The following is a 105,000-nucleotide window of genomic DNA, read 5'->3' on the forward strand; positions in this document are numbered from 1 at the left end:
TAGGGTAGTGTACCACATAGGAAATATGGTGCCATTTGGGATGCAAACTATATTATTACACAACTGTAATCACCAGGGCACTGTCTACTTTCAGTTTCACATTCATCCAGAGTAGATAACGCCCAGGAGACACACACTCACTTAAAGGCGCTGCGTGGTCAATCCGACGTCTGAATTTGCCGTACAGCATTTAGAGTGATATGGCCTCTGCAGAAGTCAGGGCATTCATATTTCTTGCGCTTCTCGGAGCAGTACAGAGCTGTTATGAAGGAAGTTGTAAAAAACACACACACAAACCCAGGACACACACACACACTAACACCCAGGACACACACACACTAACACCCAGGACACACACACACTAACACCCAGGACACACACACACACTAACACCCAGGACACACACACACACTAACACCCAGGACACACACACACACTAACACCCAGGACACACACACACACTAACACCCAGGACACACACACACACTAACACCCAGGACACACACACACACTAACACCCAGGACACACACACACACTAACACCCAGGACACACACACACACTAACACCCAGGGGACACACACACACACACACACACACACACTAACACCCAGGACACACACACACACACACACACACTAACACCCAGGACACACACACACTAACACCCAGGACACACACACACTAACACCCAGGACACACACACACACTAACACCCAGGACACACACACACACTAACACCCAGGACACACACACACACACACACACACACTAACACCCAGGACACACACACACACTAACACCCAGGACACACACACACACTAACACCCAGGACACACACTCACACTAACACCCAGGACACACACACACACTAACACCCAGGACACACACACACACTAACACCCAGGACACACACACACACACACACACACTAACACCCAGGACACACACACACACACACACACACACACACACACACTAACACCCAGGACACACACACACTAACACCCAGGACACACACACACACTAACACCCAGTACACACACACACACTAACACCCAGGACACACACACACACTAACACCCAGGACACACACACACACTAACACCCAGGACACACACACACACTAACACCCAGGACACACACACACACTAACACCCAGGACACACACACACACTAACACCCAGGACACACACACACACACTAACACCCAGGACACACACACACACTAACACCCAGGACACACACACACACACTAACACCCAGGACACACACACACACACTAACACCCAGGACACACACACACACTAACACCCAGGACACACACACACTAACACCCAGGACACACACACACACTAACACCCAGGACACACACACACACTAACACCCAGGACACACACACACACTAACACCCAGGACACACACACACTAACACCCAGGACACACACACACACTAACACCCAGGACAAACACACACTAACACCCAGGACACACACACACACACACACACACTAACACCCAGGACACACACACACACACACACACTAACACCCAGGACACACACACACACTAACACCCAGGACACACACACACTAACACCCAGGACATACACACACTAACACCCAGCGAGGACAGGACTGGTTAGCAACACTTGGGTGATTAGGGAGGGATTATTACTCTGTCTTTCAGCATTGTGACCGGAGCCAATTAGTCCCTAGCCATTCAGAAACATCACTCAGTGTACCAGCCAAAGGCATCAGCCAGCCAGAACTCTGGTGGACAGAGATCAGTGACTGGCACGAACACAGACACACACAGCAGACACACTCTTACTTCCTCACACACAGCAGACACACTCTTACTTCCTCACACACATCAGACACACTCTTACTTCCTCACACACAGCAGACACACTTTTACTTCCTCACACACAGCAGACACACACTTACTTCCTCACACACAGCAGACACACTCTTACTTCCTCACACACAGCAGACAAACTCTTACTTCCTCACACACAGCAGACACACTCTTACTTCCTCACACACAGCAGACAAACTCTGACTTCCTCACACACAGCAGACACACTCTTACTTCCTCACACACAGCAGACAAACTCTTACTTCCTCACACACAGCAGACACACTTACTTTCTCACACACAGTAGAATTATGTCATTATTATTCCATCATGGCACCTCCTTTCTCTTTGGAGTGTCCCTGATCCAAATTAGCAATGACCCACCCCAGTGTCCAGCTCCGCCCCAAATCCCTCTTACAGCGTTTTTAGATTCACTAGACTTGTTACCAGCGCTCCAACCTTTCATCTCCACATATTCCTGTTTGATTTAAGTGAGGACTCGTTCTCTCCTGGCAGACAGCCACTCCGTTCTGCCTACAAAACGCCCTCTGGATGCATGTACACACTTCACTTCAGGGAACAGAAAGACTACAGGAGGTCCTGTGAAGAACAAATGAATCCATGACAGCAGCCAGAGGAGAGGAGAGAGCATAGCCGGCTGCTATAACCTACAGCATCTGAAGAGGAGGCTGTAGTGTGAAATAACGTTTGGACTGGACTATGGACTGGGAACTCTTCTGGGCTGGGTTGTAATGGGGCTCACTTCTGCAGATAAAAATAAATAAAACAGTATTAGTGTAAAGGACGTCACGCTGCTTAGGGAGTACAGATTCCTTCTGCTCATACAGAGGCTCGAACCAAGGACCTCTGCCTCACAAACACACGTGACTCCCTCCTGAAGCGTCTTACCCAGTCGTGCTACAGAAAAGCTAGCTATGTGGCAGCGCAAGTGGAGACACTTCAGGCTGAGGAGTGACAAAGAAAACAGAAAACTTGAGCGTGCATAACTATTCACCCCCCCCCCCCCCCCCAAAGTCAATACTTTGTAGAGCCACCTTTTGCAGCAATTACAGCTGCAAGTCTCTTGGGGTATGTCTCTATAAGCTTGGCACATCTAGCCACTGGGATTTTTGCCCATTCTTCAAGGCGAAACTGCTCCAGCTCCTTCAAGTTGGATGGGTTCCGCTGGTGTACAGCAATCTTTAAGTCATACCACAGATTCTCAATTGGATTGAGGTCTGGGCTTTGACTAGGCCATTCCAAGACATTTAAATGTTTCCCCTTAAACCACTCAAGTGTTGCTTTAGCAGTATGCTTAGGGTCATTGTCCTGCTGAAAGGTGAACCTCCTTCCTAGTCTCAAATCTCTTGAAGACTGAAACAGGTTTCCCTCAAGAATTTCCCTGTATTTAGCGCCATCCATCATTCCTTCAATTCTGACCAGTTTCCCAGCCCTGCCGATAAAAAACATCCCCACAACATAATGCTGACACCATTGTGGGGATGGTGTTCTCGGGGTGATGAGAGGTGTTGGGTTTGCGCCAGACATAGCGTTTTCCTTGATGGCCAAAAGCTCAGAGTACCTTCTTCCATATGTTTGGGGAGTCTCCCACATGCCTGTTGGCGAACACCAAACGTGTTTGCTTATTTCTTTCTTTAAGCAATGGCTTTTTCTGGCCACTCTTCCGTAAAGCCCAGCTCTGTGGAGTGTACGGCTTAAAGTGGTCCTATGGACAGATACTCCAATCTCCGCTGTGGAGCTTTGCAGCTCCTTCAGGGTTATCTTTGGTCTCTTTGTTGCTGCTCTGATTAATGCCCTCCTTGCCTGGTCCGTGAGTTTTGGTGGGCGGCCCTCTCTTGGCAGGTTTGTTGTGGTTTCTGATATTTTTTTATAACCCAACCCTGATCTGTACTTCTCCACAACTTTGTCCCTGACCTGTTTGGAGAGCTCCTTGGTCTTCATGGTGCTGTTTGCTTGGTGGTGCCCCTTGCTTAGTGGTGTTGCAGACTCTGGGGCCTTTCAGAACAGGTGTATATATACTGAGATCATGTGACAGATCATGTGACACTTAGATTGCACACAGGTGGACTTTATTTAACTAATTATGTGACTTCTGAAGGTAATTGGTTGCAACAGATCTTATTCAGGGGCTTCATAGCGAAGGGGGTGAATACATATGGACACACCACTTTTCCGTTATTTATTTTTTTGAATTTTTTGAAACAAGTTATTTATTTCATTTCACTTCACCAATTTGGACTATTTTGTGTATGTCCATTACATGAAATCCAAATAAAAATCCATTTAAATTACAGGTTGTAATGCAACAAAATAGGAAAAAACGCCAAGGGGGATGAATACTTTTGCAAGGCACTGTATATAAGAAGCATTCATGTGTTGAAATTTCCAAATTGTTTGAATAGTCAACTTACGCACAGCTCTGACACACAGACTTACCCCACCAGCTAGGTGTTTTAATGCATGTAGCCCTGTCCTTAAGCTGTTCTTGTTTATTAATATTCTGTATTATGTCATGTTTCATGTGGACCCCAGGGAGAGTAACTACTGCTATCGCCAAAGCTAATAAGGATCCTAATAAATACCCATCAAAAAATAAAAACATTCAAATTAGCCAACATCACTGCAGTTTACAGCCCTAGACAATAATTGTGTACTCACTTGACAACAATAATACATTCCTCAATGCACTGTGTTGTTGTAGCCCAGGTAGAATAATGTTATTGCAGAGCACAGCCTGGAGGAATGCATAGATCAGCACTTTGGTAATGAACTATGAGCTGCTTTGTTTTGCTGACGTTGAGGGAGAGGTTGTCCTGGCACCACACTGCCAGGTCTCTGACCTCCTCCCTATAGGCTGTCTCATCGTTGTCGGTGATCAGGCCAAATCACCGTTGTGTCGTCAGCAAACTTTAATGATGGTGTTGGGAGTCGTACGCTGCCACGCAGTCGTGGGCGAACAGGGAGTACAGGAGGGGACGCACCCCTGAGGTGCCCCCGTGTCGAGGGTCAGCGTGGTGGATGTGTTGTTGTCTACCCATAATCACCTGGGGTTATGAAAATTGGAGTGGGTCTATGTTGTCTGGGATGCTGGAGTTGATATGTGCCATAACCAGCCTTTCAAAGCACTTTATGATTACAGATGTGAGTGCTGCAGGGCGGTAGTCATTTTGGCATGTAGCCGTAGAGTTCTTGGAAACTGGAATGAGACGTGGGGATTACAGACTGGGACAACGACGGGTTGAAAATTACCGTGAATATGCCTGCCAGTTGAATATGCCTGCCAGTTGAATATGTCTGCCAGTTGTTCTGCGCATGATGTAAGAACGCGCCCTGGAATACCATCCGGCCCTGCGGCCTTGCGAGTGTTGACCTGATTAAAGACCGAGATCACCCAGTCCACTGGGTCGGTGGTTATTTTTAAAGAGTGCATAAAATGCGTTCGTCTGGGTAGGGAGGCATCGTTGGGCAGATCACGGCTGGGTGTAATCCGTAATGGACTGTAGCCCCTGCCACATGCGGTGGGCGTCGGAGCCTGTGGAATACGATTCCACCTTATTCCTATATTGTCCTTTTGCTCGTTTGATGACTCTGCGGAGGTCATAGCGGGACTTCCTGTTCCTGTCCTCAGCTGTAGCCTCTGGGTTGTCTACGATAGACCTGTGTGCGATAGCCCTGTCCTTTAGCTTAGCGCCAACCTCTGTGTTAATCCAGGGCTTTTGATTGGGGAAGCAGAGAACCTTCACTGTGGGGACAACGTCACCGATGCATTTTCTAATAAAGCCGGTGACGGAGGTGGTTAGCTCGTCAATGTTATCGCACCGTTCTCGGTAAAACCCCTAGACACCGTCCTGCGTGAACAGCCCAGGAGGCAGGCCATTTCTGAGATACCGGAACCGGCGTGCCTATATCGACGAACATACCACGCTCAAAGTCACTTAGGTCACTTGCTTTGCCCATTCTAACGTTCAATCGAACATTAACCGATTCCAAGCCTCGATGCCGGTCTACCTGCTGAATATAACAAACCATGTTCCTGTGACTCGCCGTCTGTAGGAGCGAATCATTTTCGTGAATGGGGGCGGTGTACCTAATGAACTCAGTGCATATTATCCATGTCCTCGTTCAGCCACGACTCGGAGAAACATAGGATATTACAGTTCTTCAGGTCCCGTTGATAGGATCGTCTGGAACGGAGCTCGTCCAGTTTGTTCTCTCGTGATTGGACGTTCGCCAATAGATGTATTTACTCGCCGACGTCGTCTCGTTAAGCAGTACATCCACAGCTGCCGACTCGTTGAAGTAAAAATCAGATCTGCGTAAAAAAAAACACCGAAAATAGCAGAATTGGTCAGGAGCCTGTAAGACGGCAGCTATCCACTGCAGGGCCAACTTCACTTCTCTTCCTGGGTGGACAAAATGGAAAGAACATCATGATGTTTCTGTCACTTAATTTGTCCTGTTGGTAAAGGTTCGTAATGTGCAATAGCACAATGTAAGTCTTAAAATGGTGCGATAGCTACCATTGTTAACTAAATGTTTTATGCCGATTTTGTAACGTTTATTGCCGAGTTGGGAAACCTGTTGACATTGCCAGGGGCTCAGCTAGCTTTTAGCTATGCTCATTAGTGAATAAGGGGGAAACGCTAGGTAGCTTTACCACCCTGTGTTAGTACGTTTCACTCAAATAATGATTGTGGTCTAATATGGGTAATTGAATTTGAATATGAATCTTTGTTAAATCTGTTCAAGAAAAGTAAAACTGAAAAATGTCAATAGTAGGATTCTTCGGCGATGTCCTCAGCAATTGTTTTCTGTGCTGGGCTACACCTGGGAAATTGAAATAAAATGTTCATTTTCCTTTAACATTCTGTGTTGTGTCCGTCTTCTTTTTGATAAGTGAGGCATGTTTACAAATAGACCTTTGATGTTGGCGTTATACCTCAGTGGCAACCTGCAGAGTTAATTACCATGAAGTCCTTAGCTATAAATACTTTATGAATGGGGAAAATAGATTTGACTTTACTTTGACTGCATAGAATTCATAAATAGACTCTTCGTGTGTGCGTTATAGACCAGTATGACCAACTTCATGTGGAAAGTTATGAGAGTTATGACCCTCAACACGATTTGATCTGTAAAATGTACCCTGAGGATTCAAGCCTGTGGGGATCCCCATACACCATTGACCTCAGTGAGAAGAAGGCATGTCACGGGCCTACACTGGCCGGTGGGGGGAAATCGAATCAAATGTTATTTGTCACACGCGCCGAATACAACAGGTGTAGACTTTACCGTGAAATGCTTAGTTACGAGCCTTTTCCCAACAATGCAGAGTTAAAAATATAAAATAGTAACACAACAGATAACAATAAGGCGGCTATAATGAGTAGTGTTACCGAGACAACGTGCAGGGGTACGAGGTGGTTGAGGAAATAAGTACATGTAGGTAGGGGTAAAAGTGACTAGGCAACAGGATAGATAATAGACAGAGTAGCAGCAGCGTATGTGAAGAGTGTGAAAGTGTGTGTGTGGTGACGTCAATATGCATGTGTATGTTTTGTGTGTGTGAGCATATGTAGTGTGTGTGTGTTGGAGTGTCAGTGTGTGTGTGTGAGTAGAGTCCAGTGAGTGCGCATAGAGACAGTGCAAGACAGTCAGTGCAAAAAAGGGTCAACGAAAATATTAGCCACTTGATTAACTGTTCAGCAGTCTTATGGCTTGGGGGTAGAAGCTGTTAAGGAGCCTTTTGGTTCCAGACTTAGCGCTGCGGTACCGCTTGCCGTGCGGTAGCAGAGTGATCCGGTACCGCTTGCCGTGCGGTAGCAGATTGATCCGGTACCGCTTGCCGTGCGGTAGCAGAGTGATCCGGTACCGCTTGCCGTGCGGTAGCAGAGTGATCCGGTACCGCTTGCCGTGCGGTAGCAGAGTGATCCGGTACCGCTTGCCGTGCGGTAGCAGAGTGATCCGGTACCGCTTGCCGTGCGGTAGCAGAGTGAACAGTCTACGGCCCCTCACACTCAACTCTGAACCTTGAAGCCAGTTCCAATGCATTTTTCTTCATTGTCCCCCTCTAATCAGGGACTGATTTAGAGTTGGGACACCAGGCGGGTGCAGTTAATTATCAGGTAGAACAGAAAACCAGCAGGCTCCGGACCTCGGAGGGTAACAGTTGAATACCCCTGGTCTATGGCTTGGGTGGCTGGGGTCTTTGAACATTTTCCGGGCCTTCCTCTGACACCGCCTGGTATAGGAAATGGGGCTAGTACAGGCTATAACGGCATCATTTTCTAAACGTGGTATGACAGAAACACACTAAGACTGGTATGACAGAAACACACTAAGACTGGTATGACAGAAACACACTAAGACTGGTATGACAGAAACACACTAAGACTGGTATGACAGAAACACACTAAGACTGGTATGACAGAAACACCCTAAGACTGGTATGACAGAAACACACTAAGACTGGTATGACAGAAACACCCTAAGACTGGTATGACAGAAACACACTAAGACTGGTATGACAGAAACACACTAAGACTGGTATGACAGAAACACACTAAGACTGGTATGACAGAAACACACTAAGACTGGTATGACAGAAACACACTAAGACTGGTATGACAGAAACACACTAAGACTGGTATGACAGAAACACACTAAGACTGGTATGACAGAAACACACTAAGACTGGTATGACAGAAACACACTAAGACTGGTATGACAGAAACACACTAAGACTGGTATGACAGAAACACACTTTTGAGAACAGCCATAATGATGACTACACTGTCATTGTAATGATGCATCTATTAAGAAACCTAAATATGATCTTTGCATAAAATGACATGAATGCGCTATATAGATATGCTATGGATATATTTCATGAACCTTTAATAATGCAGTTGGGAGCGGTTATAACACGTTGATGGAAATGCTTCTAGACGTGTAATGAACGCGTTGTGGATACGTAGTCAAAGTAAATTGTTACCGAACACTATGATTAATACGTCTAGGTGAACCGATGACCTACATCTCCCCTTCACGGGAGCAATAAAGATTTTCATTAATTCTCATCTACATATAGTTTATATATTCACATAGATATATACTACAGCGATGATAATTGCAGAGATACACTGGTGTGGACAGGTGTCTTTTATACAGGTAACAAACTGAGATTAGGAGCACTCCCTTTAAGAGTGTGCTCCTAATCTCAGCTCGTTACCTGTATAAAAGACACCTGGGAGCCAGAAATCTTTCTGATTGAGAGGGGGGGTCAAATACTTATTTCCCTCATTAAAATGCAAATCAATTTATAACATTTTTGACATGCGTTTTTCTGGATTTTTTGTTGTTGTTATTCTGTCTCTCACTGTTCAAATAAACCTACCATTAAAAGTATAGACTGATCATTTCTTTGTCAGTGGGCAAACGTACAAAATCAGCAGGGGATCAAATACTTTTTTTCCCCCTCACTGTATACTACAGCGATGATAATTGCAGAGATACACTGGTGACATTGACAGTTTAGTAAGTCCAAACCTCCAATATGAATGCTAGTTCTCCATTAGCTACCAATAGTAGGGTTATAGCTAGCCTACTCTATAGAAATACAACTTTACGGGGTTATAGGCATTTATTTCACTACAAAAGAGGTTTAAAGTTAAAACCAATGCTAGAGGTCCCATCGGTGTCCCATGTCTCCTCTCCTCACTGTTCAGTTCTCTTGGGACAGCTGTTAACTCATAGCAGAGATGTATTTACAGCCATTTACTGGCCCACTTCCATTTAGTGCCTGTGTTTGAGTACAAATGAGGCCCTGTCCAGAAACAACCCATAGGCCCTAGACGTATGTGGCCCTAGAGATGGTTACTGAAGCACACATCAGCCTGGTCAAAACACCTATTCAGTTGAGATGCATATTGGAATGGTGTTTGTGTGTTTGTGTGCAGGGAGTGCGTCTATAAGCATATTATCCAGGCCTTCTCAAAGGCTTCTCCCACTACTGAGCCTAACCAGGCTGGTCTGGGCTGGCCTGGTTCAACCACAGGAGTAAAGAAGAAACTCATACATTGACATGGCTATAGTTTACAACTGACAGTGGTTAGAATAAAGCATTGTGGTTAATTTTATATTTTAAAAAAACAGTTTATTGAAATATCAACAACCGCACACATGGTCAGTGATGATGCCAAAGACAACTTGCTACATAATGTTGAGAAACCCTCACCCCTTCCATCCAGTCCATAATGTTGAGAAACCCTCACCCCTTCCATCCAGTCCATAATGTTGTGAAACCCTCACCCCTTCCATCCAGTCCATAATGTTGTGAAACCCTCACCCCTTCCATCCAGTCCATAATGTTGAGAAACCCTCACCCCTTCCATCCAGTCCATAATGTTGTGAAACCCTCACCCCTTCCATCCAGTCCATAATGTTGTGAAACCCTCACCCCTTCCATCCAGTCCATAACGTTGTGAAACCCTCACCCCTTCCATCCAGTCCATAATGTTGAGAAACCCTCACCCCTTCCATCCAGTCCATAATGTTGTGAAACCCTCACCCCTTCCATCCAGTCCATAATGTTGAGAAACCCTCACCCCTTCCATCCAGTCCATAACGTTGTGAAACCCTCACCCCTTCCATCCAGTCCATAATGTTGAGAAACCCTCACCCCTTCCATCCAGTCCATAATGTTGAGAAACCCTCACCCCTTCCATCCAGTCCATAATGTTGAGAAACCCTCACCCCTTCCATCCAGTCCATAATGTTGAGAAACCCTCACCCCTTCCATCCAGTCCATAATGTTGAGAAACCCTCACCCCTTCCATCCAGTCCATAATGTTGTGAAACCCTCACCCCTTCCATCCAGTCCATAATGTTGTGAAACCCTCACCCCTTCCATCCAGTCCATAATGTTGTGAAACCCTCACCCCTTCCATCCAGTCCATAGAGAAGAGGAAAGCTACATAATAATATGAAGACAGAAAACCACTTGCAGACTCGAGTGATCACTATCGAACACAACAGCAAGTGGCCACTTGATAAAGGGCTTAAGGGGAGGGGGGCACGTTGTCGGTTTGAGATTCAGCCTCGGACAATCCCGAGCATTACACAACAGTTTTGTTCTAGACCTGCCACCTTCATACATTTACATTTACATTTTACATTTTAGTCATTTAGCAGACGCTCTTATCCAGAGCGACTTACAGGAGCAATTAGGGTTAATTGCCTTGCTCAAGGGCACATCGACAGATTTTTCACCTAGTCGGCCCGGGGATTAGAACCAGCGACCTTTCGGTTACTGGCACAACCAGTAGTGTAGGTAACTGACTGTGTAACCTGTGTGTATCAGTCACTAACAGTCCAGAGGATAAATATTAGCTAGGGTGTTACAGTTGGATGATTGGAGGATTGTATGCAGAGCCGAGAACAGATCAGATACTGTTCAGTTAGTATATTGAAGAGTGGATATACCCTACCCCATAAATAGGGCTGGATGAGATGGCCAAAATATCATAATATCACAATATATATACTCAACAAAAATATAAATACAGCATGTAAAGGGGTTGGTCCCATGTTTCATGAGCCGAAATAAAAGATCAAATGTTCCATATGCACAAAAACCTTATTTCTCTCAAATGTTGTGCACAAATTTGTTAGTGAGCATTTCTCCTTTGCCAAGATAATCCATCCACCTGACAGGTGTGGCATATCAAGAAGCTTATTAAACATCATGATCATTACACAGGTGGACCTTGTGCTGGGGACAATAAAAGGCCACAAAAATGTGCAGTTTTGTCACACAACACAACGTCACAGATGTCTCAAGTTTTGAGGGAGCGTGCAATTGGCATGCTGACTGCAGGAATGTCCACCAGAGCTGTTGCCAGAGAATTGAATGTTCATTTCTCTACCATAAGCCGCCTTCAACGTCGTTTTAGAGAATTTGGCAGTACGTCCAACCGGCCTCACAACCACAGACCATGTGTAACCACGCCAGCCCAGGACCTGTCATGTGAAATCCATAGATTAGGGCCTAATGAATTTATTTCAATTGACTGATTTCCTTACTGTAACTCAGTAAAATCTTTGAAATGTTTGCATGTTGCGTTTACATTTTTGTTCAGTATATTTATCATATTTGACGGTATGACAGTATTTTATGGTATTTTATGTTTCTGAATAATAACAGTTATAAACATGTTTTATGAGTAATGCATGACCCTAGAATGGCAACAATAAAAATTCCAGGGTTTCCCCTAAGAACGTAAGTGGGGCACTGCGCCACCTTGTGGACTGGCTGCGCCATGCTATCATTTAAGGCCATCTTTTGCTCTAGATTGCAGAACATGGCTGTTACTGGTGCGCCAAAAAAATCTGAGTCCAAAGGGGGGCACTGTACTGTACCAAATTAACTCCAATGATCCAGTGCCAGGGGTTCCCGAGAGGTCACTGTCTGTCCCTCCTCTCATCCTGAGGTCCTCCACTCCAACCTAATTCCCCCTGAGGTCCTCCACTCCAACCTAATTCCCCCTGAGGTCCTCCACTCCAACCTAATTCCCCCTGAGGTCCTCCACTCCAACCTTATTCCCCCTGAGGTCCTCCACTCCAACCTAATTCCCCCTGAGGTCCTCCACTCCAACCTTATTCCCCCTGAGGTCCTCCACTCCAACCTAATTCCCCCTGAGGTCCTCCACTCCAACCTTATTCCCCCTGAGGTCCTCCACTCCAACCTAATTCCCCCTGAGGTCCTCCACTCCAACCTTATTCCCCCTGAGGTCCTCCACTCCAACGTAATTCCCCCTGAGGTCCTCCACTCCAACGTAATTCCATCTGAGGTCCTCCACTCCAACGTAATTCCATTTGAGGTCCTCCACTCCAACGTAATTACATCTGAGGTCCTCCACTCCAACGTAATTCCATCTGAGGTCCTCCACTCCAACGTAATTCCATCTGAGGTCCTCCGCTCCAACGTAATTCCATCTGAGGTCCTCCGCTCCAACGTAATTGCATCTGAGGTCCTCCACACCAACGTAATTCCACCTGAGGTCCACCACTCCACCATAATCCCATTTGAGGTCCTCCACTCCACCATAATCCCATTTGAGGTCCTCCACTCCACCATAATCCCATTTGAGGTCCTCCACTCCACCATAACCCCATTTGAGGTCCTCCACTCCACCATAACCCCATTTGAGGTCCTCCACTCCACCATAACCCCATTTGAGGTCCTCCACTCCACCATAACCCCATTTGCGTTCCTCCACTCCACCATAACCCCATTTGAGGTCCTCCACTCCACCATAATCCCATTTGAGGTCCTCCACTACACCATAATCCCATCTGTCCGTCCGTCCGTCTGTCTGTCTCTAGTATATGACCTCGTAGACAGTAGCCTTCTTGTCCCCGGAGCCTGTGACGATGTACTTGTCGTCTGCTGAGATGTCACAGCTCAGGACTGAAGAAGACTCTTTCGACTGTCGGGGGAAGATACAAGATATTTAGTGACTTTCCACTCTCTCTCAAACCAATGTTTAAAGTGGACAGAGGACAGCAGACCACAATGCTATATTTGGTGACATAGATTTGTCAGCTAGCTAGGCCTATTTCACTCTCTCTCAAGCCTTATTTGTGTTTAAATACATGTAAGGGTTAAATTGAAAAAGGACGGCTGACTAAAAGGCCAGGGCCGGGTTTCCCAAAGGTGTCTAAATGCATCTTTAGAACCTTCGTAGGAGCATCGTTAAATCTCTTGAGCCGTTTCCTAAAACCATCGATATTAACGTTGCACTTAAAAAAAAACTCGTAATCTAACGCCTGCCTCAGACCACTCGTAGAACAGCTAAATGTGTCATTAGATGATTTTTTTTTTTGCCCTGCCACGTCACTTTATAACACAGAAGATCTCCACTAAACATAGCCCTGCCACGTCACTTTATAACACAGAGGATCTCCACTAAACATAGCCCTGCCACGTCACTTTATAACACAGAGGATCTCCACTAAACATAGCCCTGCCACATCACTTTATAACACAGAGGATCTCCACTAAACATAGCCCTGCCACGTCACTTTATAACACAGAGGATCTCCACTAAACATAGCCCTGCCACGTCACTTTATAACACAGAGGATCTCCACTAAACTTAGCCCTGCCACGTCACTTTATAACACAGAGGATCTCCACTAAACATAGCCCTGCCACGTCACTTTATAACACAGAGGATCTCCACTAAACATAGCCCTGCCACGTCACTTTATAACACAGAGGATCTCCACTAAACATAGCCCTGCCACGTCACTTTATAACACAGAGGATCTCCACTAAACATAGAATCACATGGTTTATCTATTTTGCTCTATTTTATTTGCAGCCGAAGATCCGTCGTCAGCATTGTTCAATCATTCTAATGTTAAGGTAAGATTTGAATGGAGAAAGCTGATCTGAGAGCAGCGCTCCCTTTCTTTCCATCCCATCAGTATTGAAACATGCTCCAACGTTGCACTTAGCGACCGTTCTCTCTGCGTGGTGTTTTGGGAAACGCACGTTACATCTTCGGCCGTTGTAGGAAAGATGCATCTGTTAAAACACTAGGAAGCCTAAGTTCAATCACTGTCGGGAAACCGGGCCCAGATGGGCTGATATTACCAACACACCACATACACACACACACACACACACACACACACCACACACACCACACACACACACACACACACACACCACATACACACACACACACACCACATACACACACACACACACACACACACACACACACACGCTTATCTTGTCCTGTGCGGTAGTGTATTGATCAGTATATATACCTGGAATATACTGGCACCATATGGAGTCCTCCAGGTGTTCAGCAGGTTGTCCTTCCCTGTAGACACAAACCATTTCCCTGCAGAGAGGAAAGAGGGTAGGGAGGGAAAGAGGGAGGGAGGGACAGAGAGAGGAAAGAGGGGAGGGAGGGAGGGAGGGAGAGAGAGAGGAGAGAGGGTAGGGAGGGAAAGAGGGAGGGAGGGACAGAGAGAGGAAAGAGGGGAGGGAGAGAGAGAGGAGAGAGGGGAGGGAGGGAGAGAGAGAGGAGAGAGGGGAGGGAGGGAGAGAGAGAGAGAGAGAGGGGAGGGAGGGAGAGAGAGAGGAGAGAGGGGAGGGAGGGAGAGAGAGAGGGGAGGGAGGGAGAAAGCGAGAGAGAGGGGAGGGAGGGAGAGAGAGATGGAAGAGTAGAAAACAATGTAATCAGGCCATGGAGTCATGGAAATAGGAACTCCACACCAAGAATAGCCACATCAACCTTCACAATGCAGATAATAAGCAGGTGGATCAGGACACTCCTATATGAGGGCTAAGAACTCTAATGCCCTTTTCACACTAGCATGCCAAGTCATCCACAACCAAACTGGGCTGGCGCAGATATTTCCTCTTCCATCGGTACCAGCCACTATGGTGGAGGTGTAAGCAGGTCAGCTCAGTACAGTTTGGTACAGTAATGTCTTCCTGAGCCTCAGTCAGGGGCACACAGCAGTGTACTGTGGTGTGTGTGTGTGTGTGTTCTTACCACAGTTGGCGAACTTGAGTGAGAGGACACAGCTCTCGTGGAGATGTAGCTGGTACTTGTCAGGTTTGGTGTGATGGAGGACCTCCACGTTACTGCTCTCCATCCCGACAGCTAACCATTCCCCTGTAGGACAGTATCCTAGAGAGAAGATCTGGAGGGGGGACAGATTAACATTGATCCTTATGAATACGTTTGGCTCTCCGCTACATACAACATGCTGAGTTTTTTATTTTATTTATTTTTTACAAGGAGCACTTGTGCCCCTAAGTTGAAAATCAAGATGCACACAAATAAATTTAGGAGCACAATGAAAAATATTTTGAGTTAATAAAAGCTAGAATCCTTCATTTTTCTAGACGCCTAAATTAAAATCCCAGGTCGTAGAACAAAAGTATTTAGGCACATATGCGAGTAAAATGGTCGCACCGTAGGGGCCCTGGTTTGGGGGTTATATGCCTTAATTAAGGGCGCAACTGGGACTTTGATACCAGTGTGTGTGTGTGTGTGTGTGTGTGTGTGTGTGTGTGTGTGTGTGTGTATGTGTGTGTGTGTGTGTGTGTGTGTGTGTGTGTGTGTGTGTGTGTGTGTGTGTGAGAGGGCGTACCTGTGAGGTGAAGTCGTGCTGCTGTAGCTGGCGGCCCTCTCTCAGGTCCCAGGAGCGTACCGTGTTGTCCAGACCTCCTGTCCACAGCTTGGTCCCATCGTGAGAGATATCTATACAGCTAGCCCCGTCCGTATGGCCCTGGAACTGCCTGTGAGAAACCACACAGCACGTCCTTATAAACCATGTACGCACAAATAATGTATCCTTCAAAACCATCACTTTACATGTCACCACTTAACACCTGTAGAGCCACGGGCACCTACACAACCACTGGTCGTCTAATAATGTCCTTACAAACCACTGCCCTAAAACCACAAATATGTCCTTAGAAACCACTGCCGTAAAACCATAGGTAGTCTCAAATATGTCCTTAGAAACCACTGCCCTAAAACCACAAATATGTCCTTAGAAACCACTGCCCTAAAACCACAGGTAGTCTAATAATGTCCTTACAAACCACTGCCCTAAAACCACAGGTAGTCTCAAATATGTCCTTACAAACCACTGCCCTAAAACCACAAATATGTCCTTAGAAACCACTGCCGTAAAACCACAGGTAGTCTCAAATATGTCCTTACAAACCACTGCCCTAAAACCACAGGTAGTCTCAAATATGTCCTTACAAACCACTGCCCTAACACCACAGGTAGTCTCAAATATGTCCTTACAAACCACTGCCCTAAAACCACAAATATGTCCTTAGAAATCACTGCCGTAAAACCACAGGTAGTCTCAAATATGTCCTTACAAACCACTGCCCTAAAACCACAGGTAGTCTCAAATATGTCCTTACAAACCACTGCCCTAAAACCACAGGTAGTCTCAAATATGTCCTTACAAACCACTACCCTAAAACCACAGGTAGTCTCAAATATGTCCTTACAAACCACTGCCCTAAAACCACAGGTAGTCTCAAATATGTCCTTACAAACCACTACCCTAAAACCACAGGTAGTCTCAAATATGTCCTTACAAACCACTACCCTAAAACCACAGGTAGTCTCAAATATGTCCTTACAAACCACTGCCCTAAAACCACAGGTAGTCTCAAATATGTCCTTACAAACCACTACCCTAAAACCACAGGTAGTCTCAAATATGTCCTTACAAACCACTGCCCTACATTTTACATTTACATTTTAGTCATTTAGCAGACGCTCTTATCCAGAGCGACTTACAGTTAGTGAGTGCATACATTTTTATTTTTTATACTGGAATCGAACCCACAACCCTGGCGTTGCAAATGCCATGCTCTACCAACTGAGCTACATCCCTGCCGGCCATTCCCTCCCCTACCCTGGACGACGCTGGGCCAATTGTGCGCCGCCCCATGGGTCTCCCGGTCGCGGCCGGCTACGACAGAGCCTGGATTCGAACCAGGATCTCTAGTGGCACAGCTAGCACTGCGATGCAGTGCCTTAGATCACTGCGCCACTCGGGAGTGTCCTTACAAACCTTACAAACCACTGCCCTAAAACCACAGGTAGTCTCAAATATGTCCTTACAAACCACTGCCCTAAAACCACAGGTAGTCTCAAATATGTCCTTACAAACCACTGCCCTAAAATCACAGGTAGTCTCAAATATGTCCTTACAAACCACTGCCCTAAAATCACAGGTAGTCTCATATACATCTTATAAACCACCATGAAAGCCATACAAAATACCAAACATACAAGACCACAGGTAGTCAACGCAAATAGTCCGGGTAGCCATGATTAGCTGTTCAGGAGTCTTATGGCTTGGGGGTAGAAGCTGTTAAGACGCCTTTTGGACCTAGACTTGGCACTCCGGTAACGCTTGCTGTGCGGTAGCAGAGAGAACAATCTATGACTAGGGTGGCTAGAGTCTTTCATAATTTTTAGGGCTTTCCTCTGACACTGCCTGGTATAGAGGTCCCAGTGATGTACTGGGCCGTATGCACTACCCTCTGTAGTGCCTTGCAGTCGGAGGCCGAGCAGTTGCCATACCAGGCGGTGACGCAACCAGTCAGGATGCTCTCGATGGTGCAGCTGTATAACTTTTTAAGGATCTGAGGACCCATGCCAAATCTTTTCAGTCTCCTGAGGGGGAATAGGCTTTGTCGTGCCCTCTTCACGACTGTCTTGGTGTGTTTGGACCATGATAGTTTGTTGGTGACGTGGACACCAAAGAACTTGAGCAGGTTGAGCCTGTTCAAGAGACAGCAGAGAAAGCACGCCCCCATCCACATCGACAGGGCCACAGAAGGTGAAAAGCTTCAAGTTCCTTGGCGTGCACATCACTGACAACCTGAAATGGTCCATCCACACAAACAGCGTGGTGAAGAAGGTGCAACAGCGCCTCTTCAACCTCAGGAGGCTGAAGAAATTTGGCTTGGTCCCTAAGACCCACATGAACTTCTACAGATGCACCATTGAGAGCATCCTGTCGTGCTTATCACCGCCTGGTACGGTAATTGCACCATCCGCAACTGCAGGGCTCTCCAGAGGGTGGTGCGGTCAGCCCAACGCATCACCGGGGGCACACTGCCTGCCCTCCAGGACATCTACAGCACCTGGTGTCACAGGAAGGCCAAGAAGATCATCAAGGACCTCAGCCACCCGAGCCACGGCTTGTTTACCCGCTACCATTTAGAAGGCGGAGACAGTACAGGTGAATCAAAGCTGGGACCGAGAGACTGAAAAACAGCTTCTATCTCCAGGCCATCAGACTGTTAAACAGTCACCACTAGCCGGCCTCCACCCAGTACCCTGCCCTGAACTTAGTCACTGTTAATAGCAGGCTACCACCTGGTACTCTACCCTGCACCTTAGAGACTGCTGCCCTATGTACACAGATATGGAACACTGGTCCCTTTAATAATGTTTAGATACTGTTTCACCCACTTCATATGTATATACTGTATTCTAGTCATGGCTCATCCTAAATAACTTATAAATAAAAAACAATCTGGATTATGTGTGTAGTGTTTTTCTTTATTGCTAGGTATTACTGTGCTGTTGGAGCTAGAAACACAAGCATTTAGCTAGGTATCACTGCACTGTTGGAGCTAGAAACACAAGCATTTAGCTAGGTATCACTGCACTGTTGGAGCAAGAAACACAAGCATTTAGCTAGGTATCACTGCACTGTTGGAGCTAGAAACACAAGCATTTAGCTAGGTATCACTGCGCTGTTGGAGCTAGAAACACAAGCATTTAGCTAGGTATCACTGCGCTGTTGGAGCTAGAAACACAAGCATTTAGCTAGGTATCACTGCACTGTTGGAGCTAGAAACATAAGCATTTAGCTAGGTATCACTGCGCTGTTGGAGCTAGAAACACAAGCATTTAGCTAGGTATCACTGCGCTGTTGGAGCTAGAAACACAAGCATTTAGCTAGGTATCACTGCACTGTTGGAGCTAGAAACATAAGCATTTAGCTAGGAATCACTGCGCTGTTGGAGCTAGAAACATAAGCATTTAGCTAGGTATCACTGCGCTGTTGGAGCTAGAAACACAACCATTTAGCTAGGTATTACTGCGCTGTTGGAGCTAGAAACACAAGCATTTAGCTAGGTATCACTGCGCTGTTGGAGCTAGAAACACAAGCATTTAGCTAGGTATCACTGCGCTGTTGGAGCTAGAAACACAAGCATTTAGCTAGGTATCACTGCACTGTTGGAGCTAGAAACACAAGCATTTAGCTAGGTATCACTGCGCTGTTGGAGTTAGAAACACAAGCATTTAGCTAGGTATCACTGCACTGTTGGAGCTAGAAACACAAGCATTTAGCTAGGTATCACTGCGCTGTTGGAGCTAGAAACACAAGCATTTAGCTAGGTATCACTGCACTGTTGGAGCTAGAAACACAAGCATTTAGCTAGGTATCACTGCTCTGTTGGAGCTAGAAACACAAGCATTTAGCTAGGTATCACTGCACTGTTGGAGCTAGAAACACAAGCATTTAGCTAGGTATCACTGCTCTGTTGGAGCTAGAAACACAAGCATTTCGCTGCACCTGCGACAACATCTGCAAATCTGTGTTTGCGACCATTAAACGTTGATTTGATGTTCTCAAGAACCCCCACAGCACAGTACAGCACTGCCCAATACACAGCCAGTAACCAGCACAGTACAGCACTGCACAATACACAGCCAGTAACCAGCACAGTACAGCAATAACACAATACACAGCCAGTAACCAGCACAGTACAGCACTGCACAATACACAGCCAGTAACCCACAGCCTTTCCATCTTTTCCTACCTGACGAGAGTCTGGTTGTGCAGGTCCCAGACGGCGATGTTCCCGTCGCTGCAGCAGGAGAAGCAGACCTTGGCGTCGGGGGAGATGGCGAGGGCGTAGCAGGCAGGGGCGGAGGACGTCAGCTCAGCCTTGATACGAGGCGTCTGAGAGGCCAAGTCCCAGATGGTTAAAGTACTGGCCTCTCCTCCTACGATGAGGGTACGACCGTCGGGGAGCAGCTTACAGGAGCGGATGTAGTTATCCCTGTTCTGGAAGACAGAGGGAACAGACGCAATCAATAAACGCTCTGGACACCACAGCTCAAGGGATCACAACTGAGGTTCTAGCCAGCCAGACAGACAGACAGACAGACAGACAGACAGACAGACAGACAGACTGAAGGAAAATTAACTTTATTCCTTCCACCATAGTAAAACATATCTAGACTGTAGCAGAGAAAAGTGGTTCTGTTTGGCTGGTTAAGGCGTGGCACTAGCCATGTCAAGGTCAAGGGTTCAACTCCCACTCAGGGATCACATACACAAACACAAATTCCTTAGAACACAGTAAACAACAGCAGTAGTAGGTCCTCACCAGACAGTCCAGCTGAGAGACGGGGCTCCCTCCCTCCCTCCCTCCCTCCCCCCCTCCCCCTCTCCCTAGCAGGTCCTCACCAGACAGTCCAGCTGAGAGACGGGGCTCTTGCTGCCCGGCTGGCTGATATCCCAGATCTTGACACAGCCCTTCCCTCCTGTGTAGACGTGTCTGGTGGGGTTGGAGATGGTGACAGCACACACCACCTCGCCGTGGCTCAGCGTGTTGATCTGGCGGGCGTGCCTGGGGATCCCCGGGCCTATCAGGGCGTCCGGAGGGAACGGCACCGGCTGCATCTGCCCGTCCGCACTCACATGGAAGGAGTAGGCTCTGGAAGATGAGACATGGGCTCTCTTTAGTACTGCGGGGTAGAGTTCATTTGGTACTAAACGAACTGAAACAGGAAGGGACTACCTGCAGTTGTCCAATAACCAACACTCATTTTAGCTTTCCTTTACAAGAGGTTTTGTTACGGTAATGAACATGACCCTGATGATTGTTATTCTAACAGATATGTAGTGTAGGACTGAAGGGCTTCATCTAAGACAGACAGAGAGATAGACAGGGAGAGAGAGAAAGAGAGACAGAAAGAGAGACAGCCAGACAGACAGAGAGAGAGAGACAGCCAGACAGACAGAGAGAGAGAGACAGCCAGACAGACAGAGAGAGAGAGACAGCCAGACAGACAGAGAGAGACAGCCAGACAGACAGAGAGAGAGAGACAGCCAGACAGACAGAGAGAGAGAGACAGCCAGACAGACAGACAGAGACAGACAGCCAGACGGAGAGACAGCCAGACGGAGAGACTGCCAGACAGCCAGCCAGACTGAGACAGACAGAGAGACAGACAGAGAGACAGACAGAGATAGACAGCCATACAAACACAGAGAGACAGACAGAGAGACAGACAGAGACAGACAGACAAAAACAGACAGAGAGCAGAACCCAGAGTGTGTAGGGTACTTACGGTTTTCCTCCAGATATGGAGGTGAGACTGGCAGGAAGACCTGGTCTCATGTGGGGATGAGAATCAAACCCCTGTAACAGAACAAGATAGGGTCAACATGACATAACCTACACAACATACTATTTACATAACATACAGAGTAGCCTTGTCGAGAACCAGGCTTCCCTATATGGAAAGCCTGGTGAAGTCAATGGTAGAAAGTAGGTACAAATGGGTGGTAACCCTGTGTAAATCAGTAACGCCTCGCAACACGTCAAACCAATCAAATGCCTTGCATGGGCGGAGCGCCAAAAGGTGCCCACTCATAATGTCTCTTTTCTTTAGTAGAGAGTTCAAACAGAGACGTTGTAATGCCTTCATCAACTGGATGTTGTGTATAAACCAACTTCTGGATAAACAGTTTTTACTGCAGGTTTTCTTCCTTTTTCTGCAAAGTGTTTCCTATCTGGTGGTAAAACAGTGACGAACATAACATAATGCTTCTACGGGCATGTGGGTGGGAAGGTTCTTGAAATGTAACATCCAATCAAAATGTAGCTGCTGGAATCCAGCTGCCCATTCTAACAGTTTTGGCTAAAACTAAATTCTCCAACAAGATGATTTAGGAGGTTTGGCAAGACATTTACATTTTAGTCATTTTAGCAGACGCTCTTATCCAGAGCGACTTACAGGAGCAATTAGGGTTAAGTGCCTTGCTCAAGGGCACATCGACAGATTTTTCACCTAGTCGGCTCGGGGATTAGAACCAGCGACCTTTCGGTTACTGGCACAACGCTCTTAACCACTAAAGCTACCTGCCGCCCCAGAGATGTTGTACACGAGACTATGTACAGTAAACACCTACAGCACAACATAACAACACCTCTTTGATTACTCACACAAACCCACACCAAGACAGATATGAACACCAGTAATCCGCAGCGTGTGTGTGTGTGTGTGTGTGTGTGTGTGCGTGCGTGCGTGCGTGCGTGCGTGCGCGTGCGTGTGTGTGTGTGTGTGTGCGTGTGTGTGTATCTCACCATGGGTGACCGTCCGTACGCGGCGGCGCTCATCTGAGGGGAGATGTGTATTCCAGCGTAGACACCGGGGCTGGTCAGACCTCCGTTCATCTCATGGTGGTGACCCATCATAACAAAGGGAGGGTAGGACCCCGCCAGGGACAGGGGAGTCCGCAGGGCCGGGGCCGCTGGAGAGGGATTCGGATTATTACATATGATCATATTGTTGTTGTTGTTGTTGATGTTGATGATGATGTCATGAATACACAGTATATTTGGCAACATGTCCAAGTGAATGTCAAGCCGATAAAGCATTGAGCGGTAGAGGTGGACAGAAACAAACTGACAGAGAGAAAGAGAACACATTACTATTAAATACACCCAGGCCAGGTCACAGCAGAGGACAGAGACAGAGAGGATGCCAGCCGTATAAATAGAATGGTGCCAGCCAAAGCCCTTGGCTTCCAGAGAGGCCAGATGCCAGTCCACTGGGTGTGACAGCAGCAGTATTAACCCACAGCCTCCATGCCAAAACAAATATGCACTTTTGTCATGCCATAAAGCATTTTGAATAAAAAACTGAATTGAGAAGAGAGTGAAAGAGAGACATTACTAAAGCAATACAGCCAGCTCAGTCACAGTAGAGAGAGAGAGAGAGAGAGAGACATTACTAAAGGAATACAGCCAGATCAGTCACAGTAGAGAGAGAGAGAGAGAGAGACATTACTAAAGGAATACAGCCAGATCAGTCACAGTAGAGAGAGAGAGAGAGAGATAGACATTACTAAAGGAATACAGCCAGCTCAGTCACAGTAGAGAGAGAGAGAGAGAGAGAGAGACATTACTAAAGGAATACAGCCAGATCAGTCACAGTAGAGAGAGAGAGAGAGAGAGAGACATTACTAAAGGAATACAGCCAGATCAGTCACAGTAGAGAGAGAGAGAGAGAGAGACATTACTAAAGGAATACAGCCAGATCAGTCACAGTAGAGAGAGAGAGAGAGAGATAGACATTACTAAAGGAATACAGCCAGATCAGTCACAGTAGAGAGAGAGAGAGAGAGAGAGAGACATTACTAAAGGAATACAGCCAGATCAGTCACAGTAGAGAGAGAGAGAGAGAGAGAGAGAGACATTACTAAAGGAATACAGCCAGATCAGTCACAGTAGAGCGAGAGAGAGAGAGACATTACTAAAGGAATACAGCCAGATCAGTCACAGTAGAGAGAGAGAGAGAGAGAGAGAGAGACATTACTAAAGGAATACAGCCAGATCAGTCACAGTAGAGAGAGAGAGAGAGAGACATTACTAAAGGAATACAGCCAGATCAGTCACAGTAGAGAGAGAGAGAGAGAGAGACATTACTAAAGGAATACAGCCAGATCAGTCACAGTAGAGAGAGAGAGAGAGAGAGAGAGAGAGAGAGAGAGAGAGACATTACTAAAGGAATTCAGCCAGATCAGTCACAGTAGAGAGAGAGAGAGAGAGAGAGAGAGACATTACTAAAGGAATACAGCCAGATCAGTCACAGTAGAGAGAGAGAGAGAGAGAGAGAGACATTACTAAAGGAATTCAGCCAGATCAGTCACAGTAGAGAGAGAGAGAGAGAGAGACATTACTAAAGGAATACAGACAGATCAGACACAGTAGACTAGAGAAAAAAAGCGGTAGCCTCACACTCAGTCACAGATGGAGAACACAGAGAGCATTCAGCTAAAGCCTTGGTTTCCAGAGAGGGCTGCCCTGCCAGTCTAACTGGTGTGAGAGTACCAGTACTAACCCCCATAGCAGAAATGGAAAATAGCACTGTGGCGCCGTGGTCGCCTAGGCAGAAATATCTGGAACTATTTATTTCTATGTGTTTGCTCTGGGGGTTGATCACTTCCATCTCACGGTGGGGACCAGTACAAATGAAAACGTATGTACTAACTACTGTCAGTCGCTCGGGAATAAGAGCGTCTGCTAAATGACTAAAATGGAAAATGTGGTCTTGACTTCTCAAAAGTTGCAGAATTGGGATGAAAAGTCTATATTTTTGGCCAGCTATTTATATGGCTGTTTGGATTCAAATCATTTATTGTTTAATCTGTCGGGAAGAACTACATCAAGAACTGCATGCTGTGTCCAGAGAAGGACAGAAGAGGCTCCGGGACTGGTATCACCAAGGTGGGTGCTACATGTTCAGCCATGGTATCACCAAGGTGGGTGCTACATGTTCAGCCATGGTATCACCAATGTGGGTGCTACATGTTCAGCCTTGGTATCACCAAGGTGGGTGCTACATGTTCAGCCATGGTATCACCAAGGTGGGTGCTACATGTTCAGCCATGGTATCACCAAGGTGGGTGCTACATGTTCAGCCATGGTATCACCAAGGTGGGTGCTACATGTTCAGCCATGGTATCACCAAGGTGGGTGCTACATGTTCAGCCATGGTATCACCAAGGTGGGTGCTACATGTTCAGCCATGGTATCACCAAGGTGGGTGCTACATGTTCAGCCATGGTATCACCAAGGTGGGTGCTACATGTTCAGCCATGGTGTCACCAAGGTGGGTGCTACATGTTCAGCCATGGTATCACCAAGGTGGGTGCTACATGTTCAGCCATGGTATCACCAAGGTGGGTGCTACATGTTCAGCCATGGTGTCACCAAGGTGGGTGCTACATGTTCAGCCATGGTATCACCAAGGCGGGTGCTACATGTTCAACCATGGTATCACCAAGGTGGGTGCTACAGGTTCAGCCATGGTATCACCAAGGTGGGTGCTACATGTTCAGCCATGGTATCACCAAGGTTGGTGGTACATGTTCAGCCATGGTGGACCAGTACCTGTGGAGGAACTGACTATTGGAGAAGCAGTGTGATGCACTGATGAAGCGCTCCGGGTCTGTTTTGGCAGACTTCTAGGCTTGGGCGGTATAACGTACATACCATACACCGGGGGGAAATAGCCACAGGATGGTTTTTCAATACCATTGAAACTACAGTGGGGAAAAAAAGTATTTAGTCAGCCACCAATTGTGCAAGTTCTCCCACTTAAAAAGATGAGAGAGGCCTGTAATTTTCATCATAGGTGCAAGTCAACTATGACAGACAAATTGAGAGAAAAAAAATCCAGAAAATCACATTGTAGGATTTTTAATGAATTTATTTGCAAATTATGGTGGAAAATAAGTATTTGGTCACCTACAAACAAGCAGGATTTCTGGCTCTCACAGACCTGTAACTTCTTCTTTAAGAGGCTCCTCTGACCTCCACTCGTTACCTGTATTAATGGCACCTGTTTGAACTTGTTATCAGTATAAAAGACACCTGTCCACAACCTCAAACAGTCACACTCCAAACTCCACTATGGCCAAGACCAAAGAGCTGTCAAAGGACACCAGAAACAAAATTGTAGACCTGCACCAGGCTGGGAAGACTGAATCTGCAATAGGTAAGCAGCTTGGTTTGAAGAAATCAACTGTGGGAGCAATTATTAGGAAATGGAAGACATACAAGACCACTGATAATCTCCCTCGATCTGGGGCTCCACGCAAGATCTCACCCCGTGGGGTCAAAATGATCACAAGAATGGTGAGCAAAAATCCCAGAACCACACGGGGGGACCTAATGAATGACCTGCAGAGAGCTGGGACCAAAGTAACAAAGCCTACCATGAGTAACACACTACGCCGCCAGGGACTCAAATCCTGCAGTGCCAGACGTGTCCCCCTGCTTAAGCCAGTACATGTCCAGGCCCGTCTGAAGTTTGCTAGAGTGCATTTGGATGATCCAGAAGAGGATTGGGGAGAATGTCATATGGTCAGATGAAACCAAAATAGAACTTTTTGGTAAAAACTCAACTCGTCGTGTTTGGAGGACAAAGAATGCTGAGTTGTCCAAAGAACACCATACCTAATGTGAAGCATGGGGGTGGAAACATCATTCTTTGGGGCTGTTTTTCTGCAAAGGGACCAGGACGACTGATCCGTGTAAAGGAAAGAATGAATGGGGCCATGTATCGTGAGATTTTGAGTGAAAACCTCCTTCCATCAGCAAGGGCATTGAAGATGAAACGTGACTGGGTCTTTCAGCATGACAATGATCCCAAACACACCGCCCGGGCAACGAAGGAGTGGCTTCGTAAGAAGCATTTCAAGGTCCTGGAGTGGCCTAGCCAGTCTCCAGATCTCAACCCCATAGAAAATCTTTGGAGGGAGTTGAAAGTCCGTGTTGCCCAGCGACAGCCCCAAAACATCACTGCTCTAGAGGAGATCTGCATGGAGGAATGGGCCAAAATACCAGCAACAGTGTGTGAAAACCTTGTGAAGACTTACAGAAAACGTTTGACCTGTGTCATTGCCAAGAAAGGGTATATAACAAAGTATTGAGAAACTTTTGTTATTGACCAAATACTTATTTTCCACCATAATTTGCAAATATATTCATAAAAAATCCTACAATGTGATTTTCTGGAGAAAAGAAATCTCATTTTGTCTGTCATAGTTGACGTGTACCTATGATGAAAATTACATGCCTCTCTCATCTTTTTAAGTGCGAAAACTTGCACAATTGGTGGCTGACTAAATACTTTTTTTCCCCACTGTATTTCTTTGAAGTTTTTCAATACATTTTTATATTTGTAGCTACTTTTTAAGTAAATACCTGCACTTAACTTGTGCAATACTTTAGGAGATTAAGCAAACCCAGTTCTTCATTTCACCTGTCACATTATTTTACAGCTGATGAAACTGAGGAGTATTTCTGTCTGAAATAAAGCCCTTTTGTGGGGAAAAACTCATTCTGATTGGCTGGGCCTGGCCCCCCGGTGAGTGGGCCCATGGCTGCACCCCAGCCCAGTCATGTGAAATCCATAGATTAGGGCCTAATTAAAGTATTTCAATTGACTGATTTCCTTAAATGAACTGTAACTCAGCAAAATTGTTGAAATTGTTGCATGTTGCGTTTATATTTTTGTTCAGTATACATTATGAAGCTTACCGTAGTTCCCCAGAACAGTTGAGCCAGTCATGTGTTTGTTTGTAAATAACACAACAGGAGAAAGAGGGATCAGCTGAGTCCAGCTGTGTCTTTGGTTTAACTTGCTAGTTATCTCAGTAAGTGGCTGAATTAATGAGGTGACGGGGCATCATATGGTGTTAGCTTTCTGCCGTGTTTGAGAAGTCAAAGCGCCATAGATGAGTTATCTGTACAGCTCTCCGTTTTTCGGCCCATCTGCTCCTCCCCCATCTTCTCAGAGCAGGCAGGCCCGTTGCCCTAGCGACTTCAAACTCCACACAGACACAGCGTGTAGACATGCAGCTCCAGAGCCTGTACAGTTCTTCCTTCAGACAAGCATGTGTCAAAACTTTGTTCATTTGCAAAATGTCTCTCGTTCACATTCGCTTGTAAATATCCAAACTCACCAAAATGACATTCGGTAGTTTCTGACTGTACACTACTGGTCAAAAGTTTTAGAACACCTACTCATTCAAGGCTTTTTCTTTATTGATTACTATTTTCCACATTGTAGAACAATAGTGAAGACATCAAAACTATGAAATAACACATATGGAATCATGTAGTAGCCAAAAAAAGTGTTAAACAGATTCTTCATATAGCCACCCTTTGCCTTGATGACAGCTTTGCACACTCTTGGCATTCTCTCAACCAGCTTCACATGGAATGCTTTTCCAACAGTCTTGAAGGAGTTCCCACATATGCTGAGCACTTGTTGGCTGCTTTTCCTTCACTCTGCCGTTCGACTCATCCCAAACCATCTCAATTTGGTTGACTCTAATGAACTTATCCTCTGCAGCAGAGGTAACTCTGGGTCTTCCTTTCCTGTGGCGGTCCTCATGAGAGCCAGTTTCATCATAGCGCTTGATGGTTTTTGCGACTGCACTTTAAGAAACTTTCAAAGTTCTTGACATTTTCCGTATTGACTAACCTTCATGTCTTAAAGTAATGATGGACTGTCATTTCTCTTTGCTTATTTGAGCTGTTCTTGCCATAATATGGACTTGGTCTTTTACCAAATAGGGCTATCTTCTGTATACCCCCCCTACCTTGTCACAACACAACTGATTGGCTCAAACACATTAAGAAGGAAAGAAATTCCACAAATTAACTTTTAAGAAGGCACACCTGTTAATTGAAATGTATTCCAGGTGACTACCTCATGAAGCTGGTTGAGAGAATGCCAAGAGTGTGCAAAGCTGTCATCAAGGCAAAGGGTGGCTATTTTAAGAATCTCAAAAATAAAATATATTTTGAATTGTTTATAATTTTTTTGGTTACTACATGATTCCATATGTGTTATTTCATAGTTTTGATGTCTTCACTATTATTCTACAATGTAGAAAATAGTAAAAATAAAGAAAAACTCTTGAATGAGTAGGTGTTCTAAAACTTTTGACTGGTAGTGTATACAGTGGGGAGAACAAGTATTTGATACACTGCCGATTTTGCAGGTTTTCCTACTTACAAAGCATGTAGAGGTCTGTAATTTTGATCATAGGTACACTTCAACTGTGAGAGACTGAATCTAAAACAAAAATCCAGAAAATCACATTGTATGATTTTTAAGTAATTCATTTGCATTTTATTGCATGACATAAGTATTTGATACATCAGAAAAGCAGAACTTAATATTTGGTACAGAAACCTTTGTTTGCAATTACAGAGATCATATGTTTCCTGTAGGTCTTGACCAGGTTTGCACACACTGCAGCAGGGATTTTGGCCCACTCCTCCATACAGACCTTCTCCAGATCCTTCAGGTTTCGGGGCTGTCGCTGGGCAATACGGACTTTCAGCTCCCTCCAAAGATTTTCTATTGGGTTCAGGTCTGGAGACTGGCTAGGCCACTCCAGGACCTTGACTCCTTAGTTGCCCTGGCTGTGTGTTTCGGGTCGTTGTCATGCTGGAAGACCCAGCCACGACCCATCTTCAATGCTCTTACTGAGGGAAGGAGGTTGTTGACCAAGATCTCGAGATACATGGCCCCATCCATCCTCCCCTCAATACGGTGCAGTCGTCCTGTCCCCTTTGCAGAAAAGCATTCCCAAAAAATGATGTTTCCACCTCCATGCTTCACGGTTGGGATGGTGTTCTTGGGGTTGTACTCATCCTTCTTCTTCCTCCAAACACGGCGAGTGGAGTTTTGACCAAAAAGCTCTATTTTTGTCTCATCAGACCACATGACCTTCTCCCATTCCTCCTCTGGATCATCCAGATGGTCATTGGCAAACTTCAGACGGGCCTGGACATGCGCTGGCTTGAGCAGGGGGACCTTGCATGCGCTGCAGGATTTTAATCCATGACGGCGTAGTGTGTTACTAATGGTTTTCTTTGAGACTGTGGTCCCAGCTCTCTTCAGGTCATTGACCAGGTCCTGCCGTGTAGTTCTGGGCTGATCCCTCACCTTCCTCATGATCATTGATGCCCCACAAGGTGAGATCTTGCATGGAGCCCCAGACCGAGGGTGATTGACCGTCATCTTGAACTTCTTCCATTTTCTAATAATTGCGCCAACAGTTGTTGCCTTCTCACCAAGCTGCTTGCCTATTGTCCTGTAGCCCATCCCAGCCTTGTGCAGGTCTACAATTTTATCCCTGATGTCCTTACACAGCTCTCTGGTCTTGGCCATTGTGGAGAGGTTGGAGTTTGATTGAGTGTGTGGACAGGTGTCTTTTATACAGGTAACAAGTTCAAACAGGTGCAGTTAATACAGGTAATGAGTGGAGAACAGGAGGGCTTCTTAAAGAAAAACTAACAGGTCTGTGAGAGCCGGAATTCTTAATGGTTGGTAGGTGATCAAATACTTATGTCATGCAATAAAATGCAAATTAATTACTTAAAAATCATACAATGTGATTTTCTGGATTTTTGTTTTAGATTCCGTCTCTCACAGTTGAAGTGTACCTATGATAAAAATTACAGACCTCTACATGCTTTGTAAGTAGGAAAACCTGCAAAATCGGCAGTGTATCAAATACTTGTTCTCCCCACTGTATATAGAACTTAATGAGCTGGATTGCCTGTCTTTGCAATAAGTTATTTTTGTTTGCGATCTTTATCATATTTAGTTAGCTAATTTTGTTAGCATTCTGGTAATATACTTTTGACCAGAGATCTAAGGGGCCTAATTAAAAGTAGTGCACTACATGGGGAAGTGGGTTCCGTTTTTGGGACGCAGCCAGAGATTGCCAGTGAGTGTGCAGTACTAACCCAGAGCCTCCATGCCAGGGGGTTTGCCCATGATGGGTCGTAGCCCAGGAGTGGTGGAGGTGCCTGGGGTGGGGGCATCGCTACGAGGGGTGGGGGTGGTCGACTTCAGGCCTGGCATTGATGACTTGTCATTCTGCACAGGAAGAGAGAGAGAGAGAGAGGGACGGAGAGAGGAAGAGAGATAGAGATTAACAAATGTGGGCCTGCCAACTGCGTTGCAGACACTCTTCAGTGGATTTAGGCATAACTGTCAGTCTCCCTGTCCTGTCTGTGTGTTTTCAGTAGATGACCGGACGTCAGCCAGAGAGAGAGAGAGAGAGATAATATGATAATACTGTAGCTAGACTTCTGTCTTCTAGTCGCTGTAGAATCTCTGTCTCTAACAGCTCACTGGATTTAACTAACCCAACATTTTATAATTATATATTTCTGCCATGTAGACAGATGACTTCCCAAATGGTACACTTTTCCCGGTGGGCCCTGGTCAAACATAGTACCCTATATATGGAATAGGGATCCATTTGGGAAGCCGTTTAGAGCAAAGCAGTGAGTGAGGGACAGAAGGCTTAATCTCTATTGTAACTAATAGGGTTTTAATAAATAGCAGTTTATTCACTCTGGAAGGACTATCTTAATCTCTATTGTAACTAATAGGGTTTTAATAAATAGCAGTGTATACACTCTGGAAGGACTATGGGGGGTTGACACAACTAGATGGATTAAATTCAGTTTGGACTCCCTTTGCTTTGGGATTGTAAATGCGTTTCTCTCCCTGACCCTCCGTCTCCATGCCGAATCCCCCCTTCCTTCCCTCTCGTGCTCCACGTCTCACAGCGTTCTTACATGGTGCTCCTTGTTCTTGGAGGACAGCGTGCTGCTGGAGGAAGCTACAGAGGCGGGGCTGGTGGGCGTGTCCTTCTGGGGGCGGGGCTTGCTGATGCCGTTCCCCTCGGGCGAATGAGCGGGGCTAGCCCCCCGAGGGGTGGCGGGGTCCTGGAGTAAACAAACAATCACTCTGAGCACACAGCTAAGTAAATACGGTGACACTCTTACAGAACAAACCACGTCCCCTAACCCCCAGAAACCACACCCCTTTCTGTACTAAGTCACTGAGATGTGCCTGGACACAGTCCGTCTCCATGTACGTATTCAGTCAGAGACGTACCTTGATACAGAGACTTTATCTGGCTAAACATCTATAAACAAAGTAAAGTAAGCAAACAGAGTGTTGAGTAGATCACCTGTATGTTGCTATTAGTACAGACTACTGAGCTGAGTAGATCACCTGTACTAATACACCTGTATGTTGCTATTAGTACAGACTACTGAGCTGAGTAGATCACCTGTATGTTGCTATTAGTACAGACTACTGAGCTGAGTAGATCACCTGTACTAATACACCTGTATGTTGCTATTAGTACAGACTACTGAGCTGAGTAGATCACCTGTATGTTGCTATTAGTACAGACTACTGAGCTGAGTAGATCACCTGTACTAATACACCTGTATGTTGCTATTAGTACAGACTACTGAGCTGAGTAGATCACCTGTACTAATACACCTGTATGTTGCTATTAGTACAGACTACTGAGCTGAGTAGATCACATGTACTGATACACCTGTATGTTGCTATTAGTACAGACTACTGAGCTGAGTACATCACCTGTATGTTGCTATTAGTACAGACTACTGAGCTGAGTACATCACCTGTATGTTGCTATTAGTACAGACTACTGAGCTGAGTAGATCACCTGTATGTTGCTATTAGTACAGACTACTGAGCTGAGTAGATCACCTGTACTAATACACCTGTATGTTGCTATTAGTACAGACTACTGAGCTGAGTAGATCACCTGTACTGATACACCTGTATGTTGCTATTAGTACAGACTACTGAGCTGAGTAGATCACATGTACTGATACACCTGTATGTTGCTATTAGTACAGACTACTGAGCTGAGTACATCACCTGTATGTTGCTATTAGTACAGACTACTGAGCTGAGTAGATCACCTGTACTAATACACCTGTATGTTGCTATTAGTACAGACTACTGAGCTGAGTAGATCACCTGTACTAATACACCTGTATGTTGCTATTAGTACAGACTACTGAGCTGAGTAGATCACCTGTATGTTGCTATTAGTACAGACTACTGAGCTGAGTAGATCACCTGTACTAATACACCTGTATGTTGCTATTAGTACAGACTACTGAGCTGAGTAGATCACCTGTACTGATACACCTGTATGTTGCTATTAGTACAGACTACTGAGCTGAGTAGATCACCTGTATGTTGCTATTAGTACAGACTACTGAGCTGAGTACATCACCTGTACTAATACACCTGTATGTTGCTATTAGTACAGACTACTGAGCTGAGTACATCACCTGTATGTTGCTATTAGTACAGACTACTGAGCTGAGTAGATCACCTGTACTAATACACCTGTATGTTGCTATTAGTACAGACTACTGAGCTGAGTAGATCACCTGTACTGATACACCTGTATGTTACTATTAGTACAGACTACTGAGCTGAGTAGATCACCTGTACTAATACACCTGTATGTTGCTATTAGTACAGACTACTGAGCTGAGTAGATCACCTGTATGTTGCTATTAGTACAGACTACTGAGCTGAGTAGATCACCTGTACTAATACACCTGTATGTTGCTATTAGTACAGACTACTGAGCTGAGTAGATCACCTGTACTAATACACCTGTATGTTGCTATTAGTACAGACTACTGAGCTGAGTAGATCACCTGTACTGATACACCTGTATGTTGCTATTAGTACAGACTACTGAGCTGAGTAGATCACCTGTATGTTGCTATTAGTACAGACTACTGAGCTGAGTAGATCACCTGTACTAATACACCTGTATGTTGCTATTAGTACAGACTACTGAGCTGAGTAGATCACCTGTACTAATACACCTGTATGTTGCTATTAGTACAGACTACTGGGCTGAGTAGATCACCTGTACTGATACACCTGTATGTTACTTACCTCATTGGACACATCTACAACCAGGTCATCACTCTTATCCCCATCACTGTCCTACAGAGAGGAACATTGGAGAAACAGTCAAAATTGACATAAAATACCTTTCTATAAACCAGCAGTTCTACTGCGTTAATTCCAATCCATTGCGTCTGTCTATAGCCCTGAATCTCTAATCAACCGTAGCAACTACTCCTATTTCTAATCAACCGTAGCAACTACTCCTATCTCTAATCAACCGTAGCAACTACTCCTAGGCACTACTGTAGATCTGAGGATTGGATTGGTGTAAACAATGTGGTCATAGCTCCATCTTGCCCTCTGATAGGCCAGCTGGAATTGTTGGCATACTGAGCACACCTATTCTGCCCTCTCAGATCTAGTGCCTGGGGGGGGGGGGGGGGCTAGAGGTTATGGGTCAATATGGGGCTGAGGGTCAGAGTGCAGTGTGCGGGGACTTACATATCTGCTCATACCGTCCTTGTCGTCCACTTTGCGTTTCTTAGAGTCCAGACTGTAGTCAGAGGAGCTGTGGTGTTTCTCACTGGCTGTCCTCAAGCTGTCGGTCGGGGAGACGTTATTCTGGAGGACATGCACACACACACACACACATAACACAAAATGTGCCATCCAAGTGAGAATTCTGTCTTTACAATACGTTAATCCCATGCTGTTCACGCTTTGACACGTTAATCTGCTTTCTATAAAATGATTAACGAGAGATAAGGTTTTGTATTTATAATCCCTAGGTTTAACCCAGAAGGGAAATGACTGGTTTTATCACGCTGCTGCCACAGACTGCAGATCTGACTGTAATTTCATCACAATTAAAGAAGACTTGGACTACTTGTAATAGGATTGATCTGATCCCCCTATATTATTATCTATTTGGTGGGTCACTGCTGCTAAATTGGCAACCACTGCTGCTAAAAATGTCATTTTTGTATTTATATATCCCTTTAAAGCCCGATGTGTTATACATGTCACAATGTGCTTCAATCACAATGTGCCCCCCCCCCCCCCACATATTTTGTTTTATAGAGTGCATTCGGAAAGTATTCAGACCCCTTTTTCAACATCTTGTTATGTTCCAGCCTTATTCTAAAAAGGATAACATTATTTTTCCCCCTCATCAATCTACACACAATAACCCATAATGCCAAAGTGAAGATGGTTTTTATCAAACCTTTTTTATTTTAATTTTTGCAAATGTATGGAAAATAAAAAAACGTTTTTACATAATTGAACAGAAATACATTATTTACATAAGTATTCAGACACTTTGCTATGAGACTCCAAATTGAGCTCAGGTGCATCCTGTTCCCATTGATCATCCTTAAGATGTTTTTACAACTTGGAGTCCACCTGTGGTAAATTCAATTGATTGGACATGATTTGACATGATTTGGAAAGGCACACACCTGTCTATATAAGGTCCCACAGTTGACAGTCCATGTCAGAGCAAAAACCAAGCCATGAGGTCGAAGGAATTGTCCGTAGAGCTCCGAGACAGGATTGTGTCGAGGCACAGATCTGGGGAAGGGTACCAAAACATTTCTGCAGCATTGAAGGTCCCCAAGAACACAGTGGCCTCCATCATTCTTAAAAGGAAGAAGTTTGGAACCACCAAGACTCTTCCTAGAGCTGGCCTCCCGGCCAAACTGAGTAATCGGGGGAGAAGGGCCGTGGTCAGGGAGGTGACCAATAACCCAATGGTCACTCTGACAGAGCTCTAGAGTTCCTCTGTGGAGATGGGAGAACCTTCCAGAAGGACAACCATCTCTGCAGCACTCCACCAATCAGGCCTGTATGGTGGAGTGGCCAGACGGAAGCCACTCCTCAGTAAAAGGCACATGACAGCCTGCTTGGAGTTTGCCAAAAGGCACCTAAAGACTCTCAGACCATGAGAAACAAGATTCTCTGGTCTGATGAAACCAAGATTGAACTCTTTGGCCTGAATGCCAAGCGTCCGTCTGGAGGAAACCAGGTACCGCTCATCACCTGGCCAATACCATCCCTAAGGTGAAGCATGGTGGTGGCAGCATCATGCTGTGGGGATGTTTTTCAGGGACTGGGAGATTAATCAAGATTGAGGGAAAGATGAACTGAGCAAAGTACAGAGAGATCCTTGATGAAAACCTGCTCCAGAGTGCTCAGGACCTCAGACTGGGGCGAAGGTTCACCTTCCAACAGGACAATGACCCTAAGCACACAGCCAAGACAACGCAGGAGTGGCTTCAGGACAAGTCTCTGAATGTCCTTGAGTGGCCCAGCCAGAGCCCGGACTTGAACCCGATCAAACATCTCTAGAGAGACCTGAAATTAGCTGTGCAGCGACGCTCCCCATCCAACCTGACAGAGCTTGAGAGGCTCTGCAGAGAAGAATGGGAGAAACTCCCCCAAATACAGGTGTGCCAAGCTTGTAGCGTCATACCCAAGAAGACTCAAGGCTGTAATCGCTGCCAAAGGTGCTTCAACAAAGTACTGAGTAAAGGGTCTGAATACTTATGTAAATGTGATATTTCCGTGTTTATTTTATTTTATACATTTGCTAAAATGTCTAAAAAACTGTTTTTGCTTCGTCATTATGGAGTATTGTGTGTAGATTAAACATTTTCCCTCATCCTTTAATCCATTTTAGCATAAGGCTGTAACGTAACAAAATTATTTTTATCTCACCCGAGTTGTATGCACTCACTAACTGTAAGTCGCTCTGTATAAGAGCGTCTGCTAAAATGACTAAAATGTAAAATGTAAGGCACTGCTCAGTGCTTGAGGCGTCACTACAGACCCCCTGGTTCGATTCCAGGCTGTATCACAACCGGCCGTGATTGGGAGTCCCATAGGGCGGCGCACAATTGTCCCAGCGTCGTCCGGGTTTGGCAAGGGTGTAGGCCGTCATTGTAAATAAGAATTTGTTCTTAACTGACTTGCCTAGTTAAATAAAGGTAAAATAAAATAAAATAAAATAAATACAATTCATCCACCGCCATCACCTCATGTTTCAGCATCATAATGCACGGCTCCATGTCACAAGGATCTGTACACAATTCCTGGAAAGCTGAAAATGTCCCAGTTCTTCTTTGGCCTGCATGCTCACCAGACATGTCACCCATTGAACATTTTTGGGATGCTCTGAATCGACGTGTACGACAGTGTGTTCCAGTTCACGCCAATATCCAGCAACTTCACACAGCCATTGAAGAGGAGTGGGACAACCTTCCACTGGCCACAATCAACAGCCTGATCAACTCTATGCGAAGGAGATGTGTTGCGCTCCATGAGGCAAATGGTGGTCACTTCAGATACGGACTGTTTCCTGATCCACGCCCCTACTTTTTCTTAAAGGTAAGTGTGCCCAACAGATGCATGTACTCCATAGATTAGTTTTATTTATTTCAATTGACTGATTTCCTTAAATGAACTGTAACTCAGTAAAATCTTTGAAATTGTTGCATGTTGTGTTCATATTTTTTGTTCAGTGTAGATTCAAGGAAAAGAGTAAATACTATGCACACACATCTTATAGTACATGCAGCAAAAACCAAAGAGATCGAATTTGGCAAAACTCACCGTGTTCTCTGCTTATAGGAATTGACGATGGCAGGAGAGATGACAATCAATCGGTGATGACATGAAAAGAAAAACAAGCCAGTTAGCAGAACAAAACAAAACAAAACAGCACACAGGATTTGACCGCAGGGCAGAACTCTTATCAGTTTGTGACTCATTGAAGCTGCAGAATAGCCGTTCCAGCCAGTCATCCAGCAGCCTGAGAATGTACCAGCTCATTACCCAAAGAGAATGTAGAAGAAGTCATAAAAGGCTGTGCTCCTCTTAACGAGCTGGCCTAGGGGTAGGGATGGGCGTTTGAAACGATTTCACTGTTCAAACAATATCATGATATTTTTTCTTTGGATACCCGGATAGTCGAAATACGTGTTTTACTTCAACGGAGACTTGCTCGCATGACCAGAGAGATTGCCGGTGCGCTGCACTAAGGGTGCGGGAGGCGGGGAGAGAGGAGCAGGGGGTCGGGTGTGTGTGAAAGTCTGTGGGGCGAGAGAAAGTAGACAAAATTGTTGGCTATTTTGCTGCGCTTCCCGTCCTTGTCTACATTCATTTTAAACCTGTTGGTTGATCATCGTAGACTACCTGCAACCTGGTTCAGGTTATCAATCAACCTACCAGGGTAGTTACAAACAGCACAGGAATTAAATCATCAACATGTATTGATCACATCTTTACTAATGCTGCAGAAATGTGTTTGAAAGCAGTATCCAGATCCATCGGATGTAGGGATCACAATATAGTAGCCATATCTAGGAAAACCAAAGTTCCAAAGGCTGGGCCTAATATAGTGTATAAGAGGTCATACAATAAGTTTTGTAGTGATTCCTATGTTGATGATGTAAAGAATATTTGTTGGTCCGTGGTGTGTAATGAGGAGCAACCAGACGCTGTACTTGACAGATTTATGAAATTGCTTATCCCAGTTACTAATAAGCATGCACGCATTAAGAAAATGACTGTGAAAACGGTTAAATCCCTGTGGATTGATGAGGAATTTAAGAATTGTATGGTTGAGAGGGACGAGGCAAAAGGAATGGCAAATAGGTCTGGCTGTACGACCGATTGGCAAACGCTCTGCAAATTGAGAAATCATGTGACTAAACTGAATAAAAATAAGAAGAAACTACACTAGGAAACAAAGATAAATGACATAAAGAATGATAGTAAAAAGCTTTGAAGCACCATAAATGAAATTCTGGGCAAAAAGGCAAACTCCGCTCCATCATTCATTGAATCAGATGGCTCATTCATCACAAAACCCACTGATATTGCCAACTACTTTAATGATTTTTTCATTGGCAAGATTAGCACATTTAGGCATGACATGCCAGCAACAAATTATGAAAGACAAGCATTGTAATTTTGAATTCCATAAAGTGACTGTGGAAGAGGTGAAAAATATATTATTGTCGATCAACAATGACAAGCCACCGGGGTCTGTCAACTTGGATGGAAAATTACTGAGGATAATAGCGGACGATATTGCCCCTCCTATTTGCCATATCTTCAATTTAAGCCTACTAGAAAGTGTGTGCCCTCAGGCCTGGAGGGAAGCAAAAGTTATTCCGCTACCTAAGAATAGTAAAGCCCCCTTAACTGGCTCAAATAGCCGACCAATCAGCCTGTTACCAACCCTTAGTAAACTTTTGGAAAAAATTGTGTTTGACCAGATACAATGCTATTTTACAGTAAACAAATTGACAACAGACTTTCAGCACGCTTATAAGGAAGGACATTCAACAAGCACAGCACTCATGATGATTGGCTGAGAGAAATTGATGATAAAAAGATCAGTGCAGCTTTTACATTTACATCATTTAGCAGACGCTCTTATCCAGAGCGACTTACAAATTGGTGCATTCACCTTATAGCCAGTGGGATAACCACTTTTGACATTATCGATCATAGTCTGTTGCTGGAAAAACCTATGTGTTATGGCTTTACACCCCCTGCTATATTGTGGATAAAGAGTTACCTGTCTAACAGAACACAGAGGGTGTTCTTTAATGGAAGCCTCTCCAACATAATCCAGGTAGAATCAGGAATTCCCCAGGGCAGCTGTCTAGGCCCCTTACTTTTTTCAATCTTTACTAACGACATGCCACTGGCTTTGAGTAAAGCCAAACCATTTATTAAACCCTAAACCTCAACTAAATCTTGTAATGAATAATGTGGAAATTGAGCAAGTTGAGGTGACTAAATTGCTTGGAGTAACCCTGGATTGTAAACTGTCATGGTCAAAACATATTGATACAACAGTAGCTAAGACGGGGAGAAGTCTGTCCATAATAAAGCGCTGCTCTACCTTCTTAACAGCACTATCAACAAGGCAGGTCCTACAGGCCCTAGTTTTGTCGCACCTGGACTACTGTTCAGTCGTGTGGTCAGGTGCCACAAAGAGGGACTTAGGAAAATTGCAATTGGCTCAGAACAGGGCAGCACGGCTGGCCCTTGGATGTACACAGAGAGCTAACATTAATAATATGCATGTCAATCTCTCCTGGCTCAAAGTGGTGGAGACGATTGACTTCATCACTACTTGTATTTGTGAGAGGTATTAACATGTTGAATGCTCGGACACCCATGCATACCCCACAAGACATGCCACCAGAGGTCTCTTCACAGTCCCCAACTCCAGAACAGACTATGGGAGGCGCCCAGTACTACATAGAGCCATGACTACATGGAACTCTATTCCACATCAAGTAACTCATGCCAGCAGTAAAATCAGATTAAAAAAACAGATAAAAATATACCTTATGGAACAGCGGGGACTGTGAAGCAACACAAACATAAACACACGATAACATACACACTATACACACATGTACACATGGATTTTGTGTTATAGAGATGTGGTAATGGCCTGAGGGCACACACTTAATATGTTGTGAAATCTGTTATGAATGTATTGTAAATGTTTTTAAAATGTATAACTGCCTTAATTTCGCTGGACCTCAGGAAGAGCAGCTTGGGGATCCATAATAAATACAAATACTCCTTCTCATTTAGCCAACTTAATTCTGTAAATGTAACTCCATTTTGCATAGATTAGACATCTCCCACTTTACTTGCTACACAAGTGTGTAGGCTACCGTAGTGTCTTTTTTAATGGGGCGGGCTCATAAAAACTGTCAGAAAACGGTTGTTTTATTAAAATGCAGAATGTAAATGGTAGGCTATGTAGCAATGTCACATAGATCATTTTTAAAAATTAAATTTACAAAAATGAATACTCTCCCAAGTAATCGAATATTAACGTCCGTTCGGATATTCGAATAACCGTTCCAAAACGGGGGGGATTTCGTTTTCAACATAGGGCGGATTCCACTTCTCAAACGTGAAATGATTCACTTTTGGCTACTTTCTTTCACACCTTTTTATGATGTAATTTAGGCTACTATTCTTCACACTGCTGCATGTAGATACTATCACACCAAACACATCTACCTCAATCACTCCTAATAAAGGTGTAGTAAAGGCCAATAGCAGGAGTCCTTTCATCACCTCTGTGTTCCAGGTCGTGTTGGTTCTTCTCATCTTTAACAGGGAGGTTAGCCTGGCTCCCCAGAGCTCCAAGGGCCAGCAGCCCAGACCCTGGGATCACACCAGGGGGCTGGAGCCCCGAGGGGTGGGGGGGCAGGAGGGGAGGACCGCCGTGGGCTGCGTGGGAAAGGTGCTGGACCTGGAGCTGTTGCTGCTGTAGAGGGGCAGAGATGGAGCGAGAAGACGACAAGTGGGTCGGGAGGGAAAGACAAGAGAGACGCCATACACTAAAACACATAGAATTAAACATGTAGAAGTCATAAATCCTCGGATCTCTGTAACACAAACTTGGGGTAGGTTTCCCAAAGGATTCATTGCTAAAGTAGTAAGTTATTTATTGCACAGATCTAGACTTATGCCACTCGTAGAACAGCAAAGTTATTCAAGTTACGAATTGCGTCCATTCAAGCATAGAAGACTGTCAAACATAGTTTTTTAAAATAATTTTTACTCTGTGGCGGCTGTTTGTATAGGCTGCGGAGATAGCGTAGTCATTTACCTAAGACGGCTTTGGGAAACCAACTATGTTTAACCAGATATACTTTAGAAACACCAGCCACTAAACACAGGCTGATCAGTTAAACCCTGCCTATTTGTGCAGCACGGCGAGATATTAACACATTCACACTATAGTCTATAGCTCTCTGGATCAGAGTGGATGACAGAGATAGAGAGCTGTATGCCTCACAGTGCTATTCTATTTCCATACCACGCTAGGATGCCAATAAGTCAGGTTTAACCAGGCTATAGAGAGATTAGATATTAACACATTAACACATCTCTATTACGTTCTGGATCGGAGCTACAGAGCCATCCCCCCTCTCAATGCTACAGAGCTGTATCCACCTCTCAGTGCTATTTCAGTACCAGGCCAGGGTGCCATAAGCCACAGATATGCAATGAGATATGAGGCTCTGCTCTGAGGCACCATGAGATGAGACTCTGCTCTGAGGCACCATGAGATGAGACTCTGCTCTGAGACACCATGAGATATGAGGCTCTGCTCTGAGACACCATGAGATATGAGGCTCTGCTCTGAGACACCATGAGATGAGACTCTGCTCTGAGACACCATGAGATATGAGGCTCTGCTCTGAGACACCATGAGATATGAGGCTCTGCTCTGAGACACCATGAGATGAGACTCTGCTCTGAGACACCATGAGATGAGACTCTACTCTGAGACACCATGAGATATGAGGCTCTGCTCTGAGACACCATGAGATATGAGGCTCTGCTCTGAGACACCATGAGATATGAGGCTCTGCTCTGAGACACCATGAGATGAGACTCTGCTCTGAGACACCATGAGATATGATGCTCTGCTCTGAGACACCATGAGATATGAGGCTCTGCTCTGAGACACCATGAGATATGAGGCTCCGCTCTGAGACACCATGAGATATGAGGCTCTGCTCTGAGACACCATGAGATATGACGCTCTGCTCTGACACACCATGAGATATGAGGCTCTGCTCTGAGACACCATGAATCCCAAAACTGTCTAAAAAACTGTCTGCATTAATAAACTAAATTTGCTGGTGTCAAACTTGATACGAAAACATGATACATATTTTATCAGCTCTTTCAAATGATATGACATACAATAGCACCATATCAATCAAATGGTAATCAAGAAAAAACACCTGTGAAAATGTGCATCTAATACTAAAATCTATGCTTTTCTTCCAAACAACTGCCATTCACAAAACATTGTCATGACGATACAGAAAAACGTTGAGCGCATTTGTCTTCCTTATTTTGTCAGGATTGATAATCTGAAATCAGAATAGAAATACCTTTTACTGTGGATGGATTTCAGTGACCGATGGTATTTTTCTCAAATTCTACGGAATGTTCTGTGATCAGACACTTTATCTGGATAGTATATTAACTACCTATATGCACCAATAAGCACCTAGCTGCACCAAAACAATTTACAAATAGCATTTAGTCTTATATATGATAAAGAAAGACACAAACAAGTGATATAATATTAATAAAATAACTTTATTGAAAGAATAATCTTAGGGGAATACTTCGTCTCATTCAAACCTGAGAATGAAGACATATAAAATTGCTACCATAACATTATACAACATTAATTTCAGGGCTACTTTCATCAAAATCGAACTGGAATTACAAAATATGAAACAAATAAGATATATAACAACAATTTATTAGCTTTTACAACTTCAATTTCTAAATTCAAATAGCATATCGTCTATTACACAGAGTCAGAACAGGAACAATTCCAAAAGCACAACATTATTTTACCGTCATTACAATTTACAAGTCCTTTACATCCCAGAGGCCAATAAAGTCATGAATGAAACATAAAGGAAGGCGGGCATGCAGGATGTCTTGGATAAGAAAGAGAAAACATGCTAGGGAGAGGGGGCATGCAGGATGTCTTGGATAAGAAAGAGAAAACATGCTAGGGAGGGGGCATGCAGGAGAAGGGGGGCCTGCAGGAAAGGGCTACATGTAAGAGAGAGGGGGCATGCAGGAGAAGGGATGCATGCAGGAAAGGGCAACATGCAGGAGAAGGGGAACCTGCAGGAAAGGGCTACATGTAAGAGAGAGGGGGCATGCAGGAGAAGGGGGGCCTGCAGGAAAGGGCAACATGCAGGAGAAGGGGAACCTGCAGGAAAGGGCTACATGTAAGAGAGAGGGGGCATGCAGGAGAAGGGGGACCTGCAGGAAAGGGCTACATGTAAGAGAGAGGGGGCATGCAGGAGAAGGGGAACCTGCAGGAAAGGGCAACATGCAAGAGAGAGGGGGCATGCAGGAGAAGGGGAACCTGCAGGAAAGGGCAACATGCAAGAGAGAGGGGGCATGCAGGAGAAGGGGGACCTGCAGGAAAGGGCAACATGCTAGGGAGAGGGGGCATGCAGGAGAAGGGGGACCTGCAGGAAAGGGCTACATGTAAGATGAGAGGGGGCATGCAGGAGAAGGGATGCATGCATTACTAGTGAACATCATTGCATTCAGGTGCCACACAAACAAACCAGGTCCAGTTCTCCTTTCTGTCTTCCTGTAACACAGCCAACCATTTCTAGAGGGGGTCTGTAGACTGGGCATGTGCTGTGTGTGAAAAGATGAGCTTACAGTTTTCACAGACAAAAGGTCTGTCAAAAGATTCCCGTTATTAACATCAATACCTCCCAACCGATGAGCAAGGTTCTCTCTGAATGTAATCTGGCAGTAACCAGTTTGCCCATTTTCCTAGCCAAGTGCTGCATGATTATACTGCCATTCCTCGACAAAAGGTAACCGTTGACAACTGCAATGTCAACACAGTGGGGGAAAAAGTGTTTTCTGAAAACTTCTGGGTCTTCTGCAAAACATTGTAGCGGCTGATCAACTGATCAAACTTGTCAACCCCAACCATCTGTCTATTGTAATGGTGGATTACAGCAGGCTGGCGGACCACTTGCCTATTCCAAACACCATCCTGTCTGACAAGCCTCGTTACTGCATTTTTACATTTACATTTTTAGTAATTTAGCAGACGCTCTTATCCAGAGCGACTTACAGTTAGTGAGTGCATACATTATTATTTTATTTTTTAATTTTTAAAAATCCACACTGGCCCCCCGTGGGAATCGAACCCACAACCCTGGCGTTGCAAACGCCATGCTCTACCAACTGAGCTACATCCCTGCCGGCCATTCCCTCCCCTACCCTGGACGACGCTGGGCCAATTGTGCGTCGCTCCATGGGTCTCCCGGTCGCGGCCGGCTACGACAGAGCCTGGATTCGAACCAGGATCTCTAGTGGCACAGCTAGCACTGCGATGCAGTGCCTTAGACCACTGCGCCACTCGGGAGTGGAATCATTTGCATTGTGAACACTGGAAAGGCCAGTATCAGTACTTGTGTCTCCACTGTATGGCCAATATATTGAAAAGACCAGTAACACTATGTGTGTCTCTCCAGTGTATGGCCAATACATTGCCTCCTATCCTACACCAACGCATATGTCTGTTTCCATTTCACGCTATAAGTCCCACATGCATTGAACCCCTCCCTAGTCTCTCAGACTAGTTACGAGGTGCGGGTGACGTATAAAAGTTGTCGAACCAAACGTTGTAACCCTGGTTTGCATACGGCACAACTAATTCCTCAACAACTAATTCCTGGCTAGGTCAACCACACGACCATCCCGACTGCCGGAGTAAACATTGAAATCTAAAGTGTAGCCTGTGTCAGATGAAGCGCTCATCTATGGCTCAATTTTGGTTTGGCTGGTACAGCTTTTTAACAGTCTGTTTCGGGTGGTCCAGAACGTACCACAGTGCTCTAAGCCCATCTGCATGATCCTCAGTGGCAGGATCCACCACGTGTAAAGCAGCCAACAGAGTTTTGAAGCGATTACATTTACATTACATTTACGTCATTTAGCAGACGCTCTTATCCAGAGCGACTTACAGTTAGTGAGTGCATACATTATTATTATCCATACTGGCCCCCCGTGGGAATCGAACCCACAACCCTGGCGTTGCAAACGCCATGCTCTACCAACTGAGCTACATCCCTGCCGGCCATTCCCTCCCCTACCCTGGACGACGCTAGGCCAATTGTGCGCCGCCCCATGGGTCTCCCGGTCGCGACCGGCTACGACAGAGCCTGGTTCGAACCAGGATCTCTAGTGGCACAGCTAGCACTGCGATGCAGTGCCTTAGACCACTGCGCCACTCGGGAGGTTGATTACACAACATGAAAGCTCTAGCACAAAAACCCTGAAGAGACTTTGTACCCCAGTATCGATGAAGGTCAGGCAGTTCGGTAAATCCTGTGTAAATGAGCAGTCCAAGAAACCGGTAGAATTCTGTAGGTGTAACCTCAAGCCACGCTCCGAGGGAATCACCATATAAAACGGGCACTCCAAAAACAAGACCCCCAACCCTGATTATCTGTGAACCCACAAACCTCTGCCACCAATGCCTGCGTGAAAAACAACAAGAAGAAGTCTATCTCCCTTAGTCTTTCCGGCGACCGAACTGCTTGACGTACACTGCCAAGATCTAAACCAACTGGACATTCAGGCCTGAAAGGGATGGATTCAGGTGCCTGTGCACCAACATCATCATAGGACTGAAACGTGCTATCGGGCAAGACGGAGCGTTTACGCTTATGGGGACGTGGAGCAAGAAGACAGACAGACTGAAGAGACAAGAGAAAATAGATAATTGTTAGTATACTCCATAATATATGAAGAAAAAATTAATTAATAAATATATATATATATATATATATATATATATATATATATATATATATATATATATATATATATATATATATATAAATGCCTGATGATACATAACAATAACACATTATTTCTAGTTGAAGAGCTGAGAGGCCTCAGGTGGCGGCTCCTCAACCTCCTCTGGCTCCTCAACCTCCTCTGGCTCCTCAACCTCCTCTGGCTCCTCAACCTCCTCTGGCTCCTCAACCTCCTCTGGCTCCTCAACCTCATCTGGCTCCTCAACCTCCTCAGGCTCTTCAACCTCCTCTGGCTCCTCAACCTCCTATGGCTCCTCAACCTCCTCTGGCTCCTCAACTTCCTCTGGCTCCTCAACCTCCTCTGGCTCCTCAACCTCATCTGGCTCCTCAACCTCCTCAACCTCATCTGGCTCCTCAACCTCCTCTGGCTCCTCAACCTCATCTGGCTCCTCAACCTCCTTCTCTTTATCCTCCTCTTCTCCTAGTAGCTCAGCATCAAGGGCATCTTCCTCCATGGTCCTCCTCATCCTGCATGCTTTCTGCAGAAACGACCCGTAGCTCATCTGCCCTCAGTGTCGTCCTCCTCATGGACAGGGACTGCATTATCCGCTGGTACTGGTCTTCTCTGTCCATTTCTAAAACTCAAAACATAAAAGTCAAACAATGAAAATTAACATTTCAAATGTAAAATCAGTGACAACCCCTCCAAAGAATTGTCTAAGATTGACAAAAAAAAAGGTATATTCAGAATACACTTCAGCACATAAAAAAAGGGAATCAATGAAAGTGAATAGTCTATCCACCAGTTATCAATTGCAAGGTGACAAAGTCACATATTTTACTATCCAAAGGTTTTCACCATAACATTTGAGAAAACATGTCATATAATTGCATATCTGATACTCCATAACTGAAATAATATGATAATGTATGCCTGTAAGTAGCAAACAAGCTGGACCAGGAACATTTAGTTACCAAGCTGACCACCACAAAGTCATTATTTATAAGCTATTATCGTAAGGTTTAGGCTTTAATGTTACATTAATTCATGCATTCAACAGCCAGAAGGCTTAATATTTGATAGGAATCATAGTAAAAATAAAACAGACACCTAATGAGATATAGCCATGTAGTCGACTACGGGGTTAATGACTAGCTAGTAAAAAAATTGCCATCCAATTTTCCTTCACAGCACCCCTCGCTCTTTTGGCTGGCTAGCTAGGGACAGAGTATAAAATCACTAGCCAGTTGTTGTTTTTTAGCTCTAATACCTAATGCATATTATTTTTGTACAGTTATCAAAGAAAACATGAACATAAAATAGACAAGACGAGCGCTAAATCAAGTAGGCTACCTTGCTCCTTCTTGGGTGACTTAACTTGAATAGCATAGATGAACTAGCCATCATAGTTAGCTACATGGCTAGCTAGCGATCTAGACAGATAGCTAACATTATCTGAGGGGGGAAACAAATTAAATTGCTGACTCACTTCATAAAGCTTTTCATGTACTTAAAAAAATATTGGCGTCATTGATCAGATAATATTAACCTTTGCCTCAGATTGAAATTGTAAACTCACTTTCAAGCTGATTTTACTTTTCAAGTCTACTGGGTTTGGTAGCTAGTTGGCTCACCAGGCGTCAAAAGTTCATTTCACAGACTCATCTTATCAATAGGAGAAAAAAAATACTCTAAAACTTAAATATCATTACCAACATAAAAACAAAATATATACAGTTCCTTACCTTGATATTGTTGTCCAAATCTGAACGATTGCGCTGTCAAAATTGGTCATAACCTGTCAGACTGAGTGTGGGAGAGGCGTTTGTAGCACAGAGATATTGACGTGACAATGGACGGGCTGGAAAGGGTTTAATGCACACGTTCATAGACATGTGGATAGAATACATATCGTTGCTTAGCTTTACTTACTGAAGTGTTTCCATTCCCCTTCAGTAGAAACCGATAACTCTAATTCCCACCATTAAATCATGCTGTCACTAAAACCCATCAATAATCTCTGGATGAATTCATATTCCACGTGGCGTTAACATTTACAAAATCACACAGACAGCCAAAGTGATGATCCAAAACAACAGTGAGAAACCGCACACACACACACTATATTTACTCTCTTCACATCCAGTCTGAGGATCCACAGTCGCACGAGTCATCACTATGCTACGTGCGTGCTTGTAATGTCCCTATGCTACGTGCGTGCTTGTAATGGATGTGGGTTAAAAGCACTTAGCAGTACAGGCGCAAGCAGGTTAAAACCAGGTTAAATAACCCTTCAGGAACAGTTAGCAGTACAGGAGTAAGCAGGTTAAAACCAGGTTAAATAACCCTTCAGGAACAGTTAGCAGTACAGGCGCAAGCAGGTTAAAACCAGGTTAAATAACCCTTCAGGAACCACCAATAGACATAATTTATTACAGCCATCTACAAGCACTCAATACTTAAGACTATTATGGCAGTATGTGTTCTCTCCACCAATAAGAGATCAGATATTAGTCCTACAGATGGCTGGTTCCTCTCCACCAATTAGAGATCAGATATTAGTCTTACAGATGGCTGGTTTCTCTCCTTCATAGTATTCGGTTGGCATTCTCCCTCACCACCCACGTGCTCCCTCACCACCCACGCGCTCCCTCACCACCCACACGCTCCCTCACCACCGACGCGCTCCCTCACCACCCACGCGCTCCCTCACCACCTACGCGCTCCCTCACCACCCACACGCTCCCTCACCACCCACACGCTCCCTCCCTCACCACCCACACGCTCCCTCACCACCCATGCGCTCCCTCACCACCCACGCGCTCCCTCACCATCCACACGCTCCCTCACCACCCACACGCTCCCTCACCACCCACGCGCTCCCTCAACACCCACGCGCTCCCTCACCACCCACGCGCTCCCTCACCACCCACACGCTCCCTCCCTCACCAACCACACGCTCCCTCCCTCACCACCCACGCGCTCCCTCACCACCCACGCGCTCCCTCACCACCCACGCGCTCCCTCACCACCCACACGCTCCCTCCCTCACCACCCACACGCTCCCTCCCTCACCACCCACACGCTCCCTCACCACCCACGCCCTCCCTCACCACCCACACGCTCCCTCACCACACCTTGCTTGCTGTACAGCCGCTCTTACATGAATTACTAATGCTGCCTAGGTAGTAGTCACAAACAGCACTACACTTCCCCCACACTTCCCCCGAACGACAGAGAGATCAAATGAATGCTATATGATTCAAAGGACTGGAAAACTGTCAGGATGGACCATATATAGAAAACATGTTATTTGTCACGTGCGCCGAATACAGCAGGTGTAGAGCTTACCGTGATATGCTTACTGACAAGCCCTTAACCAACAATGCAGATTTAAGAAAAATAAGAGTTAAGAAAATATTTACTAAATAAACTAAAGTCAAAAAATTAAAGTAACAATAAAATAACAATAACAAAGCTATATACAGGGGGTACCGGTACCGAGTCAATGTGCGGGGGTACAGGTTAGTCGAGGTAATATCTACATGTAGGTAGGGGTAAAGTGACTATGCATAGATAATCAACAGAGAGTAGAAGCAGCGTAAAAAATGTCAGTGCAAATAGTCCGGGTAGCCATTAGATTAGCTGTTCAGCTGTTTTATGGCTGATATACGCTACATCGGCAGGATAGAACGTCTGCCTTCGGTAAGACAAGGGGTGGCGGTCTGTGTATATTTGTAAACAACAGCTGGTGCATAAAATCTAATACTAAGGAAGTCTCGAGGTTTTGCTTGCCTGAGGTAGAGTATCTCATGATAAGCTGTAGACCACACTATTTTTCGTAGCTGTCTATTTACCACCACAAACCGATGCTGGCACTAAGATTGCACTCAATGAGCTGTATAAGGCCATAACTAAACAGGAAAACGCTCATCCAGAGGCAGCGCTCCTAGTGGCTGGGGACTTTAATGCAGGGAAACTTAAATCCGTTCTACCTCATTTCTACCAGCATGTTAAATGTGCAACCAGAGGAAAAAAAACTCTAGACCACCTTTACTCCACACACAGAGACGCATACAAAGCTCTCCCTCGCCCTCCATTTGGCAAATCTGACCATAACTCTATCCTCCTGATTCCTGCTTATAAGCAAAAACTAAAGCAGGAAGCACCAGTGACTCGATTAATAAAAAAAAGTGGTCAGATGACGCAGATGCTAAGCTACAGGACTGTTTTGCTAGCACTGACTGGAATATGTTCCGGGATTCTTCCGATAGCATTGATGAGTACACCACATCAGTCACTGGCTTCATCAATAAGTGCATCGATGATGTCGTCCCCACAGTGACCGTACGTACATACCCCAACCAGAAGCCATGGATTACAGGAAACATCCGCACTGAGCTAAAGGGTAGAGCTGCCGCTTTCAAGGAGCGGGACTCTTAACTCGGACGCTTATAAGAAATCCCGCTATGCCCTCCGACGAACCATCAAACAGGCGGAGAGTCAATACAGGACTAAGATTGAATCGTACTACACCGGCTCTGATGCTCGTCGGATGTGGCAGGATTTGAAAACTATTACAGACTATAAAGGGAAGCAAAACCGCGAGCTGCCCAGTGACACAAGCCTACCAAACGAGCTAAATCACTTCTATGCTCGCTTTGAGGCAAGCAACACTGAAGCATGCATGAGAGCATCAGCTGTTCCGGATGACTATGTGATCACGCTCTCCGTAGCCGATTTGAGTAAGACTTTTAAGCAGGTCAACATTCACAAGGCCGCAGGGCCAGACGGTTTACCAGGACGTGTACTCCGAGCAAGCGCTGACCAACTGGCAAGTGTCTTCACTGATATTTTCAACATATCCATGACTGAGTCTGGAATACCAACATGTTTCAAGCAGACCACCATAGTCCCTGTGCCCAAGGACACTAAGATAACCTGCCTAAATGACTACCGACCCCACAGCACTCACGTCTCTAGCCATGAAGTGCTTTGAAAGGCTGGTCATGGCTCACATCAACACCATTATCCCAGAAACCCTAGACCCACTCCAATTTGCATATCGCCCCAACAGATCCACAGATGATGCAATCTCTATTGCACTCCACACTACCCTTTCCCACCTGGACAAGAGGAACACCTACGTGAGAATGCTATTCATTGACTACAGCTCAGCGTTCAACACCATAGTTCCCTCAAACCTCATCACTAAGCTAAGGACCCTGGGACTAAACACCTCCCTCTGCAACTGGATCCTTGACTTCCTGACGGGCCGGCCCCAGGTGGTAAGGGTAGGTAACAACACTTCTGCCACGCTGATCCTCAACACGGGGGCCCCTCAGGGGTGCGTGCTCAGTCCCCTCCTGTACTCCCTGTTCACCCATGACTGCATGGCCAGGCACGACTCAAACACCATCATTAAGTTTTCCGACGACACAACAGTGGTAGGCCTGATCACCGGCAACGATGAAACAGCCTATAGGGAGGTGGTCAGAGACCTGGCCGTGTGGTGCCAGGATAACAACCTCTCATTCAACGTGATCAAGACAAAGGAGATGATTGTGGACTACAGGGGAAAAAAAGAGGATTGAGCACGCCCCCATTCTCATCGACGGGGCTGTAGTGGAACAGGTTGAGAGCTTCAAGTTCCTTGGTGTCCACATCACCAACAAACTATCATGACAGTCGTGAAGAGGGCACGACAAAGCCTATTCCCCCTCAGGAGACTGAAAAGATTTGGCTTGGGTCCTCAGATCCTCAAAAAGTTATACAGCTGCACCATCGAGAGCATCCTGACTGGTTGCATCACCGCCTGGTATGGCAACTGCTCGGCCTCCGACCGCAAGGCACTACAGAGGGTAGTGCGTACGGCCCAGTACATCACTGGGGCCAAGCTTCCTGCCATCCAGGACCTCTATACCAGGCGGTGTCAGAGGAAGGCCCTAAAAATGATCACCCTCTCCGTAGCCGATGTGAGTAAGACTTTTAAGCAGGTCAACATTCACAAGGCCGCAGGGCAAGACGGATTACCAGGACGTGTACTCCGAGCATGTGCTGACCAACTGGCAAGTGTCTTCACTGACATTTTCAACATGTCCCTGACTGAGTCTGTAATACCAACATGTTTCAAGCAGACCACCATAGTCCCCATGCCCAAGGACACAAAGATAACCTGCCTAAATGACTACCGACCCCACAGCACTCACGTCTGTAGCCATGAAGTGCTTTGAAAGGCTGGTCATGGCTCACATCAACACCATTATCCCAGAAACCCTAGACCCACTCCAATTTGCATACCGCTCCAACAGATCCACAGATGATGCAATCTCTATTGCACTCCACACTGCCCTTTCCCACCTGGACAAGAGCAACACCTACGTGATAATGCTATTCATTGACTACAGCTCAGCATTCAACACCATAGTGCCCTCAAAGCTCATCACTAAGCTAAGGATCCTGGGACTAAACACCTCCCTCTGCAACTGGATCCTGGACTTCCTGACGGGCCGCCCCCAGGTGGTAAAGGTAGGTAACAACACATCTGCCACATTGATCCTCAACACGGGGGCCCCTCAGGGGTGCGTGCTCAGTCCCCTCCTGTACTCCCTGTTCACCCATGACTGCATGGCCAGGCACGACTCCTACACCATCATTAAGTTTGCCGACGACACAACAGTGGTAGGCCTGATCACCGACAACGATGAGACAGCCTATAGGGAGGAGGTCAGAGACCTGGCCGTGTGGTGCCAGGATAACAACCTCTCCCTCAACGTGACCAAGACAAAGGAGATGATTGTGGACTACAGGAAAAAAAAGAGGACTGAGCACGCCCCCATTCTCATCGACGGGGCTGTAGTGGAACAGGTTGAGAGCTTCAAGTTCCTTGGTGTCCACATCACCAACGAACTATCATGGTCCAAACACACCAAGACAGTCGTGAAGAGGGCACGACAAAGCCTATTCCCCCTCAGGAGACTGAAAAGATTCGGCATGGGTCCTCAGATCCTCAAAAGATTCTACAGCTGCACCATCGAGAGCATCCTGACTGGTTGCATCACCGCCTGGTATGGCAACTGCTTGGCCTCCGACAGCAAGGCACTACATAGGGTAGTGCGTACGGCCCAGTACATCACTGGGGCCAAGCTTCCTGCCATCCAGGACCTCTATACCAGGCGGTGTCAGAGGAAGGCCCTCAAAATTGTCAAAGACTCCAGCCACCCTAGTCATAGACTGTTCTCTCTGCTACCGCACGGCAAGCGGTACCGGTACCCCCCTGTATATAGCCTCCCTACTGTTATTTTACTGGTGCTCTTTAGTTATTTCCTTTTATTTTGTACTTATTTATTTTTTACTTAACACTTTTTTTTTCTCTTTTTTTTTTTTTTAACTGCATTGTTGGTTAAGGGCTTGAAAGTAAGCATTTCACTGTAATGTCTACACCTGTTGTATTCGGCGCATGTGGCAAATAAAATTGGATTTGAAACACCCCGGTAAACCGCCCTACTGTATAGGCTACGTAGCTTGTGTTGTAAGCTGGCTGGCTGTGTGTACGTACGGTCACTGTGGGGACGACATCTGGCAGCTGGCTGACTGACTGCTAAGTGTGTATGCTGTGTCAGGCCTCCTGTGGCTGCAGCACCAGGCTAGCACCCCCTGTGTATGCTGTGTCAGGCCTCCTGTGGCTGCAGCACCAGGCTAGCACCCCCTGTGTATGCTGTGTCAGGCCTCCTGTGGCTGCAGCACCAGGCTAGCGGAAGAACCGGCAGCCTTGTGTTGTTTCTCACCCCCCTGTCTGTAATCCCCACCACCAGCTGCAGTACTAACAGCTATCCTATCCAGGTCAGCAGTGAGCCAGTGAGGGATGAGCTGAGAATCCTTATTAAAACCTTATAGACAATTAAACCATGAGAGGACTAGAGAGGGGGGGGGGGGGGTCTGACAAGTACAGTGAAATGCCTTTCTTGCAAGCTGTAATTCTACAAATACTACAAATTACAAGGTAGAACAAACACACACCAGATATAAAATAAGAAATAAGAAGAACACAATAAAGTAAGCAAGCATACTATATAAATAATTGCATGTGAGTCGGTGTGCGTGTGTGTTGAGTCAGTATAAATGTATGTGAATATTATGTGTGTGTGAGCAAATGATGGATTGAGTGTTTGTGTGAGTGTGCATAAAGATAAGAATAAAATCCAAGGGTCAACTCACAGTCCGTGTAGCCATTCTGTTAGCTATTCAGCAGCCTTACGGCGTGGGGATAGAAGCTGTTCAGGAGCCTGTTGGTGTCAGACTTGATGCACCAAAGCATGCCTAAAATGCATTGAGTGTAATCTGGGTAGGGAGGCATGGTTGGGCAGATCACGGCTGGGTGTAATCCGTAATGGACTGTAGCCCCTGTCACATGGGGCGGGAGGCGGAGCCTGTGGAATACGATTCCACCTTATTCCTATATTGTCCTTTTTGCTCGTTTGATGACTCTGCGGAGGTCATAGTGGGACTTCCTGTTCCTGTCCTCAGCTGTAGCCTCTGGGTTGTCTACGATAGACCTGTGTGCGATAGCCCTGTCCTTTAGCTTAGCGCCAACCTCTGTGTTAATCCAGGGCTTTTGATTGGGGAAGCAGAGAACCTTCACTGTGGGGACAACGTCGCCAATACATTTTCTAATAAAGCCGGTGACGGAGGTGGTTAGCTCGTCAATGTTATCGCCGGAGTCTCTGAACATATTCCAAATCAGAGCTAGCAAAGCGGTCCTGTAGCATACTCTCTGATTCTGATGACCATTTCTCAATGGAGCGAGTCACGGGTAAATTCCTGTTTGAGCTTCTGCTTGTAAACAGGAAGCAGGAGTACAGAGTCACGACCTGATTTGCCGAATGGCGGACAAGGGAGGGCCTTTTATGCTTGCTTGTGGGTAGAATAAACAACGGTCTAAGACTTCATCGGCCCCTAGTGGCGAGGGAGACGTGTTGATGGAAGCAGGGCACGTGTCTTAATGACGCAGAATAAACATCGCCGGCAACCAGAAAAGCAACCTCTGGGTTTAAGTTTTCCTGCTTGGTTACAGCCTCGTACAGTTTGTTAAGTTCCAGCTTGTTATTTTTCTTGTCCTGAGGTGTAATGTATACAACAGTCACGATAACAGCTGAAAACTCCCACGGGAGGTAGAAGGGTCGGCATTTGACCATCTGGTATTCCAAGATGGGTGAACAATGGGTCGACACTTCCACCGCGTTCGAGTCAGCACACCAGTTGTTGTTGATAAAGAGGCAAACGCTTCCCCCCCTCGATTTGCCCGGCTTACATTTACATTTTACATTTTAGTCATTTAGCAGACGCTCTTATCCAGAGCGACTTACAGGAGCAATTAGGGTTAAGTGCCTTGCTCAAGGGCACATCGGCAGATTTTTCACCTAGTCGGCTCGGGGATTAGAACCAGCGACCTTTCGGTTACTGGCACAATGCTCTTAACCACTAACCTACCTGCCGCACGGTGAATGGAGACCATCTTGTCCAAGAGCCATGTTTCAGAAAAGCAGAGAATATTGCAGTTTCAAGAGCCCCGTTGGTAGCAAATCCGCAATCGGAGATCAATCCTCTTATTATCAAGTGATTGGCCAGTAGAATGGAGAGAAAAGGTGGCCAATTCTCCCTTCGCCTTAATCTCACCAGGATCCCCCCTCTCTTGCCTCTAACGTTGGCGTTTCCTCTTGGGTAGCCTGTGTAGTGTATGAAGAATTATGACTTTGCTAATGTTTTCAAGTGGAACCTGAGAGGAGGTTTATTCAGTTTTAGAGGGAGTCGTTTTAGAGTGACACACCATAGAACAGAGGAAGTCTGTTGTGTGGAGAAGGTGATTGGTCTGTAGGGGAACACCCATATCAGATTACATAGCATATATACCACAGTTGGGAGAAAGGAAGACAGAATAATCATATTAGAGATGGGGCGATTATTCTCCGGGTATCTGCAGGTATCTGTAAATCGACGCTGTAACCCTTTGTTATGAATAAACCTTATGATGAAAATACAGCGTCAGCGGGTCCTCCTTGGTCATCACAGCATAATTAGCAACGTTACTCGACACTACACCTGAAATTTGGGTCGGAATTACAGAACGAGCCCAGGGCAGATGAGCCGAAGTCGAAGTTGAAGCCGGATTTGAGGTAAGTAACTGCAGAGCTGACGTTCAAAAGTTCTCGTCGGTTGTAAGAAATGATAGCAGATACATTTTGTGAAAATAAAGTAAAAATAAACAAAACAATCACAACAGTTGGGTCGGAGCTAAACGGTGGCCATACAGTATGGCGCGAAGAGGGAGAGGAAGGGGGTCTGAAGAGAAAGGGGGTCTGAAGAGGGAGGGGGTCTGAAGAGAGGGAGAGGAAGGGGGTCTGAAGAGGGAAGGGGGTCTGAAGAGAGGGAGGGTGGAGTCTGAAGCGCTTGCTAGCCGTCCCGACTCGGCCCTCATTTATAAAACACACAAGGTTACCGTAGAGGCTAGTTACACGCCTCTAATCTATACCCACACACAGGTACAGAGGATAGCAGAGTTTATAAACACACAACTGATAGCTACTGCAACAGACAGCCCAGTCTAGTGTATCCATCCCTGCACTGTAGCATCCATCCCTGCACTGTAGCATCCATCTCTGCACTGTAGAATCCATCCCTGCACTGTAGCAACCATCCCTGCACTGTAGCATCCATCCCGGCACTGTAGCATCCATCCCTGCACTGTAGCATCCATCCCTGCACTGTAGCATCCATCCCTGCACTGTAGCATCCATCCCTGCACTGTAGCATCCATCCCTACACTGTAGCATCCATCCCTGCACTGTAGCATCCATCCCTGCACTGTAGCATCCACCCCTACACTGTAGCATCCACCCCTGCACTGTAGCATCCACCCCTGCACTGTAGCATCCATCCCTGCACTGTAGCATCCATCCCTGCACTGTAGCATCCATCCCTGCACTGTAGCATCCATCCCTGCACTGTAGCATCCATCCCTACACTGTAGCATCCATCTCTACACTGTAGCAATCATCCCTGCACTGTAGCATCCATCCCTGCACTGTAGCATCCATCCCTGCACTGTAGCATCCATCCCTACACTGTAGCATCCATCCCTGCACTGTAGCATCCATCCCTGCACTGTAGCATCCATCCCTGCACTGTAGCATCCATCCCTGCACTGTAGCATCCATCCCTACACTGTAGCATCCATCCCTACACTGTAGCATCCATCCCTACACTGTAGCATCCATCCCTGCACTGTAGCATCCATCCCTACACTGTAGCATCCATCCCTACACTGTAGCATCCATCCCTGCACTGTAGCATCCATCCCTGCACTGTAGCATCCATCCCTACACTGTAGCATCCATCCCTACACTTTAGCACCCATCCCTACACTGTAGCATCCATCCCTACACTGTAGCATCCATCCCTGCACTGTAGCATCCATCCCTACACTGTAGCATCCATCCCTGCACTGTAGCATCCATCCCTACACTGTAGCATCCATCCCTACACTGTAGCATCCATCCCTACACTGTAGCATCCATCCCTGCACTGTAGCATCCATCCCTACACTGTAGCATCCATCCCTACACTGTAGCATCCATCCCTGCACTGTAGCATCCATCCCTACACTGTAGCATATACCACAGGTCAACTACAGTACTGATACAACATAACAATATCAACATGTCCTTTACAAATAATCCATGACAAAGGCAAAACTGCAGTAGGTGGAGACTGAACTACATTAATAATCTGTAATTAATATTACTTTGTAACAATGTGTAATTCACCGTCCTGTGTCTGCTAATCAGTGTAACTGTTGCCAGACGAGACCTGGCAAGGCCAGCCGCTAGATACAGGTAGTTCTAAACATTACATTAGAATGTGTAGTCAGTAGTCACGTTAATGCAGGTTTGTCCCTGGCCTAGCTGATGTTTAATAAATGAAAGATGTAAAAAAAAAAATGTTTACACACGGTGAGAGGCAGATTGGGAATCCCACGTACCCCGATGATGGCATTGAGCTCAGTCATGGTGACCTGTTTAGCTCTGTCTACTGCCTGGGATACCTGCTGTTGGTGCTATAGGGGGGAGAAACACAGAGGAAAATGGTTAGGAGACTCTTCATTGGTTACACTCCATAATCTAGACAGCTGTAGGGTTGCAAAATGATGGTCACTTTCCCAAAATTCCCTGGTTTTCCAGAAATACTGATTGGAGGATTCCAGATTGCATGCTTATTCCCATCTGATTCCAGAAATCTTCCAACTGGGATTTCTGGAAAACCTGGGAAAGTTACCAGAATTTTGCAACCCTACATTTTGTAAAGAAACAAAAAACAGAGTTGACCTGGAAATGGGACTCATCATTCCCACGCACAATGACACACTTTACATTCACAACTGGAAACACCAATCTAGACGACATTGATAGATTGTGCTTGACAATTTAAACACACAATTCCATTCACACAAGTGGATACATTTGAATTAGGGACAACTGCCACACAATTATTCAAAAGCATCTAACCTTGTTCAAAAGGTATGAAAGTTATAGTTTTCCCAATGGAGTCTTTGACTAAATAAGCACCATAACTACCTCTAAGTGATCACCTCTAATTTTAACACTCCACAATGTGACACTATCAACAAAGGCCATTTTAAACACTCACCTCTTGTGACAGGAAAGGCATAATTTGAGCTAGAATCGCGTTGAGCCGCTTGGCGATCTCTGTCTGAAAAACAAAAAGATGACGAAATTACATAGGCAGTAGAATGACTTCACGCAACCCTGTCAGTACGCTAATATTTACAGCGATTATGGCAATTACTGCTGCGGGCAGCAATCAAAAGTACTTGACTCAACATCCTCTCTAAACCGCATGATATTGACATGAGAGATATTTAAAACATTACACCCTGAAAGAGAGAGAGGGTGAGACCGGGGGGGTGGATGTAGAAGAAGTGAGAACAGCTGGGCAGACTGACTAAATGATGAGTGAGTGCTCTTCTCTCCACTCCACTCCACACAAGAGGGAACACGAGGCGGCAGGCGGTGTGTGTGTGTGTGTGTGTGTGTGTGTGTGTGTGTGTGTGTGAGTGTGTGTGTGTGTGTGTGTGTGTGTATGTGTGCATCCTCTATCCTCTTCCACTCCGACTGGCTGAACTCCTTCCTCTTACCCTAACTGTTCCATCTGCCATGTCAACTGTCTGTTAACTGCCGACACACACACACGCCACCCGACCTGAAACAACCCAGACTGACCACACTACTTACATTTATAGTTTGACGAAATGACACAGAACATAATTACACATCAGGGTATATCAGAGTGCAAACTGGGTCTGGAGATGGGCCATAAAGGTCTGGCTAGTGGTCAACCCTTCCTGAAGGTCTGGCTAGTGGTCAACCCTTCCTGAAGGTCTGGCTAGTGGTCAACCCTTTCCTTTCTGAAGGTCTGGCTAGTGGTCAACCCTTTCTAAAGGTCTGGCTAGTGGTCAACCCTTCCTGAAGGTCTGGCTAGTGGTCAACCCTTCCTGAAGGTCTGGCTAGTGGTCAACCCTTCCTGAAGGTCTGGCTAGTGGTCAACCCTTTCCTTTCTGAAGGTCTGGCTAGTGGTCAACCCTTTCTAAAGGTCTGGCTAGTGGTCAACCCTTCCTGAAGGTCTGGCTAGTGGTCAACCCTTCCTGAAGGTCTGGCTAGTGGTCAACCCTTCCTGAAGGTCTGGCTAGTGGTCAACCCTTCCTGAAGGTCTGGCTAGTGGTCAACCCTTTCTAAAGGTCTGGCTAGTGGTCAACCCTTTCTAAAGGTCTGGCTAGTGGTCAACCCTTTCTAAAGGTCTGGCTAGTGGTCAACCCTTTCTGAAGGTCTGGCTAGTGGTCAACCCTTTCTGTAATGAATAGCAAGATAGACTCGCTAATTTTTATTAAATAATGAGTAGTCATTTGGGATGCAAGGTGATTAGTAGTCTAGTATGGTAAACATGCACACTGTCTGAGTGTGGTCTCAGGCCTGTCTGTCTGTCTGAGTGTGGTCTCAGGCCTGTCTGTCTGTCTGAGTGTGGTCTCAGGCCTGTCTGTCTGTCTGAGTGTGGTCTCAGGCCTGTCTGTCTGTCTGAGTGTGGTCTCTGGCCTGTCTGTCTGTCTGAGTGTGGTCTCAGGCCTGTCTGTCTGTCTGAGTGTGGTCTCAGGCCTGTCTGTCTGTCTGTCTGAGTGTGGTCTCAGGCCTGTCTGTCTGTCTGAGTGTGGTCTCAGGCCTGTCTGTCTGTCTGAGTGTGGTCTCAGGCCTGTCTGTCTGTCTGAGTGTGGTCTCAGGCCTGCCTGTCTGTCTGTCTGGAACTAAGGCCCATTGACTCTAAAGCCTTCATGGCCTCTCCCCGACAGCCTCAGGCCTGTCTGGGACTAAATCATTGTAATGATCCATGCATCCATTCAGAGCTAGCCCTCTGGCCCTGCTCTGAGTGGATCAATACAGGTAAATTCAGATGTCTAACTATTTGGACTGGGATTGGGTCTCTGGCTGCATATTAACAAAGGCTGTGAGTAGGAGGAGGCAGACAGGGTGCAACTAACATCTCAATTGTACTGGATAGGCCTACATTAGCCTGTGGGTTACAGCAGACATTCAACAACTGACGAAAAATGTGTTATGAAATAATGACGTTACAATGATTTTAGAGCTTTTTAATGGAAATTCCAAAGCCCAAAATTGTGAACATTCAATTGAAAATATTCCATGGTCTCTGTCAGGTCCACATTGGGTAGACATCAATAGAAACATAGGAAATTACTATGAAACAAATAAAAATATTACTTCGTTTTTATTTGATGCCTTTATTCTTTTTTATTCCTTAAAGTCATCATCTCATCTCTGCTCAGGCAGTAGCAGTCAGCCAGCCAGGCCATCTAATGTTATCTCTGTTCTCCCCGTACTGTACTGTCTTTAGCTAGGCTAACCTTCCTAAGTATGCTCCAGAGCTGTCTGACAAAATCATTTTACTAGTTCTTCAAAGTAGATAAGGTATACCGTTCACGAACCGTCTCTGTCCCTCTCATGTTGCGTTGTGTACATTCCTCTCTGTGTATCGAACCGAATGTAGCAGGTGTAAAAGTGTATCCGTCCAGCCATCTGTATACAATGACGAGATGCTCATGTCCAAGCCCTAATAAATGTGAGTGTTTGTCCCAAAGGCGGGAAGGCAGGATACAAGCTTAAATCCAAAATAAGCCCACAGAAACGCATTGCGCTTATTTTAGACATATTTTGGCGAATTAAACCTCTCGCTTCGCCTCTTCCTCTCTGATCAGTCTGAGCCAGAAAAAACTGGCGCAATGGATTATGGTCATTGTAGTTAATTACCACGTTTCTGTGCTGAACTAGGTTGAAAATGTGCTTAATGAAAACTACAACTCCCTTCAGCCCAGTATACCACATAGTTCTTGACTTGATTTCCCTCGTGAATTATTTGATTTCTCTCTAGAGAAACAAAAAATAAAAAACCTAAATGGAGTTAAGTAATTGAACTGAAGTCGGTCAATTAGGTATTTAATAACCGAAAAAAAAGAAAGAGAGAGAGAGCAAGCGAGCGAGGGCCTTCTACACCAGCAAAAGGAACATAAAATTCGACATTCCAACTGGGATCTGGCTAAAAATACTTGAATCAGTTATAGAACCCATTGCCCTTTATGGTTGTGAGGTCTGGGGTCCGCTCACCAACCAAGAATTCACAAAATGGGACAAACACCAAATTGAGACTCTGCATGCAGAATTCTGCAAAAATATCCTCAGTGTACATTTTACATTTTAGTCATTTAGCAGACGCTCTTATCCAGAGCGACTTACAGTTAGTGAGTGCATACATTTTTCATAGTGTACAACATAAAACGCCAAATAATGCATGCAGAGCAGAATTAGGCCGATACCCGCTAATTATCAAAATCCAGAAAAGAGCCGTTAAATTCTACAACCACCTAAAAGGAAGCGATTCCCAAACCTTCCATCACAAAGCCATCACCTACAGAGAGATGAACCTGGAGAAGAGTCCCCTAAGCAAGCTGGTCCTGGGGCTCTGTTCACAAACACAAACAGACCCCACAGAGCCCCAGGACAACAACACAATTAGACCCAACCAAATTATGAGAAAACAAAAAAGATAATTACTTGACACATTGGAAAGAATTAACAAAAAAACAGAGCAAACTAGAATGCAATTTGGCCCTAAACAGAGAGTACACAGTGGCAGAATACCTGACCAATGTGACTGACCCAAACTTAAGGAAAGCTTTGACTATGTACAGACTCAGTGAGCATTGCCTTGCTATTGAGAAAGGCCGCCGTAGGCAGACCTAGCTGTCAACAGAAGACAGGCTATGTGCACACTGCCCACAAAATGAGGTGGAAACTGAGCTGCACTTCCTAACCTCCTGCCAAATGTATGACCATATTAGAGACACATATTTCCCTCTGATTACACAGACCCACAAATTACAGAGATCCACAAAGAATACAAAAACAAACCCAATTTTGATAAACTCCCATATCTAATAGGTGAAATACCACAGTGTGCCATCACAGCAGCAAGATTTATGACCTGTTGCCACAAGAAAAGGGCAACCAGTGAAGAACAAACACCATTGTAAATACAACCCATATTTATGTTTATTTATTTTCCCATTTGTACTTTAACTATTTGCACATCATGATATTTGAAATGTCTATTATTTTTGAACTTTTGTGAGTGTAATGTATACTTGTTCATCTTTTTCATTGTTTATTTCCATTTTGTTTATTTATTATCTACTTCATTTGCTTTGGCAATGTTAACACACGTTTCCCATGCCAATAAAGCCCTTAGATTGAATGTAATTGAGAGAGCGAGCAAGCGAGCGGATACTTTTTTTTTCTGGGGGGGATGGATCAGCTTAATATTGCAGATAGAAGATACAATCTATCAATGTAATTGTCTGCATCACTTCCAATCCCCCATGTTTTTTATATATATACTCCCCTTTATTACTTTTCAACCCCGCCATCCTTTCCCTACTTGGAGTAAATTAGTGAACAACAATGCCCAGGCCCCTACTTCCAGCCTATACTTACTATCTACACCTTATGGACACAGTTAATTTTACAATAATTCTATTATATATATATATATATATATATATATATATATATATATATATATATATATATATATATATATATATATATATATTTTGCTCCTGAACTTCTTCTACTCTCAACCTTTCCGATCATTTTCATGATGTCCATCCGGTTTGCTTCTATATGCCATATCTTTCTAACTGTGCTCTTTCACAAAAGTTCTCAACCTATAACCTATATACTTATTATGGACACAGTATGCTTACATTATTAGTTATCTTGTTGTTATTAGTTGTTGTTAGTTGTTATTAGTCCCATCCTTCAACTCATTCAATACCTCCCATCTGTCTCTTAACACCATCCATATAGGATTTCTATTTGCCATATATTTTTCAACTGTACTGTGATGTTTTACAAAAGTTCTGAACCTTTCTATTCTCATTGTTTCTACAGATTGTGAATTAAAAATAAACATTTTTGCTAAAAGTATTATTATATTATTGATCGATTGACTATGACTTTTCAGATCACCCAGTATCCAGTATTGTTTGTGGATGGATCACATGGACTAGAGCCACCAGGCTTGGCTGTCTATTTCATGCTCATCATTGTACCTCTCCACGGTGCATCCCAAAGTGTACCCTATCCCGTATATAGTTTACCATGTAAGGAAAAGGCTGTCATTATGGACACAACCCTTGTCCCCATGGCTGGCAGCAGCAGACAGAGCTTTCAGCAGGCACAGTGTGTGTGTGTGTGTGTGTGTGTGTGTGTGTGTGTGTGTGTGTGTGTGTGTAAGCAGAGCAGGTCCATTGTTGACAGGCTGGCTTTAGCGTTTTGGCATGGTTCTCTCCAAAGAATGTAACGCCACCTTGTGGACTGGCTGCGCCAATATGTAAAAAAAACTAACAAAAAAACATTAAAAATAAAAATACTCAGCAGCAGCACCTTCTTAAAAAAGTACCTGCTGTAATTAACAGATCTGAGTACCTGCTGTAATTAATGCTGTAATTAACAGATCTGAGTACCTGCCTGTAATTAACAGATCTGAGTACCTGCCTGTAATTAACAGATCAGAGTACCTGCTGTAATTAACAGATCTGAGTACCTGCTGTAATTAACAGATCTGAGTACCTGCCTGTAATTAACAGATCTGAGTACCTGCTGTAATTAACAGATCTGAGTACCTGCTGTAATTAACAGATCTGAGTACCTGCCTGTAATTAACAGATCTGAGTACCTGCTGTAATTAACAGATCTGAGTACCTGCTGTAATTAACAGATCTGAGTACCTGCTGTAATTAACATATTTGAGTACCTGCCTGTAATTAACAGATCTGAGTACCTGCTGTAATTAACAGATCTGAGTACCTGCTGTAATTAACAGATCTGAGTACCTGCCTGTAATTAACAGATCTGAGTACCTGCTGTAATTAACAGATCTGAGTACCTGCTGTAATTAACAGACCTGAGTACCTGCTGTAATTAACAGATCTGAGTACCTGCCTGTAATTAACAGATCCGAGGACAGGCCTGTAATTAACAGATCTAAGTACCTGCTGTAATTAACAGATACGAGTACCTGCCTGTAATTAACAGATCCGAGTACAGGCCTGTAATTAACAGATCCGAGTACAGGCCTGTAATTAACAGATCCGAGTACATGCCTGTAATTAACAGATCCGAGTACCTGCCTGTAATTAACAGATACGAGTACCTGCCTGTAATTAACAGATACGAGTACCTGCCTGTAATTAACAGATCTGAGTACAGGCCTGTAATTAACAGATCCGAGTGCCTGCCTGTAATTAACAGATCCGAGTACAGGCCTGTAATTAACAGATCCGAGTACCTGCCTGTAATTAACAGATCCTAGTACCTGCTGTAATTAACAGGTCTAGGTACCTGCTGTAATTAACAGGCCTGAGTACCTGCTGTAATTAACAGATCTGAGTACCTGCTGTAATTAACAGATCTGAGTACCTGCTGTAATTAACAGATCTGAGTACCTGCCTGTAATTAACAGATCTGAGTACCTGCCTGTAATTAACAGATCTGAGTACCTGCTGTAATTAACAGATCTGAGTACCTGCCTGTAATTAACAGATCTGAGTACCTGCTGTAATTAACAGATCTGAGTACCTGCTGTAATTAACAGATCTGAGTACCTGCCTGTAATTAACAGATCTGAGTACCTGCTGTAATTAACAGATCTGAGTACCTGCCTGTAATTAACAGATACGAGTACCTGCCTGTAATTAACAGATCTGAGTACAGGCCTGTAATTAACAGATCCGAGTGCCTGCCTGTAATTAACAGATCCGAGTACAGGCCTGTAATTAACAGATCCGAGTACCTGCCTGTAATTAACAGATCCTAGTACCTGCTGTAATTAACAGGTCTAGGTACCTGCTGTAATTAACAGGCCTGAGTACCTGCTGTAATTAACAGATCTGAGTACCTGCCTGTCATTAACAGATCTGAGAACCTGCTGTAATTAACAGATCCGAGTACCTGCTGTAATTAACAGATCTGAGTACCTGCCTGTAATTAACAGATCCGAGTACCTGCTGTAATTAACAGATCTGAGTACCTGCTGTAATTAACAGATCTTAGTACCTGCTGTAATTAACAGATCTGAGTACCTGCCTGTAATTAACAGATGTGAGTACCTGCCTGTAATTAAAAGGTCTGAGTACCTGCTGTAATGAACAGATCCTAGTACCTGCTGTAATTAACAGATCCTAGTACCTGCTGTAATTAACAGATCCTAGTACCTGCTGTAATTAACAGATCCGAGTACCTGCCTGTAATTAACAGATCTGAGTACCTGCCTGTAATTAACAGATCTGAGTACCTGCTGTAATTAACAGATCTTTGGGATTCTCTAGCTGCTGCAGCAGGCGCCGTTCCTCCTATGGGTTGTAAACCGGCCATTCACACCTCTGTTGCTAGGCCAGGTTGCTAGGGTTGCCTTATCTAACTCTCCTGAACAAGTCAGTCGACTGGGGTCAGCCAATTAGGGGCACACCTGTAGTAGGAGAACCACAATTCACTATTCCATCAGTCCTCTTCCTATCGCTGTCTATTCAGTGTGGTAATAAAGTGTGGATTGTATCCCTGTCGCCTACTGGTCATTTACGTTCTCTAACCAGAAAGCCGGGCAGTTGCACTTATAATCAAAATCAGCACCTCTTTTGGAGAGCACCACATGGTGGCGCTCTATTTTACCACAACTTCTCCACTGTAACAGAAAGCTTGAGAGAACAAATGGAGCTCCAGGCCTGGGATGGAGGGGAGGTGCAAACAATCGAGATGGTGGTGAGACAAGAGAGTAAAACCTAATAAAGCGCCCGGACCAGATAACATCAATGGACGGCTGCTGAAGGAATGCTCAGATGAGCTTGCAGACATCTTCTGCACTTTCTTTAACAGCTCCCTCTCAGAACACACGGTTCCCTCACTGGAAGACCTCTGAGATCCTCCCTCTCAGAACACACGGTTCCCTCACTGGAAGACCTCTGAGATCCTCCCTCTCAGAACACACGGTTCCCTCTCTGGAAGACCTCTGAGATCCTCCCTCTCAGAACACACGGTTCCCTCTCTGGAAGACTTCTGAGATCCTCCCTCTCAGAACACACGGTTCCCTCACTCCGGAAGACCTTTGAGATCCTCCCTCTCAGAACACACGGTTCCCTCACTCCGGAAGACCTCTGAGATCCTCCCTCTCAGAACACACGGTTCCCCTCACTCCGGAAGACCTCATAGATCCGACCAGTACCGAAGAAGAACCACCCAGCGGAGCTGAATGACTACTGTCCTGTGGCATTAACGTCAGTCGTCGTGAAGTGCTTGACACTAAACGCGTCTCAGGTCACGTGGATGTAATAAAGAAAAATACTTTGAATGTAATAATGAAACAAAATGCCTTATTGGGCGATACAGTCAAAAAGTGCCTTTTTAATTCACTTTTAGAAACATGAGTTTGGCCAGTCTTTGGTTTGAGGATCATGTGGTGAGCTATGCATGCCTAGTTTGTTAAGTTAGCCTAGCAGATGCTCATATACTCCCATGCCCTATTCACAGTCAACACAAATCTATTTTGAAACAACAATAATAATAATAATAATAATAATAATAATAATAATAATAATAATAATAAGCCATTTAGCAGACGCTTTTATCCAAAGCGACTTACAGTCATGTGCGCATACATTTTTACGTATGGGTGGTCCCGGGGATCGAACCCACTACCCTGGCGTTACAAGCGCCGTGCTCTACCAATTGAGCTACATAAAATAGAATAAATTACAAAATGAGTTTTCCAAATGAAAAGTTACAAGTGCATATAGGCCTACCGGATGACGTGAGGCTGCTGTGTTAAACAACAAATGGCTTTTTCTCTAATTCATTGATGATCAGATACTTCACTTGTAACTGGTTCTGTTTTTACAGTTGATAGTCAACTTTAGCACTGTTCCAAAACATAAGACTATCCTAATTGTTAACAATAGCCTGTATAGACATCAAAACGTCTCCGGTGCTGCTGCATGCGCTCATTCGTTGTCATGCTTTGTTTTGGTGTAAAAAAATATATTTTGCTCGTCTCCAGTCATGTAAAATGATGCAGAATTGCATGAAATGCGTTTATAAAATGATTTTTTTTTCTCCATCAGACCGCAAATAAGATACAATAAAAGCACTGTATGAATCTAATGGAGACCTTTTCACCCTTACCCTTGTCCGCAGTGGTCTGCGAATCCATAACCTTCTGGCTACTTTGCCATGTAATACTTCCAAAACGAAGTACAGTTTCTAAAACTGCTTATCTAAAGGCTCTGGTCTGTCCTAGGAGTGAGGGTAAATGGTAGGCATGGTCTCTGCTACCCACTTTGTTTTCATTATTATTTGCGGTATAGGGGAGGGTGACTTGTTTATCACTTGTGTATTTTTTTTAAAGCGTTCATGAAGGGTCAGGTAAAAATATATTTTACTGAAGGGAGGGCCATCCATTTTAATTTCAGAGAGGTCAGATTTTCTCCAGGGGATACCTCGTTATAAATAAGGTCCCCTTATTCATCATCATCATTAAAACAGCCTACCTAAAAGATGACACGAGTGTCTCCATCTCAACAGAACACTGACATCACTAAGCCCCGGTGAGGATGGAATGTACTCTTGAGTTCCGTCACAGCGTTCCGAGGCCTTTTAACAAATACTGTCAAAATGTTCCTGGAGGCTATTGACTGGGCTTATCCCTCCAAACAAGCATTACATTATACTAGTCACCAGCTCTACTGTGTGTGATGTTCTCTCTAGCTGATGAATACTTGGGATGAGGAAACAGGATATACTAGCTGCAGTTCTATCTCAGTGTCAGATTACTGTCAGTGGTTCAAAGCATTTGCTCTCTCTGCCTGCTGGTGCAGTTTTCTATCTAAAGCTCCATTTAGCTGGCTGCTTGTCCCAATGTCCCAATCCTTCAATCCTCCCTTTCTGAAAGTAATCACTATTACAACAGGGCCTTCCAAGGACAGAGGAGTGCCTATTCTGCATTAGATTGCGGCCGGCACGGCATGGCTCTTTCCTCTGGACATCACACACCAATCAACCTGCCCACTGATTATGTCTGCTGTTCAGACAGCTAATGCAGCATCTCATTTCTCCCATCTGCTGCCAAACGCCTTTCTGCTGCCCGTGTAATAAATAAGACTGTCTGGCCTGTACCTGGTCTGGCCTCTACCTGGTCTGGCCTGGTCTGACTGCAGAGTTCATTGTGTAGAATGCTGTGCTGCTTCATTCTCATGAGAAATGGTAGAAAAGCCCAGTGTGATGTGTGTGTTATGAGAAATGGTAGAAAACTCCAGTGTGATGTGTGTGTTATGAGAAATGGTAGAAAAGCCCAGCGTGATGTGTGTGTTTTCAGCATTTGCCCTGGGGTCGAACTGAGGCTTCATGAATTCCACAGATGCTCTAGCCCTGCCAGTGAGTTGTCCTGCGCACAGCAAAAAGCCTGAGACCTCAGAGCTGCTGAGACGTTATCATTTCTCATCCTGGGAGGGAGAGAGGTGACGCCAAATGGGTCATCATATCATATCAAATGTTATTTGCAACATGAGCCGAATACAACAGGTGTAGTAGAACTTACAGTGAAATGCTTATTTACAAGCAGTTAACCAACAATGCAGTTTTAATAAAAAAATAGATAAGTAAAAAATAAAACTAGCAAATAATTAAAAATCTGCAGTAAAATAAAATAACAGTAGGGAGGCTATATACAGGGGGTACTGGTGCAGAGTCAATGTGGGGGGGCACCAGTTAGTCGAGGTAATTGAGGTAATATGTACATGTGGGTAGAGTTAAAGTGACTATACATACATAATAAACAGAGTAGCAGCAGCGTAAGAGGCGGGGGGGCAATGCAAATAGTCCGGGTAGCCATGATTAGCTGTTCAGTAGTCTTATGGCTTGGGGGTAGAAGCTGTTAAGAAGCCTTTAGGACCTAGACTTGGTGCTCCGGTACCGCTTGCCGTGAGGTAGCAGAGAGAACAGTCTATGACTAGGGTGGCTGGAGTCTTTGACAATTTTTAGGGCCTTCCTCTGACACTGCCTGGTATAGAGGTCCTGGATGGCAGGAAGCTTGGCCCCAGTGATGTATTGGGCCGTACGCACTACCCTCTGTAGTACCTTGCGGTCGGAGGCCGAGCAGTTGCCATACCAGGCGGTGATGCAACCAGTCAGGATGCTCTCGATGGTGCAGCTGTAGAACTCTTTTCAGTCTCCTGAAGGGGAATAGGCTTTGTCGTGCCCTCTTCACGACTGTCTTGGTGTGTTTGGACCATGATAGTTTGTTGGTGATGTGGACACCAAGGAACTTGAAGCACTCAACTTGTTCCACTACAGCCCCGTCGATGAGAATGGGGGTGATCAGTCCTCTTTTTTTCCCCTGTAGTCCACAATCATCTCCTTTGTCTTGATCACGTTCAGGGAGAGGTTGTTATCCTGGCACCACACAGCCAGGTCTCTGACCTCCTCCCTATAGGCTGTCTCATCGTTGTCGGTGATCAGGCCTATCACTGGTAGTCATTTAGGCAGGTTATCATTGTGGTCTTGGGCACAGGGACTATGGTGGTCTGCATGAAACATGTTGGTATTACAGACTCAGTCAGGGAGAGGTTGAAAATGTCAGTGAAGACACTTGCCAGTTGGTCAGCGCATGCTCGGAGTACACGTCCTGGTAATCCGTCTGGCCCTGCTGCCTTGTGAATATTGACCTGCTTAAAAGTCTTGCATTGGCTACGGAGAGCGTGATCACAGAGTCATCCAGAACAGCTGATGCACTCATGCATGTTTCAGTGTTGCTTGCCTCGAAGCAAGCATAGAAGTGATTTAACTCGTCTGGTAGACTTGTGTCACTGGGCAGTTCGTGGCTGTGCTTCCCTTTATAGTCTGTAATAGTTTTCAAGCCCCGCCACATCAGACGAGCGTCATCGATGCACTTATTGATGAAGCCAGTGACTGATGTGGTGTACTCCTCAATGCTATCGGAAGAATCCCGGAACATATTCCAGTCTGTGTTAGCAAAACAGTCCTGTAGCTTAGCATCTGCATCATCTGACCACTTCCTTATTAACCGAGTCACTGGTGCTTCCTGCTTTAGTTTTTGCTTATAAGCAGGAATCAGGAGGATAGAATTATGTTCAGATTTGCCAAATGGAGGGCGAGGGAGAGCTTTGTACGCGTCTCTGTGTGTGGAGTAAAGGTGGTTGATATGATGAGGATATGGGGCCATTTCATATGAGTGTGTAACTAGTTTAAAGTTAGTAGAGAGAAGTGGTTCTGGGTGACTAAGTCTGGGGTAGTAAATTCCAATGTGTCCAAGGAAGATAGTGGGGTTTATATTAGAATGATGTATGGAGAGAACGTCCTGCTTGGGGGTAAGAGGTCATGACACAGAAGGGGTAGTGCTCATTGACGATGGCCAGATGTGGTTGAAGAAATGTGTAACCAAGAGTATAAAAGATGTGAGATTTGTGTATGTGGGCAGTTCAACTGACAAGGGGGCAAGGCTATGTCCGTTTGTTAGATGAACCCACGGGCTCGTGATCAAATAAATGCTTGGTAAAATCTCCACAGAATGTCTAAGTAAATTCTTGCATCTTGAACTTCTCAATACCAGAAACTCATAACAGTGGTCTAGAGTTTTTTTTCCTCTGGTTGCACATTTAACATGCTGGTAGAAATGAGGCAGAACGGATTTAAGTTTCCTGCATTAAAGTCCCCGGCCACTAGGAGCGCTGCCTCTGGATGAGCGTTTTCCTGTTTACTTATGGCCTTATACAGCTCATTGAGTGCAATCTTAGTGCCAGCATCGGTTTGTGGTGGTAAATAGACAGCTATTTTGGTAAATAGTGTGGTCTACAGTAAATAGTGTGGTCTACAGTTTATCATGAGATACTCTACCTCAGGCGAGCAAAACCTCGAGACTTCCTTAGTATTAGATTTTGTGCACCAGCTGTTGTTTACAAATATACACAGACCGCCACCCCTTGTCTTACCGGAGTCAGCCATTCTATCCTGCCGATGTAGCGTATATCCCGCCAGCTGTATGTTATCCATGTCGTCGTTCAGCCACGACTCGGTGAAACATAAGATATTACAGTTTTTAATGTCCCGTTGGTGTCCCGTTGGTAGGATAACCTTAGTCTTAGGTCGTCCAATTTATTTTCAAATAATTGAACATTGGCTAATAGAATTGATGGAAGAGGCAGATTACTTGCTCGCCGTCGGATCCTTACAAGGCACCCCGACTTACGTCCACGATATCTCTGTCTCTTTCTAATGTGAATGACGGGGATTTGGGCCTTGTCGGGTGTCTGTAGGATATTCTTCGCGTCCGACTCGTTGAAGAAAAAATCTTCGTCCAATACGAGGTGAGTAATCGCTGTCCTGATATCCAAAAGCTATTTTTGGTCATAAGAGACGGTGGCAGAAACATTATGTACAGAATAAATTACAAATAACGCGAAAAAACACACATAATAGTACAATTGGTTAGAGGGCTGTAAAATGGCAGCCATTCTTCTCCGGCACCATTCCCTCATGAGGAGGGATCAACCAATGAAGTTGGAAGTTCCACCCAGTTGACTATTTCATAAGGGTGACGCCTTTATCCATCTCTGTAGGGGGTTTACACACACTCCACACGTACACACAACCTGAGCTGTGTTTCTGTTCCGTCTGTGTGCATGCTGTCAGCTGATCTGCTCCTCCTCCTCAGTAATAACAAGGAACTGTTTGAGGAATGGATTTCCTCAGATAAATCCCCTGCTTGGATATAGGTCTCTTATTGACTGTAAAGCCAATAACCTCAAAGCCTGTCAACCCTGTCCTCCCCCTACTCCCTCCTCCCTCCCCCTACTCCCTCCTCCCTCCCCCTACTCCCTCCCCCTACTCCCTCCTCCCTCCCCCTATTCCCTCCTCCCTCCCCCTACTCCCCCTTCCCCTTACTTCTCCCTCCCCCTTCCTTTCTTCCTCCCTCCCTCTTCCTCTCCTCCGCCTTAGCTGCTCTGTTTGCTTTTCACAAACCCCCTGTTCAGATGGTTAGGGCTTCCTCCTCCTCCTCTTCCTCCCTTGTCAATGAGCCTTGGGCTGCTCTGCTTACTAACACTGTGTTCAGCAGGTTCAGGTTGGGGCCTGGTTAGACTGATGAATAATTCAGTCAGCTTCCATCAGCTCGGTCTCGTTGAGGTTCCTGATTAAAGTCAGCCTGCCTGCTGCTAAAATGGATCAACTCGATTAACCCGTTTACACAGGGCCTGGAATGTCACCCCCTCCACCCCTCCCTCATTTCCCCCTCCACACCTTCTAGCTACACCCATCCCTTTCTATCCTCCACCCCTCCCTCATCTCCCCCTCCACACCTTCTAGCTACACCCATCCCTTTCTGTCCTCCACCCCTCCCTCATCTCCCCCTCCACACCTTCTAGCTACACCCATCCCTTTCTGTCCTCCACCCCTCCCTCATCTCCCCCTCCACACCTTCTAGCTACACCCATCCCTTTCTGTCCTCCACCCCTCCCTCATCTCCCCCTCCACACCTTCTAGCTACACCCATCCCTTTCTGTCCTCCACCCCTCCCTCATCTCCCCCTCCACACCTTCTAGCTACACACAGTAATGAACTACCAGAGGAGAGGACTTTTACCACCTGGCTTCCTGTAATGAACTACCAGAGGAGAGGACTTTTACCACCTGGCTTCCTGTAATGAACTACCAGAGTAGAGGACTTTTACCACCTGGCTTCCTGTAATGAACTACCAGAGGAGAGGACTTTTACCACCTGGCTTCCTGTAATGAACTACCAGAGGAGAGGACTTTTACCACCTGGCTTCCTGTAATGAACTACCAGAGGAGAGGACTTTTACCACCTGGCTTCCTGTAATGAACTACCAGAGGAGAGGACTTTTACCACCTGGCTTCCTGTAATGAACTACCAGAGTAGAGGACTTTTACCACCTGGCTTCCTGTAATGAACTACCAGAGGAGAGGACTTTTACCACCTGGCTTCCTGTAATGAACTACCAGAGGAGAGGACTTTTACCACCTGGCTTCCTGTAATGAACTACCAGAGGAGAGGACTTTTACCACCTGGCTTCCTGTAATGAACTACCAGAGGAGAGGACTTTTACCACCTGGCTTCCTGTAATGAACTACCAGAGTAGAGGACTTTTACCACCTGGCTTCCTGTAATGAACTACCAGAGGAGAGGACTTTTACCACCTGGCTTCCTGTAATGAACTACCAGAGGAGAGGACTTTTACCCCCGGGCTTCCTGTAATGAACTACCAGAGGAGAGGACTTTTACCACCTGGCTTCCTGTAATGAACTACCAGAGGAGAGGACTTTTACCACCTGGCTTCCTGTAATGAACTACCAGAGAAGAGGACTTTTACCCCCGGGCTTCCTGTAATGAACTACCAGAGGAGAGGACTTTTACCACCTGGCTTCCTGTAATGAACTACCAGAGGAGAGGACTTTTACCACCTGGCTTCCTGTAATGAACTACCAGAGGAGAGGACTTTTACCACCTGGCTTCCTGTAATGAACTACCAGAGGAGAGGACTTTTACCCCCGGGCTTCCTGTAATGAACTACCAGAGGAGAGGACTTTTACCCCCGGGCTTCCTGTAATGAATACTTGTCTTGACATCAGCAGTGTTCTGCCTGTAGTCATAAAGTCAAAGGCCTCACCTGACACTCACCTGCCTTTAATCTCATCAAAGCTGTCTGACCTCACGGCTGACTCTGTGCCACTTTGCCAATCTCCAAACAAAGGCTGTGTGTGTGTGTGTGTGTGTGTGTGTGTGCGTGTGTCTCCAGACCTGGTAAGTGAACCAAGGCCTTGTCACTGATTCACAGCTCAGCTCACAACACAAGCATGTCTCCAGCTCCTCCCTCTCCAGTTCCTCCCTCTACTCCTCTGAGCTGTTCCCTGACACTGAGACAATCTCTCTAACCGAGAGAAGCTCCGAGGGACTATATAGTAGCGTACAGTGCCTTCAGAAAGTATTCATATCCCTTGACATATTCCACATTGCTGAGTTACAGCCGGAATTCAAAATGGATTGAATATATAACTCTTTTTTTTTCCTCGCACCCATCAACACACAATACCCCATAATTACAAAGTGAAATCAAGTTTAGATTTTTTTTCAAATGTATTGAAAATGAAATACAGAAATACCTAATTTACATAAGTATTCACACACCGAGCGATTACAGCTGTGAGTCTTTCTGGGTAAGTCTAAGAGCTTTGCACACCTGGATTGTTTAATAATTTTTGCAAATTATTCCTTTTTTAATTCTTCAAGCTCTGTCAAGTTGGTTGTTGATCACTGCTAGACGGCCATTTTCAAGTCTTGCCTTTGATCTTCAAGCCAATTTAAGTTAAAACTGTAACTAAGCAACTCAGGAACATTCAATGTTGTCTTGGTAAGCAACTCCAGTGTATATTTGGCCTTGTGTTTTAGGTTATTGTCCTGCTGAAAGGTGAATTCATCTCCCAGTGTCTGATGGAAAGAACCATATGAAGAGTGGTACTCAGTGATGGGTTGTGTTTGCACCAAACATAACACTTAGTATTCTGGAAAAAAAAGTTAATTTCTTTGTAAATTTTTTTGCAGTTTTACTTTAGTGCCTTATTGCAAACAGGATGCATGTTTTGGAATATTCTGTACAGGCTTCCTTCTTTTCACTGTCATTTAGGTTAGTATTGTGGAGTAACTACAATGTTGTTGATCCATCTTCAGTTTTCTCCTATTACAGCCATTAAACTGTAACTGTTATAAAGTCACCATCGGCCTCATGGGGAAATCCCTGAGCGGTTTCCTTCTTCTCCGGCAACTGAGTTAGGAAGGATGCCTTTATCTTTGTAGTGACTGGGTGTATTGATACACCACCCAAAGTGTAATTAACCCTCCCGTTGTCCTAGGGTCAAAATGACCCGCCACTGTGTTGAACCAACTTTATTTAATTTTTATATTTTTGGGATCATTTGTGAGAAGGAGGCAGTGATACTTTCTTTAAAGTCTCACTGCCTCCTTCTCACAAATGATCCCAAAAATATAAAAATTAAATAAAGTTGGTTCAACACAGTGGCGGGTCATTTTGACCCTAGGACAACGGGAGGGTTAATAACTTCCCCATGCTCAAAGGGATATTCAATGTCTGTTTTTTGTTAGTTTTTTACCCATTTGAGGCATTGGAAAACCTCCCTGGTCTTTGTGGTTGAATCTGTGTTTGAAATTCCCTGCTCAACTGAGGGACCTCACAGATAATTGTATGTGTGGGGGTACAGAGATGAGGTAATCATTCAAAAATCATGTTAAACACTATTATTGCACACAGAGTGAGTCCATGCAACTTATTATGTGACTTGTTAAGAACCTTTTGACTCCTGAAATTAAGGCTTGCCATAACAAAGCGGTTGAATAGTTATTGGCTCAAGACATTTCAGCGTTTCATTTTTAATTAATTTGTAAAAATGTCTAAAAAACATAATTCCACTTTGACATTATGGGATATTGTGTGTAGGCCAGTGACACAAAATCTAAATGTAATCCATTTAAAATTCAGACTAACAACAAAATGTGGAAAAAGTCAAGGGGTGTGAATACCTTCTGAAGGCAATAAGCAGACACTTTTATCCAACACACAGTGCAGTGAGTATACATTGTTACTGTATGTAATCCCTGCGAACATTGTTAGCACCCACTGAGCCACACAGATAGGACCACAGCAGGTCAGAGGACAAAGAGGAGTGTGGTCCGCTGTAGCTCAGCTGGTAGAGCACGGCGCTTGTAACGCCAAGGTAGTGGGTTCGATCCCCGGGACCACCCATATGTAAAAATGTATGCACACATGACTGTAAGTCGCTTTGGATAAAAGCGTCTGCTAAATGGCATATTATTATTATTATTATTATTATGAGTGGTAGTGATGGTAACATACCTGTTTCTGCATCTCTATGTTGAGCCCATAGGACATCTCGTAATACTGCAATAGAAGAGGAGATATGATTATTTTGAATACAAGATTATTTTAGCCAAAACAACATGACGGCGTCTGAAATATTCCCTACAGTTCACTACACATGGCACCATATTCCCTACAGTTCACTACACAGGGCACCATATTCCCTATAGTTCACTACACAGGGCACCATATTCCCTATAGTTCACTACACAGGGCACCATATTCCCTATAGTTCACTACACAGGGCACCATATTCCCTACAGTTCACTACACATGGCACCATATTCCCTATAGTTCACTACACATGGCACCATATTCCCTATAGTTCACTACACAGGGCACCATATTCCCTATAGTTCACTACACATGGCACCATATTCCCTATAGTTCACTACACATGGCACCATATTCCCTATAGTTCACTACACAGGGCACCTGATTGGCAGGAACTGGAACACGCGGTCGTACACGTCGATCCAGAGCATCCCAAACATGCTCAATGAGTATCATGTCTGGTGAGTATACAGGCCTTGGAAGAACTGGGACATTTTCATCTTCCAGGAATTGTGTACAGATCCTTGAGACATGTGGCCGTGTATTATGATGAAACATGAGGTGATGGTGGCGGATCAATGGCACGACAATGGGCCTCAGGATCTCATCACGGTATCTCTGTGCATTGAAATTGTAATCGATAAAATGCAATTGTGTTCGTTTTCCGTAGCTTATGCCTGCCCATACCATAACCCCACCACCACCATGGGGCACAATTCTCTGGCAACAGCTCTGTTGGACATTCCTGCAGTCAGCATCCCAATTGCATGCTCCCTCAAAACTTCAGAAATCTGTGGCATTGTGTTGTGTGACAAAACTGCATATTGTAGAGTGGCTTTTTAATTGTCCCCAGCACAAGGTGCACCTGTGTAACGATCACGCTGCTTAATCAGCTTCTTGATATGCCACACCTGTCAGGTGGATGGATTATTTTGGCAAAGGAGAAATGCTCACTAACAGGGATATACACAAAATTTGAGAGAAATAAGCTTTTGTCCGTTGTGCATATGGAAAATTGAAAATGAAAACAACACTTTACATGTTGCGTTTATATTTTTGTTCAGTGTAGTTGGTCACTATCTATATACAGTGGGGGAAAAAAGTATTTAGTCAGCCACCAATTGTGCAAGTTCTCCCACTTAAAAAGATGAGAGAGGCCTGTAATTTTCATCATAGGTACACGTCAACTATGACAGACAAATTGAGGAAAGAAAATCCAGAAAATCACATTGTAGGATTTTTAATGACTTTATTTGCAAATTATGGTGGAAAATAAGTATTTGGTCAATAACAAAAGTTTCTCAATACTTTGTTATATACCCTTTGTTGGCAATGACACAGGTCAAACGTTTTCTGTAAGTCTTCACAAGGTTTTCACACTGTTGCTGGTATTTTGGCCCATTCCTCCATGCAGATCTCCTCTAGAGCAGTGATGTTTTGGGGCTGTCGCTGGGCAACACGGACTTTCAACTCCCTCCAAAGATTGTCTATGGGGTTGAGATCTGGAGACTGGCTAGGCCACTCCAGGACCTTGAAATGCTTCTTACGAAGCCACTCCTTCGTTGCCCGGGCGGTGTGTTTGGGATCATTGTCATGCTGAAAGACCCAGCCACGTTTCATCTTCAATGCCATTGCTGATGGAAAGAGGTTTTCACTCAAAATCTCACGATACATGGCCCCATTCATTCTTTCCTTTACACGGATCAGTCGTCCTGGTCCCTTTGCAGAAACACAGCCCCAAAGCATGATGTTTCCACCCCCATGCTTCACAGTAGGTATGGTGTTCTTTGGATGCAACTCAGCATTCTTTGTCCTCCAAACACGACGAGTTGAGTTTTTACCAAAAAGTTCTACTTTGGTTTCATCTGACATTCTCCCAATCCTCTTCTGGATCATCCAAATGCACTCTAGCAAACTTCAGCAGGGGGACACGTCTGGCACTGCAGGATTTGAGTCCCTGGCGGCGTAGTGTGTTACTGATGGTAGGCTTTGTTACTTTGGTCCCAGCTCTCTGCAGGTCATTCACTAGGTCCCCCCGTGTGGTTCTGGAATTTTTGCTCACCGCTCTTGTGATCATTTTGACCCCATGGGGTGAGATCTTGCGTGGAGCCCCAGATCGAGGGAGATTATCAGTGGTCTTGTATGTCTTCCATTTCCTAATAATTGCTCCCACAGTTGATTTCTTCAAACCAAGCTGCTTACCTATTGCAGATTCAGTCTTCCCAGCCTGGTGCAGGTCTACAATTTTGTTTCTGGTGTCCTTTGACAGCTCTTTGGTCTTGGCCATAGTGGAGTTTGGAGTGTGACTGTTTGAGGTTGTGGACAGGTGTCTTTTATACTGATAACAAGTTCAAACAGGTGTCATTAATACAAGTAACGAGTGGAGTACAGAGGAGCCTCTTAAAGAAGAAGTTACAGGTCTGTGAGAGCCAGAAATCTTGCTTGTTTGTAGGTGACCAAATACTTATTTTCCACCATAATTTGCAAATAAATTCATTAAAAATCCTACAATGTGATTTTCTGGATTTTCTTTCCTCATTTTGTCTGTCATAGTTGACGTGTACCTATGATGAATTAATTACAGGCCTCTCTCATCTTTTTAAGTGGGAGAACTTGCACAATTGGTGGCTGACTAAATACTTTTTTTCCCCACTGTAGTAGTGATAAAAAATTAATCGATAGTTACATATCACAATATTATTTTGGACAATATCGCAATATTATTTGTACACTAGTCAGCTGTACCTGCACAATAATGCCAGTATTTTTCCTTCATAGCTTGTTCTCCATCTTATTTTTAAATAGTGAGCAATTTGTTTCTAGTGCTTTTATTTCCATGACTGATCAAAACTAAATTATCTTGTCCCTCTGCAGCAGACATATGGTGAGCAATATGTTTGGAACATAGAACCGCAATAAAATTGCAGTATCGAATCGCAATACATAGAATCGCAATACATAGAATCGCAATACATATATTATCAGCACCTAAGCATTGTGAGGTCCCCTCCATTATAGACTAGCCCTACTACATAGCATACTACATACTGTAGGGAATAGGGTGCAGTTTGGGACATACCCAGGACTGGTCTATAATGGAGTCCCTACAACCCACTGTAGCCTGCCATAGTCTACAGCACAGGCGAGCAAACTTTTTTGGCTCGTGGGCCACACCAGGGATTTCAAAATTAGATGGGAGGGCCGCACACAGACCTTTATTTGTTTGTCAAAATCAATTTGCAGGCCAGAAAAAGTGTACTTATTAGAAAATATAGGCCCATTATATACATACATATTTTTATTTACCAACTTTTAATTTTGTTTTGTAATTTTTTATTTTTCAGAGGGCAGTTACATGTACAAGAACAATCAAATAAATGCATACAACGATAACCCCGACCCACCCCCCCCCCCCAGTCCCCCACCCGCATCCTCCCTCCCCAACCAGAAACCATGCTTCCCACCCCACCTAACTGCAGGAAATTGGTTTTAAAACCTGCAAAATGTTCTCCCCTGCAAGATGACGACCTCCAATGTTCTTGGCCAGATCCCAGACAGAACTCAGCCCATTTTCACGCCCCGTCATGCCCACCACCTAAGCCCCTTTTTTAAAATCCAGATAAACCCCCTGCATTGTTACAATTAATTTCATAAAAGGGCAACTCCACCACTTTTCAACCTTATTTTCATAATCTCTAGCAAAATACAAGTGTCAACATATGAAAATATTTTGTTAAAAAGTTCGACCTGATGACAACAAAAGCTAAACCAAGTTTAAAAACAGCTATTTTCAAACACTATGAGATTCGAGGTGATGTGGGGAGCAAGAAAATACCCTCCCTAGGCTAGAAACTCGTTGCAGGTTTGGAAAATCACTGTTTTTTTTTTTACATTTAATTCTACCCTGTGATGTCACAGAGAAGCATTATTTTTGGACCTTCTGATCTTTTGAACCACAGATCATTGAAACACGCTGTTTTCACACAGTAGACACTGGTTTGGTGCTGGAGATTATGAATATAAGGTTCAAAAGTCTACATTCAGTTAAATTGTTTAAAGAAGAGGGTATTATTAAAAGCAGGTGTGTGAACCTTTAAAACAAAAATCCCTAACCGAAATACATGTTTTTTGTTTTTTTTTCCCCTACTAAATTAAAATCACAGTGCAGTTATCACAAATCATATAATTTTCCATGTTATAGCCTAACTAAGCTATAAAGGCCTGGAGAAAGTTGTGTTACATTACATTACATTATGTTACCACTTACATTACATTGTCAGAGCAGCTTACCGATCACTGCGCCTGTACACAGCCTTTCTGAAATTATCTCACCCAACTACCTCATCCCCATATTTTATATTTTGCTCATTTGCACCCCAGTATCTCTATTTGCACATCATCTTCTGCACATTTATCACTCCAGTGTTAATACGAAATCTTAATTATTTTGCACTATGGCCTATTTATTGCCTTACCTCCATAACTTACTACATTTGCACACACTGTATATAGATTTTCTGTTGTATTTTTTGACTTTATGTTTTGTTTTACCCCATATGTAACTCTGTGTTGTTGTTTTTTATCGCACTGCTTTGCTTTATCTTGACCAGGTCGCAGTTGTAAATGAGAACTTGTTCTCAACTGGCTTACCTGGTTAAATAAAGGTTAATTATTTTAATTTTTTTTGCATAGCTGTGGGAAGTAGGGGTGCTGAGGGAAAGAGTTAGTGCGCTCTGCATTTACAACTCCTGCATTAGCAGACCGATAACCAACAACCCCAAACCATTGCTGACAGCAGCGCAGCCGCATTATGAATTCACCTGGAATTTTATGTAATTTTCTTAATAGTTTTAATGGAAAACAGATTTTTTTTTTTTTTATGGCTGTTTTTTCACCACACAACACGTACGGTGGGTCGTGACTCAAAAGATACCTCAATAGGTGGGTCACGGAGCAAAACAGATCGGAAACCCCCTGCTCAATAATTTGTAGTTCTGACATAGTTCTGTTGTGCCATGATGATGCAATCAGTTGGTTCTTCTATGGAAGTGTATTCTGTTATCCCTAGGTAAACAGGATAGCAGGGATGGAGGCTAAACCAATAGCAGAGCAGGGATAAGGATTAAACCAATAGCAGAGCAGGGATGAGGATTAAACCAATAGCAGAGCAGGGATGAGGATTAAACCAATAGCAGAGCAGGGATGAGGATTAAACCAATAGCAGAGCAGGGATGAGGATTAAACCAATAGCAGAGCAGGGATGAGGATTTAACCAATAGTAGAGCAGGGATGAGGATTAAACCAATAGCAGAGCAGGGATGAGGATTAAACCAATAGCAGAGCAGGGATGAGGATTAAACCAATAGCAGAGCAGGGATGAGGATTAAACCAATAGCAGAGCAGGGATGAGGATTAAACCAATAGCAGAGCAGGGATGAGGATTTAACCAATAGTAGAGCAGGGATGAGGATTAAACCAATAGCAGAGCAGGGATGAGGATTAAACCAATAGCAGAGCAGGGATGAGGATTAAACCAATAGCAGAGCAGGGATAAGGATTAAACCAATAGCAGAGCAGGGATGAGGATTAAACCAATAGCAGAGCAGGGATGAGGATTAAACCAATAGCAGAGCAGGGATGAGGATTAAACCAATAGCAGAGCAGGGATGAGGATTTAACCAATAGCAGAGCAGGGATGAGGATTAAACCAATAGCAGAGCAGGGATGAGGATTAAACCAATAGCAGAGCAGGGATGAGGATTAAACCAATAGCAGAGCAGGGATGAGGATTAAACCAATAGCAGAGCAGGGATGAGGATTAAACCAATAGCAGAGCAGGGATGAGGATTTAACCAATAGTAGAGCAGGGATGAGGATTAAACCAATAGCAGAGCAGGGATGAGGATTAAACCAATAGCAGAGCAGGGATGAGGATTAAACCAATAGCAGAGCAGGGATGAGGATTACACCAATAGCAGAGCAGGGATGAGGATTAAACCAATAGCAGAGCAGGGATGAGAATTAAACCAACAGATTTAAATTCAACATTGCGTAGTGAGGGAGTGAGGAAGTTAGGTAAACATGAGGTTAGGTAAACATGAGGTTAGGTAAACATGAGGTTAGGTAAACATGAGGTTAGGTAAACATTTCCATTTAAAAACGTAGAGGAGAGGGAGGAGTAGCACAGTGCTGTCTATCTCCGTCCCAAATGGCACCCTATGTAGCACACTACTTTTGACAAGGGAAATGGTACCCTGTTGCCTATAGAGTAGTGCACCACCTAGGGAATAGGGTACCATCTAGGGAATAGGGTACCATCTAGGGAATAGGTTACCATCTAGGGAATAGGTTACCATCTAGGGAATCCGGTTACACCAGGGAAGGCCCAGTGTCTCTCTGATCTGCTATCAGACGTACCGGCTCTCTCCTCGTCTTGTCTCGGTTGAAAGGTCATTTTTGGAAGAAGCTAATGGACTGAACAGTGCATCGAGCTTCTCAAAGTAATTACACACACAGGAGAGCCTCTGACCGCCGCTGCCCGTGGTCTCAACGGATTACATTTCACTCAGACACACCTGCCTGAGGTATCATAGGAGAACAGAGCAACAGAGTTAAACTGAGCAAATAGACATTTCTGTGTGTGTGATTTTCTAGATGTGTGTGTGATCTTCTAGAAGTGTGTGATTTTCTAGACGTGTGTGTGATCTTCTAGAAGTGTGTGAGCTTCTAGACGTGTGTGATCTTCTAGACGTGTGTGATCTTCTAGAAGTGTGTGTGTGTGATCTTCAGGAAGTGTGTGATCTTCTAGACGTGTGTGATCTTCTAGAAGTGTGTGTGTGTGATCTTCTAGAAGTGTGTGATTTTCTAGACGTGTGTGTGTGTGATCTTCTAGACGTGTGTGTGGTGTGGTGCGGTGTGGTGCGGTGCAGTGCGGTGCGGTGTGGTGTGGTGCGGTGTGGTGTGGTGCGGCGTGGTGCGGTGTGGCGTGGTGTGGTGCGGTGCGGTACGGTACGGTGTGGTGCGGTGCGGCGTGGTGTGGCGTGGTGCGGTACGGTGCGGTGCGGTACGGTGTGGTGTGGTGCGGTGCGGCGTGGTGTGGTGTGGCGTGGCGTGGTGCGGTACGGTGCGGTGTGGTGCGGTGCGGTACGGTGCGGTGTGGTGTGGTGCGGTGTGGCGTGGTGTGGTGTGGCGTGGTGCGGTACGGTGTGGTGCGGGGCGGTGTGGTGCGGTGTGGTGTGTTCTAGACATCTCCGTGGTCTAATGGGTTCACAGCAGATCCTCTTTTACTCCTGTTGTCCAGAGGTGATGTAACATCATCAACACGATGCTGCTATCGTGATGCAGAGACGTACAGCACTAGTGCATAGTTGGACCAGATAACCTGACTATTGGTTGGATTCTTTAGCATCATTTAGCCTTGTGGTTTCATGTGTTTGGTTCTCCGTTTTAGCTCAAATAATGAAGCATTTCTTATTGAACGAATCAAGGTAGTAAGTCCCTTCCTGTTTCAGTCCATTTTCTTCTGTTTGGTGTCTAATGAACCGGACACAGGTCGTTAAACCAACCCAACTACCCCCCCCCCCCCCCCAGGGCTTTTCTCAGGCCTGTACCTACCTGGCTGTCTACCTGAGATTAACCTGTAATAACCCACCTATCAAATTAACCTGTAATAACCCACCTATCAGATTAACCTGTAATAACCCACCTATCAGATTAACCTGTAATAACCCACCTATCAGATTAACCTGTAATAACCCACCTATCAGATTAACCTATCAGATTAACCTGTATTATAAACTGGGTGGTTCAAGTCCTGAATGCTGATTGGCTGACAGCCGTGGTATATCAGACCATATACCATGGGTATGACAAAAAAAAAAACATTTGTACTGCTCTAATTACGTTGGTAAGCAGTTTATAACAGCAATAAGGCACCTCGGGGGTTTGTGGTATATGGCCAATATACCACGGCTAAGGGCTGTATCCAGGCACTCCGCGTTGCGTCGTGCTTAAGAACATCCCTTAGCCGTGGTATATTGGCCATATACCATACTCCCTCGTGCCTTATTGCTTAAATAACCCACCTATCAACCACAGGTACAACACACACACACACATCCACCTATCAACCACAAACAGGTACATGAAACACCTCTCCACAAGCCTGCTCATTTGGACCCTTAATCGCCTCCTAGTGTACCATAATCTTACCATGACATAGTGGCGCTGCATCTCTGTCTTCTCATTGGACAGCTTGTCGTACTCCACCTTAAGACTTTAAATAGGGAGACAATGTGTCAATTTACAGGCGTCGCTCTGGATGCGTCCCAAACGGCACCCTATTCCCCAATGGGCCCTGCTCAAAAGTAGTGCACTATATAGGGAATAGGGTGCATTAAGGACGCAATCTCTCTCTGCTGTGCCTGCCTCTTCAATAAATCATTCAGTCAGTCTAGTTTGAAACCACTTTACGACATTGTTGCATTTGTCAACTTCAGCACCTTTGTTTTCCCCTCTAAAACGTCGACAACATTGAGTGGTCAAACGTGGCGCTAAATAGCTCTCACAATTTAGATGATGTACAGCCAGGTAATATGAAGCACTTTGTTCAATTCAGATCACATTCAGCGTCTGTCACTGACATTTACCACAGTGAAGATATTTGGCTAGTTTTTAAACCATGTCCAAGCTTTTCCATATTGATAAGACTAGACTAGCGTCATAAAAAACTGAAATCACAAACGTAGCGGAATTCAGTTGGGATGACAGCAGGGGGCTCTACGCTGACCATTTTTACAGGGAGCACACGTGTGCCCCTAAGCTGAACAATTTAGAAGCACACAAAATAAATTTAGGAGCACAATAAAGAAATATTTGAGGTAATAAAGCTGTTTTCTTTGTAGTATTGATGCAAGCATGAATCTCAGTGTGTTCTCCACTCAGGGCTGCGGTACAGTGAAGTATTATCACCTGGGTGATGTTTTTCTAGGCACACTGGTGCTCCTAAATTAACAATTCCAGGTCAAACAGCAACATTTTTAGGCACATATGCTAGTAAAATGGTCGCACTGTAGAGCCCTGCGCAGGCTGCCATACTGCGACGATATAGGCTTATAGGTGACTAGTTACCTGTGATATTGGGCCTGCGGGAAGTGACTAGTTACCTGTGATATTGGGCCTGCGGGAAGTGACTAGTTACCTGTGATATTGGGCCTGCGGGAAGTGACTAGTTACCTGTGATATTGGGCCTGCGGGAAGTGACTAGTTACCTGTGATATTGGGCCTGCAGGAAGTGACTAGTTACCTGTGATATTGGGCCTGCAGGAAGTGACTAGTTACCTGTGATATTGGGCCTGCAGGAAGTGACTAGTTACCTGTGATATTGGGCCTGCGGGAAGTGACTAGTTACCTGTGATATTGGGCCTGCAGGAAGTGACTAGTTACCTGTGATATTGGGCCTGCGGGAAGTGACTAGTTACCTGTGATATTGGGCCTGCAGGAAGTGACTAGTTACCTGTGATATTGGGCCTGCGGGAAGTGACTAGTTACCTGTGATATTGGGCCTGCAGGAAGTGACTAGTTACCTGTGATATTGGGCCTGCAGGAAGTGACTAGTTACCTGTGATATTGGGCCTGCGGGAAGTGACTAGTTACCTGTGATATTGGGCCTGCAGGAAGTGACTAGTTACCTGTGATATTGGGCCTGCGGGAAGTGACTAGTTACCTGTGATATTGGGCCTGCAGGAAGTGACTAGTTACCTGTGATATTGGGCCTGCGGGAAGTGACTAGTTACCTGTGATATTGGGCCTGCGGGAAGTGACTAGTTACCTGTGATATTGGGCCTGCGGGAAGTGACTAGTTACCTGTGATATTGGGCCTGCGGGAAGTGACTAGTTACCTGTGATATTGGGCCTGCGGGAAGTGACTAGTTACCTGTGATATTGGGCCTGCAGGAAGTGAAACTCGTCTTTGATCCTGTCGCAGGACTCTGCTACGGTGAACTTGAACCCAGGCTGACTGGGCTGACCATGACCAGGTGCCTGGAACAACAAGGTGAGAACATCACATCATCAGATGAGATCATTAGAAAGGCTGTGTAGAGAGAGATATGGTGCACATGCAAGAAGTACATGTTTTATCTTGTTTAGTCTTCATATTTACTGAATTCAATAGGCTATATTTCAGCCCATCATTAGGACAGGACATATATTTCAGCCCATCATTAGGACAGGACATATATTTCAGCCCATCATTAGGACAGGACATATATTTCAGCCCATCATTAGGACAGGACATATATTTCAGCCCATCATTAGGACAGGACATGTATTTCAGCCCATCATTAGGACAGGACATATATTTCAGCCCATCATTAGGACAGGACATGTATTTCAGCCCATCATTAGGACAGGACATATATTTCAGCCCATCATTAGGACAGGACATATATTTCAGCCCATCATTAGGACAGGACATGTATTTCAGCCCATCATTAGGACAGGACATATATTTCAGCCCATCATTAGGACAGGACATATATTTCAGCCCATCATTAGGACAGGACATGTATTTCAGCCCATCATTAGGACAGGACATATATTTCAGCCCATCATTAGGACAGGACATGTATTTCAGCCCATCATTAGGACAGGACATGTATTTCAGCCCATCATTAGGACAGGACATGTATTTCAGCCCATCATTAGGACAGGACATATATTTCAGCCCATCATTAGGACAGGACATATATTTCAGCCCATCATTAGGAGAGGACATATATTTCAGCCCATCATTAGGACAGGACATATATTTCAGCCCATAATTAGGGCAGGACATGTGTATATATTTCAGCCCATCATTAGGACAGGACATGTGTATATATTTCAGCCCATCATTAGGACAGGACATGTGTATATATTTCAGCCCATCATTAGGACAGGACATATATTTCAGCCCATCATTAGGACAGGACATATATTTCAGCCCATAATTAGGGCAGGACATGTGTATATATTTCAGCCCATCATTAGGACAGGACATGTGTATATATTTCAGCCCATCATTAGGACAGGACATGTGTATATATTTCAGCCCATCATTAGGACAGGACATGTGTATATATTTCAGCCCATCATTAGGACAGGACATATATTTCAGCCCATCATTAGGACAGGACATATATTTCAGCCCATAATTAGGGCAGGACATGTGTATATATTTCAGCCCATCATTAGGACAGGACATGTGTATATATTTCAGCCCATCATTAGGACAGGACATGTGTATATATTTCAGCCCATCATTAGGACAGGACATGTGTATATATTTCAGCCCATCATTAGGACAGGACATGTGTATATATTTCAGCCCATAATTAGGGCAGGACATGTGTATATATTTCAGCCCATCATTAGGACAGGACATGTGTATATATTTCAGCCCCTCATTAGGACAGGACATGTGTATATATTTCAGCCCCTCATTAGGACAGGACATGTGTATATATTTCAGCCCATCATTAGGACAGGACGTGTGTATTTTGTACACTAGACTGGTCAGTCTGCATCCATAGCTCGTGTTACAGTTTCTTCTATATTAGAAGGGGACGTCAATATTTCACATTGGATGGGTAGGGTGCATCAAATGTGTATTCCACACTGTCTGCTGTTTGGCACTCTGGGACAGTATTCATGAAGTGTCTCAGAGGAGAAGTGCTGATCTAGTATCAGGTCCCCCCCCCTGTCCAATGTAATATAATTCATAATGAAAGGCTAAACTGATCCTAGATCTGCCCTCCTACTCCGAAACACTTAGTGAACACAGGATGTCATTCATAGATCTGGCTATGATTGTGTTCCAGAGTCTATGAGTGTTTGTGTATGGGTCCATCTGGAGTAGCTAACGTAACACTCCTAGCTACTGCAGTAGCCGTTCTGAAAAAAAGGGAGGGAGTGAGATTTTTTTACAGCCCAGCTCCAGACGTTGCAGCCCTTGTAATGCTGAGCACAAACACCATCACATTCACAGCGCCTACTTCGCATGGATGGATGGGCTGACTGTGCCAGAGGAGAGGGGGCTGGTCTAAAACACTTTTTTTTTTTTTTTTTTAAAGCTATGGAATTCAAAGCAGGTGTCACTTTTTTAAAAAAATGTGGGTAGAGCATGTCAACAATCATCTGTCCAACTCACACACAAACTTGACTTCTGATAGGAGTATGATATCTAATATTGTTGTTAATGTAGCTAGCTACAGTAAGAGTAGCAATACTATTTCAGTCATTTCAGTTCAAGGCAACGTTATGGTGAAATAAATATTTTGAAAGCCAGATAGCTAGAACTGAACTCAAGTCTTGCAGGACTCTCCGTGCAAAAATGCAATTCTGTGTTCAGAGAAAGATAAAACATTACAAAGAGGCAACAACATACCGGATGTCGGCCCTGCGGATACATATTGAAATGTATCCTTTGTTTATTTGTGGGAGAAGCGAGAGGTCCTCTGGTGATGAGACGGTCAGTGTCTGGCTCGCCACTGTCTCTGCTCCTCTCACAACAACAGTCAGTGGGGGGGGAACTCCTCCTTGTCAAAAATCCTCTGGTGCAAAATCCTTCGTTGATGACGCGATTTAATCTGTTGGTTGAAAACAGGAGAAAACTAAGAATGTTTCAGCCCAGACTGGCTAATAAAATCCGTGGGCAAAAACTGTCAAAGGCAAAAGAAAATGTATTACAAAGGCGGCGCACAACATTCACATGATCATCATTAACTAGCTAACAGTAACGTTAGCTAGATAGTTCCACATTTTTACACCAGAAACAGTGTGCCCGATCTAACCACGGTGTGGCTGTAAATTCCACTTTCCCCAACTTGATACAGCAGCGACCGATAGCTAACGGTAAGTAACCTGTTTAGCTAGCCTAGCCACAAATGTTAACGGTTAGCGTTAGCTATGTGGCAAGTGAAGCTAGCTAGCTAAGTTACCTAACTACGTACTCTTGTCTTGACTTTATTTGTACTCCTCCTACCTGTGTGTTTAGTACTCATATGATTTGATGTAAAAAATAAAAAATAAAAAGTACGGATATTTAGCTACACAAATCAGCTTTTAAATCCCTCCGAGGGTGTCTGGATGCCGAGAAGGTTCTTGATCAACGCAGACTGTCCGCTTCTCGAGAAGGACTAGCCAGCCAGCGGTCTGCTTCAAGACGAGCGGTTTCTCTAGCTACTGTACTTGAGCCGTTTTGTTTGAAGAAAAAAAAGATGGCTGCTTAATCCCAAGGTATGTTCTCAAATAGATCTTCCGAATTTGAAGAGTTTTGAAATTCTTTAAAAGCGTAGCTAACATGTTAACGGTTAACTCCGTCGACGGTCTCACATATCGCAGTTGTGGACAACTAGCTTTCCCCGTCCGTGCCACACACAGGCAGTCTACAGCACTAGGGCTGAACGGCAGTGAAAGCGCGCCTCTGTCTGTCCAATCAGATTTGCTCTGAAGGAGTACTGCTGCTCGGGCCTATCAGAGAACGATGTCCCCACGTGGGGCAGCGGTTTCTACTTGAGCGTTCGTTTTGTATTACGGTTCGGGTTAGTACAGTTTGCATTCGTCTCGCCAGATGAGCCAGATGAGTCGGTTCAAATCAAAGTGACGGAGGGTAAGGACAGCCTTGGAGGGATTTAAAAGCGGATAGCCATAATACTGCTAAATAGTTCATTAATGGTTACCGGGACTATCAGCACCGACCCTATCTTGTTCTGACTCTATGCATGAGGGCTATATATATATATCACAAAGCTATATACACACTCACACCGACAACACAAACACACACATTTGCATACTGACACAACAGAAATAATAATATGCCATTTAGCAGACGCTTTTATCCAAAGCGACTTACAGTCATGCGTGCATACATTTTTACGTATGGGTGGTCCCGGGGATCGAACCCACTACCTTGGCGTTACAAGCGCCGTGCTCTACCAGCTGAGCTACAGAGGACCACAAACACACGTGCACACACTTTTACAGTCATCATATGCTGCTGCTACTCTGTTCTTTATTTTGCACGTATTATTATCTATCCTGATGCCTAGTCACTTTACCCTGCCTTCATGTACATATCTACCTCAAATACCTTATTATTATCTATCCTGATGCCTAGTCACTTTACCCTGCCTTCATATACATATCTACCACAAATACCTTATTATTATCTATCCTGATGCCTAGTCACTTTACCCTGCCTTCATGTACATATCTACCTCAAATACCTTATTATTATCTATCCTGATGCCTAGTCACTTTACCCTGCCTTCATGTACATATCTACCACAAATACCTTATTATTATCTATCCTGATGCCTAGTCACTTTACCCTGCCTTCATGTACATATCTACCTCAAATACCTTATTATTATCTATCCTGATGCCTAGTCACTTAACCCTGCCTTCATGTACATATCTACCACAAATACCTTATTATTATCTATCCTGATGCCTAGTCACTTTACCCTGCCTTCATGTACATATCTACCTCAAATACCTTATTATTATCTATCCTGATGCCTAGTCACTTTACATTGCCTTCATGTACATATCTACCTCAAATACCTTATTATTATCTATCCTGATGCCTAGTCACTTTACCCTGCCTTCATGTACATATCTACCTCAAATACCTTATTATTATCTATCCGGATGCCTAGTCACTTTACCCTGCCTTCATGTACATATCTACCTCAAATACCTTATTATTATCTATCCTGATGCCTAGTCACTTTACCCTGCCTTCATGTACATATCTACCTCAAATACCTTATTATTATCTATCCTGATGCCTAGTCACTTTACCCTGCCTTCATGTACATATCTACCTCAAATACCTTATTATTATCTATCCTGATGCCTAGTCACTTTACCCTGCCTTCATGTACATATCTACCTCAAATACCTTATTATTATCTATCCTGATGCCTAGTCACTTTACCCTGCCTTCATGTACATATCTACCTCAAATACCTCATACCCCTGCACATTGATCTGGTACTTCCTGTATATAGCTTAATTCTTGTGTATTTTATTCCTCTTTTGTTACTATTTATATTTTTATTATTACTTTTTAACTGTGCGTCGTTGAGAAGGGCTCCTAATCAAGCATTTTAATGGTTAAGTTGCATTCAGCCCATTTGACAAATAAATGTGATTTTCACCGGTTTCCTCCTGTCACGTGAGGAAATCGCTGGCCGGTGCAGTCAAATGGAACGCACCTAATGTTATACGACATCGTCCTTTTCGCCATTATTGTACCGACGAGAATATTAAGACGCAATACTTACTCTGCATGTTCTATAGATGTACTTATTCTCTTTTTTATGCCCATAGGCCTAAATTCAAAGTATGTGCTCCATTCAGAACAAATAGGTCGGCTGCTCCTGTTCCTAGCCCGGCTACTGTCCGTTTAGCCATCATTCCACCCCTTGACAAGAAATGAGAGCTAAACAGATGGTACCCGGGTTATCCTGCTTCTGCTGCGAAGTGAAGAACTACGTCCTTTCGTGCATAATAGTACATCATGTGGGTAACGTTATGCAGGCGTTGTCTCATCATGACCACTGAACCATTAATTAATTCCTATTACAGTTGATCTCTCTACAACCCCCGAACACGTCTTTGGCCTAGGCTATAGAAAATCATGCCTAGCCACAGTGGTTCCTAACCTTCTTCGGTTACTGACATTTTGCTCTGCCAGGAGTACCCCTGAAGTATCCCCTCATGTGCATTTTACTAGTAAGCCTATGGTTTCATGAGTCTTCTCAATTACCCCCTGTGGATAGGCCAAGTACCCCCAGGGGTCTTAGTACCCCTGTTTGGGAACGACATACTGGCCTAATAGATATAGGGTATATATTGATGTTTACTAAATTGCACAGCATCTTAACAACATATAGATCAGAGTGCACATTGTCAACATCTGGATGTTACTGAGCTCGAGCTGATTGTTCAGGGTCTGATCCGCGTGAACAACGTCGAGCTTCCCCTGCCAGAGCTCGCGCTGGGCTCCATAACTACAGCGGCTCTGACCCACGTGGGTTCCCTTCGCAACTTTACAGCTCCTCCTCCAATTGCTGCGCAGCACTCTTACTCGCTCGCCTGCCATTGGTCGGGTTGTGTCAAGACTGTCACGCAACAGCTAGGCTGTCAATCAAAGGCCACGTGGGGTCAAGCACTGACAAACGCCTGCTCCTCGGTCGGGGCATTGCTCTGGCGGTGAATAGTGGTCTGCCTGGAATGGATGCTTCATTAATTAGCTTAGAATGCTTTCCACTCCAGTTCAAAAAATCTGTTCTGTTACCACCACGTGGTAATGAGAGGCTATATTAAACAAAGGAAAAGGGAAGCATGCAAACACTTACCAACAAGCTGTAGTGGGGTTTGTTGGTCACTGACAGCAGCACACACATCTACAAGGAATTAATTAATTCATTGATCAAACACGATGGGAAGAAATCAACATATTCTGTTAATGTAACCTTAATAGTGAAAACTGGAATATGATTAAGTGCCACTAACACTCAAACGAGCAACAGAATAATGCAGGTGTGATAATGCCAGTTGGTGCATGAGTGAGTGGTACGCCATCCTTCAACCACCAAGGTCACTAAACACACTGCTACATATTATCAGGCCCTTTCAAACACAAACTATCAAAATTACAGTTTGAATCTCTCGCTATATATACATTATCAAGCATAATGTGGCCTTGCTGGTTTTACATTTTAGTAGACGCTCTTATCCAGAGCGACTTACAGGAGCAGTTAGGGTTAAGTGCCTTGCTCAAGGGCACGTCGACAGATTTGTCACCTAGTCGGCTCGGGGATTAGAACCAGCGACCTTTCGATTACTGGCACAACGCTCTTAACCACCAAGCTACCTGCCGCCCCATTTGTGGTGTAGGTCATGAAGGACACAGTGAAAAAACATTTGAATATGAGAGTGACTAACACACTGACTACATTTGATTTGATTTGATCCTCACCAACAAGCAAAGGGACATGGGATATGTTATTTGAAAGGGACGTGGGATATGTGTGTTATTTCCAAGGTAGAGAGAAGCATTGGCCTGTGAGAAACTCAAGCAGGACTGTAGACAGGATAAGCTTTCACAGGCTACCACCCCCACGCCTTTCAATAGAGAGTGATCTTGGATTAAATGCATCAAAAGGCCTGATCCTAACCTTCCCCAAGGAGGGCGATCAGGAGCCCTCCCCTCCACCCCCTCCGCCCAGCTACACCTCCACAGTGTTTATTTACAGCCCCTCCTCCTCCCCCAGCCCCAGCCAACCCCGCAGCCACAGCCCCTCCCCCTCCCCCAGCCCCAGCCCTAGCCTCCACCCTGCAGCCACAGCCCCTCCCCCTCCCCCAGCCCCAGCCCTAGCCTCTCACCCTGCAGCCACAGCCCCTCCCCCAGCCCTAGCCCCAGCCTCTCACCCTGCAGCCACAGCCCCTCCCCCAGCCCTAGCCCCAGCCTCCACCCCCCAGCCACAGTCCCTCCCCCAGCCCCTCCCCCAGACTCCACCCTGCAGCCACAGTGAGACTCCCAGCCCAGCCCCATCCTCTCTCTTTGTGGGTATACAGCAGCAATAACAAGGCATAGATCGATGATATGTTGCAACAATTTATTATGAGCTGATATTGGTGGTAGCCTATTTGCAGATTGCTGCAGTCATTAGTGTGACTGACAGTTAATAAATGACTGGGGTAGTTTCCCCACTCTTGGCTGGTCATGAGGCAGAACACGAGGACACCTTGTCTGCATGGGTGGGTGGGTGACAGACTCACACATAAACACAGCTGTTTGATGACTTAGTATCCAGAACTGTAGGGCTGCCAATGTGTTAGCCCCTTCCTTTCAGCGAGCTGCAAGCCACTTCCAGCAGGTGTAATTTGTGACACTCTCTCCCACTCTTAGTTTCTCTCTCACACCCTTCACAGTATTATCAGGGAGTAGAGTTCCACTAGGAGATATTACTCAAGAGGACCCTTGGCTTGGCAACTCCATAGAGCCACATCACATCACTCCAGTATCAACTGTCTTGTGAAGACACACAGGGCCAAGCACTGTTTAGTTACACAAACACCTGATAGTAATACTGCTGGAGAGCTTTGAATGAAACTCTGAATTATACTCTGTTGAGATTAATACAGTGAGTCCCTAGTGCAGGACACAAATAATTTTACATTTTAGCAGATGCTATTATCCAGAGCGACTTACAGTTAGTGAGTGCATACATCATTTTTTAAACTGGCCTCCCGTGGGAATCGAACCCACAACCCTGAGCTACATCCCTGCCGGCCATTCCCTCCCCTACCCTGGACCAATTGCGCGCCGCCCCATTGGTCTCCCGGTCGCGGCCGCCTACGACAGAGCCTGGATTTAACCAGGATCTCTAGTGGCACAGCTAGCACTGCGATGCAGTGCCTTAGACCACTGCGCCACTCGGGAGGTGAAGTGAAAACATTAAACAATGAATCAGCAGTGAAATATATCTACATATTCTAATGAGATCACTCATTAGCATCAGGGGCCAGTTTTTCCAAAACATTTAATCTGGATCAGAATGATCCGGATTCCGTAATCCATTGTTTCGCTATCCAGGATCAGATCAGTCTGGCTGTTTTTGCTATCCAGAATCAGATCGATCTGGCTGTTTTTGCTATCCAGAATCAGATCGATCTGGCTGTTTTTGCTATCCATGATCAGATCAATCTGTCTGTTTTTTTAGAAGGTTTTTCAGAAAATAATTGGATAGGATCATTCTGATCCAGGTGCCACAATGTCAAGATCACAGAATCCGGATTTTCAGTGCTTTAAACAGGCCTACAGGACAGGTTGTGGTATTACTTCTACACTGTCAGGGAAACAGAGATGATTAAACTACATGAATAAATGTACCTTGATAATAAAACAAACTTAGAGCCTGCAAACTATCCTAATTACTACCTTTTGAGTTTTGAAAAACACCAAAAAAAAACGACATTCAATCCTGATTAAAGGTCAGATTGGATTACCAAATCCTTATCCCTATCCGGAGGATCAGAATCGAATTGTTCAGTTTTGGAAAACCCAATGCTAACATTTAATCCTATGCGATTGCCGAAATCCAATAAGATAACTTTTGAAAAACTGGCGCATGATGAATTACATGAAGATAGCTAAAACAAAGAGCTTGCATGTCACTTGTAAGGACATGTATTTGCATAACTCTTAATATAACACCTAAAAAAGCATTAAATATATATATATATACAGTGGGGGGGGAAAGTATTTAGTCAGCCACCAATTGTGCAAGTTCTCCCACTTGAAAAGATGAGAGAGGCCTGTTATTTTCATCATAGGTACACGTCAACTATGACAGACAAATTGAGAATTTTTTTCTCCAGAAAATCACATTGTAGGATTTTTAATGAATTTATTTGCAAATTATGGTGGAAAATAAGTATTTGGTCACCTACAAACAAGCAAGATTTCTGGCTCTCACAGACCTGTAACTTCTTCTTTAAGAGGCTCCTCTGTCCTCCACTCGTTACCTGTATTAATGGCACCTGTTTGAACTTATTATCAGTATAAAAGACACCTGTCCACAACCTCAAACAGTCACACTCCAAACTCCACTATGGCCAAGACCAAAGAGCTGTCAAAGGACACCAGAAACAAAATTGTAGATGGTGGAAAATAAGTATTTGGTCAATAACAAAAGTTTCTCAATACTTTGTTATATACCCTTTGTTGGCAATGACACAGGTCAAACGTTTTCTGTAAGTCTTCACAAGGTTTTCACACACTGTTGCTGATATTTTGGCCCATTCCTCCATGCAGATCTCCTCTAGAGCAGTGATGTTTTGGGGCTGTCGCTGGGCAACACAGACTTTCAACTCCCTCCAAAGATTTTCTATGGGGTTGAGATCTGGAGACTGGCTAGGCCACTCCAGGACCTTGAAATGCTTCTTACGAAGCCACTCCTTCGTTGCCCGGGCGGTGTGTTTGGGATCATTGTCATGCTGAAAGACCTAGCCACGTTTCATCTTCAATGCCCTTGCTGATGGAAGGAGGTTTTCACTCAAAATCTCACGATACATGGCCCCATTCATTCTTTCCTTTACACGGATCAGTCGTCCTGGTCCCTTTGCAGAAAAAACAGCCCCAAAGCATGATGTTTCCACCCCCATGCTTCACAGTAGGTATGGTGTTCTTTGGATGCAACTCAGCATTCTTTGTCCTCCAAACACGACGAGTTGAGTTTTTACCAAAAAGTTATATTTTGGTTTCATCTGACCATATGACATTCTCCCAATCCTCTTCTGGATCATCCAAATGCACTCCAGCAAACTTCAGACGGGCCTGGACATGTACTGGCTTAAGCAGGGGGACACGTCTGGCACTGGAGGATTTGAGTCCCTGGCGGCGTAGTGTGTTACTGATGGCAGGCTTTGTTACTTTGGTCCCAGCTCTCTGCAGGTCATTCACATTTTGACCCCACGGGGTGAGATCTTGCGTGGAGCCCCAGATCGAGGGAGATTATCAGTGGTCTTGTATGTCTTCCATTTCCGAATAATTGCTCCCACAGTTGATTTCTTCAAACCAAGCTGCTTACCTATTGCAGATTCAGTCTTCCCAGCCTGGTGCAGGTCTACAATTTTGTTTCTGGTGTCCTTTAACAGCTCTTTGGTCTTGGCCATAGTGGAGTTTGGAGTGTGACTGTTTGAGGTTGTGGACAGGTGTCTTTTATACTGATAACAAGTTCAAACAGGTGCCATTAGTGGAGGACAGAGGAGCCTCTTAAAGAAGAAGTTACAGTTCTGTGAGAGCCAGAAATCTTGCTTGTTTGTAGGTGACCAAATACTTATTTTCCACCATAATTTGCAAATAAATTCATTAAAAATCCTACAATGTGATTTTCTGGATTTTTTTTCTCTCCATTTGTCTGACATAGTTGACGTGTACCTATGATGAAAATTACAGGCCCTCTCTCATCTTTTTAAGTGGGAGAACTTGCACAATTGGTGGCTGACTAAATACTTTTTTTCCCCACTGTACCTAATTCTCACTGTGTTTAATGGGCTAAACTACACATTCTGTTAACCTCTGACTCCAGAGTGATCTGTTCTTGCAATTTGTATGACATTTCAGATTTAGATATGATAATGTTTCACAAAGTAGTTTGAATGTAGTGAACTACTTTTTCAAAGTAACTTTAGTTAACTAAACTATATATTTTTTAAACTATATTAGCTTTAGTGTAGTTTAACTTCTTCCAGTATGAAGTAATTGGTAGCTTGGTAAACTATATTTTCAGAGTAGATTCCCCCAACACTGCTAATCACTACCTTTGAGTAACTTTTTACTCCCAAAACAACATTTCATCCTGATTAAAGGTGAGATTGGATTACCAAATCCTTATCCCTATCCGGAGGATCAGAATCTCCGTTTTCAGTTTTCTGAAAAACACAACTGTAACCTTTAATACTATCTGATTGAGGGGAAGTCCTAGCAGATAACTTTGGAAAAACTGGCCCCAGATCTAAAGCTCTCTCTCTCTCCATCAACGTTGTTGTCACTCTAATCCAGTTTGTTAAGTGGTTGATTTGTTTAAACCTCCTTAGGACAAATTAGTTAATTCAGTAATATGGTTCATCATTACATTCACATGATATGGGAATGACTTCACGTGACTTTGTAGCCTACTAGGCAAGGAGAAAATAGGACTGTGTTGTTATGGGAACGCTCAATAAACATGTACAACTTCTAGAGATTTAAATGATTACAATTAGCAGACACTCGGTTGTTGCTCACATATGGTAGAGTACGTGAAGGGTGTTACAAAGTGAGTACAAATTGTTTGCATTCATTATTCTCTGAGGTGTTTTAGTATTGTAGGACAGGCTTGTAGATTTTGTAAGATTGCCTGGCATGTATAAATAATCATAATAAATAATATGCCATTTAGCACACGCTTTTATCCAAAGCGACTTACAGTCATGTGCGCATACATTTTTACGTATGGGTGGTCCCGGGGATCGAACCCACTACCCTGGCGTTACAAGCGCCATGCTCTACCAATTGAGCTACAGAGGACCACGTAAATGTACGACAGCTCATGTTTTCAGAACTACAGTATATACTGTAGTATTATCCCCTTATATATACAGTACCTTGTAGACATCTCTAGCAAGGCCATTAGGATTTTGTTCTTAGACTCTGTCATTTCAGGCCTCCTCTTAGATGCTGTGATTTCAGTATGTCCTCTCAGACAGGCCTACTGTCATTTCAGGCCTCCTCTTAGATGCTGTGATTTCAGTATGTCCTCTCAGACAGGCCTACTGTCATTTCAGGCCTCCTCTTAGATGCTGTGATTTCAGTATGTCCTCTCAGATAGGTCTACTGTCATTTCAGGCCTCCTCATAGATGCTGTGATTTCAGTATGTCCTCTCAGACAGGCCTACTGTCATTTCAGGCCTCCTCTTAGATGCTGTGATTTCAGTATGTCCTCTCAGACAGGCCTACTGTCATTTCAGGCCTCCTCTTAGATGCTGTGATTTCAGTATGTCCTCTCAGACAGGCCTACTGTCATTTCCGGCCTCCTCTTAGATGCTGTGATTTCAGTATGTCCTCTCAGACAGGCCTACTGTCATTTCAGGCCTCCTCTTAGATGCTGTGATTTCAGTATGTCCTCTCAGACAGGCCTACTGTCATTTCCGGCCTCCTCTTAGATGCTGTGATTTCAGTATGTCCTCTCAGACAGGCCTACTGTCATTTCAGGCCTCCTCATAGATGCTGTGATTTCAGTATGTCCTCTCAGACAGGCCTACTGTCATTTCAGGCCTCCTCTTAGATGCTGTGATTTCAGTATGTCCTCTCAGACAGGCCTACTGTCATTTCAGGCCTCCTCTTAGATGCTGTGATTTCAGTATGTCCTCTCAGACAGGCCTACTGTCATTTCAGGCCTCCTCTTAGATGCTGTGATTTCAGTATGTCCTCTCAGACAGGCCTACTGTCATTTCAGGCCTCCTCTTAGATGCTGTGATTTCAGTATGTCCTCTCAGACAGGCCTACTGTCATTTCAGGCCTCCTCTTAGATGCTGTGATTTCAGTATGTCCTCTCAGATAGGCCTACTGTCATTTCAGAGCTTCCATCCACACTGAGAGTAGCATTCCCTCTTTACCATTTCCTGCCAGTCACACAGTAATATAGCTCTTCTCCTCCAGGGTGAATTGACTTCACACAAGTGCTCCTCCAGCTGATGGCTGACACACGCTAACTCGCTGTGTGTGCAGGGCCGTAACTACATATGAGGACACCGAGGTCCGGACCTCTGTCATTAAAATAAATATAAAACAATGTGGGAACTCAGTCGGGGTCTCAATTTATGATTGAGAGTTAGAATAGTAGAATACACGAGGTGCCATTTTGAAACTTTGGTGGTGAATCAGCAGTTCTCCTCTTGTAATATGTTACTCACTGACAGGCACACAATAATGCCATTATTGTGGAAAGTCCGATTTAATATAATAGTTTGATTTAAACGTTTACATGCTTTGCAAGAAGAACGATTTCCCTAATAATTATGGTACCCGTTTACCAGGACACATCTGAAATCAGGGTACGTGATGGGACTTTGATAAATGCAGAAAATGGCCAATCAAAATAATTTTATATTTTATTTGGTTGGTTTTTATCTATGTTTTTACACTTTTAGTGTCATTTACAACAGCCTCAATGCTGTGTTTTTCGTGTTTTTTGGGAAGCCTATTTGATAGTGTGTGAAAACTATTTCTAAGATGCATAATTTCAGTTTTTCCAAACTCACTTCACATAAGAGGGATGCTTTCGCTACTGGTTCTGGCAGATGAAATACACTGCTGGAACTCTGATTAAGCTGTTTACATGTCCTAATAATGTGCAAGATTGCTCAGAAAACCTGGTGTTTTAATTAGTGTATTCTTACTTCGATTATGACCTTATGCCGAGTAATGTTAAGCAGAGTAAGGTGTTTACATGACTAATGCCATACTCTGCCTACTGCCATAATCAGTTTAACATCGAGTTATTAGTGTGTATGTAAATGTATTCAGTGAGCCCATGTCAGTAAAGAAAAAATAGATTGGTAAATCAATCTAGTTAGTCTAGCCAGCTATCTACACTTGTAGTTATCATGGCCGAATTACCAACCAGGGTATGTGCCCAGGGGCTCTGACCTCCAGGGGCCCTGACCTCCAGGGGACCTGACCTCCAGGGGCTCTGACCTCCAGGGGCCCTGACCTCCAGGGGACCTGACCTCCAGGGGACCTGACCTCCAGGGGCTCTGACCTCCAGGGGCCCTTACCTCCAGGGGCCCTGACCTCCAGGGGCCCTGACCTCCAGGGGCTCTGACCTCCAGGGTCTCTGACCTCCAGGGGCCCTGACCTCCAGGGGCCCTGACCTCCAGGGGACCTGACCTCCAGGGGCTTTGACCTCCAGGGGCCCTGACCTCCAGGGGCCCTGACCTCCAGGGGACCTGACCTCCAGGGGCCCTGACCTCCAGGGGCTCTGACCTCCAGGGGCCCTGACCTCTAGGGGGCCCCCATTGATTTTGTTAGTCACTCTCATTCAGATATCATATTCACATGGCATAAGTCATGGCAAAATGTGTAGAATTGCATGACATTAGCTTTAAAACTGCCAAAATGTCTCCCCACCCCATGGATTTTTTAAATTTATTGTAGAATATTAGCTGTAAAAATGCACACCTTTTGTTAATGAAATACTTTTTCTGCTAGCAGATCCCTCTATAAAATCAGTGTTTCTAATCCCAGTGCTGAGTTAAAGTGAGTTGATGTGTAACGGCTATTTGTATAGCTAATAGGCTGTGTGTTTTGTAGATGGACTGAGGTGAATAAACCTGCAGCAGCCAAGGTGATAATGGCTGGGGTCATTTTGGCTTGTTTTTGCTGTTTTTAAATTGTATAGGAATGCAACTTTCTTAAAATTTAAGATTTCTTGGATGGGCCTCACTAAAACTCAGACCCTGGTTACGGCCCTGTGTGTGTGTGTGTGTGTGTGTGTGTGTGTGTGTGTTCCTTCAGCTGAGGACTGACACATAGCTAGCTCTCTGGAAATGTGGAAGCTTCAGTGGCAGCAACGCCGGTAGTAATAGTGGTAGTTGCTCTGCAGGGAGAGGAATATTACATTCTGTTATTAAGTTGGAAAAAAAGGATAGAGAGGGGAGAGAGTAGGGGAGAGCAGAGGAAGAGAGAGAAAGAAGAAGAGATATCAGTAGATGTGGAGGGCAGAGGGAGAGAGAGAAGAAGAAGTGATCAGTAGATGTGGAGGGCAGAAGGAGAGAGAAGAAGAAGTGATCAGTAGATGTGGAGGGCAGAGGGAGAGAGAGAAGAAGAAGTGATCAGTAGATGTGGAGGGCAGAGGGAGAGAGAGAAGAAGAAGTGATCAGTAGATGTGGAGGGCAGAGGGAGAGAGAAGAAGAAGTGATCAGTAGATGTGGAGGGCAGAGGGAGAGAGAAGAAGAAGTGATCAGTAGATGTGGAGGGCAGAGGGAGAGAGAGAAGAAGAAGTGATCAGTAGATGTGGAGGGCAGAGGGAGAGAGAAGAATAAGTAATCAGTAGATGTGGAGGGCAGAGGGAGAAAGAGAAGAAGAAGTGATCAGTAGATGTGGAGGGCAGAGGGAGAGAGAGAAGAAGTGATCAGTAGATGTGGAGGGCAGAGGGAGAGAGAAGAAGAAGTGATCAGTAAATGTGGAGGGCAGAGGGAGAGAGAAGAAGAAGTGATCAGTAGATGTGGAGGGCAGAGGAAGAGAGAGAGAGAAGAAGAGATATCAGTAGATGTGGAGGGCAGAGGGAGAGAGAGAAGAAGAAGTGATCAGTAGATGTGGAGGGCAGAGGGAGAGAGAAGAAGAAGTGATCAGTAGATGTGGAGGGCAGAGGGAGAGAGAGAAGAAGAAGTGATCAGTAGATGTGGAGGGCAGAGGAAGAGAGAGAGAAGAAGAGATATCAGTAGATGTGGAGGGCAGAGGGAGAGAGAGAAGAAGAAGTGATCAGTAGATGTGGAGGGCAGAGGGAGAGAGAAGAAGAAGTGATCAGTAGATGTGGAGGCAGGGCCGGCTCCAGGCATAAGCATCATAAGTGGTCGCTTAGGGCCCCAGGCCTCTAGGGGGCCCCAGACCAATATATCCTGTATATAAATATATAGATGTATACAGTGCATTCGGAAAGTATTTGACTTTTTCCACATTTTGTTACGTTACAGCCTTATTCTAAAATTGATTAAATTGTTTTTTCCCTTCATCAATCTACACACAATACCCCATAATGACAAAGCAAAAACAGGTTTTTAGAAATTTAAAAATGTATTAAAAATAAAAAAGGAAATATCACATTTATATAAGTATTCAGACCCTTTATTCAGTACTTTGTTGAAGCACCTTTGGCAGCGATTACAGCCTTGAGTCTTCTTGGGTATGACGCTACAAGCTTGGCACACCTGTTTTTGGGGAGTTTCTCCCATTCTTCTCTGCAGATCCTCTCAAGCTCTGTCAGGTTGGATGGGGAGTGTTGCTGCACAGCTATTTTCAGGTCTCTCCAGAGATGTTCGATCGGGTTCAAGTCCGGGCTCTGGCTGGGCCACTCAAGGATTTTCAGAGACTTGTCCTGAAGCCACTCCTGCATTGTCTTGGCTGTATGCTTAGGGTCATTGTCCTGTTGGAATAATAATAATAATAATAATAATAATATGCCATTTAGCAGATGCTTTTATCCAAAGCGACTTACAGTCATGTGTGCATACATTTCTATGTATGGATGGTCCCGGGGATCGAACCCACTACCCTGGCGTTACAAGCGCCATGCTCTACCAATCCAGGCTCTACCATCCAGGCTCTGTCGTAGCTGGCCGTGACCGGGAGACCCATGGGGCGGCGCACAATTGGCCCAGCGTCGTCCAGGGTATGGGAGGGAATGGCCGGCAGGGATGTAGCTCAGTTGGTAGAGCATGGCGTTTGCAATGCCAGGGTTGTGGGTTCGATTCCCAAGGGGGGCCAGTATGAAAAAAATAATTTAAAAAATAATGTATGCACTCACTAACTGTAAGTTGCTCTGGATAAGAGCGTCTGCTGAATGACTAAAATGTAAAATGTAATTGAGCTACAGAGGACCACGTCTTCACTATTATTCTACAATGTAGAAAATAGTAAAAATAAAGAAAAACCCTGGAATGAGTAGGTGTTCTAAAACTTTTGACTGGTACTGTATATTACACACACATTGGCCAGTTCATTAGGTACACCACCCCGTTCACAAAAATGGATCGCTCATACAGACAGTTAGTCACATGGCTGTGGCTTGTTATATAAAGCAGGCAGACATCGAGGCATTCAGTTACTGTTCGATTGAACGTTAGAATGGTCAAAAACGAGTAGCCTAAGTGACTTTGAGCGTGGTATAATCGTCGGTGCCAGGCATGCCGGATCCAGTATTTCACGCACGACAGTGTCTATGGTTTACCGAGAATGGTGCGAAAGACTTGGTGATCCTTGTCACGGATGGGCTATTGCAGCAGACGACCAAATCGGGTTCCACTACTATCAGCTAAAAACAAGAAGAAGCAGCTCCAGTGGGCACGTGATCACCAACATTGGACAACTGAGTGGAAAAACGTTGCCTGGTCCAACTCTCAGTTACTGTTGAGTCATGCTGATGGCAGAGCCAGGATTTGGCATAAGCAGCATGAGTGCATGGACCCATCGAAGGTGAACCTTCGCCACAGTCTGAGGTCCTGAGCGCTCTGGAGCAGGTTTTCATCAAGGATCTCGCTGTACTTTGCTC

The 105,000-nt window shown here is 44.8% G+C and overlaps 1 protein-coding gene across 1 annotated transcript; it reads right to left on the bottom strand.

Annotated features, from left to right (window-relative positions):
* Nucleotides 1-10,021: 10,021 nt before the first annotated feature.
* tle3a (TLE family member 3, transcriptional corepressor a) lies at nucleotides 10,022-90,513 on the bottom strand. The gene is made up of 20 exons (XM_084185906.1): nucleotides 90,153-90,513; nucleotides 89,556-89,757; nucleotides 87,063-87,169; nucleotides 85,340-85,403; nucleotides 77,051-77,095; nucleotides 59,108-59,170; nucleotides 58,443-58,517; nucleotides 41,115-41,327; nucleotides 34,517-34,636; nucleotides 34,061-34,111; nucleotides 31,888-32,037; nucleotides 31,045-31,177; nucleotides 22,849-23,015; nucleotides 21,830-21,900; nucleotides 20,943-21,192; nucleotides 20,290-20,537; nucleotides 16,062-16,209; nucleotides 15,458-15,608; nucleotides 14,721-14,797; nucleotides 10,022-13,369 (listed from the first exon to the last, which is right to left on the bottom strand). Exons 2-20 carry the CDS (start codon nucleotides 89,577-89,579, stop codon nucleotides 13,262-13,264), a joined length of 2,265 nt encoding a protein of 754 aa, XP_084042032.1. The 5' UTR covers nucleotides 89,580-89,757; nucleotides 90,153-90,513; the 3' UTR covers nucleotides 10,022-13,261.
* Nucleotides 90,514-105,000: the final 14,487 nt, after the last annotated feature.

The sequence above is a fragment of the Coregonus lavaretus genome (genome assembly GCF_964263955.1).
Source record: "Coregonus lavaretus genome assembly, chromosome: 21".
Taxonomy (NCBI): domain Eukaryota; kingdom Metazoa; phylum Chordata; class Actinopteri; order Salmoniformes; family Salmonidae; genus Coregonus; species Coregonus lavaretus.

Coding starts and splice junctions, on each gene's coding strand:
- tle3a (XM_084185906.1), bottom strand. CDS start 89,579: ATGTATCCGCAGGGCCGACATCCG. Junction 23,016..31,044: donor CCCTGGCATGGAGGCTCTGG/GTTAGTACTGCA, acceptor ATCCCTCTCCAG/CGGCCCCGGCCCTGCGGACT. Junction 16,210..20,289: donor CACAACCAGACTCTCGTCAG/GTAGGAAAAGAT, acceptor GGTTTCTCACAG/GCAGTTCCAGGGCCATACGG.